The sequence below is a fragment of the Phyllostomus discolor genome, chromosome 2 (assembly GCF_004126475.2).
Source record: "Phyllostomus discolor isolate MPI-MPIP mPhyDis1 chromosome 2, mPhyDis1.pri.v3, whole genome shotgun sequence".
NCBI classification, from domain to species: Eukaryota; Metazoa; Chordata; class Mammalia; order Chiroptera; family Phyllostomidae; genus Phyllostomus; species Phyllostomus discolor.
In genome coordinates this window covers 168,485,498-168,629,676 of record NC_040904.2, presented here as the reverse complement: position 1 = coordinate 168,629,676, position 144,179 = coordinate 168,485,498, and the positions used below count along the sequence as shown (strand labels likewise).

At 41.8% G+C, this 144,179-nt stretch overlaps 1 protein-coding gene and 1 long non-coding RNA gene across 7 annotated transcripts; one reads left to right on the top strand and one right to left on the bottom strand.

Moving 5' to 3' along the window:
* The first annotated feature begins 26,788 nt into the window (after nt 1-26,788).
* Nucleotides 26,789-117,903, top strand: PCED1B (PC-esterase domain containing 1B). 6 transcript variants are annotated; one of them, XM_036019131.1, is made up of 3 exons: nt 26,789-26,866; nt 91,181-91,349; nt 115,976-117,903. In XM_036019131.1, the coding sequence occupies exons 2-3, from the start codon at nt 91,342-91,344 to the stop codon at nt 117,327-117,329; spliced, it is 1,362 nt and encodes a 453-aa protein (XP_035875024.1). In that variant the 5' UTR covers nt 26,789-26,866; nt 91,181-91,341; the 3' UTR covers nt 117,330-117,903. The 6 variants fall into 6 exon arrangements, with proteins under 6 accessions (XP_035875024.1, XP_035875023.1, XP_035875026.1 ...); XM_036019133.1 differs by lacking the exon at nt 26,789-26,866 and adding an exon at nt 103,881-104,093 and having other exon boundaries at nt 90,978-91,349; nt 115,976-117,901; XM_036019132.1 differs by lacking the exon at nt 26,789-26,866 and adding an exon at nt 108,882-108,974 and having other exon boundaries at nt 90,980-91,349; nt 115,976-117,900.
* On the bottom strand, nt 111,442-116,112 carry LOC118499099. The gene is made up of 3 exons (XR_004901612.1): nt 116,043-116,112; nt 112,782-112,865; nt 111,442-111,532 (listed from the first exon to the last, which is right to left on the bottom strand). It is a non-coding gene; the product is annotated as an uncharacterized LOC118499099 (long non-coding RNA).
* Nucleotides 117,904-144,179: the final 26,276 nt, after the last annotated feature.

Sequence of the window (144,179 nt, the reverse complement as noted above, 5' to 3'; positions counted from 1 at the left end):
GCTACACTAGCCATACGAGTCTTACTGGTGGCAAGTTGTCCACATTGCCCTGGCTTGGAACTCAGCCTCCTCAGCTGGGACCCCCTCCCAGCCTCTGTGAATTCTCTCCCACGACACAGTGTTAGATGAATCTTTGCAGCATGATCTCCTGCCTCACACCATTGTTTGTTGTTCAATGAGAAACAAAAATAAAAAACCCCTCAAAGCCTCTTTTTCTAATCCTAAAAATCCTGTGTTCACTGTAGGAAAACTGGGAGATACAGAACAAAATGTAAAAAGCCAGACAATGCCATTCATCTTACTGATAAATCACATTTTTTTTCTGCTCAAAGAATAAATTCATTGCAGTGAGGAACCTGAGAGGTTTGCAAAAGGATGATTTTCTCTTTGTCATAATTATGTAATGAGAGAAACAAGTAGACCTTTTTTTTCAAATGCTCTGAAATTCTCAGCCTTCAGAATGAAATAAGCAGAGGAAAATTTGCTTTATCAAATCCAGCGTGTCAAAGCCATGCCTCTAGCATTACAGTCACTTCCTGAGATTTTGGTCATAAATGGTAAGCACTCTCATTTTCAGTTTTCTCATCATTAGCCTGAAGGGATCTTCTAATTGAATTCCTAAATGCTATTATATCTCTCAAAACTGAGGCTAATTTTATCGTCTGATAAATACAGATAATATTTAACAAAACCAGCTTAGAGAACTCTATGCAGCATTCAGACTCCTATTTTAAGTCCTTAAAAATGATATGCTTTCCTGTAACAGTAATTAATTTAAAATGACTTTGTAAAGGTGATATCTGATATTCAAAGAAATATCTGATTTGAAGCCATCATTAATTACTAGCCAACATTAACATGAAGTAAAATGAAATTGAAAGAAAAAATAGTAAACTCAGTGATATGCCAGCACCACTGCAAATACTTATTCAGTTATTTTCAGCAAATGCCAAGTCCTTCTGTAGTATATATTCCGCGTGTATTTTGCTCTGGAGCGCTGACCTTTCTTTCGGTTTGTGAGAGTGAAAAGACACTTCGCATTCATATAGGGGAAGGCAGAGGACCTCTGGAAAGATCCAGGAAAGTGGACTTGGAAATGAGACCCAGCATTTATTGCATTCTCACTATATACCAGCCTTCTTATTTAATTTTTTTTTAAGATTTTATTTACTTTTAGAGAGGGGGGAAAGGAAGGAGAAAGAGAGGGAGAGAAATGTGATGTGCGAGAGAAACAGTAATCAGTTGCCTCTCTCAGGTCCCCAGCTGGAAACATGGCCAGCAACCCAGGCATGTGCCCTGACTGGGAATTGAACTGGCAACCTTTCGGTTCACAGGCCAGAGCTCAATCCACTGGGCCACACCAGCAAGGGCTTCACTTAATTCTTACAAGGATTCAAAGAGATGGCCATTAACAACCCCGTCCTTCTAATGAGGGTGGTGGGGCTTAGTTGTTTTCTTTAACTTGCCCAGGATTAGAGGTAGAACCAGATCTCTTACCGAAGTTTGTCTCACTCTGATCTCATACCAGATGATTAGCTCTAATGCTCCCCATTAGGGAGAAGTAGGGTCAGCCATAATTTAAATTCCATTCAGCAAATACTGTTAGTCCTGGCCACACTCCCAGAGCTGTGACAGGGTTGCTCTCCTCTAGGAATTTGTAGTCTCATTTGAAATAATTATAGGATCTATAACCAAGAACCAAAATATTTGCAACAGAAAATATACCTTGGGTATTTAAAAATCCAACAGAAGCAGAAGCTCAGATCATACTCATTTCTTGTTGACCAAGTATCTAATTCAACAAAGTGAATTGTTGCAAATAAAAATATAACCTGGGAGAAACCGTTTGAATGGTCAGGGATGAAATTAAGTCTCAGAATTAAGTAACGATAATATGAACCCCCTGCCTCATTTTATCCATGGCACTCACAATAAAGAACTGTGAAAAAAGAAAGTAGTATTTCCTTCCTGGCACATGCGAAGTATCTGAAACATCCTCTAATTATATGCCAAGTGGCAATGTATTTTTAAAAAAGCATTGAATAAATAATCAGATCTTTGGGTCCTGGTGCCAGAACCTTCATTTTTTTAACTGTATATATGATTTTGGGTAAGTGGCCTGGTCTTTCAGATTATCGGCTTCCCCATGTGTAAAATGGAGATGCAGTACCGATGTGCATGCTGTTTCATTTCTCCGTGCTCACTGAGATGACCACGTGGAAAGTGCTCGGGGAACTATAAAGCTGTAAAAGAGTATGACAGCGAGTCCCTATCGTGTGTTATTCATCTTTATTGCCCTGTGCCTTGGACATGATCTTACACAGCACAGATGTTTAACAAATGTTTGTTGAACCTAATGGAACTGAAGCTCAGTTTATGTACAAAATAAACAGAGCTGGAGAAGTGTCTCCACAATGTTTGTACTAATTATGTGGCTCCCCCGAGCCTGGTTGTACCATGGTACAGCAGGTCCTCCATCCTCATTTGGAGGACCTGCTGTTTGTTGCCTCGGTCCTGCCTTGCTCTCCGTGGTGCTCTCTCAGCTGCTGCGGGCTGGGGTGAGACACCAGTCTGTACACCTGGGCTTCTCAGTGCCTCTCCTTCAAGCTGGCAGGTTGTGGAGAACATCCTGGGTAGAGACCTGTAGTTAGGGGTGATGACTGACAATCTCAATATACACTGGACAGTACCCAAAAGAGGCTTGAAACACAGGGAAAGGCAAAATAAATTAATAATAATAATAACAACAACAACAACTCTCTCCAGAGAGCAGATTTGACATGCTGCTACTTGCTTCTTGCATTGTGAAGAAATGCATGGTAGGAAACCAAGGAAGGTTTCTTTGGAAGCTGTTGTGCAGAAGAGGTCAGGCACAACCCTAAACAAGTTGCTCTGGGATGATTCTGCTCATTGGCATTTTTCTCTGTACAGAAACAGCAGGATGATGGAAAGAAAATATGCTGCGGTGGCAAATGTCCACATTCAGCTCAAAGTAGAATTTTTCATCGACTCATTTGTATTTATTAAAGCTATTGGACATCTGAATTCCTGTTTTCTAAATTCCCTTTGCTGGGAAGGCACAGACCATCTTAGTTCTATTTTCACAGCAGACTCTGCACTGACCCAGTGAGTATCGAAACGTGTTCGCCTGTGTGCAGGTTATGTCTGGGGTAAAGCTGAGGAGTGGGCTGTCCAGATGGAGTCACCTTGATAACGTCAATGCAGCCCAGCTCGGCAGGCCCAGAAACCTGCTGTTTTTGATGTCCCAGAGTTGGCTCAATACGTGTAGAATGATTTCTAATATAAACCTAAAGATTACCTACTTACCAATTTAAAGCAAAAAGCAAGTGGATCAGAACTTGATATCAACCTAGTCATATTCTCTGCCTGTCAGAAAGCTTTGGGAAGCCAAGTGTATAATCATAAATGTCTGGTGAGTGGGAAATACTGGGGAAGAGTACATAGTTTGCTTAGTTTAATGTGCAGTGGCATCAAGCATGACAAACCCATTGCCACTAGAGAGGCTGGTTGGGTGTGGCACTGTCATCCCTGGGTAGAAGGTACCAAGCAGTTATTCAGTGAGATTTTACATTGTACAAGACATACAGTAGCATCATGATTCTGCCTCAATCAGAAGATTACTCTTTCTGTTAAAGGCAATCTCTCCCTCTTCCTTCATCAGTGCAACAGTGGAAATGCGAAGGCAGAACAACATCACAAGTAAGGTAGAATAGTGATCGTGCGGAAGAAAGGCTGATGGACAGAGAACACAGAACTCTACTGGAAAGAGATATCAGGATGCTGCAGAGCCACCTGGAGAGAAAAGCCAGTCCTGAGAAGCAGGCATTTTGTAGAGCCTCTATAAAGCATAATGATAAATGTGTATACAGAAAGTAAATGGAGCCCTGGCCAGGTGGCTACGTTGGTTGGAGTGTTGTCTCATGCACCAAAATGTTACAGGTTCAAATCCTGGACAGGGCACATACCTCAGTTGCAGGTTCAATCCCCTTAGGGGCACATACAGGAGGCAGCCAATCAATGATTCATTCTCTCTCTCTCTCTCTCTCAAATCAATATACATGTCCTCCGGTGAGGATTTAAAAACAATTTTTTAAAAGAAAGTAAACTGAATAGTTGCATAAGCAGAAATTGAGTTCTGTCCAGGCATTCTAATTTAAAAACTCTTCCACAAAGACAGTTATGAGACAAAAATCATGTAATAAAAGAGGGTGAGCAGAGAAAGGGCAATGTCACCCAAATGGAGGAACAGAACATTTACCAGCACTTCAAAGGTCCTTTATGCCCTTCCAGTCCCTCACCTCCCCGCGGCCACCGTGTTCCTGACTCCAACGGCACAGATTAGTCCTGCCTGTATTTACACTTGATATAAATAAAATGTTTACTCTTTGTGTCTGGCTCCTATTGCTCAGCTGTGCATTTGAGAGGTTTATCTATGTTTTTGTGTGTAGTTGTAGATCATTCTCACTGCTATATAGTATTCCCCTGTGTGACTAAGTCCCTCACAGTTTAGTTATTTTATTGTTGATGATCATGTGGATAGTTTCCAATGTGTGTCTATTACAAGTACTATTGACAAGGAACATTCTAATACATGTCTTTTGAAGGAGAACATACCACACATTTCCACTGGGGATGTAGCTAGGAACGTATTTGCTGGCTCACAGGTTACATGCACATTGAACATCAGTAATAACTACCTGTTTTCCACAGTGGTCATACCAATTTATTCTCCTACAAGAGAATTTCTATTCCTCCACATCTTTGTCAGCACCTAATGTTTTCCATCTTTTTTCTTAACAATTTTGGTGGGGCCCTGGCTGGTGTAGCTCAATGGATTGAGTGCAGGCTGAGAACCAAAGGGTCACTGGTTCGATTCCCAGTCAGGGCATATGCCTAGGTTGCAGGCCAGGTCCCCAGTAGGGGGTGCAGAAATGATTCATAAATTCTAAATTGCCTGCCATGCTGAGTAGCGTGATGAAATCTCACATTGCTGGCTCCATCCCATCCCTGTTGACTCATCTCTTTGTCAGTATCTCTGCCCTTAGAGGGCCCTGGCCTCGTCGCCACTCAGCAGCCATGTTGATTATCAGTTCCTCTGCTCTGGTGCTTGTGTTCAGGAAACCCTTATTTTACTGAACACCGGCCCCCATGTTCAAGCGTACAGATGCATGCCAGAGAGAAGCCGTAAAGTGTTTTCTTACAGTGAAAAGTTGAAAGTTCTCTATTTAATAAGAAGGAAAAAAATCCTTGCTGGTTTTGCTGTTGCACCTTGAACTGAAAAAGTTACAGCCACAGTGCATGATAAGTGCTTAATTAAAATGGAAAGGTGCTAAATTTGGGGGTGGGAGACATAAACAGAAAATGTGTATATATTATAAATGTGTATTGGGTTCAGTACTATCCATGGTTTCAGGTGTCCACTGGGGGTCTTGGAAAGAGTCCCCTGCAGATAAGGGAGGACTATTATAATAAACTGGTGCAATTTTTCACAGGTTTATTGGCCATTTACATATCCTCTTTATGAATCTTTTGCCCATTTTGCTGTTGACCTGTCTTTTTTTTTTCTTATTGATGTGTAGGACTTCCTCTTATATTCAAATTTGTTTTTTATCATATATATTACATATAAATACACACACATAATATATGTGATATATATATCACTTAGTAAGTTATATAATATCTAATCACTGGGTTGTACCCCTGAAAGTAATACAATATTGTAGGTCAAGTATAATTGAAAAATAAAAATCATTAAAAAAATATACATAAATAATATTTTTTCCCACCCCATGGTTGCCTTTTTACTCACTTTTAGTGAACAGAAGTTCTTAGTTTTCATATAGTCAAGTTTATCACATTTTCCTTTTATGCTGCTTGTTTCGTATTTATTTTAAAAAAGCATTGCCCACCCCAAGGGCATAACAATGTTTTCCTGTAAAAGCTTTATTGTTTTGCCTGTCAATTTGTATCTCCAGTCCATTTTGCTACAGTCTGAATGTTTGTGTCGCCCTCCACCTCCCATTCATATGTTGAAATACTAACCTCTAAGGTGATGGTAGTGGGAGATGGAGCTTTTGGGAGAGATTCCTTGTCCCCCTCTGCCATGGGAGGACACCGCAGGAAGCAGTCCCTTCCCAGACACCAACAGTTACGTTATTTTTGTTGTAACAGCCTGAACAGACTGAGACACATTTGGAATTGATTTTTGTGTGTAATATGAGGTAGAAGTCAATGTGGATATCCAGTTTGTTCCATGTGGATGTCCAATTGATTCAAAACAATTTATTGAAAAGACCACCCTTTCCTTCCTGCACTGCAGTCATTTTTGTCATATGTCATGTGATCATATGTGTGTGGGTCTATTCATTGCACAGTCAACTGTCCTTGTAACACCATGTTTTACAACAATAGCTCCTGACACCTCACAGTGTCAGGTCTTACATATTCGTTCTTCTTCAAGGATGCCTTTGCTATTCTCGGCCTTTTGCATTTTCATATGAACTTGAAAATTGACTGTAAATATCTGTAAAAAAAAACAACTGTGACTTGGATTTTGATTGAGAATGCAGGAAAATATGTGTTAATTTGGAGAAAACTTACCTCTTTACAATATTGAGTCATCCAATCCATAATAATGTATATAATTTCATTTATTGGTTCTTTTTTATTTTTGTTGAATAATATTGTGTAATTCTCAATAGATCTTGCACATTTTGATTAGATTTACTTCTAGGTGTTTGAATTTGTGAATGCTCTTTAAAATGTTTTATTTTCTATTTGATTATTGCCAGTATATACAAATATAGTCAATTCAGGCTGCTATAGCAAAGTACCATAAAGTGATTGGCTTATAGACAACAGAAATTTGGATCATACAGTTCTGGAGTCCCGGCAGCCCAAGATCAGGGTTTGGCAGAAGTGGTATCTGACGAGTACCCTCTTTCTCCTTCACAGGCAGCGGCTTTTACAAGAGCAGTAATTCCATTTGTGAGAGCTCCACCCTCATGAACCAATCAAGGCCCGAATGCCCCCTTTCCTAATACCATCACTTAGGGGGTTGGGTTTCAGAATATGAGTTTTGGACAGCACACAATCATGCGATCTCTGCAAACAGTTTTAGTATGTTGACTTTATACCTCGTGTCCTTCTTGTATTCTCTTATTCGTGCTAGAATTTGCCTATAGGTTCTTTAGAAATCTGTGTGCACCATCTTATTGTCTAGAAATGACAGTTTTATTTCTTTCTTTTCAATCTGCATACCCTCTATTTCTTTCTCTTGCCTTTTTGCACTGGCTAACCCTCCAGTTACAATGTTGGATACGAGTGGTTACCAGAGCCATTCTTGACTAGTCCCAGTGTGATGGGGATGTTTTCAATATTCTACCTTTGAGAATGATGCTTGCTGTAGGTAAATTCTTTTATCACATTAAGGAAGTTCTATTTTTAGTTGGCTAACTGTTTTTATCACAAATGACTGTTGAATTAATCCAATACTATCAGCATTTGAGATGATCATGTGATTTTTTTAAATGTAATAAACAGAGTTTATGATTTTTCAATGTCAAATCACACTTACACACCCAGACTGCACTGCACTCAGTTTACTGTATCACTGAATTTGACTTCCTAAATATTTTGTTAAGAACTTTTAAATAAGATTCATAAGAAAGGTGAGTTTTCAATTTTCTTTCTCAGAATGCTTATCAGATTTTTAAAATCAACTTTATGCTGCTTTCATTTTTTAAGATGTCTGGAAAGCTCTGCTTCTATTTCTACCTTTTTGAAGAATTATACAAGACATTCCTTAAATGTTCGGAAGGATTCATTGATAAGTTATCTGTGCTTGGATTTTTCTTTGAGGGAAGATTTTTAAATAATAGATTCAAATTTTTCATGCCTGCAGAACTATTAATATTTTCTTTCTTCTTCCGTCAGCTTTGGTAAGTTGCATTTTTCAAAAAATTTGTGTATCTCATCCAACTGCAAATCGATCTTTATAACATTGTTTTTAGAATACTTTTTATTGTGCAGTCTATAGTGATATCCTTTCTTCTACTGTTGTTGCTCATCTATTGTTCTTCTATTTTTTTAAATCAGTCTTGTTAGGGTTTTATCAATTTTGTTAAATCCTTTTAAAGACAACTTTTTGGGCTTATTGATTTTCTCTATTATATGTTCAGTTTTTTATTTTCTTGATTTCAGCTTTTATCTTTATTATTGATTTCTTTGGGTTTGATTGCTGTTCTTCTCTACCTTTTTGGGGTCAACATTTAATCATTGATTTTTAGACTTTTGTTGTTTTAATATATGCATTTAAGGCTATGTATTTCCTTCTAAGCAATATTTTAGGTTTTTCCCATAAGCTTTGAAATGTATTTTTTAATTATTCAGTCTAAAATATGTTTTACTTTCTGGGTTTTTTCTTTATCCCATGGATTATTTAGAGTGTATTGTTTAATTTTTAGGCAGTTGTTTTTTTCCTATATTTGCTATTGATCTCTAGTTTAATTCCAGGGTAGTCAGAGAAGATATTCTGAAAGATTTAAATATTTTGAAATTGTTGAGACTTTCTTTATATTACAATATATTGATTTTAATAAATATGCCATGAAATGAATGTGAGTTGGTCATTAGCAGCTGAGATTTCATATGCATGGCAATTACATCAGGTCTGTTCATTGTGCTGTTAATATTTTCTGTATCCTTATTGATTTTTTTAAAATTTAATTTGTTTACCAACTATTCAGAACAATGTGTTAATAATTCCCACTGTAATTGTTGACTTTGTATTTTTCCTTTTTGTTCTATCCATTTCTTGTTTGGTTTATTTTGAAGCAATGCCATGGGGGGCCTAGAGATTTAGGATTGCACTACCTTCTTGGATGATCCCACTTATAATTATGAACTTTCACTTCTTCTCTCTAATAAAAATTCTGGCCTTAAAGTCACGTGGCCTGATATTGGTAGTCATACAAGCTTTTTGTTGTTGTTAGTATCTGCACGGTCTCTGTCTTTCCTTCGACATTAAACATTTCTTTACCATCACAGTTAAAGCGTGTAGTTGGGTTTGTTTCAATCTGGTCCGACAGCCGTAGTCTTTTACTTCGAATTTAGTTCCCTGTACTCAGGGTGATTGCCACACGGTTGAGGTTCTAGCTGCCAACTTGTCTTTCCTATTCGGCTCTTCTCCTTCATGTTCCTCGTTTCTGTTTTCCTTTTCCTCCTTTTCCCCTCATTTAGCTTATTGAAGTTTTTATTATGTAGTATTTTTACTTAATAACTTATAAATTATATGTTAGTTTCTTATTCTAACAGTAGCTATCCTAGAGATCACAACATATATCCTTGACTTATTATAAAATTATACAAATTATTATTTTTACCACTTTTCTGATATTCTTAGACCCTTAAATCTTTGATACTGTTTAACACTTGTGAATTTTCTGTTGTTTTTGCTTTGCATTTTAGTTCTACATAGTTTTTATACTACAAAGGACATTACAATTATTGTTTTGTACAGTCAATAATAATTTATAAATATCTATATATTTACCCTTTTCAATGCTTTTTTTTCCTTCCTTCATTCTCTTAGGAAATAAACTTACAATACAGCCACTATTTAAGTTAAGTGTACTAGTTTAAATACATTTGAGATGAAATTTTGTTTCATCACCAAAAATAGATTGAAATCTTGGGTAAAGTAACTTCAGTATCTCAGGCAACGATAGTGACTTTTCAATAAAGTACTGAATTTACTCAGTCAAAATCAAACACCCACTGAATGGTATTTCACAGTTTTCAAAGAGCACCGACATTCAGCCCTGGGATGATCCCATTAACAACTGGATGAATAAGCCACAAAGACAAAGCAGGAGGGGTAACGGGAGGAAAGGGGTTTTCCCACAGTTACACACCCCGTCTTCAACTCAGTCTCTCAAGCCTGGTTCAATCCTCTGACTCTCTGTACCAACTAAAAATACCTGAAATAACTTGTGCCTATGAAGATAAATGTGTCTATAGAACATATATCCCTCAAAATGCAGTTTAATCCAACTTCTTAAATGATCACCCTCTTCCTGCTTCTTATAGCTCCTTACCACTGTGTCTTTAAAAATCAAAGCAGACACAAACATCTGCCTGTGCAGGCGTGGAAGTCTCCCCACAACTGGAAGGCCAGGCGCCTGTGGGGAAGGGAATGTGAGGCCGATAACACAGTGTTTATTTTTGTCTTTCTGCTTAGTTTTCCTTTCCAGGCACTGGACTGAACTTAGTTTTCAGAGCCAGAAAGGATGATTGTTTATGTATCTAAATTTATTAATAATCTGCTCATAGAAATTTTTAGGCACAATTGATTCCAGGATTATTTTGGGCGCTTCTCACTGATGGAATCTAGATTGTGTTCAGGGGAAAGCTAACAAACACACACTTTAAAGAGACATTAATGGTAGAAACTTTTGGTGTACATGAGACTGTTCTACTCGTGTACCATAAGGCAGATTAGGTGCTTGCCGAGGGTAATTAAGTAAATGAATAGCTTATCTCTTCAGTTTACCCAAAGTGCTGACACAAAGCAAAGTAGGACAGTGTTTGGAATGTGGATAAAAATTTGGTTTCTGGTTCTCTGTCCTTCTTCTCCCCCTACTACAAATTTAACAGGAAGTAGACTGCAGCTCCAGTGATGCTACAGCAGAGAGCGTCAGCAGAGAGTGTCCTGACCCTCTCCAAGTAAGGCTCGACCACTGCCACACTGTGCGTGGTTTGGGGTCGTGGCTGACACACTTCTTGTCTCTGAGAATTCCTGCTGTTCGGTCTCTGCTGTAAAGGACAGACTTAGGTAGCCCTGACCCCACCGCATGTCCACTTCACCCCATTCTGAATAGACCAGGAGCACACTCACGGGCAGCAGAATCTCTCTCGAGAATTTGAGCCACATTACAGAAACTCCAGTCAGTGGTTATGGACTAGCACTGTGAGTTCACACCCAGTGGGGGCTGAGGTCGGCCCCAGAGCACACCAAAGTCCAGTCCAACCAAAGTTACTTGAGAACAAAATTAGAACTAATCAGAAGAAGGCAAGTCTATAGAGAAAAGAAATAAGAAACACTTTAAAAGGCAAGGAGAAGAGTCTAAAGAGAAAGAGTGAAAAAATGAAAGGATCAGAGTTCAACCGACTTGAGTTGCTATTTCCCAGCTTCCATTGCTGTGAAGTCCATCTGGACTTTGTTTCCTGCTTCTGGACGTCTGTAAGACTGCTGGCTTTATCTCCACAGTTAACTCCTCTTTATAATTTGAGTTAACTCCAGCAAGATTTGATTCCTAGCAACCAACAAACAATCTCTTTACTAATGGGTTTCCCTTCTCTCAGGCACCCACTGCTTTGGTGGGGGCTTCTGGGGGCTTCTCTCCCTGTGAGGAAGGAAAGTGGTCTGAACCCTGGCCCACTGGCAAGGACTCGGTTTGCTGACTTTTCCAGGAACATTTTAGGAAAGCACTGCAGTGAGAAGGCAACAGTAGATACTAAGTAATAAGAAGTCAGGATACCATTTTAGAAGGAGTCTTCTCAGAGTACCTCCTATGATCTCCAAAGCTGACCACTTATTCTGCCTAAAAGGAATATTTATCACCACAGATTAACCTTTCCCTGTCCCCCACACACCACACACATACAATATCAACTCTCCTATCAAACTGTAAGTGCCCTGAAAATAGGGCTTATGTTTCCTCCATCTTTGCATACTTAGCACCTTAATACAATGTCTAACAACTATAGCATTCATTTGAAAGATACATGCTGTATATGTAATTTGAACAAATATTCTTTCTCCACCTGTCATGAATTTTTTGAGAATGTTGGAGCCTGATATTCAGGTATCACATTTTCAGAAACCCTCCTTTTCCCTTTACCATTCTTCTAGGCTTCCCTGTGTCCTTGGACTTCTGTGAGCTCTGCTAGGATTGTTCGGAGAACAGGAGGAAAGAGGAAAGCATTATTAGCCTTTACTTAGCCCAGGAAAAGTAGACTTAGTGCTGGCCCAGCCACAGTCATAAAGTCATAATTAAAGCAGGCAGTGTAGGCAATTGAAAGGAATTTTCTGAGCCAAGAACACAACCTCTCATTCCATCTGGCCACTCCCAACATCAGCCCCATAAGTTCACAGGCTCAGGTCCATTACATGCCAGTCAGAAACCTGACTTTGTGAGGAAGACTCGGCAGGCACACAGCACATTTGCATCGATGCAGGTGTACGTATGCACGTGCACAAACCCAGGGGCTCCAAGGTGCAGTGTTCAACTCTTTCCTTAGGAAAGAGGCTGTTCTCACAGATTGGACCTAAGGCCAGTGAGGGACTATTAATATAAACTCTCAAGTAGAGGACTATTCATAAACACTGTTTTAGAAAAATTATCTGTGCATAAATGACTACTTTTTCTGAGAGACGACCATCGACAATTTATTTCTCTTTTCTGTGCCATTAAAAGCAAGAGTAATATTCAGAACTCTCAAAAATCACATAAGGAAATAAAAGAAAATTGTGTTCTGAGCATGTTTGGTTCTCTAGCACTTTATGCATTTGTCTTTTCTGGTGCAATAGTATCATTTATTCTCTAAACATTACCATTTTTACAGAATGAGTCATTATTAACGTAGAAACCAGCCGAATCATGCATCCATCAATCAGCACAGTTTTTTTTCTTATATGTGTTTATCTTATATTTTAAAAGATGTTAGGAATTTTTTCACTTGAAGTACTTTTCTTGTTTGGTTGTTTTGTTTGGTTTACAAGTAAAATGGTAAAGCTATCACTAACTTTGCATTCGTTCAGATTCCTGTTCATAATCCTGGGTCAGAAACGAGTCCCGTACGATCCTCCAGTGTCACAGATGTGATGCCTTCCATAGAGGAGGGAAACAGAGAGTCCAGGAAGGGGAGGATAGAAAGGAAAACTTTTCTGGTCCAAGAATGGCCAACTACACTTTAGATTCTGGTAATAAATCCATAAGAGTTGACTTTTTTGACCATCTTGTTTCAATAAATCTGAAGTATCTAGTTATCCCATTTTAAAGATAATCACCTAGGATTTGAGTTCATTTTAGTGTATTAATTTGTGGGGCATATCTTTTATTATATGCTCCAGATGGCTTCAAGAAAACGTATGTAGAAAGAAAGAAAACATTACCTGGAACCAAATGACAATTTGAATGGGGAAACAGTGGCCCGAGAGTACAGAGAACTGAGTGCCAGTCACTGTGGTGCCCCGAGGAGTTGAATACCTTCTGTCATATGTTTCGCTTTCTTCTACCTTGGTTTTCACTTTAGTAAAATGAGATTCTTCCCATAACTGGAATCTCATTCTAAGACTCATTGACCCTTTTCTTTTTATTTATCTTTTGACCCAAACTTGTGACGTTAAATCTTCCTAATTATTATGCATCTAACAATCCACTATTCAGTAGCCAACATATATTAATTGTGATCATTATTATTAGCTGCCCTAATATCTCTCATTCTAACTATATCAGTGGTGAAAACTAAATTAAAAGGAAGGCTTGGGTTTATTAGGCTTTATTTCTAAGAAAATAACTGAGAAATAATCTCAGACAATAGCTTCGATCGAAAACCACGGTGCTATTGGATGGAACTGGAGAGCATTATGCTAAGTGAAATAGGCCAGGCAATGGAAGACAAATACCATATGATCTCACTGATAACAAGATAAAGTAAAAAGCAAAATAGAATCAGAGGCACAGGAACAAGGAGCAGACTGACAGCTGCCAGAGGGAAGGAGGCGCTGGCTGAAAGAAGGTGAAGGGACTAGACAAAGAACATACATGCATGACCCATGGACGTGAACAACAGTGTGGGGATGGGCTGTGGGAAGGGAGGTCTGGTGGGGGAGAGGGCAAAGGGGGAAAATTGGCTCAAATGTAATACCATAAACAATAAAAACAATTAAAAATAAAATCACTGTGCTATTGACTCTCAGGTAATTCTCAAGAAACTAAATTGCTCTTACCAAATTATCTTCCTCATATATCCATATTATAGATATATAGACTGCCTGCTCATTAAAACATCCGACCAAACTCGTATTTTAATATCATTAGCTTTTAGTCATTAGAAACATTTCAACGCTTGGAAAAGTCTGGTGAGCATGACTGCATGTGGAGCTTTTCAGACACAATGCATCAGAGAATATGAGTAGATTGAAGCATTTGTGACATGTTTTAACATTTTTGTGCTACTTTCATCATGCCTTGTAATAGTAATAATAAATGGTGCACAGATAATAGTTTTATCTTTTTCCCCTATGGTTCCTCGCCGGGACTGCTTTGTACAATTTTCCCGTCAACACACTGGCCGTCTGTACGTCGCCTCTGTTCTGTTGGGCAGGGATTCTGGGTTTCCTCTCGGGGCTAGTGCATTACGGTTGTTAGTCGAGCTATAAAGTTTCCATTATTGGTCAGAAATGATTGCCTGCTGGCAGTTTCGTACATCTCAAACTGAAGAGCTCCAAGTTTGAATTCCAGCCCCCAGAGTCACTGGCACACGCTGGGTAGTGAACTGGGAATAGCACCTACTTTGTTGGGTTGATGTGAGGCTTAGCAATGACTGTAGAAGTACTGCGTCTGGCAATAGTAAATGTTCAACAGATAATTAATAATACGACATTATTATTAATGTAAGTAACTTAGGGGGTTTCTTCACTTTCTCTTGAGCAATTTCTGCATATGCGGCAACAGTGACGGTTGCTATGATTGAGGGAAATGGAAAATGTTAGGCAAGCACAATCTTTAAAGCCCCAATAGTGTTGAAGCCCTTCTATTCCCGTCCTGTACGCTCTGGGATGTCCCAGTAAGGTCACAGATAGAGTCTGACACGTACTGGGTCGAATATCTAAATAGGAAACATACTGAAGCAAAGCAACAACAGAATTAAAAAAAAAAACAAACAAATCAAAGCACCCAGCAAACATTCTGAACTTTTGGCAGACACATTGGACTCCCTGAATCCCCATGACTCCGAGTTATTAATAGTGACTCATATTGCCATATTTTGGGCAGCTACATTTTTATATAGCGTACAGTGTGTGTGAGGCTTTCAAGGCTCGATGGCTTTATGAGAAATGTGTCATTCCGGAATAGAGCAGGGCCAGGAGGATGCCATGTTGTCATCTGTGGGGCATCTACCACACTGCACTGTTAAATGCTACAGAAAAGCGGGGGCTGCGGCGGTGCCTGGCACGTGGCTCCCATCTGCTCTGCCAGAAGCCACCGCGAAGTCACGAGTCACACAACAGTAGTAATTCGCAGCTATTTATGACCATTTTAATAGCGAGGCTCTAGATTGGAAGGCTGTGTTTACATGCCGCGCAGCAGACTGGTTCTGTGAATCATTCCCACAGTGACTTTTGGCCAAACCAACCAGCCAATTAATGAAAAACCAACCAGTTGGTCTTGGAGCCATGATTAACAGGTCTGCACGCTCGTCTTCACTTTCCTGATGCTGCTCTGCAGGGCAGACTGGATGGACACCTGTCCCCTGGCTGCCCCCTGGCTGCCCCCCGTCTGTCTGCCCCGCTCGCCCAGCCCTGCAGCCCTCTCTGCACCCTCACTGGAAACCCTAGGTCGGGTCGGAAGCTCCCAAGGAGCACCTGTGAACGTATATAAGAAAACATGTTTATTTTTAGCACACATTTACTTTCTCATTGTCATTGCTCCATTGTATGACTCACTGAGGGGTCCTGGTCACCCATTTGTATTACGATCAGTGAAACACTTTTCATTTGTCCATCAAAACCGACTTGGGGTTTTAGTTAATTATCACTTCCTGACAGCCTGAAGGTCAGGCTATTTCCTTGTTTCCCATTGCAGTTAATCCCCTCATTAAGAGTGATGGAAAATGAATAATTAAACCCATGCCATTTTTATGTTTCAGATAATGAGGAGACCCGAGGTCCTAGAGGAGTCATGAGAGAAGATAGGAAGGTGCTGGAGACTCCACTTCCTGGGAGCACGTGAGTTTCTCTCCTCTGGTCTCCCAGTGAGGAAGGTTCTGCTGAGGCTCTTCCACTGAATGAATACAAAACAACGTGAAAATAGAAACATTTATTGGGCTCATCTTTGCCGCTCACTGGCTGTGTGACTTGGGGAAAGGCAGCTGACCTTGGACATGAATGATTTTCTTTTTTTTGCAAAATGAAAACAATAATAACCAACTTAGAGAACTGTTTGCATTAACTTGACTCACTTTGTGGGTCACTCATTGTGGCAAGGGTTCAGGTTAAAGTGTGTTAGGTCTTAGAGGAAAAAATACCCAGGTGGCCGTACCTCTGGGGCTTCAGGGAATTCAAATTACTCTAAAAAGATGCTTTGGAGGGTGGAGGCAGTAGAAAGACATCAGGGATGGCACTCAGAAGAGCACACCTGGTGAGAGATGGTGCCTCTGCCCTTCCTCCCGTACCCCATCTCCCTGGAAACCTCTCAGCCTATGCCTCCCAGTCTTGCTCTATTGAGACTGGCCACCTTTGTACTGTGACTCCTGTCTCCCCTGGTTTAGGAGGACCTGAAGCTCATGATGACCAAAAGTGGACTCAGCCCTTCTAAGGAAGTCCTGGCCCACGGAGGGAATACTTCCAAGTCTCCCGTGGTCATTTCCTTTGCTCTGCTAGAGAGTGGGCTGTGGGAAGTATGGATAGTGCCCTGCAAGACACAGAGTTCAGGAAAGCTCTACAGAGGAAAGGGGGCTCTCAGCTGGGACCAAGAGCATTCAGATTGTCAAAGGGAAAGAAGGACATTGCAAGTCGGTGAGGAGAGCCTTGAAAAGGGAATCTTTCCAGAAGCTGGACAATAGACTGTGTAAGGAAGTAATGGCAGCTGGGTTAATGAGACAGTGTTGGATTAAGGCCTTAGACATTATCCTGCAGTCAATACAGGCATGGGGTGGTGGAAGCAGTATGTTGGGGGCGGGGAGTGTGTAGGGTTGCCCCTGTAGAATTGGTGGGGATAGACTCAGTAAGAGGGGCCTAGAGCCTGAAGTAATGCAGACCTGGGGATAGACAAAGGGAAATAAGAAGCACTGGGGTGGTTACATGACTACACCCGTCGATTACATGCAAAGGAAGTGGAAGCCATTGCTCAAAACTCAATTTTAAAATGTATTTTGTCAATGCTATACCCAAACTGTCATTCAGTAAATCCCAACTGGATTTTTATGGGGAAAATATTTTGCCCCTTTAAAAACAGTTCTAGTGAGAAGCAGCTTCAAAACTGCTTCTGAAAGAAAGGCAGTCACAGGGGAAAGTGGGCGGAGTGCGAGTGATTGAAAGAGCGACAGAGTGCTGGTGTCTCTCAGGGAACACACGACGAGCTGACACTTCACGGGAAGGTTCTGTCTCGTAGCTACTTTATTCCCCCATCGATATTGAAAAATACTTTCTATCTCTTCCCATAAAGTGTAGAAAAGTATGCTAATGATGATGCAGTTAGCAAATTTTACCATTTTTGATTGAACAACTTGTATGAAAGTTAGAAAAGTACATCTGGAAGAGAACCGAAAGATCCTTCCATCCTTTTCAGAAGAGGAAACAGGACGAGAGCGTGAACTGCCCACCCAAAAAGCCCTCCGGCCGCGTGTGCCAGACCTGTTGCTGGAAGGTAACTGCTTTGACTCCCGGTCCAGTGCTCCTTCTGCTTTTCTACCAGAATCCCCAGAGACCATGTCATTGCCGACACAGAGGAGTTGGTGTTTTCCATTTTCTCTTTCTGAAAGTGCACACTTGTTTTCCTTTTTATGAAACTAAATAATTAATGGGGAAGTAATACTCGTGTGAAAGATACCTTCACCTGGTGATTGGGGTAGGGAGAGTGCACATAGAGGGAAGGAAAGCGGATGTGTGGGAAAGTACTCTGGCCAGCTCCCTCAACTGGGGTTCAAGGTGAATTCACAAAGCAACAGCAAACCGCTGGCTCTGAAGCTCACAAGTGCCCACATGGACTGCCACCCCAGGTCCCTGAACAGAGGCCTGGAGCCCCTGCCAGAGTCACAGGGGCCACTCACTGCACACTCCCCGCTGTGTGAGCCTCTTCTCCATTCTCAGAGGGGGTTCTGAGATGATTCTAGTACCAGCTGCAACATAGGGGCAGGGCTCCCCACACCACCAACCAATTCTCCATTACCCGTTGGGTGTCCTATAGCTCAGCTCAATTCCTGGAGGTAGCATCAGATCCCACTGGCTAAGGGCTCAGTCCTATAAGACTGCCTCCCTGCCTCCATTCCAGATGCCAATCACAACTGCAGTTGTCACCTGCGCTTCTGACCCACCAACTATAAGTCAGAGGTTGCAACTACCCCCTTTGGGTTTAATATGCTAAAGCAGCTCACAGAAATCAGAGAAACATTTTACCTGTTAGATTATTGGTTTATTATAAAAGGATATAACTCAGCAACGACCATATGGCAGAAACACACAGGGCAAGGTATGGGGAAAGCGTGCAGAGCTTCCCTGCTCTTTCCGAGCGCTTCCTTCTCCCCAGGTCTCCACACATTCACCCATCCGGATGCTCTCCAGCCCCTACCCCCGCTCTACACTTTTGGGATTTTATAGAGGCTTCCTCATGTAAGCATGATCAATTACTCAGTTAATAACTCCATTTCCAGCCCCTCTGTCCTCCCTGGGAGATGGAGCTGAAAACTTCAGGCTTCTAGTCATGACTCGGTCTTTCTGGTACCCAGTCCTCATCCAGGAGCCACCCAGACTCGCCTCATCAAAACAGATGCTCACAGTCCTCCTATCACTTGGGAATTCGCAGAGGTTTTAGGAGCCCTGCATCAGGGAATGGGGAAGAAAACCAGAGGTATATTTCTTATTATAAATCACAGTATCATGGGGCCCTTCCCCTTAAATATGCAGAGGTTTCTGCTTTCTACAGGACACCCATCAGCCTCAATTCCCTGTTGTCCACCTTTCCTAGAAAAAGTTTAAAGAAAAAATAAATTCATCCTGTCAGACCATACTTGTTTTCTTTTTCCTCCAACTTTTTTTTGTCTCTCAGGCCCTGACTCTCGGCCAGGTGAAACTGCATTTCCCCACCGTAGGCACACACACACGGCAGGGCCCTGTTTCCTCAGCCTCCTCTGCACGGCACCTTCTCCCCCAGACCTGTTTCTCCCTGTGTATTAAGAACCTTCACAGGTAACTGCTGCTGATTGTCTTCCACCATGTCCGTGACCTGGCCTAGGGTCAGGCGCAGAGTCCTGGTCAAGAGAAGTTGTGGGTTTCATGAAACAGAAACTCAAACAGCTGTGTCAATGGAGAGTATACATAGGGCAAGAGCATATGCAGCTGAGGTCTTCGAAAGGGCAGAACTGTTAGCACAGCCCAGTGCAGTACCCAAGAACAGCAGGTCCTAAAAATGTCATTTCTTCAGTGTTGTTTTGTTATAATGGTGATGAGATAGATGCCATAGGAATTTAACTCTTGTTCATATCCGTGTGCCTACAGTAAAACTGGCTTCATGATGTGTAGTTTCACTTAAGTTTCAGGAATCCGCCAATGACATGGCAGGAGGGCTTACTGTAGTGTGTTTTCATTAGGGTGTTGTACCATGAAACACAGGGCGTCTGGCTTCGTGATATTTCCATTTCATAACTGGGTCAGAAAGATATGGCGATAGGTGGTAAGTTTCTTAAGTTTAGATTCATCCTTCACATATTACAAATGCCAACTTTTTCTGTAAACTTTAACAGTTTCAGAATTAGCTAGAACTTCAAACCTTTTTCTTTTACGACCACCTCCCGTTTTTGATGTTTAGCTTATCAGACATTTTTACTGGGGTGTTACCGTGTCTCTGTTCTATAGATTCCTATCAAGCCATGAATGGTGAGGACAGCTGGATCTTCTAATTCTAGGCATTCATCTCATTTCCTCTCTCTGCCTGTCAACCTTTCCTATCTTTCGGTTCTTTAACTTCATCTGGTTAAATCTGGGAATCATCTGGTGTTGACTTGTATTGAATCTGGCATCAAGATGGAGTTGCTTCTTCACTCAATCATTCACAGAATGTGTTGGATGCAAATTATATGCCAAGAGTGTTCTAGGTGCTGAGGAAATCATGGTGAGTGACAATGCTTGTGGTTCCTGCCCTCACTGAGTTTCTATTCCAGTTAAGGAGACTAGCAATAACCAAATGATCATATAAGTATATAATTAAACTTGTAATAAATGGAATAGAGGGGAAAAAAAGTTAAGACCATTTCCAGCCCTGACTGGTATGGCTCAGGGAATTGAATGCCAGCCTGTGAAGCAAGGGGTTGATGCTTGATTCCCAGTCCAGGGCACATGCCTGGGTTTCGGTCCAGGTCCCCAGTGCGGGGCATGTGAAAGGCAACCACACTTTGATGTTTCTTTTCCTCTCTCCCTCCCTTCCTCTCTAAAAATAAATAAAGTCTTAAAAAAATTCCAATAGTTACAAGTTTATCAATTGGAATTCTTTCTGTGGAAGCATATTTAAACTTTTTAAAATTTTTTATGATGAAACTAAAATAAATGTGTACTTTAGAAACACTTATTCATTATGTAGAATTGTTACGTCCATTTTTCACTTTCTGCCCAGCCCTCCCTCTTCTTTCTTATAGTAACAAAGCCCCTTCCAGTTACAGAAATGGTCACGTGATTTAAAAGAGGCCTGTTTGAATCCTTCTCTGGGGTTTTTCTACATGTAGCTCCTGGGACGGTTTTCCCCTTGCAGCTGGCGGAGGGAATGTGGCTCCGGGCTGCTATTGTCCGTGCCTGTCCCCCTCTCCCCTCAAAGTCCCCACTAGTACTTCCGATTGGGATACAGGAGACTTTGAACTCCCATTTCCAGCTCAGGTGAGTTTGAGTCCATTTCTGTCACTTCCTAATGATGAGCCCACATTAATACAGAAAGCAAGTTGTTAACAGTGTGAATATTTCTTAGGATGGATTATCAGACATGGCTGGGCTGCCAGGGCATATCTTGAAACGAATCCCTTGAAATTCTAATTTTATTGTTTATTCTCCTCAAAGCAACTTTTCCTTACACCAAATACCCTAATTCTTTGTTCTGAGTCAGTGGGGGAGAGGAGTCGTATTCACAAAAGATTCCCAAAGTTCTGGTAGGTGAATGCCGGCGGGGTGGCGGTGTCACAAGTCAGGGGAGTCTCCGTGCCGCTTCCGTAGAAAGAGGCCTCTTTACACGTTTATCTGTCGTTTGCATTTCCTCTTAGGTTTGCGTTACCTCACTTTTACAGTAGAACGAATCATCTCTAGAATCAGTCCTGTTATTTCATTGAAGTTTTCATCTCCTCTTCAATCTTTATGTCTCTATTTAATTTTACTCTGTTTAATTTTAGAAGTGTATAACATCTCAGGGCTCACACAGACTTTGCCTTCCTTTGGCAGATTTCTGATGCTAAGGTAGAGCTCTTTCAAATTTGGTTTCATCAGGATTCAGATATGAAAATGAAAACTAAATTAAACTTTCCTGCATGCCTTTAATCTCAATTTAAATCAATCTAGGTTGAATAAAAATGACCTATTTGATAATATTTTACTTTTGCACTTTCTAAAGAACAGAATTAGAGGCAAAATACTGTAAAAAGAAGTTTCAGGAAGTTTAGAGTACTACATTTGGGGTTTAAAAATGTAGTATTTTGCCCTGGTTGGTGTGGCTCAGTGAATTGAGCGCTGTCCTGTAAACCAAAAGGTCACCAGTCTGATTCCCAGTCAGGGCACCTGCCTGGGTTGCAGGCCAGGTGCCCAGTTGGGAGTGTGCGAGAGACAACCAACTCATGTAGCTCTCACACATGGTGTTTCTCCCCATCTCTTTCTCCCTTCCCTTCTCTCTAGAAAAATTAATAAACTATATTTTTAAATATAGTTATTTTTTTACCATTATCTGTGGCACTTTTAGCAAACCATTTCCCTTTTCTCTCTCTAAATGGGAATGAAAAGGGGAGAGGTAAACTGTGCGAGTGACTCTCAACCCTGGCTGCACATGAGAACTGCCTGAAAAAGTTAACAAAATATTCTGACATCCACCCCAGGCCAGCTAAATCAGGATCTCAAGGGATGAGATCTATGTATCAGTATTATTTTTAAGAGCCCAGGTGATTTTGATGTGCAACTAAAGATGGCAATCACAAACCGATGATTTCTAACATCCCTTGTAGCAAACATCTTTGTGATTCTAAAGTATATTGAGATTTCAGCAGTGTATCAAACCCTTCAGTGGTTTTAATCTAGTAAAATGGAGATTCTGCTCTGTTTTTCCACATAAGGCAATGGTGTTTAGAACTGGCCGAACTAGGCCGCTCGTCAGGTATTTGCTAGTGACTGAAGTCATTTATAAGTTCTCTTGCATTTCCCACTCCTCCTATGGTGTTCATGTCTCTAAAGGAGACATTATTATGGGCTTTTGTTGGACTAAGAAGTAAATGAACATATCCTCACAGAAACATTCACACAAAATAATGTTCATAGAAACATTATTCACAATAGCTAAAACGTGGAAGCAACCCAAGTGTTCATCAAAGATGAATGGACAAGCAAAATGTAGGATATACATACAATGGAATACCATTCAGCCTTAAAAAGGAAGGAAATGCTGACATATACTGCAACATGGATTAAACGTGAGGATGTTACATGTGAAGTAAGTCAGTCACACACACACAAAATTACTGTATGGTTCCCCACATACAAGGTACTGAGAATAGTCAAAATAATAGAGACCAAAAGTAGAATTATGGTTACCACAGTAAAAAGAAAATTTTTTTAAGTAATGAACAAATGAGGTGAAGAAATGGTCAATATGTTACACAAATCCCTCATCTAGAGGACAGCCAACATCACGTCTTCTGTCCCCACGTTGCGACTGAAAACAAGACCACGGGATTTAGCGTGTGTAACGTGAACTTGTCAGGCGTGGTTGTCCACGAAGAGGAAAGCACAGAGGTTAAAATGAGACCCACTTCAGCAAACACATTTTATGCAGTCAACAGCCGTTCGGTCAACCTGCAGGTTGTGACTCACAAGTATGTCTCACCCAGGAAGCGCTTAATAACAGTTCGTGGTCGACAGGATGATTGTCCAGCACATGGCCTGGCACCAATTTACTAACGAGATGTGATGTCTCTGCTGCACAAGGAGCTTAGAATACTACTGGGGGGGCAAAAATTTTAAGACACAGAAAGACACTCCGTGACACCCTCTTTATTTCACGACAGAGACCATCAGGGCAAAAGAAATGGTCTTACCTTGAACTTCGAGTGAGACGTGTTTCAAGTCACCATTTGGGAGCTTAATCAATGAAAAGTCTGAGGCTCCCTGAGAAGTTGCTTTGATCACCAAAGCATGAACTTCGTTTTGAGATCACACTACTGTTTTCTTTCAGGTAATTATTGATCAGGCTTTTCTCTGCTGAGTCAATAACCAGCCAATGCTCAGCAGAGGCGGGTCCAGCACGAAGTTCGATTCTCCAGGCTACAGACGTGGAGCCACGTAAGGTTGGAGCGGCCAAGTGTCGAGCTCCCCAGGTCAAGAGCCGTATGCAGCATAAAAGAACATGCTGCTGTTCTTTGAAGTTTGACTTATATAACTTCATATTTCAAAGAGAAATACATTTCTCCTCCCACTGAATTCAGTTGCTTTAGAAGCAGTCTGATTTTTTTAAAAATTAATTTTCAGTAGGCCTGGAGAGTATATTCAACATTCAGGTTGTCTTAGTCATGTAAGCCCAGGGACACTGTGAACCTCAAATTTGAGTGACAAGGACACAGAGATGAAAAACCCTGTCCTCGAAGAGCTTGAGGGACAGCTAGCACCTGCATTCAGGAGGAAGGCCACTTTTAGATGCTTCTCAATGCATCTGCTCTCGTTTGATGAGAGGAGGAATACCTTCATGGTGTTCACTGACCCGCAAAAGGAATAAATGCTTGTTATACTTTTATTTATATGTTTGTTATACATATATTTTGAAATTGTGGTCAAATACACATGACATAAAGTTTACCGTCTTAACCATTTTTAAGTGCACAGTTTAGCAGCATTGAGGACACTCACATTATTGCACTGCTACCGTCATCACCCTCCACCCACAAAACGCTTCTTGTCCTGCAAAACTGCACCCATCGAACAGTGACTCCCCACCCCCTCCCCCAGCCTCTGGCAACCACCATTCCACTTTCTGTCTCTACAAATTTGACTGTTCTAGAGACCTCACATAAGTGCAATCAGCCAGTACCTGTCCTGTTGTGACTGACTTTTTTCACTCAGCATAATGTCCTCAAGGGCGGCTTGTTTATGTTTTTTTAAGAGCTAGTGTTTCAAGTTGGTTGTTCATAAACAACCAACTGTGCTTGTTCCACCTGAGGTGTCCCAGTTTCTTTACAGACCTTATTAGAAAGTCACTTCTCTGTGGTGGTAACAGAGCTGATAAAATGTCATTTTGCCCATGCCTGAGGGAAATCGGCATCATTCATGAATTGTGTGGACACCTCCCTCCAAGGCTCTGAGAGCTCTCAAAAGCACCAGCACCACTCCTAAAAATGTCTGTGGAGGTTGTGAAGCTCTTCCACAAGAGGGAGAGAGAAGGCAGCAGGCTGACTCAGAGCTGCACACCAGCCCCGGCCCACACGGCTCCACTCTTGATTACGGGTGTGTATAACCATCTGCTGTGTGGGTTCAGCAGTAAGAATGAGAGACTCAGACTCCCCATGTCACATGTTGCTGTTATTTTATCTAACACTGGTTATATTGCCAACGTGGCACCAAGCACAGCACTAACCTGAAGTTCTCCAATACAGTCTCTGTCTATTACACAAGAGACACTTCCATACAACTTGCTCCAGGGCATTGATCCTCCAATGAAGTAGCCTCATTTCCTAATGCCTTTCAAATACGAAGTCTTGATTGTTTAAACTCTAAAAGCAGAGCTATAATTTTTTTTAGGTAAGTGCTATTTCAATAAGAGTCTCTGGGCAAATTTCACTATATTTTATTAGATTTCTGTCTTGGAGGAAAATATATCCTTCCATATTCTGTGGCATTGCAGGAAATGAAGTAACCATTTCCACTCACTACATCCTTTCCTCTTTCTATTTAACCAAGCAATGATTTCAGCTAAAGGATTGTTTGTAATTTTAATCACAATCTATGTATTGGACTTTAGCAAATAGAAATTTGTGTTTTCTTCATAGGAAAGCCACTTTCAAGGTGCATTATTTTACCATAATGCCATCCAATGTTGTGATCCTTTAACAAAAGTTTGTAAATTCACATTATCTGCAAGTGTTCATGACAGACATAATACTCTCCTTTCTCTTATGCCCTTTAAGAGAGTCCCCAGCTCTCCCTTGGGCCCCAGGGAGTATTGAGATATTCCAGTGCTCCTCCCTTCACCTAGCAGACTAACGTTCCGTTTCCACAATGAAGGGTCTCCATCTGCAGCGAACTTCTTGGTCACATAAGAAATAGTCTTTGATCTGCCCCTGGCACATCCTACTGCCCTGCTGGGTACCAAACCAAACAGACATTTCTTTCCCTCTTTTTTTAAAAAAGTATTTTAAAATGATAGTTGACATACAATATTATATTAGCTTCAGGTATACAACATAGTGATTAGATGTTTATAGACTTTATGCAGTGATTGGTCATTTTTTTTAATATTTTCTGTATCTTTGCTGAATTTCTCACTGAGTTTACCTACTCCTAAGTTTGTTGAGCATTTTTATAACCATTGTTAAAAACTTTTTATCTGGTATGTTGCTTATTTGCTTTGTTTAGTTCTTTCTCTAGGTTTTGCTCTGTTCTTCTGTTTTGTCAATCCACTACATCTTCCAGTCTAGAAGAACTGGCCTCCTTTCCCTGGATGGTGTGGCTCAGTGGATTGGGTGCCAGCTGAGAATCAAAGGGTCACTAGTTCAATTCCCAGTCGGGGCACATGCCTGGCAGGCCAGTTCCCCAACTGGAGGTGTGCAAGAGGCAACCAATCAATGTTTCTCTCCCTCTCTTTCTTCTTCCTTTCTTCTCTCTCTATAAATAAATCAATCAATCTTTTTTTTAAAGAAAGAAGTAGCCTTTTAAAGAAGTTGTCTTGTGGGGTCCAGGTGGTGTCCTGTGGGGGCACAGTGCTCCCTGGTCCCCAGAGCCAAGGGCTCCTAGGGTGTCCCCTGTGAGGACTGTGTGTGCCCTCCTGTTGCAGTTGAGCTGCAGTTGTTGCTGGTTGTGCTGGTGGGTGGGCTTGACCCTCAGGCGACAGGCTGTGAGGCTGGCCAGGACTACTATGGGTGATCTGCTGTGTGAGGGCTGAGCCCACATAGTGGGGATTGCTTTGGAGGGGCTCCAGTGACGGTCCCAGCTGCCTGTGCTGGTTGTAAAGCCATGTGGGTGGGGCTTTGGTGCCGGCCTAGGCTGGCTGCGGCTTGTTTTGGACTTGTGACTGCCGAATAGTTGCTGTGATTCGACCTGAGGCCAGCACTGCTTTGTGTGGAAGACCTGGAGCATACCCGGGGAGGGCTCCAGCTGGGGCTAGCAGGTTGGGTGGGGCAGGATCTCGGGAATGCTTGGGCAGGGTGAACAAGCGTTAGCCAGGTTAATGGAGAGTGACAAGTTTGGCACCTGACTGCTCCAGGTCAGCCAGGTGGGAGGAGAGCACTGCAAAAGAAATAAAGGAACAATGGTACCCACCAGCACTTCCCTCCCCAGAGAGTTCCGCCAACCCCTGCCCCTCCAGCCCTCCCCCTAATGTCAGTCAATATAATTCCTCCCCACAGGACCCAGGTACTTCTTGAACCGCTGCCTCTGCGCTGGAGCTTGGAGCAAGTGAGTTTGTGTGTGAGCCCTTCAAGGGCAGTGTCTTGGTCTCCCACAGCCCTCTTTCTCTCAGACACAACGCTTTTGGTTTTCAAAGTCGGATGTAATGGGCACTCCTCTTCCCAGTATGGGTGCCCTGGGCTGGGAAGCCTGGTGTGGGGCTAGGGCCCCTTGCTCCTCCTGGGGGCCTTCGCCGCTGTTTTCTCCCTCCCCATTTGTGAATCTCTACACCTGACCAGGCCGTGTCTCTGCCCCTCCCATCCTCACCGCGACTTCTTCTTTATATTCTTAGTTGTTGGAGTTCCGGCTCTCCAGGGTGGTTGTTCTATGTTTAATTGTAATTGTGGTCTGTTTGTGGGAGGTGGTGAGTTCAAGATCTACTTGCTCCACCATCTCGACCCTGCATCTCAAGACCTTCCTTTTCTTTTAACTAATACCCCCCACTCTTGGTTTGTCTTTGTAGCCTATAAGCAAAACCTCGCTTATCAAACTAGCTTTCTTTAATGTCAAACACAGTCTCCTCCCAATTAAGTGGGTTGTCTTATTCATCCCGTAAGTGCATGCTGGGTACTGAGTTAGGTCGCTGGGATGTGCTAAGATGGATCAGAGGGACTCCTTGTCAGAAGGAGAAGGGAGGGGGCTTACACTTCATTACTACAATACACATCAGGGTATAATATATGTTCTAAGAGTAGGCTAGGGGGATTCGAAAGATGGGCTCTGAATTTAGGATTTACAGATGAAGAGTGCAAACGACCACCTTTCCTTGAACATACACTGTATGTTCATATGTATGTTCATATGTATCATACATATGTATCAGGCACTGTTAGGAAGCTTTCATATATTTTCTAGTTCGATTCTCACAACTATTAAGCATTTTTACCCCCCAATTTAGCTATGAGGATACTGAGGCTTGTCCAGGTGTGATTGCTCAGTTTCTATGCTTATTCCACGCCGGTAACACCCCGCCGGTAACACCCCGCCGGTAACACCCCGTAATGCCCTGTGCCTCATGTCCTGTCATTGACCACAGTCCCGCACTTCACCAAAAAAAAAGGAGAAGCTTGGGAAACTTCAGACAGTCATCTCTAACCAGATCTGAACTGCCTTCTAGTTTACATCGGAAATTTGTGGGACGTATATGCAGAAAAATATGTGTGCAAAAAAGGGTAGCCAAAATGTGTGTTTTTTTTTAAGAATGTTGTTTTGAGAGTCGCACATTTCGTCTAGAGAAGCACACTGCTAAAGCCCCTTGTGTGTGCATAATTCTCTCTCCTTCCTGTGATTTCAGTTAGAAAGAAAATAACTGAGTTTGGGATTTGGGTTAATTTACTAAAGATTTTCTGAGGATTGGAAGAGATAAAAAGCCATAACAAACAGAGGCATTCATGCAGAGAGAGCAGTTGATCAAAATTCAGATTCAGCTCACCTTCTTGCATGTCTACTACGCACCGCTATATTAGAGACTTATCTTTTACTATTTTATCTTCATGGTAAACCTGGGGGCCAGATGATAGCAGCCCCCCATATTGACAAGTGAGGAAACTGAGGCCCTGATAGCTAGTATGTGATGGAACTTAGGTTCACACTCAGTGCAGCTTGTACCTTAACAGCAGACACATTGGAGATCTAGGCAGAGGCTTTTCAGCTAAATACAATCTGGCCCTTCAAAGTTGGCAATGCGGCCCTTCCCACACTCTTGCTTATCGCGTTAGCACACCGGGCAAGAGACAGGGAACATTATCCCTGAGCACAGATCTGTGTCTGGATCATGGAGCATGTGCCCATTCTAGCTGAAAATTAGGTTGCTCTGGATTAGCAGAGGCTGCCTCCCTGCTACGTCTGCTATTGCTTCCCCTGTAGGACTTTCTCAAGAAAAAGGAAATGTTCCTACCCCAGAAGTTTTCAGGTTGCTGCCACCAAGCCTCCAGCTAGAGCAGGAATGGAGGCTCCTACCATCAGCAGCTTCCACTAAGGGACAGGCCTCAGGGTAAACTTCCGAGAATTAGATGATGCCAGCACCTGGCATTCCATTGTGATCTTCTTACTTCAAGGCACAGCAAGTTTTTTTTTTTAAGACATTCTAATTTCATGTTTCCAGCTGTCTATTAAGCAATGTTTAACAACATAGTCTGGAGATACAAGTGGAAGAATTTAGGAACTTAAACTGTATGCAAATTAAGACTATAACTTTTGTTTGAATTACTTAAAAGTGAGTATCATTTTCAAAAGGAAAAAAAACACAACACATTCAGTCGGTTCTAGTTTAATTCACTGTGATCTAATATATGGTGATGTTCCAACCCTGCCACATAGGTCATCAGTGAATGTTTGCATACAGGAGCAAATGGACAGTGATTTTGGGACTCTGCTGGGCTCGCTTCGGCAGCACGAATGCTAAACTAGGACTTTGCCAACACCAAGGGTGACAGCAGTCTTCAGATTAGGCCTAATTTGGAATCTTCATCAGGACAATGGAGGAAATTTCAGGCACAAGAATCAGAGCAGTTTAAAGCCGCTTTGCGTGCTCCTTTATTCCCTGCCAGAACCAATATTAAACCACCTTCCCGTGGCGTCTGCGATCCATTCCGGCCTCTGCTGCTGTGGTTTCTTCCCCCTTGACCCCTCCTCCCTGCCCTCCCCCCTCCCCTGCACTGTCCACCACTATGTGGAACTTCCACTTGGCACTTTTCAAGGGACAAACACAAAAGGTTTTGTCTTAAAGTAGCCAAGCTCACGAAGTACAACTGCGGACTGCTTTTTAAAAAGAAGGTGTTGTGAATGCTGAATTACCTCCTACTGGGAAGAATTCTTTACTTCACCGGAAGTAGGTTGAAGGACCAGGGCCCTCACTTGGATGCTAAGGGGGTTTCACAGGAGTTTTAAAGGCATCACAAGCTCTGTATGTTGCAGCAATTGTTAATGTCCTCTGCAAGTGCGTTAGTGAGGCTTTAATGCAATCACAGTCATCCCAGTTGTTAATCCCACTTGTTTCTCACTAGTGAAAAGATAATCAGTCCCTCATTGGGTCATGTGCGTTGTGGGAGTCAGGACTCTAAAAGGGAATTTGACCAAGAATCTTCCAGAACAATGGATAAATGAATGGATTGACAGGTAAATGAATTAAGCAGTTAAGTTAGGTATCTAGGGTGGCTTTATTCAGCTGGCCTGCATTCTTGCACCTCCTTTGACACATCAAGACTGTGAACTTAAAATTTTATCTTTAATATTTTAAAGAATATTTCAATGGCTTTCTAGCTCCTGGAGTTTTGATTGTTAAAATTCTTCCTTGGGTTGCTTGAGTTCAGGTACATTGTTATAATTCCAGAAATAGCTTCCTTTTTTAAGATTAAAATTCTTTTTCTTAATGTTGATTAAATTTCCTTAAAGATATTCAATAATCTTAGGGCTTTTTTGTTTCAACCACGCATGAGCTCACATGTAATATGTAAGTTTGGGGCCTAAGTTTAGATGTAGCACTCATGTGATTGAGTTACTTTCTTATATCAGTATTTAAATACTGTAACATGCTTTTTAACTTTTTCAAAGACAGAGCCATCTGATGCCTACAAACAAATAAGAAAAAGGTTATTTATTTTCTTTCTTTTTCTTCTTGGTCTCCACCTTCTCCTCCTCCTCCTCTTCTTCCTCTTCCCCTCCTTCTTCTAGAAATATTTCAGTTAGAAAAGAATCTATTTCATTGCTGTTAAAAAATGTGGTACAGATTGAATCTCATTCATCTTAGAGATCAAGTTTTATATTCATCCACTGTGAAACTATTTATTCTCCTGAGTGATATGATGGTTATCAACAGCAGGTTGAAGGCGCCCTTTTCTGATTTATACCTCGTACATCTTCACATAATTCATCCTTTTATGTGAGACTACAGTGAGAGACAGTTGTATACAACAGTGTGAACTGCTGAGCTATGTTCTGATCTGGAGAAATTGTATACTTTTTTTCATCTAAGAGCATGTATGTATTAGTGAGCTTAGGTTGCCATAGCAGAATACCATAGACCAGGTGGCTTGAACAACAGAAATCTATTTCTTGTAGTTCCACAGGCTGGGAAGTGCGCACCTTGCTGCTGTGCGATTCAGTTTCTGGGGAGGAAGCTCTTCCCGATGTGCTGAAGGCTGCTTTCTTGCTGTGTCCTCACAGGGCAACATGAGAGCTCTGGTGTTTTTTCTTCTTCTTACACAGGCACTGGCCCTGTTGGACTAGAGCTGCACCTTAATGACCCCACTTAACCTTGATCCCCTTCACTCAGGCCCCATCTCCAAATATCCTCACATTGGGGTTTGCTGCTCCAACGGGAGAGTTTTAGGGATACACAATTTAGTCCCTATTTTGTTCAATATCAGTAAAAACATGTACCCTTAAGTTAACACACTAGAAATCTATTTAAATAGATGAATGAAAAATTTAAACATACAAGGTATACAGAAGAAAATATTTCTGAATCAATCATTCCATTATTTCTTAGTTTATTTCTTTAGGGTTTTATTTAAGAACATGATAATTATTATCCCAATATGTTTCTATTTTAAAATTACCTCTACTAATAAAATTTTATGTGGGTGCATGGTGCCAAGTATGCAGATGACAAGTACAGAATTCTATCATCTGAATACGTGCTGGCGCGCCCTCTGTGCGGTGAGTCTTGACTGCAGAGGAGACAGTGACCAGTTCTCCATGCATCAGTCATGTCTGCCAAAACGCCGGGACTCGCTTCAGTAAGCAAATGCATTTAATGGAGGAAGTACTTTTTAGGTTGCAGTTTAGGAAACGACGGCATCTTTATTATGAAAAGTGTCGAGGTTCTGTTTTTTAATCTGGAAAAGCAAGACTGAAAACAAATAGCTTGGCCTAGGTAATGTCTAAGTTTTTTCCAGTTTCAAAACTGTATAATTTTCTTTGAGAGCTTTATTTTCAAAAAACATAATCAGATAAGAAAATCTGACTTACTTTTGTCATATAAATTTTATCCTAAATATAGTAGATAACAGGCAACTTTATAATAGCTTATTACTCATGTAATATAAGATTTTAATAGTTAGATCATTTGAGCCAGGTCATTTGTCCATCTAAATGCTAGTTAGTCATTTATTGAAAATAGTGGAGTTGTGGAGTTGGACTGTGTCAGCCATGAATGTTGTAAAATCTTCTTTATAAAACAACAGTACATGAAAACAGACATAAAGATCAATGGGATAGAATTTAGAATCTAGATGTAAACCAATGTGTCTATGGTCAACTTATTTTTGACAAAGGTACCAAGACCAGTCAAGGAGAAAGAATAATCGTTTTAACAGTTGGTACTGGTACAACTACACAGTCACATGAAAAAATTGGACTTTTATCTCATACCATATATAAAAATTAGTTCAACGCAGATCAGAGAGCTAAACTAAAAAGCTAAAACTATAAAACTCTTAGAAGAAAACATAGGGTCAAATTTCATGTTCTCATATTTGACAGTGGATTCTTAGATATAGCACCCAAAGCACAAGCGATAAAAGGAAAAATAGATGAATTGGGACTTCGACAAAACTTTTGTGCATCAAAGAACACCATCAAGAAAGCAAAAAAAACAACTCACAGAATGGGAGAAATATTTGCCAATCGTGTATCTGATAAAGGACTTGTGATCAGAATACATAAAAACTCTAATGACTCAATAATAAAAAACAACACAATTATAGAATAGGCAACGGATCTGAATAAACATTTCTCAAAGGAAGATAACCAATGTCCAATAAGCACATGAAAAGATGCTTAACATCAACAGTCAGTCTTAAGAGAAATGCAGGTCAAAACTATAATGAGGTACTCCTTCACAGCCCCTGGGATGGCTAGAGTAAAACTGTCAGAAAACAGTAAGGCTTGACAAGGAGCAGTCGGAACCCTTGTATACTTCTGATGGGATGTAAAACGGTACAGCCACTTTAGAGAACAATCTGGCAGTTCCGTAAATGTTTAAACATGAAGTTACCATATGGACAGTGACTCTACTCCTAGGTATATAACCCCCCAAAATTAAAACATATGTCCACACAACAGCTTGCATGTGAATGTTTATGGCAGCGTTGTTCATAATAGCCAAAAGGTGCAAACAACCCAAATGTTTATCAACTGATGAATGGATAAACAAAAGTTAATATATTTATTCAGTGGAATATTATGTGGCCGTAAAAAGGGATGAGGTAATCATACGTGCTACAACATGGATGAGCCTTGAAAAATGATGGTAAGTCAAAGAAGCCAGTCACAAAGACCACATATTATATGATTCCATTATATGAAATGTGCAGAATAGGTGGCTCTGTAAGGACAGAAAGTAGGTAAGTAGTGGCTCAGGGCTGGAAAAAATGGAGCCATGGACGGAGAGATTGTTAAAAGTTACCAGATTTTCTTTTTAGCAATGAAAATATTCTAAAATTATGGTGATAGTTTCACATATCATGAATATATTAAAACCCACTAAACTGTACCGATTAACTAGATAAATTATATGCTGTGTAAATTATATCTCAGTAAAGCTGTGAAAAAAAATTCTATTCTTTGAACACTGGGAAGGAAACCGTCAGGGTGGTGCCTGCGGGGGACGGCAGGAGGCAGGGGTTCCGCCATGGTTTCCCAGGGTTCTTCTCATGGCCGCAGAGTTATAGTACTAGTGAGCACTTACTGTTCTGTGAGATGGAAGCCGCTCTAAAAACCTCTGACTGCTTTCAGGTCTGATAAAAACTATAAGTGAAGCGAAGTCCATGGTAAATTGAATTTTTAAATTTATTTAAAATATTGGCATTTTTAAAGAAATCTTCCTTTTGTCATTGTTCTCAAAGTCCAAGAACAAGAATTTATGCTTAACATGTCCTAATACATTTTCTAATAAATCAATAGTTTAATCTAATTAAACTTCCAGAGAGTTTTTAAGATGTTATGTTGACTAGCCCTCTGACAGGGGCAGTAGAGGAGTGGTTAAGAGATCCATGGACTTAGGCTTTTGTCCTGACTCTGTCAAAATAAGCTGTAAATGATGTTCTCAACTTTCCTTTCTTTATCTGTAAAATGGGTATAATTTTAGTCCAGTCCTCATGAAGTTATAAAAACATTAATTGGAATAATAAAATGGATACATTTTGTATATAGACATCTCTTTAAATGCTTCTCATCATTATTATTTTTATTTTCTAAAGATGTAATTAATTTATGTATGTATGTATGTATGTATTTATGTATTTATATATTTATAGAGAGAGAGGGGAAGAGAGGGAGAAAGAGAAGGAGAGAAATATTGATATGAAAGAGAAATTGATTGGTTGCCTCTCCTATGCTCCCCAAGTGGGGACAGACCTGCAAGCCAGGCATGTGCCCTGACTGGGAATTGAACCGGCAACCTTTCCCTTTGTGGGATGACACCCCACCAGCTGAGCCACACTGCTCAGGTCATCATTATTATTTTTAAGTAGGCATTCATTACTTGGCCTAATACACATTCTACTGGAGAAAAATGTACTATCTATTGATTGACTCTGCCCTTTTTTTGTTTTTAAGTGCCATGGCAGATTCACCTCTGACTTCAGTGTTTGCACTGTAGACACTTTGCTTCACATGTAATTTGATTTGATGTTTCCCTGAAGAAGGGCAGAGAAACCAGTCACACACACTTGGATCTAGAGCTTGGTATTTCACCTCGTCAAGGTGTAATTTACATAAATTCTCAAACTATATTTCGTTAAGTGTGAAAGACAAATGCTTTCCTTAAGTTCACATTAATAGAAAGTCACTAAACATTTTGCAGCTGCTTAATCTTTTAGTTAAGATATACTCGCATAGAATGGAAAGCTGGATTGGTGGAGCATCTTCCCTTCCAACCTCTGTTCTCAACATTTACAATTCTTACTTAGAAAATGAACATTTTCCAAAGGCACCGAGCAGCCTCTCTGGAGGCTGTAGTTAAGTCCCTCAAATCTGGAAAATGAGAACTCAAAGGCAGGTACAGTCCTTGGCACTTTGATGATAAGTGATTTACAGGTTTAGCTTGCTCCCACTCACAGACCTTGGTGGTACAGTGCGAATCTTGTCAAAACTCTGCTCAATGATTAAAGATTTATTAGGAACTCTATCCACTTTTGAGATGCCACAAAGAAATTAGTCACTGACCTCCCAGAGATTATATCCTCCTAAATCAAAAATAAATACCATATGCCCATTTTCTTTTATTTTCTCAGAGTAGGGAACATCGGAGTTTCAAGGGAAGCATACCATAGTATGGAAAGCAGAAAGCAGAAAATAAAATTATTAGAATAGAATGAAGACTTTAACATTTGTTGAATGAGAAATCCTACTTTCTCGGATAATCATGCCTAGATTATTTGACCAAATATGAAACTAATTAGTTTTTCCTGAAAGAAGCTGCAGTCTTTGGCAGCAGCCACACTGCAGAGATTTATATTCCGTTTTAATTAGTAACTTTCCCACAGCTTTTAGTGGGTAAAAAAATGTTTTCGTGTTTTTGAACACTAATGACATAACAGCATTATTTGAGCTTTAGAATGCCCCTCCTAACTGGTGTGTAAACACAGCCTCATATATATTCAAGTCTGCCCAGGCATAGTTGGATTTTATGCATGTTCTTAACTTTTTGTGATCCCAGTTATCTATGGAGCACAGAGATTGCAAAACCATTGCCCTTTAAAGGTCCTATTTGATCTGTGGTTAAGATATGCATATTTTTATTAAAATCAACAAAACTATGCACCTAAGTTCTGTAATAAGTCCACCAGGATATTCTGATGGAGTAGAGTAATATTGCAGTGTAATTTTAATTTGCATTTTACTAAAGATGTTGAACAATGCTTTATGTCCTTATTTGCCATCTGTCTATCATTTTTTGGTGATAATGCTTGTTTAAATTTCCCCTTTTTTATTTTGTTTTTTTTCTCATTATTGAATTTTGGGAGTTCTTTATATATTCTGGATACAGATCTGTTATCAGACAGGCAACTTGCAAATCCCCCCCCCCCCCCCCAGTCTCTGGCTTGTCTTCTAGCAGTCAGACAAAACCTCTCTTTTAAATAGCAGATATCCTTGATTTTGGTGAACTTCAGTTCATCAGGTTTTATTACATGGATGATATTTTTGGTGTCATACTTAAGAAATTCAAGTTTGCTTAAATCAGGACCACTCTGTTGTCTTTTAGAAGTTTTATAATTTTAGATTTGATAGTTAAGTCAACGTTTTGTTAACTTGACAGTTAACTGACTAAACAGTTAAGTTTTTTTTAATTTTTGTACACTGTGCAAGGTATGGAATAAAGTTATTTGGTGGGTTTTTTTTAGCATGTGGATTGCAAGTTGTTACATTATCATTTGTTGAAAAGATTATTTTTTCTCTAGTAAATATCCCTTTTGTACCTTTGTAAAAAGTCAATTAACCATATAAATGTTTGCGCCTGGACTTTCTGGACTTGCTCTTCTGCCCCACTGACCTGCTTGTCCATTTGCATGGCAATTCCACGCTGTTTTATTACTGTGGCTATACAATGTCTTACTGTCAGGTAGTGTAGCCCTGGACTTCTGTGTTTTCTAAGTTTGGCTAGGTCCTCATTTCCATATGAAGTTTACAATCAGCTTGTCAATTGTGACCCCCAAGCCCCTCCCCCAAAAGTAGCCTGCGTGGATTTTGATTCAGATTGTGTTGAATCTGTAGACGAATTTGAGGATAATTGACATCTTACTAATAGTGAATTTTCTGATCCATAAACATAGTACATCTCTCCATCTATTTAGGTCTTTAATTTTTCTCAGCAGTGTTTTGCAGTTTTCAGTGTGTGGGTCTTACACATTTTTAATCAGATTTATCCCTAAGTAGTTGATCTTTTTGATGCTATTGTAAATGAAATTGCATTTCTAATTTTAACTTTGGATTGTTTATGGCTACCATATAGCAAATAAAACCAACTTTTACACTTTGATCTTGTATTCTATAACTTTGCTCAATTCAGTTATTAGTTCTAGTAGTTTTCTAATAGATTACATAAGAGTTTCTATATCTGCAAATACAGGCAGTTTTATTTTTCCTTTCCAGTTTTTTCCAAAAAAACTTTTATTTATTTTTTTTTTCTTTTTTAAATTATATTTTATTGATTATGCTATTCCAGTTGTCCTGATTTTCCCCCTTTGTCCCCCTCCACCCAGCACCCCCACTGCCTCAGGCCATCCCCACACCACTGTTAATGTCCATGAGTCAGGTGTATGAGTTCTTTGGCTACTCCATTTCCTATATGGTATTTTACCTCCCCACAGCCATTCTGTAACTACTTATTTGTACTTCTTAATCCCCTCACCTCTTCACCCATTTCCCTAAGCCCCCCTCCCATCTGGCAACCATCAGAACACTATCTGTATCCATGATTCTCTCTCTGTTGTTCTTGTTTGCTTTCTTTTTCTTTTCTTACTGCATTATTTGTACCACTAGTACAATGTTGAACAGAAGCAATGAGAGTGGACACCCTTGCCTTGTTTTTAATCTTACAGGGAAAATAGTAAGTGAGTCTTTCATTATTAAGTCTGATGTTAGCTGTAAGTATTTTTGCTTGCATAACTTAAATTCTTTTACATTTATTTAAATATGTTGTATGGCTTAGGATATTGTATATCTTGGTCAATGTTCCACATGTACCTGAAAAGAATGTATATTCCCCTGTTGTTGGGTGAAGTGTTCTTAAAGTTACAATTGGATCAAATTGGTCGGTAGTGTCATTCAGGTTTTCTATATACAGCTGACCCTTGAACAATATGGATTTGAACTGCCCAGGTCCACTTATACACACATGTTTTTCAATAAAGATGTGTTGCAGATGCAGAGGTTCAACTATATGCACTGATCTACGCCATTTTATACAGGACCCTGGAGCATCCACAAATCTTGGTTCCCCTGAGGGGTGATGGAACCAAGCCCCCGTGGGCACTGAGGAACGGCTTAAGTTTATGGGGACTCAAAAGTTATACAGTTTTTCAACTACACAGGAGTCAGTGCTCCTAATCCCCACATTGTTCAAGGGTCAATTGTACTAATTTTCTATTTGTTGGGTCTACCAATTATTGAGAAAGTGGCTGTACATTTTTTGCATTTGATACCTTTTTATGCTTCATTAATGCTTATAAAGAGAATGATTCTATGAATGCCATATGGAAGACCTTGGTATCATTCAGGTGTGAAAGCATACTTTATTAATTTAAAAAATCCTGAAAACAGTACTTATAAATGATGCTCTGCAGATGTAGTTATCGAAATGAGAAGTTTAAATAGTTGGTTAATCATGCTAGTTGACAGTTTCAGTCAAATCCATCTGAGAAATAATTCAACGCTGTGAACACTATGACGATATAGTAGTTTAGTTATTTCAATTTTTTTCTTTGTTGTAGAGACCTTTCCTCAAATAAAATTCCAGAACATTTAATACATATAGCAGATAAAAATGGAGGTGTTTCACTTTTATCTGGACTCCACTTGCTCAGCCTCACTCTGGGCTTCACTCTGCTTCCCTCAGAGGCAAGCCCTGAGGTAGCCAGCTGAAGGCTTCAGACACCGTGGAAAATACTGAAAACCATGGACCTACCCCAACACTGTGCTGAACAAGAAAACGTGATGCATTCAAAGTGTTGAAGTAGAGTGGTAAATAGATTTCAACTTTTGCATCAACAATGTTGATTGATGAACTGCCCAGGGAGCTGTTTGACAAAATTTCTGAAATTGTTTCTCATCTCTGGAGTCACATTAAGGTTCATGTTCAACTGCTGATGTCTGCCAGGGTACAGGCATGGGAACTGGAAGAGCATATGCCATGCATTGGATGTTTTTGGCCTTGAGCCATAGACAAATCTGTTGTCTCAGCCTGGTTTCATGTGATTATCTCCTGCGTTGAATTATATGTTTGGTAAAGTAGGAAAATTATGCAATGGAGTTAGTTAGGCTTTTCAAAATTGAATTAACAGAATGCTTAGGTAACCTTGTAGAACAGAGACTTTCATAAGGATCTGTGGACAAGCGAGGAAGTGCTGGAGCCATCTCCATAGTTCCTTTGTGGCAGGTGAGCAGGCCTGGTGGTTTGGCAAAGGAGCTCTGAAACAGGTGTCCACTGCTGCCTTCTCCGTCCTCCGCCGTCTTTATGACTTAGCTGCCCGCTCCTTTCCCTCCACTGCTCCTGCCGTAACAAACTAATTCCCTTTGCCTCAAAGCATCTGCTTGCTGCCTTCTTTTTATGTATCTCCTTGCAAATTCTTCTCTGTACATCTCAAGTTCAAAATACCCACAGAGAGTGTGAAAGGTTAAAGAGTGACCCTCCAGAATGGAGTGCTCACCCCCCTTGGGTAGAATGCTTGTGCCAGCTTCTTAAATAGAAGCCCCCGGAAAGCCTATCAATGACTGTCCTTAGGCCAAGTGCCCATCCCTAGTCTAATCACCTAAGGTGACAGAATCTAAGGTACAAAGGATGAAGCAGGGAGCAAGTGTCTGGAGGAACTCTGAAGAATCCCAGCAGGGGGCAGTGTACCTCCCAGGCATGGAACGTGGCTGTCCATACAGCCATCTTCATCAGTCAGGTGTACACTGATTGCACTTGCCTGGTGTCAGATGAAGAGCAGATTTCCTCTGATGACAAAAGCAATGGTTTTCAGACTGTGCTTGGCAGGAAGTCTTCCCCGCTAAGGAGAAACTTAGTAGGTAGGACTCTAAACTCCCTATGCTCTTTTTTTAATCAGAGCAGTTTCATATTGTTCACTTTTACATATTGGATTTTCAAATCAAATTTCATTTGAAGATGAGATTCAACTCTTCATAAATAGTGAACTGAGAGCCACTGAGCTATAGAAATACAAAAACTTTTGTTTGGATAATATTTTTTAAGTAGTGACACTTCCATTTTTAAAGACTAAATAAGAGTTAATATATACATGGAATAAAGGTGTCACTTTTTACAGAAAACTTGATAATTTTTACCCAAGTTTTCTGTAAAAAGTTTCTGGGAAGGGTAAGCAAGAAAATAGGATAAGATTATTTAACACTATATTCTTCATCTCAACTATTTTTATGTCTTGGATGTTATCATGGGAAATTGTTTCATTATGGCTGTCAATATATTTCAAGAGTAGGATGAAAATTCTGATACCTGTTCTGGCTGGTGTATCTCAGTGGACTGAGTGGTGGCCTATGAACTGAAAGGTTGCTGGTTCGATTCCCAGTCGGGGCACATACCTGGGTTGCAGGCCAGGTCCCCAGTAGGGGGTGTGATAAAGGAAATTGGTTATTGTATCTCCTACACATTGACATTTCTCACCCTCTCTTTCTCCTTCCCTTCTCATCTTTCTAAAAAAAAATAAATAAAAGCTTTAAAAAGAAAAGAGTAGGATAAAAATTTTGATACCAATGAACAGATTACATATTCAAAGAGTTAAAATAACATATTATTATAGCTGTCTTGTTTGATCATTTTTACATAGATACGGAACTGCCATATTAGGGTAAAAGCTTATATTAATTGCTAGTTACATTGTGAGGAACTATTTATGGTAAATCGGGATACATCACAGCAATAACACACATAACAGATTTTAGACCAATGTATACTTTATATGTTATCATAACAATCATATTTGCTCTGCTCAGTCTTTAGCATAGAGTGGTCATCTGCCAAGAACTTCTCAGGGTGGTATGGCCACACATTCTGGCAGCAGCCTCCTGGAGTCCCCCAATAACTTTTTTTAAATTGAAGCCATCTTGATGGCATTTATAAATATGAATTACTTTCGTAATTGAAGAGCTACATCCTTATTCCATGAGTTGGGACATCCCAATACCCGTCCCTTCCTTAAAAGGAGACTCATTCAATAAGAATGTGAAGCCGCTGTTACTTGCTGATGTGGCAAATGAAACCCTCCTCTAAGTCTTCACTCCTTGGGCTGAGCAAATATATCCCCAGATCCTTCCCCTCACAATGCCCCCACGTGCCCTCTTTTACCAACACAAGGCGACAAACTTTCTTTTCCTCTTCTCGGAATTTGAGTGTGTCTCTGGTTTCACCAGCAAGTTAGTCAGCTGGTCTTGTTTCCTAGAAACTTGTTAGAGGGCCTGGTTTCTGTGAAGTCACCAGGCTCAGGGGCAGGTGACAGTGAAGTCTGACAGTAAGGAAGTTTTGCCATTGAACTGTGTTGTAATAAGTCACTGGCCTTCACTAAACTCTTGGCCCTAGCCAACTACCTGAAAAATTGTGCTGTGAGTCAGAAGGGAGTCTGGAGAGGAGACTGCACGTGACTCAGTCCAAATGCAACACTGTTACTGGAATAAAACCCAGATCACCATCTTCTGAGGCTGGCGAGGACCCTCTCCTTAAAGCTGAATCATTACCAAAGGGGAATCAACAATCAGCTGGTAGCGAATTAACATCTGTACAATTTAAGTTAGAAGCTCTTTTTGTTCATGATTATTGTTAGAAATATAGCAGGACTGAAAGGGAAATACAGTATATTCAAGGAAGAAAATGAAAGAAACGTGATAAAATGGTAGTCCTGCCGCGCTGGTGGGTAGACAGCAGTTCCGTGTACCATTCTACCTTCAGATATGTTTAAAAGTTTTTCATAGTTAAAGCTTAAAACTACAGTGTAAAAAGTGATTTCCCCCTCTTTCTTATAAAGGAGGACCTAGACAATATTTCCATAAAATAATAAAGTTGATTTAAATCACTGAGACACAAACATCATTTGCTGACTATTTTCAGATGTTTATAAATCCACACAACAAGTTTTGGAATTCAGTCCATGATAAGCTACACTGAATAAGGCAACATGACATCAGCAGAAATATTTTCAAGTACCTCAGCATCCAGGATTTGTGGCAGGAATTACACTAAGAGGTGAAAGGTGACTCTGTCCCTCTCCTAAAAGGACCTGCTTTGATGGATGCCCCGATGAGGCCTCCCTGATACGGACCCCGAAACAACAGAAACAAGATGAGCAGATAATTGGACCTAAAGCAGTTATATAATTTTCAGTTCAACTATAATGGCTTAGGTTTTGCTGTGGGATTGGACTGGTGAAAAGAGAAGGGGCACATCCTGCCAATGAGACTTGGAAGAATGACTGGGAGTTCTGGGGTTAGGGTGGGATCTCCTGAGAGTTTACTGAGACCTGTTTTTAAAGAGAAACAAAGCCAGACATTAGTTAAAGTGGCGAGAATCTATTTTACTCAGTAATAATCTATTGCAATAGGAAAGGGGTCCAGCCAGAACTGAACTCAACTTTGCCAGAACAAAAGGCAGAAGACTTTTTAAAGAGGGATGGTGTGAAGAGAAAGGTCCCAAGGGGACTAAGGGGGCTGGTCCCCATGGCTGGGTGACCTGGGTTTGTTCACAGGTGCTTATGGAGGAGAGAAACGAGTGTCTCCTCTCTCTAGGACGGGCAGGAGGCAGTGGCGCAAGTGAAAGCAAGGCTCCCACAGAAGCTGGGCGTCGGGTCATCTCACCGCACTGTGGGAGTTATCTTCCTGAATATTCGCATTTCAGAGACTCTCAGTTCTTTGAAAAAACTGCTCTGGGCGGTAGAATTGCATTTCAAAGGTAGAGAAAGGATCTGTAATTGCAGCTTTCTAAAATATGTGTTCAAAGAGGGAAGTTCAGGGGCCTCTCCACGTATCACCAGGTTTTGGCCTGGAACAAACAGCAACTTCTCCTGGAATCATGGTCCTTTCTCAGGCAGATATTGTACACGGGGCTGGAGTCATCCTAGGAGCACAGCCTGGACTATTAGGAACTGTGCTAGTGTTTGTTCAGGCGGACGGAGCAGACGGAATCGTTGTGCCGAGGGTCCGCAGTTCTCACAGGCCGGAGCTGAGGCTGGACGAGAGGGCTCAGAGGAGCCGGACTGCTGGGGTCCTGCCTCAGCGGGTCCCAGGGTCCCCAAAGGAGGAACGGCTCCGTGAAGGAAACAGACACCACATAGAGTGCCAGAGGACAGCCAGGCTTTCTGGGCCTGACTGACTCACTTGGTTGTATTTTTTCTTTGTTTTTATAGGAAAGGTTACATAGCATCAGGGGGAACAGGTGCATGGCGTGATCATCAAGGCAGAAAGAGTCAATACAGAAGTAATCAGAAAAAGTACAGGACATTTCAGATATTAATCATGCTAAACAAAAGATTGTTTTGACCAAGAGGGTCATCAATCAAATAGCCAATGAAGCTATTCAGGCACAAACTTTCAGGTGCCAATTAATAACCAGATGTCTATTAAGGTTCTATAGATTGGTCTAAATTAAAAGGGTGCAAGGGGTGATTTAAAAGTCAGCTATTGTTCTTTGAGGTTAGATTGTCTAAGTTAGACAAATGGTCTTTTGCCTAGGTCTTTTGACTTATACATCTTGCGGGGGGGGGGGCATTTTGTGTATTGGCTCCCACATACTCAGATTATTATATTTAATTAAAACTGCTTCCTTCTTTACCCACCTGGTCCCATCAATAAACACTCCTGTCTAGGGTATGGGAGGGGTAGTGGCTCCAATAAATCTTGAGCTTTTAAGTGGTGACTCCTTAGGGGGCATTCCTAGCAACAGCTTCCTCCAGCGTTCAGGCAGGGGTCTGCCCCTAGTTTAATTTTGTCCTTAACTTTCCAGGTGGGGGAAGTAGGCAGCATGAGGGTTGTTAGGGATTTCTGTTCTGTGGTCAGCAAGTCATTCTGCACAAAATCATAGGAACTGTGTGAATTTTTAGTAGTAAAGTACCAGTGTCCAAAAAATCCCACCACCAGTTATTAGCAAAAGTCAGTGTACAAAGAGAGATAGATGAGAGATCCGGCCACAGCCGCGTCTGCTGTGCAGATGCGTCTCCTCCGTCCCAACTGTATCAAGGGCCGGCTGGTGGTTGGCTCCCGACACCGGACCAAGAATATGGTCAAGGGAGGAGTCTTGGTTATGACTCAGAGCATGCACTAATAAATTCTTGTTGCATACTAAGTACATCGCAGCTCTTTGAAGATCACTATCACAGTACAAGCATAAGGTGCATCACAGCAGGTATCTCCCTGGTCAGGGCAGGGGAGAGAGGAAATCCCAGTGGTGACTTGGAAGCTGTGTTTTCCATCCGTCCTGGCTGCTTCCTGAGGGGACTAGTCGATCCAGGTGTGAGAGCATCTTCAGGTACTCATCTGAAGGAGCTCTTTGTAAATCAAGAAAACTAGCCTGTCAAACGTTTCTAATGATAAAAATAAATCATCTCTCTTCATCATGGCAAGTGAAATTATTAAGCCCTCTTATAAAAGAAAATTCAGCCTGATTCCACTTAAAAATGAGATACAGGAGATGACAAAGGCCAAACTATTACTCATGTTGAGGGATAGTAAGCAGTAAGAAGGCAGCGTGCTGGACCCAAGGGAAACTTGGTCCATCAGAGCTGGGAGAGCAACCAAATATTCACACCTTTATAATCTGCATGAAACCTGCACCTAAGAATTTCAACGAGTTATCTCTTTCATGTAGCTTTTCTCTATTTTTTTTTTGGTCAAGAATTTTTTATTTATATAATTTAAATTTAATTTTTTTCAATTATAGTTTACATTCAGTGTTACTTTGTATTAGCTTCAAGTGTACAGCACAATGGTTAGGTAATCACATACTTCACAAAGTGTTCCCCAGATATTTCCAGTACCCACCTGGCACATATTTAGTGATTGTGCATAATCTTGCTGACTGCATTTCCTATGCTGTACTGTATTATATGGCTTTTCAGTGTCACTCAGAATCAAATCTTTCAAATTGTAAGCGATGCTGCTGTTTTTAGTACCATCTTGAGCGTCTCAGCATCACTACAAAATAGTATTAAGCAACTTTTTAAGTTAAAATCACATCAACTTACACCAGAAGGCACAACACAGCAAGAGAAGCGTGCTCCGTGCAGAAAGGCCATCACAGTTGGGGCTGCGAGCCCTGGATTCCGGACTTGCCTGTCACTCTCCTGTCGTGTGACCCTGAGGTAACTCCCTCATGTTCTCTGTGCCTGTTCTCTCATTTTTATGAGAAGAATAACATGTCTACCTACCAAATAGGCTGCCGTAAATTAAAAGAGCTCATGGTAAAGCATTTTGCAAACTGCATAGCACTCTCGACTACTGTAATTGTTGGAAAGGAACACATCTGTCTACCTGTCCAGCAAAGTCTCACTCGCTCCCTGGTTGTGCTCTCACTTGTGAAAGACTGTGATACTGATCACCAAACCTAATGCAAAATCTTCCCATGAAATGTGCATAAACATAGCCTTAATTTCATTCTTATTTAAACAATGACATATTTTGATTAAATGTGCACATTTTAGCTTCTTATCATGGTCAGTATATGTCTTAAATATAGAATCATTAGAATTGAAATCATCAACACATCCAAAGCAGTTCTTTGCAAAAATAATTTATGTTATAGGAAATAAAATATTTAAGTTATATAAAGTAAGACCTATAAGAATGATATTAGACTTCTAAATAAGAAGTATTTCTAAAATGTTCCCATTCTAATCTTTAAGTGTTTATGGAAAGTTTTTTTGTCTTTCAAAAGGGAATCTTTTTTGATTTTTAAAATTATAAGGGTTGTCTAATCTCAAAATCTACATTTTACCCAGAGATATTTATATTAAAGCTGAGAGATTTTGGCCACTTTAGAGATTTAAAACCATATTCAGAAACACTTAACCTTGTCACTGAAGAGGGCCTTATTTTTCAAGTGCAAATGGCCTATTTTGTTGAGATCGCCAATGAATAGTCCTGATGATCTGAGAAAGAACTCTCATTTGGAAGGGTCACGTTGCATAAAAACCCAGGCTACCACTCCTAAGAGGATTTTCTTATAAAGATGAAGAGTTAAGTTAAGTGTACTAGACATGACAGATATGGCATATCATAAAATATGTAGGGAGTACCCCCAAAATATAGCTCTCTCATCTCTTTTACAAACACATATATTATACAAACATACACACGTGCATGCACCCACATACTTGATGTTTCTACCTCAAGCACACAAAGATTAAAGGAGTCTCTGAGCTTCTGGGTTATTTTCCCAGGAGTCCTTGCTTCTTGGGCTCTTTTTTCAGATCACATCTTCTCCTTGCTTAGCTTTTAAATTACTTGGTCTCATCTCCTGACAGCATCGGGGAACTTTTATGTTAGAATAAATGTAGATCGGGACATTCCTGATGAGTAGTCTGATTCTGATCTTGCCTTGTGCATGATGACCTTTGACTTCCCCAATTTCAGTAGCCAGACTTTCACTTTTAGACTTGATTATTTTCTCAGAAGATTCTATGTGTTCCTGGATTTCATGTTATCTCTAACCACTACCAGTAAATGATATTAACAAGAGTATCTGAACTCTAAGATGGTTTGTTACTCACAATGTTTTGAATGGATTCTGTCCAGATTTCACCATTTATCTTAAATGCAATTAGTGCTGCAGGGAAAGTCTTTATACCATCTAAGGTCTTTTACACTCTCCTTGCCTTGGCCAAGATTCAGAAACTTTGCCTTCTTTTCAAATCCAAAAAAAAAAAAAAAAAACCTCTTGCTAAACCTTCTGCATTCACAAGTTAGCCTGACACCTTGAATGAACAGATGTTTTTACATCTGGATAATTTCCAATAGACTATATTTCCATGTGCCCTTGGGATAATGTTTCTCCATTATTCCTGGCTCTTTCTTAGTTCTTGCTCCTTTTTCATCCTTGCTTTCTTTTAAGCATTAATCACTACTTGACATTACACTATGTATTTATTTATTTATTACCCATCTCCTTGAATAGAATGCAAATTTCCTTGTCCTTTCCATGCCCTTCCATTACCTAGTATCTAGAATAGTGTCTGTCACAAAGGAGCTCACTCAATATTTGCTGAATGGATGAGTTTTGTAACCTTGGACAAGTCGTTTCTTTTGAGATTCCCATTTTGTTGTCTGCAAAATAAGAGCACTAGACTTGGTTAGATGACTTCTAAGGACCATTCATATCTTGTGGTTGGGATTTAGGGTACAGATAACTCAGACCAGCTTGGAGAGCAATGAAGACAGGCAGATAACATAGAGAATAAGTGATCTGCATGCTACTCTGGAGAGAAAGCTGAGCGGGCCATGTGCATGTCCAGGGAAAGAGAAATTCAGCTTAGGGAACTACAGATGCAAAGATAGGAGTGTGTTCGGCGTGTTCAAGAAATGGCAAGGAAGAGGGTGTAGCTGAAGCAGAAAGAAGGGAGGGAGGGTTAGAGATTAAATTCAGAGGTAGCCAGTGGCCAAATCGTGTTTGTGGGGAGTGAGGAAGGGAGAGTGTATGGGTGGTTGGTGCGAGAGGGAATACGTGTGTGGGGGGTATGGTGTATGTGGTGAAATCTTGTGTTTGTGTGGTGTGTAGTGTGACGTGTGTATGGCTTGATGGGAGATATATATATATATATATATATATGCTGTGTGTACTATGGTATGGTGTGTATATGTAGTACATTTATCTGTGCTTGGTGAGGAAGGGAGTATACCTGTATGGCATAGAATGTGTAGTGAGTGTGTAATATGCTGCATGGGTATATGTGTATGTGTATGATGTTGAGCTTGTGTGTGTGTGTTTGGCGGGGGGGCAGTATTTGTGGAATAGGGGGCAGAAATTTCCCCTCCTTTCCTCTTAGTTTTTCTAGCTGATGTAATCATTACACTGTCATGAGAGAGATTAACAGGGGAAAAAAACAAAATTTAATTATGTATGCACATATGGTAGTTCCATAAGAATATGGGTTCCATAGGAAGACAGTTGAGGTTTGCGTTGATATGCCACCTTGAGCTGTAAAGGAGAAAGGGAGGTAGAAGTTTAGAAAGGGGAGACAGGCAATTCACAGGTAGATGAGAAGGAGCGGATTCTTGCTGGGCCACCCAGAAACAATGGGACTCAGAGGGGAGTCTAACAAACAGCCAAGGGCGAGATTTAGCTGTCTGCCACATCTAGTTCTTGTTCTGCTAAGGTGATAGGTCCCTACCTGGGGTAGGTTTTTCCACCTGAATCCCTTTAGGCAGGCAAGGGGGAGGTAAAAAGCTCTTCTTGAGTTTGTTTGATTTTAATGATCTTTAGCTTGAAATAATCCACATGCTATGGTGGCACATTCTGGGGGACTCATTCTGAAACTGTACCATTTTCTTAAAAACAGTCAGCTTTAATAATCATTAGCCCCAAAAGAGATGCATTTTGTGTGGCAAATGCTCTCAGAGGGTGCACATGAGTGCATGAGTGTGTATGTGTGTGGTGGTGTACATATATATTAAAATTACAACTCTCGTTACAACGAAATCTAGTCTGAATTCATCCTGCCAGGGTGTTTGAAAACCTCAGTTTGAAAAGAAAAGAAACATTCCATTTCTGATCATTTCCTTCTGAACAAGCTCACAGTATTAAAAGACCACCTTGTATATGTTAGTGCATACTACATACGGACTTTTGCTTATTGAAATAATCCAGATTTAAAATAATGCGCTGATGTTTTCTGAGAAAGAACACTGTTTTGCTTCTGCTACATCATCATGACCTTTGAAATCCAAGACCTTACAGCATTGCAAGTACATAGTCCACAAACACAGATTCCAAATCAAATTTATACTACATTTTAAATGAGTGCGGAGTTTTAAGGTTCATTTGTTTATAATTCTGGTAAAAATGTGGGTTTGAAAGCCTAAGTTTTCTTGACCTATATCACTGAGACCCTTATGCTCCTGGCACCTTGGGCTGCTGAGAAATATGTATCAAAGTGTCCAGGGCAGCAAAATACTGTCACTTTCAACTCTGTTTTATGCATTCGTATCTGTACCCAACGTCCCCCTCTTCATTTAATCAGTGAAATGAAATAACACACTGTCTCCATCTTGACCCACATAGAAAACACAGCCAAGATATGTTTGTTATCTAAGAAGATTGTGAAAAATGCTTCACATATTTGACAGATAACATGAGACTTTTTCCCCTAGTCATGATTGTGAGGATTATATGCAAAAAAGACAATCTGCCCGAAATACGTGGATAAGCAGGGATCAAGGGCAGAGAATCCCCTGCTCTCGTATGTGAATGACTGGCGTGTCTCTAAGCGTGTCGAGATGTGTTTACTTGCTCAATATCCTGACCCAAAACCAAACCTTCTCAGGTAAAACTGGTGCACTTCCTAACGTGGCCTTGACCCAGGGATAGTTCCTAAGACATTCTTGGTACTTTCAGATGACAGACTACACACCTTGCAGGTATTTCATACTTAAGAGACCGAATCTGCTTGAGGTCGCTAATAGGATGCGTCTGCGATGTGAAATGCTGGGCTGCGTGATGCTGCCATCAGAAGGCTGTGGCTTGAGTCCCGACATTGCTCTTGGCCAGCAGTGGAGCCTTCGGAAGGCTATTTAGTGTCCTCCTCACAAAGCTCCTGTGTCAGGTGCAGCACCAGGCCGATGAGTGAGTGGGAATCGAGTGAGCCCGTGCTTGTAAAGGAACTGGCGCAAATTTAGCCCTTAGTATCAGCTATTAATATTCCACTTTTATGTCAGGTTTTAAAAGTATATATACCTAATAATTAAAACTGCATACAGTTTTCAAAGTGTTTTCACATACATTTTCTGATGTGCTTCCCAAAACCTATCATTGTAGACAGAGCAGATACTGTCCCATTTGGTAGGAAAGGACAGATGAGAGAATATCTGTGGCTGCCCCAAGTCCCCACCTCGGCCGTGTCACAAAACCGCAATGTGAATCTACATGTTCCAAGGCCCATTGGTCCTTCCAGGAAGCTGATTGACCCAGCATAACACTGAGTTGATGTGTGACTATAGAAAGAACAAAAGAGACCCCACGAAGTTTTAGGTTTCTGTGTAATGGGAGTGCTGGGGATCCCCTGGATCACCCTCAGGTTCAGTGATTCACCAGAAGGATTCACAGAACTCAGAAAAGCTGTTATACCCAAGACGACGGTTTATTACAGTGCAAGTATGTAGGTTAGAATTGGTAAAGGCACAGAGGCATCAAGCGCAAGCTCCCTGCTGCCCACTCCCAGTGTTGTACTGGCAGTGCTCAGTTCTCCCAGCAGCAGTGTGTGCTAACTCGTACACAATGTCATTGCCAACCAGGGAGCCCCCCTGAGCCCTGGTGTCCAGGGTTGTTTTGTCACATGGGCATGAAACACCAGAGTGACTGACCTTAACTATTCAGTCTCCAGGTCTCCAGAAGTCAAACTGATACAGTGTGTGGCCTAGGGCCCCAGGCAAACAAAACATGCATTCACTGTAAGTCGCATTGTTAGCATAAATTATCTGACATGGCCCAATGTCTCAGTTAGACAAAGATACTCATATCAAGAAGGATATTCTAAGGGCTACCAGGAGCTGGTGAAGGCCAGTTCTTTCCCTAGAATAGATAAGGTTTGAGCACCGCAGGTCTGCTGAACTAGTCCTTTACAGTAAGCACAGCAAAGGTACAGTGTCGGGCATCCTGAAGGTGTCAGGGTGCTGCCAGAGGTAAGGCGGGCAGATTGAGCCCAAATGTGAGCCCAAGACCCAATTTCTACATTTGATTTATATATCAGTCTGAGCCAAGGATCATTCTAAGCTATTGCAATGGGTGACTAGAACCTGGAAAGTCTGCCTTTGATTCTAGCTGTGATGGGAGCCCCGTACTTCTACTTGGGCCCTTTAGCACTCTCCCCACTTTGGGAAACTTCCTACAGAGTGAAAGGGAGAGGGGCTTTACTATCCCTTGATAATCTACTCTGAAGTAAGGGTCTTATTGTTAGCAGATTCAAAATTTCAAGAGTAAGAAAACGGGGGTAGGTGGAACTTTGGTGACAGGAAACGCAACTCAGAATGGCTGAAACATCTAATGGATTTATTGTCATACATAACAAGAAGCCCCAATGTCATACAGTCCCGGGGTTGTTCATTTAAGCACCTTGACAACATCATCAGGAACTCAAATTCTTTCTTCGGCACTTCCATCCTGAGCACCTTGGCTAGCTTTCCTCATGGTTAAAAAATGGCTGCAGCAGGTCCAGGCATCACATCTTCACACTCCATTATAGACACAAAAAATGGGACTTTTCCTTGTATTTCTTTCAGAGAGCTAAGAAACCTTCCCTTTCTGGCCTCCCTTCATGTCCTGCTGGCCAAAACTGCTTCTTCCTAAGCCAATCACTGGCAAAGAATAAATTTTTTCTTCATTGGGTTAGTATAATTAAACTTCAGCACCTGGGACTGGGAATGGGACCAACATTCCCTAAAGCCCATGGTTTCTTGGAAAAGCATAAACACTGGAACAGATTCAGCCTCTGTTAGAAGAGTGGGAGCCGGGAGTTGCTATTGGGAGGCAGCCGAAGGTGCTGCGGCAGCAAATTCACAGGTAGAAATAGCACAGCAGCTGCGATTCTGCACGGCTTCCAAAGTCTCTGCTCCCCCAGCGGATTCCAGGGGTCCTTTGTGAGCTCACCTCTTGGACCTCATTGATTCTTAACAGGAAAAATACACAGAGGCCTAAAGAGCCATGTTTGATGCTCCTGTATGCTTTATTTTCCCACGCTTTGTCCAGGTATCTGCCACTAAGGAAAGTCCTCTGGGAAGAAACGCCCTTTATTTCACAAATGTAGTCATCATTAGTTCAGACATGCCTCCCCCCTTGGCCGGATTCTGAAGTCTGCTGACTCCCATCCCTCAGATCTCTGACGTATCTGTCACCTGTGGAACCGCAGCTGTTTTCCACATTTGCCACCCTTAAGACTCCTTTGCTCGCCCTTAAGACTCTATCCCTCATGAGATGTTATCGGCTTAGGACTTTTTGTCCCTTTTTCTCTTCCCCACACCCGTTTCATTTCCCATTGTCCGTCTACCTTCAGGTTTGGTAACATTCCAGTGGAAGATTCTATTCATCTAACAATCTCTTTAATTATTTCCTTTTAATTTACAGAAACAAATCTGTGCTCTTAACTGGTGGAAACAACTTTGTAGCTATCATTTTTCAGTTCAGAAATCAGTCAGTTGCTTTCATAATTTACTACTTTGTATCTGGCTTTCAAATACCCTACCCTAGAACTGACAATACATATCACTTAAATTTTAAGTGTTCCCCCTCCAGAGCTGTGCCAGCCCCCACCACCTTCCCTGTGTTTACCAAGAAGAGACATTGACATCCTCACCCCCATTAGAGCTCATTTTCTCCTCCCCACTTCTCTCTCTCTTTGTCGTGCTCCCTGAGAACCGGCACAATAGCTGCCTCACACTTCGTTATTTCCTTATTCCGCCTCTCCCTATCAAATGATTTGGGGTAGCTGTCTTTCTACAGGCTGGCTTACACAATAGTAGATGGCTTACCTGTAGATGCAAAAGTACTTCATGATCATGTTTTCAGACAGAGGCTTTAGAAGTTGATTCTGGAACCTGTCAACAGAAGAGATTTCTCAGGAGTAGGAGAAGTGAGAAAGGTATCACAATAATTCTTCAAGGAGGACTTGGACTTTTAACATGTGAGCATGTTGTTTTTATAGCTTTTGGATTTTTTTCTGATTACAAAAATAATACGGGTTCACGGTAGAGAATTTAGGAGAAAAAAGCAGCTATTAGAAGAGATGTGGGGGTGTGTATTGAAGGGAAACATTCTAATGAATAAGACTGAATCACATCCTGTACTTGCACCGTTATTGTCATAGGCATTCGAGGAAAATACACATTGTCAGTCCTCACGCTGTCAGTGTGCTAGCAAACTGATGCTTGTCGTTGACGTCTGAAACATGAGTGATATTTTCTTTAAAAAATGAGGCAGGTTAATTCCACAGACATTCAACAACCAATACAGACAAGTCCCCACCAGGTCCCAGGTAGCAGTCTAGGTCAGGGCGTATGGCAGTGAACAGAGAAAAACTCTCATGGGACTTACATCCTTGTCACTAAGATGAAAAAATGAATATACAAGGCACCCGTTCTGGTATCTGGGGAAAAGCAGGGCGGAGGCACTGAGGTGGATACACGTGGGGGGTGTTGAAGGCACAGCGAGGAGGCCAGCGTGACTGGACTGGGCAAGCATTGGGTTGCACGGCAGGGAGACAAGGTCAGAGAGGCACAGGGAGTCCAGACCAGGCAGGGCTCCGACTGTGGATGGACCTCTGATTTGGCCCTGAGTAAGGCGACAAGTCCTGGAGGGTTCTGGGCAGATACAATCTGACCTAATTTTTTAAAGGAATGTAAATGGCAACAAATGGACAATTACAGATGAACAACATGGCTAAAGTAGAGTGAATATAGAAGAAAAGCATTAACTTACGTAATTTTGGAAAACGGTCTTTTGACAATATTAGTCGTCTGGATTAGTATCGGTAATCTGGATTCTCCAGAGAAACAAAACCAATAAGATAGATATAGGTATAGATTTGTATATGTATATGCATATAGTTTTGTGTATATATATGCACACATATATATGTAAATTGTATATATACACACACACATACATATACATACACACCCCATGTGGTCTATATCTATCTATCTATCTATTCATCTGTGACTTATTATGAGGATTGGCTCACACAGTTATGGAGGCTGAGAAGTCCCGGGATCTCAGTTAAGCTGCAGACGCAGGACAGCCCACGTACAGTTCCAGGCTGAGTCCAAAGGCCTGAGAACCAGGAGAACTGATGGTATGAGTTCTAATCTAAGTCCAAAGGGAGGAGGAGAAACCAATGTGCCAGCTCAAAGACAGTCAAGCAGAGAGGAAGACTTCTCTTACTCCACCTTTTATTCCTTTCAGGCCGTCAGCAGGTTGCATTCGATACCCACATTGAGAAGGGCAAAGCTCTTTGTTCACTCTACTGATTCCTATGTTAACCTCACTCAGAAACACCCTCACAGACACACAGAGAAGCAGTGTTTAGCCAAATACCTGGGCACCCCATGACCCAGTCAACTGGACACATACAATTAACCATCACACACTGCGAGGCCAAAACTAAAAAGAACTGTACAGAAATATTGTATCTGAATTGGTAAGTTTGTTTTTCATGGAGGTATGGGCTAGCAACTCTGAAACTATTCTATGTGCATTATAAGACTGTGCAAGTAAGTAAGTAGTTGTGGATAATAAGAGCCAGCTATCTCAATAAAGGAGAAGGAAGTTGCAGATAAAGAAGGGGGAGACTACAATGAGCCCTGTCACGTGCTGGATTAAAACCAGAGATGTCAGTGTGAATCATGGAAATACATAGATAGATAGATAGATAGATAGATAGATAGATAGATAGAAAGAAAGATGTGTGTGTGCACATTGCCTGTTCCCAAGCAGGTGACACCAGCTACACTAGGGTCCCAACCACCTACATTCCCTCAGAGCCCTGGTTTTGTGGACATATGAAGACTTAGGGCAAAACTCCATAGTATGTGACAAAGGTGTGTGTGTGTGTGTGTGTGTGTGTGTGTGTGTGTGTGTGTTCTTCCTGCTTCCTCACCAGCAGTAAGCTTAGCTGCTATGATCAACATGTTTCTACAAGCCCAGAAAATTACTTCCATTACATCCTTTCCTTCTTTCATATTAGAAACAGCTTTGAAGATTTCAAACTAAGTCTGTTTTGTTTCGTGTAGTTTTGAGCCGAAGCACATGAAGTGGGCAAGGGCAGCTGGGAAGACAGGGCCAGGCGGCAGGGGACGACGTGGACCACACAGGAGCCCGAGTAGAGGAGTGGTTCTGATGTGTCTTCTCCTGGGGACAGATGTGGTGCCAGGCTGCAATAGCTCAGAAGGGGACACGTAGTTGCCAGGAATCTTCTGTCCGAGATTTATTGAGCAGGAGGAGGGTTAGGTTCCTTCTTTTATCTGTTGGCCTGTAACCAAAGTGAAAGGGACTCCCCTGTTTCATGGAATCTGAGATTTCCTCCAGTGCGAGATGCTCCATCATAGTACGATCTACAAAGAAAGAAGAATCACTGCCAACTGCACTGTGACACATCTTTTATTATAAGATGCATCCCAGCTTCAGAGATGTGAAAATGCAAAAACCGTGTGTCTAGGAATTGATGAAATAGGATACATAAATTGTGGGTTGCAAACTTTTTGCATAGGCCCTTTCGAGGTGTTTTGTTACCGCACTGATTGTCTGAGTTTGCAAGGCAGGTGTTGAATACATAGTATGTGCTGCCACATCTACATTCATTATCTCCAGTCCCTTCGGCTATGCTGCAAAGATGAGTATAAATCTCATTTTAAAAAGCAGGAAACTGCGCTGCTGGGGTCAGGTAAGTACGAAGGGAAAGCTGCTAGGAGTGGGAGCTGAGATCTGAATGCAGCTGAGTCTCCTCTCCAAGCTGAGAAGCTTTCAGTTACTCTAAGGTATTGTCTCTTTGAAGAAGCTGCCTGAGCTGAGTAGCTTTTGAGAAGGGTACCAAATCTAAATATATGTGGATTATTTCAGAAACAAGTTTCTACCCATCACGCAGCTGTCACACAGCAATAATTGTGAGACTCAGCTCCTCTCTCAGCTAGAGCTAAAAGTGAAAGGAGGGGTGTGGGGGTGGGTGGCTATTCACCTGCACAGAAATCATTGCAGACATAATGGGGCTAATGCTTTCTGAAGCCAGGAAGTGCAGCGTCATTGTTTACCTTCTGTCAAGTCTCTCCGCTGTGGAAGGAGAAAGCCCTTTCACAGCTCTCTGTGCTGACAGGGCTTTTGGCCTTTTCAAGGGCCTGAAATGGGAAGGGCTCCAGATTCTTAAAGCATATACACGAAGTATTTCTAGTACATTATTTAAAATGTGCCTCATTTTTGAGCGGGGGATTGATTTGAAGAAGTCTTCGCCATAGCCAAGAACAGAATTTTAACTGATGGCAAAAACATAAAGCCTTGAGGTAATGTTTTATCGCTGTTTATTATTGTATCCCAAGAAGAGGCCTTGACAAGTGTTGGCTGCTGCTGGGTTACCATGGCAGTGATCAGTCAAACAGGAATAGGATTGCAAAGCCTGCTTAACCCTTTTTCTTACCCAGCAGGGCAACACTGGAAGAAAAATTTTAATTTTGCACAACAGTATTGGATGCAACAAATATGTCCCTCTGTAACGAGGTCCCAGGCTTGCTCCCGGGGCCATAGAGCCTCCTCACACCCTTTCTGCGGCCACAGGGAACCACGTCTTGGCCTGAGTGTTCCGATGTCTCTCAGGCCTCCAAGCACAGGGACACATAGCTTCTTTGGCTGGAACACCCTGAACCACCTGTCCTGGACCCAGCGCCTCTTCACGGGCTACACTGTGAAGATGGCACCTCCTCCAGAAAGCCTTCCCCGTCCTTTCCTCCACTCACTGTGGGTCAGGAACACGGCCTGGGTGCTGCAGTAACGCTCTGCGTTTACCACCGTTTCAGCACACATCCTCTTGATTACAGTCTCTTTTTAATTTTAGTTTTATTGTTGACACTTTACAGATGTCCCCATTCCACACCCCCTCCCCCACCATGTCTGCCTCCCTTCCCTCTGGCCGTCACCACACTGTTGTCTGTTGACTATGGGTTATGCATATACATGCTCTGGTTAATCCCTTCACCTTCTTTCCTCTAGTTCCCCCTCCCTTCTGACAGCTGACAGTCAGTTCCATACAACAGTCTTTTTTTTTAAAGATTTTATTTATTTATTTTTAGACACAGGGGAAGGGAGAAAGAGAGGGAGAGAAACATCAATGTGTGGTTGCCTCTCACACGCCCCCTATTGGTGACCTGGCCCGAAATCTACGCATGTGCCCTGACTGGGAATCTAACCCAGACCCTTTGGTTCATAGGCTGGCACTCAATCCACTGAGCCACACCAGCCTGGGTTCATACAGCAGTCTCGATGAAGAAAGGCTAGAGCTGGTCTGCTTGGATTTGAAGCTGCCCTTCATTACATACTAACTGTGATCTCATGCAAATCACTCAACCTCTCTAAGCCTCAGTTTCTCACTCTGTGAAAGGAGCATAGTAACTACATCTACTTCATGGAATTATTGTGGGGATTAAATGGGATAATATCAGCAAAATACTTATCACCAGTGAAGGTTCAACACAAGTAGAGTAAAAACTTGTGTTCGGATAGAGTCTAAGCTCCATGAGGGCAGAGACCTTGTCTTTTATTTTGAATATTCAGGGCCCAGCCAACATCAGGCACATGGTGGGCATTTCCTAACAACCTGACACCATATGATCAAAGAACGGGTTTCTGCACATAAGTGGATTTTGCACATAACTAAAGCTTACCCCAGAACACACACACACACACACACACACACACACACACACAGAAAATCCCTTTTTGTTTTTGATTATAAGATGAATGTATAATTGTTGGTGAATGTTTGGAAAACACAGAATTATAGGGAGCAAAATAAGAGCCACCAGAAATGCTACCATCCTGAACTGTTACCATGTTCGTGCCTCTCCTGTCACACACGCTTGCTTCTTCTTTTCAAGCCCAGGTATACATTTATATTGTATTGGACTATTCCAATTTAACTCTTAGAAATATTTGTTGGACAATATTTCTCTATGGATGGGCAATTTTTATAGTGAGTGTTAATAATGCAAAGAACAGCCCTGCGTCATACGTCTTTACCAGTGTCTTACATTGTTCTTAAAACTTTTCTCTAAGATGGTTCCCACTATTTAACTGTTCGTAAGATGCCCAGGTTACTGTGTTCTTATCAACAATAGATTTTATTTTAAGAAAACATCTCACCTAATTTGATGAAAACAGCATCTCATTTCCCCACCCCATCCCTCTCTGTAAACTGATGATGCTGCTCCTCGCTGAAACCGGAGTGTGGGCATTCTGCACGTGCAGTAGTGCTCCACCCTCTGCATCTCCACGCAGTGCCCTGGGGTCGGGAGGTATGTGCAGCTCTTTGTCCCTGCACTGAGTGGCCCTAGATAGCTTAGTTTTCTCACACAGCAGTCCTTCCATTTAATTCTTTATTTCTACACTGTTAGCCACCGTTTGTGACTTCAAGCTGCTTCTGACAAGACGCCACCTCTTCTAGGTCTCTATTTTTAATTTATTGTGTTCAGTGAACATTTATTGTATGCCTACAGAGTGCAAGGTTTTTGAAAAGATTTTGAAGGGAAGAGGAATACAAATATTGATTGGACAAAGGAAGTACCTTCCCTGAAAAAGAAGATAGACCTGTAAACAATTACACAAAGGAGTCCACTGGGGGGAGGGGAAGAAGTCCAGAAATAGGACAGAGGAGAAGAGTGAGCAGGTTTCCAAGTAGGAACTAGCATTTCTTAAGGCGTGGTCGCTTTAAAATTTTACCCACGAAATTCTCATTTTTGTAAAAACCTTCTAACCTGTTGGCATGGAAACCAGATAAACAAAATTATTTAAGTCCTGCACTGAATGAGGTTAAATAAGCTTCTTTCTAGGTTAAGGGCTCCAACCCTGCTGGCTCTGACTGCAGGAGCTTCAGCTGGGTCTCCAGAAGGCGACCTTGCCTGTTTCTTTGGCCTCAGCTATGCTCCGCACAGGGGAGATTTGGTGCTGGGAGGATCCAAATAAATTAAACACTCCGTCCGTCCCGTCGTAACAGTGAGCCAGGACGGGGTCGACAACACGGCCTCTCTGTAACTGAACACTGTGAGCTTGTTCCCTTTTGTCATCTCTTTAAAAAAGATGCTCATGGGGGGCGGGGGTGGGATCCAACTGGTTGAAATGTAAACATTGCTCAATCTCTTAGAGATTTCAGTTGCATGTAGCCAAAACACACATTTTGAAAACTCCACTTAACATTTATTTCCCGAATGCCTACTGTGGTCCAGGCACTAAATATTTGACTATGGGTTTGCAAATTCCGAGCTAGAATTGTTTTCTTTCATTTTCACCCAAATCTGCTGGCATCATCTGAGCCTGAACAGGATCCATAATAAGGTGGTGTTTTCTTCCTGTTGGACCTTGTGTATGCAGTACAGAACCAACCTCACCAGGGGAATAACTGATTTATTGAAACATTTATTTCATTTTCCACGTAGTGCTTCTTGTGATTGCAAAGATAAAACAACTTCACAACCAATAATGAATGAATAATGGGCAATTTCTCTAGAACTGCTTTTCATTTTTGTCAGCTTTATGAAGGTTTTCATATTTTCAAAGAGTGTTTCCAAAGAGTGTAAGCGTATTGGGGAAACGTTATGATAACTAATTTGGCGCATAATCTTTACAACTCCAGAGAGAACATAGATCATTTATCGCCAGTTGTTTCAATAATTTTTTCTACAATGAAAGGATTCATGAGGCAAAACACTTCCTTCCACCCTCTATTTACTTTTTCAATGGCCTATGTATAGACTTTTATAACTAACTCTTTGATTTTCTATCACCATTTAAAGTTGGTAGGAAAAGGTTGACTCTTTGAGTTAGGCACCCACAAAACTATTTTTTAGAAGTTGTTTACGTGGGTAACTCAGGACCATTCCTTGGAACTGGTTATGTACATATTATTGCTGTTACTTAGCAATGTCTTCCAAAGCTGCTGAGGCATGAGGTACAGTTGGTCCTCGACTCAAAGGTCAATACATAGTATTAATTTGAGTTTATGCAAATGAGATTATGAATTTAGTGACAATGAGGAACCATATGGTAATGGTTGTACATATTAAGATCAATGTTGTAGCATGATCTCCTTCGGTTACATATCTGAGAACTGTCCTTCGCTCCCATCCTAACAGTTTCATCCACCTCCTGCCGCTCTGCATTAAGATCTTGAACAAACACTAACAGCTCAAGGCCAAGTCCCTGGGACAACCAGGCCCCCTTAAGTGCCTGCTTTGGAAAGCTCAAGACTGAACAGATGGGGCCCTGGTTTCCCAGTCTCTGAGGGACAGTAGAAGCTGCACTTCCATAAGTGATCATTAACAAGCACAAATGGCCTACCTGCCTTCTGTAATATTCTGCTTTCCCAGACTTGCTCTCAAGCCCCCACTTGGTCACTACGTCTCTGCATGGCGTGGAGTTGAGCTCAGTTTCATACTGAAGTCCTTTTCCTCGACTGTGGTAGTTCCTGAAGAAAGTCTGTTTGTACCTCCTTTAACTAATGTCCAGCATCAAACTCAAACTAAGCCAATTAAAATATGGAGGCATAGGAAATTTAGCTTACCTCAGAAACATGTCAATAAGAACAATCTCTGAATTAACAAGAGTAGAATCTGGCCCCAACCATGATACCAGGTGATGTTTAATCCATTCTAGTAAGAGAATTTGAAACAATGCTCTGGTCATCTTGATCATTCCCACTGTAAAGTGAAAGAAACCAAGAGGGACATCTTTTTTGCAAACAAGTAACTAATCAAGATGAACTATAGTAAAAAATAAAGGCATTGCCCTTATCAAAAGGGTTCAGTTTTCTGTTGGCAATTACTTAATTTCTGTTGGGCATTCTTGGAAGGGCATGGGGGTGCTAGATTTCCTAACAGACAAACTGGGGAGATGAGATGGGGACTGAAGTGGACATTGTGGCTGGCTCTCCAACAGTACCTCTTCTGATAATTTGACAAAGCCATGCGCCTTTCCTGTGATTGGACGGATGAGCTGTGAGGTGTGGATTGCTAGAGTTGCCAGTGAAATTGACGTCTTGCATGTGGACAAGGATGCACGTGGACCCAGTTGTGCTGGTAGCCACATTATGACAACCAGGGAACCAACCTTGGCATAGAGTTAGTAACTTAATTAGCAGAGTGGAGAAATAGGACACTGGATCCCAGATGATATTACTGAGAGTCTACGTCAACTGCCTGTACAACCTGCCACTGCTAAAGTTACATAAGATAACAAATTCCCTTATTGTTTATGAATTTTGAGTTGGTCCTCTGTTACTAGAAGCCAGAAATATCTTTTTTTCCTTATTTTTATTGCTTACACTATTACAGATGTCCCTCCTCCATTCCCCCCACCCCTTTCCCACCCTCCCTTTGCTCTCCCTCTAGCTGTCACCACACTGTTGTCTGTATCTATGAGTTATGCATATATGTTCTTTGGCTAACCCCCTCCCTTCTTTCATCCAGTCCTGCTTCCCCCATCCCCTCTTACAGCTGTCAGTCTGTTCCATGGGTCCATGCCTCTCTTTCTATTTTGTTTGTCAGAAACATCTTAGTTGAGATAGGAATCTGCACATGTTCTGTAAGCTTTCCCTCTCCACTAGCAGAAGACCAGCCCACAAGAGGGAAGCAGTGTTCTCCAGGGAGGAAAGAGGGGTCTTCTAGCTCAAAGGTGCCCCCGCCCCCAGGGGCAAAACTGTCAGTGGGATCTGAGCAGGGGAAGATGGGCATCCTAAGACTCAGCTAGATCAGCTGCCAGAGGACACAGCTGTTTTGATGAGGGGAGGTGGCTGGAGAGGGAACAAGGAATGATTTTAAAACCAGCAATTCTGGGAAGGCATCTAAATGTGTATGTGTGTCTGGGTTGAAGGGTGATGTGGTTTTGGGTGAGCTAGAAGGGGAAATGAACATTAAAGAGGAAAAATGATGAAGAGGGTAATGTAAGAGGATAGCCAAGATTTCTTTTTTTATAGTCTGGCAAAGTATGTTACCTTTGACTCACCTGGTTTATTTGTTTAGTTTTAAAGATCAGCTAGAACTTAGCTCTGACTCCATCTGGTCCTGGTGATTTTTTAAATAGTAGCTCTTTTAAACTTTTTTTCTAGTCTCCTCTGTGGCATTTGGTCTTTTATCAATATTCTGTGGCATATTTCAAATTTTGTATTTCCTCTTGGGTCAATTTTGTCAGTTTTTATTTTTGCAAGAAAATCATTATTTCCTCTGGTTTTTAAAAAATGTTGTCATTGAAACTAATATCCTGCTATATGGTTTTAATGTTCCTATCTGTGATTATCTTTCTCATTCCTTAGTTTCTATGTGTTTTCCTTAATCAAATTCCTGTTGACCTACCTTATTAGATTTATTTAGTGATTGATTTTTCGAGACGGGTAAAGAGAGAGAGAGAAGCTTTGACTTGTTGCTTCCACACATTCCACCCATCCACACATTCATTGATTGATTCTTATAAGCGCCCTGACCAGGGATCTAACTCACCACCACCTTGGCGTGTTAGGGCGATGCTCTAGCCAGCTGAGCTGCCCATCTGGGGCCTACCTGATGAAATTTAAATAGCCTTCCTACTATTTTACTTATTTCTTTGCTTTTTTGTTCATTACTTTCATTTTTTTATATTTTCTACATTTGTTTGGTTTTGTTCATTTCTTTTCTTAATTTTTAAAACATGAGTATGACATTTTCTTTTCAGTCTTTAATGTTTATGACAAAGGCATATGAATCTATAAATGTTTTTCTCAGAGAGTTTCTTACATCTTATTGTTTTGACATAAATAAGTTCCTTGTAATTGATTTCTAAACATGTGGTTGGTCAAAAAGTCCATTTAGGGTTTTTTCCCATAAAATAAAAGACATTTTTCATTTTCACCAATAACTTTATTGATTTGGATATTTCGAGTGTGTTGGCTATCTTTCGAGTGGTATAACATTGATTATTCTCAATTAATGTCTCAATTTGATTGTTATGAACTTCATCTGGTCCCCCTGACCATGGAACATCATCCAGCGAGAAACCCCCAGCACAAAACTTCACAAACCACTTTTACACATTCAGTCATTCACAGCACCTTCTCCATGCACTGCACACATCATTTTTTGTGCTTCAGTTTCGCTTTTACCTTTCTTGATATAATAAAGCATAATGGGTCAAATTGTTTTGTATTTTCTTTCATCTTCAATATTAAAATGGCTGAACAAAAATTCACCAATTTTGATGTTTTTTTAAATGCACATTGACATGACAACTGTCACATACAGTCTAACAAAATTATTTTAAATGAAGTTAAAGACAACTAAGCTATATATTAGAGCCATATTAAGGAAAAAACCAAACAAACTTTTTGGCCAACCCAATGTATAACTTATAGAAGAATTAATAATTATTTATTATTTCTTCAGCTTTGTAAACAAACACAACTTTTTCTCCCTTGAACGTGGTGATGGGGGAACAGAATACCTGTATTTATAATGGAATTTGAGATATACTGTCAAATATTTATGATCACTAATTTTCAGGATGAATATGATTAATCTTTGAGACACTAGAAGAAAACCATAATGCCCACGTGAGAGACTGTATTCATCAGTTGCTGGAACATCACTCACCTAGACAGAAAAATTCCAGGCCCTGGGGAAATGATAGTAGGAGCCTCCGAGTGCGTCTCACGTGTTTCATGTTTTGCCTTCTGGTTGCAGCCGCCGGGAGTGTCTAGCCTGGTAGCTGCTTCGTCCACCGGAGGGTCTTTTTTTAAAAAATTTTCTTAACAGTGTCTTTTAAAGAGAAGAAGCTTTCAATTGTGATAAAGTCCAATTTGTCATTTTTTGTTTGTGGTTTGTGCTTTTGTATCATATCAAAAAATCTTTGATTAATCCAAGGTCTCAAAGATTTTTTAAGTTCATTTTTATAGATGGTTCAAAATATAGTTGAGTTTTTGGTTTTTGTTGGGGGTTTTTGTGTTTTGTTTGTTTGTTTGTTTTTTGCATAGGAATGTCCAACTGCTCCAGCAGTGTTTTTAAGTTCCCTGATTCCGTTTGTCCTATTGGCTCTCTCTTACCAGTTTATTTTATCTTTATTATGTCTTCCAGGAATTTTATTTCACGCTGGCATTAGCTAAGAACTGAGTTTTAAGCTTTAGTAATAAAATACTTGAATAATTTAGGAAGGAAGGGGAGGGAGGGAGGAAATAAAAAGCAAACCAAACAGGGGGTTAATTGAAAATCTTCGGGCCACTGGCGCTGGTGAGCCTCCAACCTTACACACAGCCCAGGCTTCAGGAAAGGTCTGACCTGGGGCCCTGCCTGGCGAAGGCATAGGACCAGGCTTTAGGACCAGGGCCGGGGACAGCCCCAGCAGGGCTGCATAAAGCTCTCCTAGGGAAGAGAGTGTCCAAAAGAGAAGGCTCTGAAGGAGGGCTAGTAGCTACGAAAAAATTCTCTCCCCCCTTCAGTTATATTCAGGTTTGAGTCATTGTTTTCGGGGTAAAATACCATGAGCCCCCACATGTGAGTAGGTAATCTCTTATTCTTGCTAACACTCAGGTTAGTATATGTGAACAAGGCCAATGCAAATTTGGTAGCCTAGTGAAAAAAACAAGGGCAGAAAGGTTTTCTCGGCTCTTCCTCCTCCTTCTTTCTGGAAGCCAAGAGAAAGGAACAATTAGTCAACCACCCAGATAATTGTTTTAGCTTGGCTGCCAAAAATTGTGTGTTCCTGCATGGCACTGGCTACAAGATGCAGAAATCTGGAGATGGGGCACGTAAGAATCTCACTGGGATTGTAAAGCATTTAGTGAGCTACATCCCCTTATTACATTCATCCTTGCGGAAGCGGGCCCCTTGGTTCCCTGTTGTTTCCTTGTTATCTCTGCGTTCTGGAACAGACAGCATATGGTAGTTAGATGACTCTCTTGTACACTGTCTTGCACATTGTTGTTGTCTTACAGTTAAAATCACACCAAGACATGGTATAATGCGATAGTTGTGTATGTCTAATGCATTGGTCGTGTCCATCAACATTCTTGATAAAATCGGATTCCCACATTCTGCTGTGATCAGCACATGTGAGACACAATTCTCAGTCAATCACTTGGTCCAGGTGCTCTAGGCAGACCTCGCTTCAGGTTGAATCAATACCATACCAACCAATCAGAGATTTGAGAACAGAGAGATTTAGTGAAGGTTGCATCCATAAGACATTAAGACTCCTAAAGTAATTCGGTAAGTTGCTGAATGTTTGATGCTTTCATAGAACTTTACTTATAGTGTATTTTACCCAGCCACATTCACACCCGTTCCCCCTTGTGCCGTGAGCCCCTTGGGGACTAGCTGTGTCTAGCTCATGCAGACATCATCAGTACCTCTCATTCACTCTCACATCCAGAAGAGTGGCTGACTCAGAATATGTGCTCAATAAATGCTTGTTGACTTTGAAAATTGTTTAATGCACTGAAGACACAGAAGACAATGCCTCACACCCACAGCTACTACAGAGCCTGAAGAGCTGGCACTGTTGGTGTCAATGACAGGATCTGCAGGCTGGAATCCAGCCTGAGCCCAGCAATCTGGAATGTTAGGCCCCTAAAACCACAAAGAAATTAATAGGAATCCAGGAGGAGACCCATGAAAAAGTTCTTTTTAACTGTATTTTCCTAAACATAGGATGGTATCTGCCTTAATAGCTGCCCTTTATGTGGAAGAGATCCAGCAGGTTTCAGTGGCCAGCTCAGTACAGGTGGGATGTGGCAGTGTACAATGCAATCTAAATGATAAGTAATAAAAGCTTGGGGTGCAGTTTAGGGAAGCAACACTTACTGAACTTCCTGCTGGTCAAGCCACATGGAGAATGGAACGTGCAGTTCCCAGTACTACATTCTAAGGGGAGAATTGTCAATGAAAGCAGGTCCTGTAAAATGGGAACAGATGAGGATTAATTCGAGGTATGTGCATGGCTCTGAATAATTTGTGACTCACTGAATTCAGCCAGTGAGAGGGGGCCCTATCATGTACAATGTAGTTAGGAAAGTGTTTTCTTTGTGTGTTCAGACTGAGTCGTCTCTGAGAGCTGATTTTTGCCTTTGGGAGGAGACACGTGGGCATAATCTGCTAACGGTGTGTTAGAAGCAGTCCATATCAGGGGGCTGAGAAGCAAAACACCCTGAATGTTGTATGTCCTAGTATTTATCTCCCTGATATCTTTGTATTTTATTTTATTTTCTATGTTGTGATTTCTTTATTGTTTATTCTATTCGGTTGTCCCAATTTTTTTTCCTGTTTTCCCCCCTCCACCCAGCCCACCCCACTCCCCCACAGTCATTCCCCTCTCCATTGTCCATGTCCACGGGTCATTCATACTTGTTCTTTGACTAATCCCTTCCCCTTCCTCCCACCCTTCCCCCTCTATCCTCCCCTCCTACAGCTGTCAGTCTGTTCCATATTTCCATGTCTCTGGTTCTAGTTTTCTTGTTAGCTTATTTTGTTCATTAGGTTGCAGTTATAAGCGAGGTCATATGGTATTTGTCTTTCACTGACTGGCTTATTTCACTTAGCATAATGCTGTCCAGATCCATCCATGCTGTTGTGAAAGGTAGGAGTTCCTTCTTTCTTTCTGCTGTATAGTATTCCACCGTGTAAATGTACCACAGTTCCTTAATTCACTCATCTACTGGTGAACTGTTTCCAGCACTTGGATGTTGTAAATAGCATTGCTATAAACATTGGGGGACATAAGTTCTTTTGCATCGGTGTCTCAGGCTTCTTAGGGTATATTCCCAGCAATGGAATCTCTGGAGTCATAAGGCAGTTCCATTTTTAGTTTTCTGAGGAAATTCCATACTGTTTTCCACAGTGGCTGCACCAGTCTGCATTCCCACCAACAGCGCACTAGCCTAGTATCTTTTAAATGCAGCCATTAGCCAAGATTTTCTTGTGTACAGAGTCTGTGGATCTTTCTTCTGTCTCACCCTAGCCACAAACTACGTTTTCCCACTTCAGTGCCAGAAGCTTAGACTGATTCTGCTGGGACTGGCTACTGACATGGGAAGCTCTCAGGAAATGTAGATGCACCCACATAAACAGCCACAGTCAAACTTCTGCTCTGGCTACTCCCTGTGCCTTCTCATGTCCTGCAACCCCTCTCACCCCTGATCTGTGCATGACTGTCCCGCCGCAGCCTCCTTCTGCCCTCCTTGCCCTCTTATATTGATTCCTGACTTACAGCATCCGGGTTAAGGGTGCAACCTCAGCAGTCAAACATGTGCAAGTTCAAATGCTGGGCCTGCTGCTAATGGGCTGTATTAACTTGGGCATTAGTTGTTTCATCTGTAAAATGGGAATTAGAACTATCTAATACAGCCCTGGCTGAGTAGCTCAGTTGGTTAGAGCATTGTCTTGATACACCAAGGTGGTAGTTTTGATCCCTGGTCAGGGCACATACAACAACCAACCAATGAATGTATAAATAAGTGGAACAACAAATCCATGTGTCTCTCTCTCTAAAATCAATAAATAAAAGCCTTTACAAACTATCTAATGCATAGATTAAATGAGATGACATAAGTAAAGTCCTGTAAAGATATCTGGTATATAGTAAGCATAAATAAATGATACTTGTTATTGTTACTTATAACTATATATAATTTTATATATCTAGATACAATAACACTTATAATGATTTTAAAATATCCCTTTAACAACCCTGATCAAATTCCTCTAGTTCTGCTTTTTTGATGTCGAGTAGAGGAGAGTGAATTACAAATTGTGATAAAATTGAATTGCTAGTGGACAATAATATTTAAGTTAACATATGGTACCAGCTTTGTCTTAGGAATCTTATCTTAGAATTTTCATTTTATTTTTCTCTCTTTTGTTAACATTACATTATCCTAGAAGCAAATGGCCAAGTGCCCATAATATCTGGGTAACAAAACTAAGTCTGATGTAAAAGTATTTATTTACTCTTGGGCTCTCAGTTGGTAAATCAATATTAACTTCACAGTATTCTCATATCCATGAATTAAATTAACTCAAGGCTTTTTCCAAAGGAGCCACACCTCATAATTAATTTAATTTGATTTTTATATGTTGGGTCCTAGACATGTCTAATGTATAGAAATCCCATTTGGGAATTCAGAAACCTATCTGCTTGTTCCTTTTAATATTGGTGTGTCTAGCCACTGGCTCTCTCATTAACATCATCGCTCAGGACTTTCCCTTTTTAAAAAGTGTCTGGATTGCAGACCAGCTGAAATCAGAAAAACATAAGGAAGAGAAGTAAGGGCTGTCCCCCAGTGGGGACAGCAAAAAGTTACCATTGACGCTGAATAAAGAAAGAAGTGAAGGAGAGAAAGCAAAGTAGAGGACCATCCTTTTGGCATAGTTGAGCAGTCTGAGATCCAGTGTCAGCTGTGAATTCTGAAAAGAGTTTCCACAAAGGCCCTGTATATTCAACAACCCAATGGCTGACCCCAAGCACTGGAAGGGGTGGTAAGCAGTGCCCACCTGAATGGTGCACTGAAGGAAATTACACTGTGCGTGGAGCCTGAGGTGGTTAAGTTTTGTTTCATCATGGCAAAAACAACACAGAGGTTTCCTTCTGTAGGAAGCATCTGGCCACCTGCCTGCCTAGGTGCCTTTTCGCCCTGTCACCTCACTGCACGCCCATCACACTCACACTAAACACAATTGTGTGAGTGATGTCCGCGGAGCCTTCTGCTTTGTGACTGAGTTTGGTTAGTGAGGAGAGATGAGGAATGTGGCATCTTTGCTCCAACGGATGGCCTGGCCCAGCTCAGGGTGAGGGTGGGACGGGGGTAGGGAGAGGCAAGCAACTGGAAACTTAGGGAATGTTTCTAAAAGAATGTTTGAGGCTCTGGCAAGGAACGAGTGCCCAATACTAACAGAATTATTTCCTTGGGAGAATTTGTAAGATTCTGAGTGAGGGTAAAGGCCAGAAGCAGGGAGAGTAGGAAGGACTCTGGATGCAATCAGATCTTCTGAAGGGCCACATGACGAAGTATAGCAGAGAACTAGAGAGAGGGCCTTTCTCCCCTCCCCTGCACTAACGCAGCACCACTCACACCCGAGAATATGGCATCTTTGGGTGAACGCTGACATTCTTACTGCACAGGGGTAGTTGGCAGTGGGAGGTAAATTGAGTGGCGGACAGGCAAAGACATGAAGAAGTGTAGTCGCAGAAAGCAGATGTCATATAGCAACTGTGTTTGACAGACAGGCCTGTGGGTGATATGAAGCATCTTTTGGGAGTCTCCAAAATAAATAGAGACAATTGGTGGGGAGTTGTGCTGAGTTACTATTTGATACGATGGAGTGCTGCCACAGGAAATTCCATGGGCCAGTGAGGCCAAATAACAGCCAATTTACACTTTCAAATAATGGGATGGCAACCATTGAACATCTTATATGGTTCAAAGAGTTGCAGGTTAGATCCCTGGTCAGGACACATACCTGGGCTGCAGGTTTGATCCCCAGTTGGGGCACGTATGGGAGCAACAACTGGTATTTCTCTCTCTCTCTGCCCCTCTCTCTTCTTTTCTCTCTTTCTAAAAATCAATAAATACATCCTTGGGTGAGGATTTCAAAAAAATAGAAAGGGGAGAAGATACCCTAAATGTATCGATAGCAGGAATTTAATGTAAGACTGACTCTTCATGCTGAATGATATAAAATTTCATTATTTACAAAACCACCAAGGCAACTGCCTATCATTTAAAATTTTTAGTTGTTGCCATTTTAAAAAGGATTAATTATATAAATTTTTACCTAGATGACACAGATTATAAATGGAAGCATTGCCACAATTTGTTTGTGAAATACCCAATTACCTGCCATGTGGTTGCAACCACAATTTAGACCCTAACTGCTAATCTCCACCTTTCCTTCTCTGCTTCTGGTCTGCTCTGTCTCTGAAAGGCTCATACGGGACCTTCTGTGCCAATGTTAGTCTCAATTAAATGCCAGAAAATGAATATGGGGTTTAATATGGGGTAGCCTCTTCTCAAAGATGAATCAAAAGACCACCAAAGCTCATCAGAACATCTGGGAATGCTAGCTGAGGGAGAGATTTGCATAAAGTTTTATTATCAAATGCACAGTTTGCACGGATTATAGTAATTCGTAATCTCAGTGCCTACACCTTCATTTTTAAAAAAGGCCTCAATTAATTGGATTTGGTAAACCATTTTGAGGAAATAATTGTTCTGATTATTTTTGTAAGTCAGCACTTTCTCAGCATCTTTCTAAATACTTTACAAGTCAGCTGCTTTGCTTGAAGAGGTAAAGTTCCATTCTGACAGCACTGATACCATGCTGGTCATCACAGACCTTCCAACGTCTCTGCTCCCTGATTCTGAACTATCACTTCCTGTTTTTCCAGTAACAAACATATTGTTTTCATTTATTCATCAATTAATTTGACAAGTATTGGCTGTTGACTGCTTGCCAGATACTCTTCTAGAGGCTAACGGCACAGAGAACAGACAGAAAAATCTCTTCTTCCGTGGAGGTTAAATTCTAGTGCAATGTTATATGTATAAGAATAAAAGGTTGGGCTGACTTATACGAAGACATATCCTAGTTGCTGATTTTCGATTAATCACTGGGGTCAGCTAGCTTGGTGTTATTCAATGTTTTCCTCTGAAATATATATATCTAATTTAGTTAAGTCATGATTCCAGGAAATTGGCTTCTGGCTATTAAAGGTATTTTTCCAGTGCATTTCTCTTGAGTGAGTACAATAAGATAGAAAAACCATATTTAGTAGAAAAAAAAGTCGGCTCTCTAAGTTTTTTCAAATCTAGAACTTTATTTACCTTCTTGGTCTAATTTATCCCCTCTACTAAAAAAAAAAAGAAGAAAAAGAAGAAGAAGTAAAATAACTCAACTTTCTGTCAGTGCTAACCGGGGGACAGAGCATCATCACCAGCCATCACAGCCCTCTGCGGTCTCAGTCCTGTCACAGGAAACATCCTGTAATTTCCTCCCTTCAAAATCAGAGCTAAATCCAAGATCAGTGCGGAACTGGATGCTAATAATAGTTCACTCCCACTGATAATGGAAAGGCGGAAGGCTTCACAAACCTTTTCAAAGAACAGTTTGATGTAATTTTGAAGTCACAAATGGTTCTGTTTCTCTAAGGCATTTTTCAGAGGACTGAGCTCAGTTAGAAATCCTAAAACTGAAGAGAACCAGTAACACTTGAATATAGTTCAGAAAAGAGAGCTGAAGTGGCTGAAACCTTGGGACATCCTCCCAGTGAGGAGCTGCAAGAGGAATTGAATTTAGTTCTCTGAACTGGTTAGGGTAAGAAAGAGCGTGGACTTGGAAGAAATCAAAGGTGCAAGGCAGGGGTCACAGTAAGCAGCAGACCTACAGTACTGAGAGAGCTAAAATTATAATAAGACTTGCCATTGAATGTTTTATATCTATTACCTTTTTTAAGCCTTTCAATAACTCAGGAGGCGGATGTTATTGCTATTATTTCCATTGCACAGTTTAGGAAAACTGAGGCTTAAGTAACTTGCATGAGGCCACACAGCTAGTAATGGAAGAGCTGGGACTTGAACCCAAGGGGGCTCCAGAGCCCCAGCTCTCAGTAACTGCATCATACCTTAACGCCTTAAGAGCAGAAACATCCAGCTGTCCATAGGAATGCAAAAAACCAAGGACATATAAAGAAACAAGATCTCAATACTCTTCACTCCAGACATTGTGATGTCCTTATTTCCCTTGAATAAAGGACATCAAATTCATTACTAAATTGTTTTAATTTTATCATTTGACGCCTAAAATGTGTTCTGCAGAACGCTGATTATAGGTAATGCGCTCAAAAAGGGATTCCATGGTCAAAGTAAAGATTCACAAGCACGTCAGCATCATATTAAAGGCTCTGAGAAGTTAAGCAATACAGAAATTGGTTTAACTTGTCTTAACCATCATTTCCCAAATATATTGGCTACCAAACCATTTAATTTTTTAATAACTATAAACCATCTATTGAACTAATGTTTTACAGAACACACTACAGTGGTTTGTTTGAAACTCACACCCAGGTTGTTTTCACTATGTGAAATTACATCGCACTTTTGTTACTTTCATATCCTCGCCCAGCCATCTGAGAATGCACACCACATGAGGGCAAGAACTCATTGTCTGCATCCTTCCTCATTGGTGAATATCCTAGAGATTCTGATGACTGTGGGATCTCTGATCATGACTCCCAGGAAGACCAGGGTGCCAGTGCCCACTCCGTGTTGCTAGGCAGTTGCGGCTATTGTGTGAGTAGAACAGGCGTGTTTCCTGATGAGGCAGAGCTGATATTTTAGTGAGGGAAATGGGCCATCAGATAATTAAACATGCAATGAAAGAGAATATTTTTCATTGTAAAACTTTAAATTAGTTAATAAAGTCCATTACAACCTCATGAGTATTTTAGTTGGCATGAGTTGTCCCTCGCATGATTACCCCTTGGACATTTGCAAGAGGCAAGATCAGGGCAGTGGTGTGCTAGAAAGCAAAAGCTGGAGGGGAAGGGAGTGATTTATAGCATTTGCAGGTTTCCATGGTGTACACACTCTCACCTTGTCAGATTTCAAGCTACCAAGGTGATGCCAAGCCGCTTCCTGGAAATGTAACCGTCTGCTCGCATGAGCCAGTGCCAGAGACTCCAGAGCACACCGCTAATTCTAGGTCTTCAAGGAGTGTTCCGCCAGCGCTCTTCACATCACAGACTTTCGGATTTCACAAGCTTAAAAAACAATATTTGAAAGTTAAAGAAATACTAACTCTCTAAAATCCTTGTCTTCTTCCTTCCTTCTTTCCTTCCTTCCTTTTTCCCCATCCTTTGCCAAGCAAAGACACTAAAAAAGAAATTGCAATCTACAATCACTATTTTATAAAAGAAAGAATAATTTAATGACAAAAAAAGTGAGAATGATATAACTTTGGAATGAAGAACACCTCTTTAAATTTAATCAACAGAGATCTATGAAAATTTTATTACCTTACTTATTTTTCCAGTGTTTGTTATGAACTAAGGAAATTCATTAGGATGTTTTTGAGTACAAGTGACAGAAAACTTGGCAGTGGCTTAACAGCTCAGGGTTATTTTGTCATATGTTAAGAGGCCTAGAGGTTGGTGGTTGCTGGCAATGCCTACTCTTTCCCTCTCTTTCCTTTTCACCATCGCTGATTGTAGACCTTTCTCTGCATGCTTGTAGCCTCATAGTCATAAGGTGGCTACTGTGCTTCCAGGAAGATAAAAGGAAATGGGCAAAAGGCCTTGCTGTGGGTTGGATTATCCCCCAACAAGATGTGATGAAGTGCTAACCTCTGGTACCTGTGAATGTGATTATGTTGGAAAATGAGGTCTTTCAGATGGAATTAGTTCAGATGAGGTCACACCGAATTAGGGTGGGCCCTAATCCAATAGCTGCTGTCCTAGTAAGAAGAGAAAACAAAGACAGACACGGAGAGAACACCACGTGAAGACTCAGAGGACGCACAGAGGGAAGGTAGCCATGTGAAGACAGAGACCGGTACTGGAGTCAAGGAGCTGCAAGCCAAGGAACGTCAGAGACTGCTGGCAAGCACCAGTGACCAGAAAAAGGCAGGGCAGGATGCTTCCTTTGAGCCTTTGGAGGGAATGTGGGTTGCAACACTTGGATTTTCAACTTCTAACCTCCAGAACTGTGAAGGAATACACATAGGTTGTTTTAAGCCACCCAGTGTGTGGCACTTGGTTATGGCAGTCCTAGGGAACTAACACAGCCCTCTTTATTGCAAAGCCTTGTCTTTCAAGGTCTCCGGACTTCCCTTTACGTCCCACTGGCGAGAACTGGGTCAGATGCCCAAACTCAGAATAATCCATGGCCAAGGGGAGGGGGATTTCCATGACGGGTTTAGACCTACCCTGACTTATCCTTGGCCCCGGCATAGGGACAACTCTCCCTGTGATCAAGGGATGGGTCCTCCCCACCCGAACACACTGGAAGAAGGGGAAAAGGCCTTGGGGAGGCAGTGAATGAACGTGACTGTTATAAAGATGGACTATTTTGCTGCTCTGCGGGTGGTACTTTAGAAATACTGCCCTATTTAAGAGTGTTTGAGATTTATCCCAAAACAGAGCTTCACATCCTCCAGAAGCACTGATAAATTTAGGGGAAGGATCTAAGTAGATGGTGCCAGGGTAGGAAGCAAGAAGAGTAAAGGTGTCTGAGAGGTGCTGTTCCCCGGGAGAGACTGTGGGGTCTCATTTAAAACCAACAGAGGGATGGTAAATTTACAGAAAATGAACTGTCAGGAAACTGGAAGTCTCAGGAAGGAGAAAAGAAAGGAAGGTGAAATGGTCTGGTACTGATGAAAATCCCCCATTCCTGCTCCACGGGAATTATTAACCCAGTTTCGGAAAAGAGAAAAAGAAAAACAGGGATGATTTAACTGCAGGCAGTGACATATAGAAAGACATGCATTTTTAATATTTACTCAGTGGCAGTTTTAAACAGTTAAACCTAGCACTAAACAGTAAATGTATCAATGTGGTCAAATATATTTTTCACAGCTAAGAGGGGGACTAAACACGCTCATGAATTCAGCTTCGGGAACCAGGGGTGAGACGGTGAGTAGCTGTGTGAGTCTTCCATCTCCCAGGCGACTCCCAGCTCTCTGCATTCTGGAAGTCCTCTTTAAACATTAAATCAGCTCCATTGAGGCCATATCATATGGAAGCAAAGTCTGCGTGTGTGTTTATGGATTAAAGTGACACTTCCACTGGACTTTTTCTGTATGTGTCAGGCAGGTCCCATCTGCATCTCTTCTACCTGGACCTGTCCTTTATCCTAACTGCCCCAAATACAGGGTTTTAATGGGCCAACTGATCTACCTGTATGTTCCGGCCCACGCCAAACTCTTTGATCCATAGCTGCTTTACTCCTGCAGTCTGCCCTGCCTGGGAGCACCTCCCCACTCCTGGTGTCCCTTCTGTTCCCCCCCACACACACACATTCATTATAGCACCATAACATTTTGTGGCATTGATTAAATTATGTATCTATCTCCCTTTACTAAGGACTTTGGAGGCAGTAGCCACGCCTTAGATATCTTTGTGTTCCCAGCATCTAACACAGATGGAAGGCTATTAAATATTGGATGAATAAATTAGTAAAGGCTAATCCCAAAGGAAACAGATTGCATTATAAATCCCTCATCTGGAGCTCATAAGGGTCAGTGACACTAAAGTCTTATACTTTAAAGTCTTAAAGTCTTCAAGGTTCCAGGGAGGGCATTGGCCATAGATTCTTCCTTGTCTGTGGAAAAGAGTGGGGTATACTGGGAGCCATAAAGCAAAAATCATTTGTACTAATTGGTTTATTTCTATAAAATTCTATGCTTAGGTGTTATAATCTCCCTTTCTAATGTGAAAATTCTGTTTTTCTTAGAAATTGAAAGGACCTTGAGCCATTTCTTGGGTAGCTTCCAGACCAAACTGCTTGTCAGAGTTACAGGCTTTCTTTTCCGCGTGTGTGCCAGGAGAGTTAGGGCGAGGGGTGCGAGTGGCAGCCTTGCGGCTGTGAACAGAACATGGAAACTCTTGCCATCCAGACCGAAATGTGGAGCATGCCCTGTCGCCATCCAGGCCCATGGTGGCGTCAGAGTGGGCAGAGGGAGAAGGCAGTCTGGGTGAAAGTACAGACTCGCTGGTAAAATGGACTCTTCTCCAACCCTGGTTACACAACTGCTGGGTTTAGGTGCCAGGCTCGTGTTGCGTCTTACTGCAAAATGCCTGCGGGTTGCCTTTTGCCCTGTTTTGATCGCTGCCATTTAGTAGGTCACTGTGAACTTTCTATGTTTACTCACAAAACCAGAAATGTGAAGGCGGAGCCTCCACCTATCATGGCATCTCCTACCGTTCCTCATGACTCACCTCGCTTTGCCGTTCTTCTGCATTTTTCTACCTTATATTTGATCATCTTTGTCTTCATTTTCCCCCCACTGTATTGCTCACACCATTGGTTTCCTACCCCAGTCTGGAAGGGACCTTAAAATGTTATCCAAGCAGAAGAGCATGCATTGTGTTTTCAGACCTTCAGACATGGGCTGCCACTCCTCCATGGGGCGTCTTTCTGTGAAACTGAAAGAAGGCACCCTCCTGGGCAGATGCAGCCCCACACCAGGGTGCTCTACTTCATGAGCAGAGAGCAGACTGATTTCAGGACAAAACCTATTGTTTACTCTTGCACCATGAACCCAACCAAAACGTGCAGTTGGAAGGGTGCAGAATATGCCACCCCAAAATGTGCCACTTTGGCATAGTGATTATTTTGAATTAAAGTTATTTAAGAAACAGCCAGTGCAGGGATGCTCTGACCCTCCTTTGTCCTCCTGAAAGCAGTAAATAAATCTCCCACGTGAAAGGTATCCTCCCTGGACCAAGAGGGTAGAAGCCATCCTTATCACCGCAGACAGGGAATTTAGGGCCGACAAGGCTGTATAAACAAGGCTTGTTACTTCCCGTTAATTTCTACCTGTGGCCTAAACCCCTTTTTCTTGTGAATTCTTCACAGATGTATTATTTTTTTTTGTCTAAAAGTCATAAAAGCTGCCTGCTTGGGTCACTTTGAGTCTCATATGTCCATGGACTCTCTTATGTGGAAAATCACTTTGTTTTAGTTAATCTGTCTTATGTGGATTTAGTTAATAGACCAGTCAAAGAACCTGGACAAGAATCCGGGGAAACTTTTCCTCCCCTACACAGTCCAGATTAGAGAAGAATAGTCCATAATCTTGCTTAAATAAATCCTTATAGCAACCGTTATTTTCACGATGAGCATATTCTTCTTTAAAATCCACTTAATAAATGGGTGACCTGGAACACAGTTATTTCTTCAATTTTAATAGTTTACTGGTCCTTAAACACCACTCAAGACTGCAGAGTGGCTTTCTGCTGCCAGTAACATCAAATCCAAATACCACGGACCGTCTCTTTTTTTGGAGCTACTCCACCATCACACATCTTGCCTTCATTTCAGCAAACAGTGAGTGAGTCTGAACTGTGAGCCAAACTCTTGAATCCTATCTTTTATTTCTCTCTGATTTGGCATTTGCACTTTCCACGAGCCCTATGACAAAATGGCCATCCTTAAAATTTCCAAACAGAAGGCTCCCAAGATGTTTGGCAAGCCCTCAGCACAACTTTCTGCTGCTCCAGGCCTCGGATCCCCAGAAGAGACCTCTTATGTCGGCCCCTCCAGCCCTAGCGACACTCCTCTCGGGCCCTCCAACGCTCCTCCCCACAAACCCACAAACTCGCTTCAACAGAGTGTGCTCAGAAACCTGCTTGAGGTGCACACTTCAGTTCAGTGTCATTTGAGGAACTCTGTAGGTACAAACTCCACACAGAAAAACAGAGATAAGGCTTTATTTACACAGTGTTTTGTTATTTAGAAATAACTTCCACGTGCATTAGTTCATGTAATCATGGGTTTTAATTATAATCCCCAATGCAAAAATGCATGAACTCAAGACTGGTAAAATTCAATTATCTTTCAAGCTGTTTCTCCCAGCCTGTCCTTTCCTTTTTCTTTTTAAAGATTTTATTTATTTATTTATTTTTAGAGAGAGGGGGAAGGGGGTAAAAAGAGAAGGAGAGAAACATCCATGTATAAGAGATATATCCTCTCTCACACGCCCAACTGGAGACCTGGCCTGCAGCCCAGGCATGTACCCTGGCTGGGAATTGAACCAGTGACCTTTCAGTTCTTAGGCCAGCACTCAATCCACTGAGCCACACCATCCAGAGCCCGGCCTGTCCTTTTCTAAAGTGTGGGTTGGTTCAGAAAAAGGTACAAGCAAAAGCCCTGACCAGTGTCTGAGTCTCAGTCTACAAAATTGGTGCAGACCTTGAGCCAGCTCCATCCATTCTGACCTGCTTCCTCTGTGCCCTGGTCTCCAGGCTGTGGCTTCTGCATCTTCATCTGGCTTCCTCTTCCAGGCCAACTTCCTGCCAAGCCCCTGCAAGCTTAGGGTGAACTGATTTCTCCCAACTCCCTTTGTCCTAGAAACATAGGTCCCAATGTCTATACCATTTTCCAAGGGAAACCTTTTTTACATGCAGCCACCCAATCCTGAGTCTGGGATACAGGATCTATCTGTTCACACAGACCTATGTTCTTTTTAAGCAACAGTAATATTAACTAATGTTTTTTACCATCGATGTGACAGGCACAGCACTCTGCTTTGCTTTACGCCTATTATCCTAATTCATCTTCACAACAAACACGTAAGGTAGCTACTTATTGTGTGCCCATTTACAAACGATGAAGCTGAGACCGAATTCAAGAAACATTTACCAAGAGCATACAGCCGACTTCAAAGCCCTGAGCTGTCTGTTTGCAGATTCCCTTCACCCCTTTATTTTCTGACAGCTTCACAATACCATACATGTAATTAAATCAATCCACAGAGACACAATTTTTGCTTAAAATCCTCAGGTGTCTCCTAATTCTGTACCCCAGTATCATCTCCAGCAAACCTGCTGGATCTCAGAGGATCACCACCCCCAAATCCTCACCTTGATCTCCCCCAAGCAAACATTAGCATATTCACAGCCCACTGCACTCACCTTACTGTCATCTTATGTAAACTGAAAGAAGCCATATTTCCACTACAGTGGAGTGGTGGGGGCGGGGGAGAAATTTTCACCACAAGCCTACAGCTCTTCACACAGACTTGAAAGTATTTGGCATCTGGTCTTTGCCCTAAAGCAGAGCAGAGGTTCTCAGCCTTGGTTGCATGTTAGGTCCTCCTGGGAGCTTTCAGACGCTGTGGATGCCTGGGCTCCCTCCCCCAGGGGAACTGAAGCAGAATCTCTGGGGTTGGAGCCTGGGTGGGTTCAGGTCTTTTGTTTTTGTACCAGCTGATTCTAATGAGACCCCCCCACCCCCACCCTGCCTGCCTTTCTCTGCCAATCCACATCCATTCCCATTTTCTGGCGCCGACTCAGACTCATGCTGATACTGTCTGGAGCATGTAGCAGGGTGCTTGCCAAAGAGATGATTGTTTTGTCTCCATACGTCCTCGTTAGCTCCTGCTCAACAGAACACCAATTTACTTGGTCTGCTCTGTGCATCCAGTCTATCCCATATCACTGTGGAATAACAACACATTGTTCTGGAATTATTGTTCTCTCTTTGCACATATATCTAGTTTTCTTAAATAAAATGGTAACTATCTCAATAATGGGGGCTATACTTTATGTTCTTTGCCTCTTTCCATAGTGCCAGCAAAGAGTTTTTAAACCACAGTTACAGTAAATAGTTGTTGATTACAAGTAGAATGTATTCTTTTTGCTTTCATTTTCCTTTGATATAAAAGTCCAGTTGGCTATGGAGAACAGGGCACTTGGAGGGCTGAAATAAGAGAAATATGTAGTCTGGAAAAAAAATACCCAAGTATGTCTAGTAAGCAAAAGTGAATTTATATCTACATATGGCAGACTAATTACCTGTCAAAATGGGCAATCCTTTTAGACGGGAGCTCATTCAAATTTTAAATGATTTTATTCAAAACTCTCCTTTGGGGAAAGTTGCTGGAGTCTCTGTGTTATACAAATCCAACACTCGCTTTAGACTTTCCAGTGGAAAAAAGTAGGATTGGCTAAGTCCAGAGCTCTGCTTTCACTTTGAGCATAAAATTGGCAGCCTAGATACTAGGCTAGGCTCTGCTACTTACTAGCTGTGACCTTAACATGCCATTGAATCCATCAGAACTCCATGACCCCAGAGTTCTCCACAGTAATAATGTTAGTAAAGAGAGCTAACATTGATGGAGTCCTTGCAGTGTACTGGGCACTGCGCTGAGGATTTTTCAGGCATTATTCTACTTAACCCTCACAGTCATTCCTTGAGATGGGTACTATCACTATCCCCAAGTGAGGAAACTGAGGATCACAGAGTTTAATTTATCAGAGATCCTAGGAGATCATTTTGGTGAAAATACATTCTTTCAAGCTTAGCTCAAATGCTCATTCCTCCCTCCCCACATCTTCAAGCAGAGAGCATGATTGGGCTCTTGTAATACTTCACACGCACTGGCATTTTAGCACTTCTCCCATTGCCATGTCTCCAGGAAGGGACCAGGCCGGGGCAGGTCTGGAATGTGTAGGTTCTTGACTTTGTGCAGGAGAAATTTCAAGGTATGAGTTCAAGTGATTTTGAAAGCACATTTATTAAAGCTTAAGACAGAGGAGGCAAGATCTCAGCAGCAGGCGTGGGCCTAGGTGGAACTGCCTTGGCCCTTTCAGAAAGAAAGTCACAGAGGCAGAAGAAGGGAGCCACACTGGGCTGTGCGGATTCAGGAAACAAGTTATAGAGGCAGAAGGAGGGTCCTTGGAGACAGGTTCAGGGGGTTAGCCTGGGAGGAGCTGCCACTGCCTGCTGCTCCACTGGTTGCAAGTCTGGTGGGGACCTTTAGCGCTTAGGAAAAAGAAAACAAAGATACAGGCCTAGGAAAGAGGGGGGAGCTTCATCCATGCTCAAAGGAGAGCACACACTGGCATCCTTTGTCTTAAGGGTTTTTATCTGTTTTCTAAAGGTGGAGTTTTAGGGGAGGTCTCAAGGGAGGGTCTCAGCAGAATATTCAACAGCTTTCCAGCTGTGTCCTTTGATATGCTGTTGCTTCAAAATGAGCATATAGGGGAGCTTGGGGTTGTTCTCTGGTCAGCTTCATTTTTATCTTGGATTTGCCTGGCTCCAATTGTTGTTATTTTTAATTTATTCCCCTGACTTCATTCATTCTGGGGTTTGGCTGGCACTAATGGCACCAGCGGGGTCTCTGTTATCTATCTCCCTGACTAGGGTGATTTAAACTACTCACTCTCTGATTGGGCAGGAGAAGTGTAAACCATGTGCTCCTGAATATCCTTGGTGAGGGAAGATAAGATCTTGCAATTTATTAGCTGGCCATTAATTGCTCAGGTGTCTGTTTAACTATCTGTCTCAGTTTTCCCCATTCCACTTGTCAAGGAATTTCCTTGCTTCTTACTAACTGGCCTCAATAGTGTGTTAAATGTTTTTGCATGTCTCTTCTAGCACACTGAATGCACTTTGAATTCCGGGCTTGGTAATTTGTAGACACTGAATATATGTGCCAAGTTAGTGGTCTCTCCTGTTGTCCTCACAACAACTTTGTCAGCAGAACAACTCTTTATTTTACAAATAAAGTCTCAGAGAAGTTAAGTGGCTCAAACTCACGCAGGAAGTAAAAAGTGGAGTCAGGTTTAGATCCTAGCATTAAACTGCCCCCCACTCTATGCTGGCATCACTCTCCACTTAATTGTCCAAACCAATCTGAAAACCAGCGTTAAATGAACTAAGCAAGGAGGCCGTTAGACTGAAGAGACTCTAATGCTGTGCTGCCCTACTGGAGAAAACCAAAACCTAAGGCTGCAAACGTCTGAAGGTTGTGAAATCAAAATGGTGAGAACAACCAATCACAAGCAGCCAACTGAGCTTTAAGCTATAGCCAATCAATAACATCCTTGCTCTGCTTCTCTTTTCTCTATAAATAGCCTCTCCCGGAGCCTGTCTTGGTGGAGTACTCCTAACCACTTCTGGTTTGGCACTGCCCCATTCAAATTGATTTTTGCTCAAGTAAGCTCAAAATTTTTAATATGTGTCAATTTACATATTAGCACCAGGGACCCATTATCTGCACTATTTCCTTGCTCGTGGCTGTTGCCTACTACCCCACTGCGTTCTAGTCATTGTTCCGCCAGCACCTTGTCCCCATTCCCTGGGCCACCACCGTAATTCAGATTACCCCATCTTCACTCACCCGGATTACTGCAATAGATAAGGCAAAAGATTTGGAATTTTGGCTGACTTGAAAACAAAAAGATTAAAAATTATGGATGATGTAAAGTGCAGCATAGGAAAAGGAGTAGCTAAAGAACTTATATGCATGACCCGTGGACATGAACAGTGGTGTGGGGATTGTCTGAGGGAGTGGGGGTGCTGGGTGGAGGGGGGTAAGGGGGGAAATCAGGACAGCTGAAATAGCATAATTGATAAAATATAATTAAAAAGAATTATCAGTGACCATTATAAACAACAAACATTTCTTACTGTTTCCCTTAGAGACAAAGACATGCTTCTATGCACCCAGCCCTGAGGAGCTTAAGTCAGGGTTCACTGGGAAGTTAGAATTGTATTTTCACCCTGTGGTAATGAATTTCTGCGTGAGGATCAGCACACCACTACAGTCCTAATAGTCATATGAGGCAACAAGATAGTCTCTAGGAGTCAAAACTCGTTTGCTGGTTGCACTTCACCAGATTATTTCAGAGTCTGCCATTTCGGACCCAATTTTGATACTGCATTTGTTTTCCTGAGTTGTTGTTTTTAATCCATTTCATTGCTCCATTTCTCCAGGGTGGGGCCTTTGCCTTGCTCCTGCCCTCACTAACCTGCATTCCTGATTTCTTGCCTACCCACCTTGACGTTAAATAAACATCACATGCTTTTGATGCTTTTTGCCGTGTGCTCTGCCACCTGGAGGGACACTGGGTCGCGTCCTGTTAAGACTTCCCTGCAGTGCTGGCTGCTTGCCCTTTGCTGCCAGCACCCCTCAGATCACTTCCTCCCACGCTCCTGAAACAGAGGTCTCCCCACTGCCTGCCTCGTCTCAGGGGTGGGTCTCTTTACAAGTACTGGAACTAGTTTAGACCCATACATGTCCCTTTGATATCCACCTCTTGCGAACACAAGAGAAGCTTCTTCAGAGGAAAGGAAGTCAGTCATTTTTGGCAGACTGCTCGGACTGTTTCAACAATGACGCTTCTCCAAATATTAAGGTCTCTTGCTCTTCTGGGAGCCATGGAACAAAGTACTCTAGTTAATATTCTCAGATGACCTGCCAAGCAGAAAGGTCACACCGGTGGGAGTTCCGTGTGCTATTTAAAGGACGGCCGTTCCTCAGAGGGGAAAGCAGCAGTGCACGGCCAGGGTTTAAATGAGGCAGGAGAAGGTATCATCTGTCAAACTTAGATAGTAAATGAAACTATTCCCTTCAAAAATGACACTGGCCATTTGTTCTGTATTGTAATTTCATTGAAAGTTATTGTCTTCATTATGAATTTGTGAATTATTTACTAGCATTATATATTTAACTCACTAAATGAAGAAATGTGTTCTTATAGGAGAGAAAAAGAAACCTGTTTTAGTCTTTTGGGATTAGTCTTTAGGAATATTTTTAAAGTTGGAGCTATGTCTCAAAAGAGACGATAAGGATTGTGAGGAAATGAAACAGCCCCTCTTCCATACTCTTGTTTACAACTCTATACCATCTAATAATTGATGACCACAAGTTTATTCCTATCCCTCTACCTGCCCTCTTTCCTCCTTTGATTGTCTTCCTCGCTTAGAGGTAGCAACTCCCAAAAACCACATGACAGTAGAGGGAGGAGGGGTGGGTGTTCCGTCACAGAAGATGTAGTTCCTGTATTCTGTTGCTGTGAGATCCGGAAACAAGAAGATTGCTCATACAGTCCCAGCACAGTTCAAGGTCAGATTCTGAGACAAGTTAGGAAGATCTTAGAAAATCATACCTGAGTCTGTCACTCTTATCTGTTCCAGTTTTTCCATCCTCCCCGTCTCCCCTTCCGTTCACTTTTTTTGTGTGTGAAATTAAATATTCATTTTTTCACTTTATTATGTCCATGCAAATAGTACTTACAACCTAAGGTTGAGGGCACTATGATTATGCTTTTTTTTAAACTCCTGGCTTTTCCCCCTGCAAGTAATAATTGTGTTTTTAAAAAATTGCTGTGTTTCTGTATCTCTGCTATAATTCCACACCTTCTGATATTCTATCAGTCCAATTTTCCACAAGATTAGTCAAACTACATAATATGTCTGTTCTGATTCCAAAATAAATGAAGTCTTTTAAATTTGCAAGGACTATGATATATAGCTCTATGTTTTGAAATTTGAAAATCTCAACATTTTCAAAGTGGTGTTTATGAACATTCTTTTTAAAAAATAGGAAAACCATAAAAACATATATATAAATGATACCATCTTCCAGTGGAAGTACATTACTAGGAAGAGCTTAGGGGCTAAGGCTCTGGCTTTAAAGTACCCAGCTTACTGAAACAAGGCTCTCACCTAGCTGTGCCTTAGTTTTCTCATACATAAAAAGGAGATAATTATACCTCCTACTACACAGAGTGTTTGATGTTTAATTTAGATAATATATGTAAATCAGTTTACATATAATGCCTGACACAGTATATAATCAGTAAATACTAGGTATTATGTAGTATAACAGCAAAGAAATTAACAATTTAAAAATACTGAAAGACTATCTAGAGCTTATGTATAAAAAACTTGTACATAAAATTAAGAGAAAAGTAACAAGCTGAGCCCTGGCTGGCGTAGCTCAGTGGATTGAGCGCGGGCTGGGAACTAAAGTGTCCCAGGTTCGATTCCCAGCCAGGGTACATTCATGGGTTGCAGGCCAGAACCCCCAGCAACCGCACATTGAATCTCTCTCTCTCTCTCTCTCTCTCTCCCCCCCCTTCCTCCCTTCCCTCTCTAAAAATAAATAAATAAATAAAATCTTTAAAAAAAGGATTAAAAAAACCCCATTTAAAAAAAAAAAGTAACAAGCTGAAATAAAACATTAGCAGCATGTATGATAGATCAAAGAGTTAACATACTTAATATATATTAAGCTTTCAATAAAATAGAAAAACAAGCAAAGTATGTAAATCAGCAGTTTAGAAAAGAAATAAAACTGGATAAATAGAAACATATCTGCACTTGCAACAAAAATTGTGTATTAAAATATGATAAAAAAAGAGAGAGAAGACACAAATTAGTAATATCAGAAATGAAAGAAGGGCCATCACTACTGATCCCATAAACCTTAAAAGAATCTTAAAGGCATATTATGAACAACTCCATGACTACAAAGATAAAAACTTAGATGAAATGGATCATTTCTTTGAAAGATGCAACCTACTAAAACTCATACTTAGGAGAAATAGACAATCTGAATAAGCCTATCTGTTTAAAAAATTGAATCAGTAATTAATAGTCTTCCAAAACAGAAAGCACCAATCCCAGAAGAAATGACACCAATTCCCTATAGTCTCTCCCAGAAATAGGAGCTGAGGGAGTACTTCCTGACTCAGGCTGTGAGTCCAGCACGCCTCCAGCAGCAGTCAGACAAACACATGAAAGAAAGGAAAGCTACAGACCCATGTCTTTTATGAACAGAGATGCAAAAATCCTTGGCAAAATATTAGCAAATCAAACCCAACAATGTATAAAAAGATTTACACACCATGATGAAGTGCAGTTTATTCCAGGTATATGAGACTAGTTCAATATTTGAAAATCAATAATGTAATTCATGTCATTAATAGGCAAAAGAAAAATAAGAATGTGATTATATCAATAAATGTAAAAAAAAGCATTTGAAAAAAATCCAATACTTATGCATGATTTTAAAAAAAATAAAAAAAACTCAGCAAACTAGGAATAGAGGGAAACTTCCTCAACTTGATAAAGAATATTCACAAAATACCTACACGTAACATCACATTTAATGGAAACCAGATGCTTTCTCCCTTAGATTAGGAACAATGTCCCCTCTCACCACTTGTTTTCAATATTGTACTAGAAGTTTTAATTCATGCAATAAGATTTTTTTTAAAGAAAATAAAAGACACACAGATCGAGAAGAAAGAAATACAACTGTCTTTGCTCACAAACATGATTATCTGTGTAGAAAATCCCAAAGAGTCAACAACAACAACAACAACAACAAAAACCCTGGAGCTCAGGAGGAATTAGTTGTACTTATTAGTTTTAAGATAGAGGTTAATATACTAAAGGAGTTGTTTTCCTATATACCAGCAACAAACAATTGGGATTTGAAATTTAAAACACAACACCATTTACATTAGCACCAACAAGAAAAAGGAAAAGAAATACTTAAGTATAAATCTAAAGAAATATGTGCAAGATGTATATGATGAAAACTACACAACTCTGAAGAAATAAAAAAGATCTAAATAAATGGAGAAGTATTCTATGTTCATGGATGAAAAGACTCAGTATTGTCAAAATATCAGTTCTACCAATCTAATCTACAGATTCAACTCAATCCTAATAAAAATCCCAGCAAGTTATTTGTGGCTATTGACAAATTGATACTAAAGTTGATATGGAGGGGCAAAATACCCAGAATAGCTAACATAATATTGAAGAAGAACAAATTTTGAAGGCTGAAAGTATCTGACTTTGATTCTTACCATGAAGTTGTAGTGATATGGTTCTGGTGAAAGAACAGACAAATTGATCAGTGGCACAAAGCAAAGAGCCCAGAAGTACAATGAACTGACCTTTGACTAGGGAGCAAAGGCAATTCAATGGAGAAATGACAGTCTTTTCAGCAAATGGTGCTGGAACAACTGTACATCCAAATTGAGAGAGAGAGAGAGGGAGGAAGAATGGAAGAAAACAGAGAAAGAAAGAGAATTGATCCAAATCTTGCACCTTTCACAAAAATTAACTCAAAATGGATCACAAACCTAAATGTAAAATGCAAAAACTATAAAACTCTTAGAAGAAAATTTAGGTGACCTTGTGTTTGGCAATGAGTTTTTAGATTCAACACCAAAGGCACAATCATGAAAGAAAAATTAGTAAGTGGGACTTCTACAAAAGATTTTGTTAAAAGAATGAGAAGACAGGCCACAGAGTAGGAGAAAATACTTATAAACCACACATCTAATTAAGAACTTACATGCAAAAAATGGGACAACTGTAATAGCATAATCAATAAGATGTATTTAAAAAAAAAACCTATGTCCAAAATATACAAAGAACTCTCAAAACTCAACAGGAAAACAAACCCAGTTGGGCAAAAACTCTAAACAGATGCCTTACCAGAGAAGGTACAGATAGATGGTAAATGAGCTTATGAAAAGATGCTCAACATCATATGTCACTAGGGAATTGCAAACTAAAACAGTAAAGACACACCTACTAGAATGGCCAAAATTGAAAGCAATGGCAACAGCAAGTGCTGCCAAGGGTGCAGAGCACCAGGAACTCTCATTCATTGCAAAATGGGACAGCCACTTCAGAAGACAATTTCGCAGTTCATTATGATGCTAAATTTAGCTTACCTTACAATCCAGCAATCATGCTCCCCAGTGAGTTGAAAATTATGACCACACAAAAACTTGCATTTGAATGCTCTATCTTCATTTCCAAAATGAGGAAGCAACCAAGATGTTCTTCGATAGGTGAATGCATAAACAACCTGTGGTACACCCACCTAATGAATAGTATTTAGTGACAAAATGAGCTATCTGTAAAGTAAATTAGGTTATGGAATAAGACTCAACTACAAAAGGCAGGTTGAGTTTAAAGTTCTTTATTAGGGTCTGCGTAGCCAGGCGAGGTTCACTGGTGCATTCAGAGAGGGCTGGGGAAGTCGCGCCCATTGGAGGAAAACAGGGAGCTTATGAAGCTGGGGAGAGTCGCTTGAGCAAGTCTGTGGGGGGTTTGTTTTGGCAGAAAAACAAGTAAAAATATCTGGATGATGTTTGGTCTTTCCTGTTATTGGGGTCAGCTTGTCCTTCTGGCTCATCTCAGTTCCTGGAAGCCGTTTACCCCTGCAGCTATTTTTTGCTGGCCATCTGTCAGCTGGGGTCCTTCATGCCCATCAGACCTAACACTATCAAGTCGTGAAAGGACATGGATGAACCTCATATGCATGTTGCTAAGTGAAAGAAGCCAGTCAGGAAAAGTTACATTCTGTATGATTCCAGCTAGGTATATGACATTCTGGAGAAAACAAACTACAGAGTTAATAAAAAGATCACAGGAGCCCTGGCCGGGTCGCTCAGTTGGTTACAGCATCATCGCAGCACACCAGGGTTGCAGGTTTGATTTCTGGTCAAGGTACACACACACACACACACACACACAGATCAGTGGTTGCCAAGTATTTTAGTGGAGAGAAGGATAAGGAGGTGCAACACAGGCTGTCTAGGGCAGTAAAACCCTTCTGTATGATGCTGTAATGGGTAGATGTGTGATGTAGTGACATGTGATGGTATGTGACTTCAAGAAATATGGTGCATACAAATATACCTTTTCCCAAGCCCATAAAATTTACAACACAGAGTGAACCCAAATGTAAACGAAGGACTTTAGTTAAAATAATATATCCATATTGGTTCATCAATTGTAACAAATGCACAACCTTAATGCAACATTTAATAATAGAGGAATCTTTAGGTGTGGGAGAGTATATATGGGAACTCTGTACTTTCTGCTCAATTTTCTCTGTAAACCTAAAACTGCTCTAAAAAGCAGCTTATTAATTAATATAGATTATATATTATTAAATATAATTATATAACATGTTTCACCTATGACATTTTAAAATTATTTTAAATAGTTTTTTAAAGATTTTATTTATTTATTTTTAGAGAGGGAAGGGAGGAAGAAAGAGAGAGAGAGAGAGAGAGAGAGAAACATCAATGTGCGGTTGCTGGGGGCCATAGCGTGCAACCCAGGCATGTGCCCTGACTGGGAATCGAACCTGCAATGTTTTGGTTCTCAGCCTGCGCTCAATCCACTGAGCCACACCAGCCAGGGCTTAAAATTATTTTTAATTGCAATATCCACTGTTGGTGAGGATGAAATCTATTCTCCACTCAAGGCTAGAGTTATGTTTTATAAAATTACATGTATATGTGTATAGATTAATTTGGGTGTATGTGTGAAGGGATCACCTACTTTAAAACCCCTAATTGTTTCTCAGTGCCCTCTGAAAACAGAAATCCATATCACTCTCGACTTGTAGAGCCAGAGCCATGCCTCGTCCATTGTAGGTATCAAATGAATATTTACCGAACTGATGCTGAATAACATGTAAAATACTGAATGCAGATGACTGTGAATGCACTGAAGTGTGCTGCCATCCAGCCACGCATACTTATCATCGCCCTCATAAGACCGTGCTCACAGGCGTTGCCAAGTGCCTTTCTGCTATCAGGATCCAACACGCCAATAGCGTCCCCTCACCACATTGGAGCAGCCACTCTAAGCCGTCTTCATCCACCTTGTTAGAGAGGGAGCGGGGGAAACTAATGATGACGCCAAACCAGCCAAGGGCACGGGAGATGTGGATGGAAAGGCACAGTTGTTTATTTAAATTCTATTTCCCCACTGTTCCTAAACACAAAATAGAGATTTGTTTGAAGTTATTTGGAAAACTTTTTAAAACTATAAATAGTATGATTTTTTAATACTGCCCTAACAGTATTTTATTATTATTATTCTTTAGCAAAGGAAACAAACACTGGTATTTTTAAGGCCATCCCTGAGCCACCCAGACCATCTAACTAAAAACGGGCCGTTGAGCTCTGCCCAATGGTGAAGAAATATCAAAAGCCATTAGATCAACTATAATATCAGCATATTGCTGCAACAAATATCCAATTATCTGTATTCACTTCGAGCACAATATAAAAACAACAACTAAAAGAAGCTTATGAAGCATGAAGGCTTTGAGAACCTGGTTGCAATGTGCTACAAAGAAATGAAAATTCATTAAGAGCTCTATACTTAACAGAAGAGTTAAAATTTACCACCACAGGGAATTGCTACTCAGTAGCACCATCTCCACTTCCATCCTTGGGTTGGTGAGACTAGGAGAAGTTGTGCCAGTATTTGCCTATCAAGAAAGACATGATGCTGTGCTGCAGAAACACATGTTTTCAGGCTATGCCAAAGTGGACATTGCCTGGGAAACTGGCTTCTGGTACAGCTGCAAGGAAAAATGTCCTGAGGCAAGGACAGTTTCATATGCTGTAGCTTATAATTGCCTGTCTTCTACTCACTGCCCTAATTTGATCAGATTCTGTGTGGTCTCTGATTCCACACAGTACTATGCTCTGTATTTATCCCCAGTCCTAGCTTGCTGCCTAGTTTCCTTAATCCACTACTGCACAGGTGGCAAACATAAGGCCCACAGGCCAAATCCGGCCCTCCACCTGGTTTTATCCAGCTCCACACCTGTTTTCTACCCGGTGGCAGCACTGAGGTCCCCGGCCCTAGTTAAGGAGCAGTTACATTTATACAGTCCTAAAATTTCATTCTGCCCTTGGAAGGCAACCGCGAGGCTGATGTGGCCCCCAGTGAAAATGAGTTTGACACCCCTGCTCTGCTGAGTACAAAACGGGAGAGGCAGGTCATCACCTGAAAAGTAAAAGTTCTGGTGGCTCTTGTTGGCTCTCCTCATTTGCCTGCCTCGTTGTCTGCAAATAAGCTTATTTCTATAGATGGGCCATAACAGTTCCTTCTAATTTAGCCGTAAATGCTCTATATTCAATGATTCTTCAGTATAAAAGAATCTGGATATCCTAGCTCAGTGTCCTCCCTAATCGTGTTATCTTCCTTGTAATCGAGGTCAGGTATAATTTATGCTATAATCATCAACTAATTTAGCCTATAGTTGTTTGTCTGTTTGTGTTGTTTTGTTTTTTAGTAAAAAAAAAAAAAAAGGAAAGGAAGAGAGGGAAGGAAGGAGGGAAAATAAAGGAAAAGAAACAAAACCACACTGAATAAATATTAACCATAATATTATTATCAGGAGTTGGCATGAGGCCTAAGGTTTTTTGCTGTACCTCCTCTCTCTTTGGCATTTCAGTCAGCCTACTGGAGACAAGGCAAAGTTCATTTCCATTTGTTCCTAGTTTTTGGAATTGTTTCAGTTTTTGTAATCTTTTTAAAATTTTATTTTATTGATTATGCTATTACAGTTGTACCAATTTTTCCATTTCGCCCCCTCCCAGCACCACCCCCCCCAACTCCCTTAGGCAATCCCAACACCATCGTTGATATCCATTCACATTTTTGTCACTCTCTCTTCACATGACTTTATTTTTTAAATCCTAGTGTTTTTTAAAGGACCTAGTGTATATGTTGAAAATAAAAGTGAAAAAATAGATCTTAGTGTGGTCCTGGGTGCTGCTCTGTATCCACCTTCCGCAGTGCACCCCCAAATGCCAGCACCTCCAGGTGATTAGATGATTTAGCTAGTGTTGGCTCCCCCCACAGGTAGATGGGATCTGAATAGGAGGGACTTGGACAGATTTATCCAAGAAAACTGGAACTGGAGCCCACTGCACTGCATTGGACTAAAACGTTGCAAGGGGCTTCAAATGGGATGTTAGCAAACAATTGCCAAAAATCTCACTTGGAGAAGGCATAGAAGGGATTACCCTGGTGGTTTCTAGCAGAGGGCTTTCCAGGCAAAATCTTTTCAGGTCCTAGGTGGTGCCCTGTGGTCAAAGCCTCAAAATAAAAGGCCTTTGGCCTGAAGGCGACAGACTGAGGGCTAAATTAGCTTAAGTCTTTGTTCCAAATATGTAAAAGAAATGATTGGTATAATAGCAATGTTGGTTTGAATAAGCATGTTGGATTGGTTGAGGTGAAGTGGGGGAGCTGGCAGCCTACACTCATTAGCTCCTGAAAGAGGAAGCCCTGAACCACCTCTACGGAGCAGTCTGAGGCCGCAGGGGCATGCCCGCCAGCTGGCAGAGGCTGCTGCCCCCACCCAGGCCGGCTGACGGAAGTGCTGTTTCTCCCCTGATAGGACAAGAATGACCCAGCCGATCGGCAAGAGGCCAAGAGGAGCTCCCAACTGCCTTCCCCTCCACTTAGCACGGGTGACATTGGGACATACCCACTGACCTCTCTTCCTTCCTCCTCTGGACGAGCCATGAAGGGACGTGACAATGAGGAAATCATCCTTATATGAACACGTAAGTATGCGTCCCTCGTCATCAGACACGACCGCAAGGTAAAGAACTCGCACCAGGCTGTGAGCTGGGTCCGGGTTCTGCCGGTCCACAATGCACCCCCTATTCTCGAGACATCCACTAAAAGAACTTATCCAGACAAAACATTTTTTTTCATTTAAAGAAATTATAAGCTCGCTCTTTAGTTTTCTTTAACAGATTAAGCCTGTGACAGGCATGATTTGTCAGCTTTTCTCTGCCTACTTCCTCCTGAAATTTAAGTCTGTGGTTAATCAAACTCTGCAAAAGACAGTTTCTCCTTCAGACTGTAGGCTAACATAAATCTATGAATATTACCCCCCCCCATTTTGTTGGGGTTTTTTTCCTGAAGAGTGTAAGCAATCAGAATAAAATTTTAAGGAAATAAGGTATAAGAAATTTTCCCAGGGTCTTGGTTCTGTGACTCCACCAAATGCCGAGGACTTCCGAGGCTGCTCTCGCTAGCCAGAACCTGAAACCAAAGCAGTGGCAAGTTGAGTGATGGACTTGGTGCTTTCCACTCAGTGCCAGCCTTTGTTCCCCAACACGCAATAACAAAACAGCCCGCTTGACTTTGCCACAATGTGTTCATTTCCGTTTACATCACTGTTCTCTATGTGGCACCACTGTAGGCATGGCAGTGGCGCCCGTGCAGGAGGCAGTGTGGTGCCGGGGTGGGGGACAGGCAGAGAGTGGGGGCAGGCTGACCTACGTGGGCTGAGCTGGACCTTAATGCTTCCTAGCTGACTGGCTTAAGCAAAACCTGACCGTCTAGAAGCTCTTTCCCCTATTTCATATTCCTCCTGGAGACAGTAATACCTACCCTGCAGCGGGGATTAAAAGGTAACGACTAACGGACATAAGAGGTCTGGAATATAAAGTAGACTCCCAATAGGTGATAACGATAATTATTGTTGATTTTGTAAAAAGAGTCAACACACTGAAAGTGCTCAGAATTGTACTCAGTATGTGTTCATTATGTTACTGTGATTCGAGGAAACCTAGATGCCTTGCCAAGTTGGGATCTTCAGGCCTCACTGGCATCACGTTATATGTTTGGTTAATATACCTGATTGAGAAAAGGCAGAATGTTTGGTATTTCCTGAAAGATTTTTTTTAAAGATCTTAATTATTTTTGAGAGAGGGGAAGAGAAGGAGAAAGAGTGGGAGAGAAACATCGATCGGTTGCCTCTCCCATGTGTCCCAACCATGCTCCCCAACCAGAGACGAGTCCTGAAGTCCAGGCATGTGCCTGGACGGGGAATTGAACCAGCGACCTTTCACTTTGTGGGACGACACTTAACCAACTGAGCCACACAGGTCAGGGATTTTGCAAGATTTTGGACACAATTTAACAAGTTAAGTTCACCCTATGAAAGGAAAGCAAAGCTAGATGATCAGCATGTTAGCATGAGCAGAGCTGTAGGTCAGAGAATGTGTGGAGGAAGAAAAGAACATAGGTGGGAAGATGAATCAGGAAGCCGCAGCAGGACTGCAGGTCTGCGCTGAGGTGGAGGCTGCACAGAGAGAAGCGGCCTGAGCAGAGAGTGTGTAGAGGACACATCGCCGTTTCCCTCTCTGTCTCCCTCCCTTCCTCCTTCTCTAAAAATAAGTAAATAAAAACATTTTTTAAATTTTTTCAAAAAGAAAATTATTACATTCATAATCCCACCATTAGCATTTCGGTTTTAACAAAACATAATATTACCACTGTTAGAATTAATTTATAATGTCACTTACAAGCATGCTTTTTTTTTTTGAAATATCCAGATTTTAAAAACTGACAATGTTGTGGATAGTGCTTTCATATATGACTAGTTAAGAAAAAAAAATAAGTCATTTTAAAGAGAAATTTGATTTAATTTTATATATTATTAAGAATATTTTTATTTTTGCCACTTAATCATTTTTTATTATTCAATTATAGTTGAAATACAGTGTTGTGTTAGTTTCAGGTACACAGCATACTGATAAAGCCCATACCCCTCTGACACCACACATAGTTACCAGAATGTCATTGACTACCGTATATTCCCCAGGCTGTCCTTTACATCCCTGTGACTTTTCCGTGACAACCACTTTGTGCTTCTTAATGCCTTCGCCTTTTTCTCCCATCATGCCAACATCCCTCCCATCTGTCAACTGTCAAAATGTTCTCTGTATCTGTGAGTCTGTTTCTGTTCTGCTTGTTAGTTTATTTTTTCTCAGATTCAATTGTTGGTAGATATGTATTTATTTTATTGGTAATATTTTTTGTCTTTTTCTCTTCTTTATTTCATGCAATACTGGATTGGTTGTGATGAACCCCTTCAGGTTTTCTTATCTGGGAAGCTCTTTATCCGTCCTTTGACTCTAACTGGTAGCTTTGCTGGGTAGAGTAATTTTGGTTGTAGTTCCTTGCTTTTCATCACTTTGAATATTTCTTACCACTCCCTTCTGGCCTGCAAAGTTTCTGTTAAAAAATCAGTTGACAGTTTTATGGGAGCTCCCTTGTACATAACTCACTGCTTATCTCTTGTTGCTCTTAAGATTCTTTCTTTGCCTTTATTTTAATTGTGATGTGTCTTGTTTAGGACTCTCTGTGTTTCCTGGACTTGTATTCACGTAAGGAAAGATTTTCATCATTATTTTTTCAAAAAGGTTTTCTTTTTTCTTCTTTTTAAATTTTAATTATATTTTATTGATTATGCTATTACAGTTGTCCTGATTTTTTTCCCCTTTGCCCCCCTCCACCAAGATACCCCACTCCTTCAGGCAATCCCCCCCACCATTGGTCATGTCAATGGGTCATGTATATAAGTTCTTTGGCTACTCTGTTTCCTACACTGTACTTTATATCCCCAACGCTATTCTGTAACTACCTATTTGTACCTCTTAATCCCCTCACCTATTCACCCATTCCCCCACAGCCCCTCCCATTTGGCAGCCATCAAAATGCTCTCCACATCCATGATTCTGTCTCTGTTCTTGTTGCTTAGTTTGATTTTTAGATTCAATTGTTGATAGATACATATTTATTGCCATTTTATTTTTCATAGTTTTGATCTTCTTCTTTTTCTTAAATAAGTCCCTTTAACATTTTGTATAGTCATGATTTGATGATAATGAACTCCATTAAGTTTTTTGGTCTGGGAAGCTCTTTATCTGCCCTTTGATTCCAAATGACAGCTTTGCTGGGTAGAGCAATCTTGGCTGTAGGTCCCTGCTTTTCATGACTCTGAATATTTCTTGCAGTCACTTCTAGCCTGCAAGATTTCTTTTGGGAAATCAGCTGACAGTCTTAGGGGAACTCCCCTGTAAGTAATGAACTTCTTTTCTCTTGCTGCTTTTAAAATTCTCTGTCTTTAACCTTTGGCATTTTAATGATGATGTGTTTTCACATGAGCCTCTTTGCATCCATCTTGTTTGGGACTCTGTGCTTCCTGGACTTGCATGTCTATTTCCTTCACCAAATTAGGGAAGTTTTCTTTCATTATTATTTCAAATAGATTTCCAATTTCTTGCTCTTTCTCTCCTCCTTGTGGTACCCTCTATGAGGCAAATGTTGGACCTCTTAAAGTTGTCCCAGAGGCTGTTTAAACTATCCTCATTTTTTTTTATTCTTTTTTCTTTATGCCTGAGTGGTTGTCTTTTACTTCTTTATGTTCCAAATCATTGATTTGGTTCTTGGTTTCATCCACTCTACTGTTGTTTCCCTGTAAATTGCTTTTTATCTCAATTAGTATATCTTTTGTTTCTGACTGGATCTTTCTTATGCTGCTGAGGTCCTCAGAGTTCCCTGAGCATCCTTATAACCAGTGTCCTGATCTCTGCATCTGATAGATTGCTTATCTCCATTTCATTTAGCTCTTTTTTGGAATTTTGATCTGTTTTTTTCATTTGGGCCATGTTTCTTTGTCTTATTTTGGCAGCCTCCCTGTGCTTGTTGCTATGTATTAGGTAGAGCTGCTTTGACTCTGTGTGTTGATAATGTGGCCTAATATAGTAGATGTCCTATAGAGTCCAGTGACACAGCCTCCCCTATCATCCAAGGTGGGTACTCGAGCTGTGCCTTTCGTGTGGGCTGAGTACACCCTCCTCATGTAGTTGAGCCTTCGTTGCTCTTGGCAGATCAATGGGAGGGATTTACCCAGTCCAGTCATCTGCAAAGATTGTCTGTGACCACAGAGCACCACCCTTTGCACTTCATGGAGGATCAACTGTACAGGGGCAAGACGGTGTTGCTCTGACATGGTCTATAGCTGCCCACTGGGTGCACAGGCTCTGGAGTTTCCTGGGTGGTTCAGGGCAAGGTCAGCCCCCACCTGTGTTTTGCCCGGGGCCACTCTGCCTGAGCTATAAAGCAAACTGAGATGGCTTCTACTTGTGCTGGGCTTGGAGATTCCCAGGGGAAGCCAAGCTGTGAATCTTAGCTGGCTGCTGCTTGCTGCCAGGCCTGGGCTGGCCTAAGTCTCACTGAGACCAGCTGTTCCTAGTTTGAGAGGATTTAGGAAGTTGTGAAGCATAAGCTAAGACCATCCATTCATATGGAAAAGCAGCTTGGGTGGGCCAGTACGTTGGGTGGGGCAGAGTCTCAGGGGATCTCCAGGGTGGGGCAAACAGTATCAGTAAGGTTGATGGAGTTTCAGATAATGGCACCACCTAGCTGGCTCAGTTGGCTAAGGGTTCAGAATGGGACAATGGCTTCTGCTTGCCTTGATGCCAGATACTTCAATTTCTTCCTGAACACTACTGGTGCCTCTCAAGCTGCTACCCTGCTGCTGCAGCTCAGAGGGAGCGAGCCTGAGAAGGTGAGTCCATGTGTAGGTTCTTTAAGAGGAACTGCTTAGGGCTCCAGCAGTTTCTTCCACTGACTCAGTCCTGGCTGGGTTTTGCAACCAGAAGTTGTGGGGACTTACCTCCCTGGCACTAGAACCCTGGCCTCGGGGGGGGGGGGGGGGGGGCCTGGTGTGGGGCCAGGACTCCTCGATTCTAAGATATCCTTCCCAGATTTCAAAAAGATTTTCAACTTCTTGTTTTCTCTCTTCTCCTTCTGGCGCCCCCCTGATACAAATAGTGGTACTTGAAGTTGTCCCAGAGGCTCCTTACACTATCTTCATTTGGGGTGGCTCTTTTTTTTTTTTTGCTGTTCTGATTGAATGTTTTTTTCCTTCCTTATATTCCAAATCACTGATTTGGTTCTTGGCTTCATCTACTCTACTGTTGATTCCAATATCCTCCATTTCATTTGGTGTCATTCATTTTCGACTGGTTCTTTTTTGATGATTTCTGTGTTTTTTTTTTTCATGCTTTTGAAGTTCTTAGAAAGTTTCTTGAAGTTCTCACGAAGTCTGTGAGCATCTTTATAACCATTGTTTTGGATTCTGTATTTTGTAGTCTACTTGCCTCCATTTTATTTAGTTCTTTTTCTGGAGATTTTTTCTGTTCTTTCATTTAGGACCTATTTCTTTGTCTCTGCATTATGGCTGCTTCCCTATGTTCGTTTCTATGTATTAGGTAGAGCTGCTCTGTCTCCCAGGCTTGGTAGACAGGCATCCGGTAGGGTTCAATGGCATGGCCTCCCTAGTCACCCAAACAGGGCGCTACAGGTGCACCCCTGTATGGGCTACATGCACGGTCTTGTTGTAATTGAGGCTTGATTGCTGCTAGCATCGCAGAGAGCAATTGACCCCCAGGCCTATTGGTTGTGAAGTCCATTTGTGACTACAGCAGAGGAGCTGTTGTGCAGGACCCAACCCTACAGAGCAGGACTTGCTTCAGCAGGCTTTGGTGTAAACCAAGACTGCCCCTTTAATGTGTTGCTGATGGAGGTGGTAGGTTTGTAATCTGGCATGGTCTGAAGCTGTCCACTGGATGCACTGGCTTTGGGACCTCCTGGGAGGTGCAAAGTTGACCACCACCTATGCCCTGCCTGGGGCCACCCAGTATGATCTACAGTGTGATCTGCAGATGGTTGCTACTTGTGCTGGGCTTGGAGGTGTCCAGGAAAGGCCAAGCTTTGAACCAAGGCTGGCTGCCACTAATGCTGGACCTGGGGCCACTTAGTGAGAAGTATAGGGCATGCCAAGGCCAGATGCTGCTTGCTGGCAATTTGTGAACCTTTGAGAGATTTTCAGAAAGTCTGCAACAGGAGCCAAAACAGGAATTTTGTATGGAAAAGCCACTGGAAATAGTTTGGGTGGACCCACAAGTTGGGTGAGGCAGGGTCTCAGGGAATCACCAGGGCAGGGTCAACAGTGTTAGCCAGGCTGATGGACACTCAGACATGGCACCCACCAGCCAGCTCTCTCTCTCTCTCTCTTTCTCTCTGTCTCTCTCTGTGTTTGGTGGGGAATCTCAAAAGGAACAATGACCTATGCCAGCACTTTTGTCTGGCAGAAAGCTGCCCCTCTAGCTCTCACCCTGATGCAAGACAGTTCAGTTCCTCCCTGTATGTCTCTGGTGCCTTTAGAGCTGCTGCCCTGGTGCTGGAACTTAGGGGGAGAAAGTCCGAGTAAGTCCATGCATGGGCTCTTTAAGAGGAACTGCCTGAGACTCCAGAAGCCTCAGCCACACTCTACAGCCAGAAGTTATGGGGACTTCTCTTTTTAGTACTGGAACCCTGGGCTGGGGAACTTGGTGTGGGGCTGGGACCCCTCATATGTCAGTGGTGACCTTGACAGCTGAGATATGCTTCCCAATTTTTACCCAACACGTGTGAATATGGGACCAGCCTTCTGGCATCTGTACCCCTCCTACCAGTCTCAACGTGGCTTCTTTAAATCCATAGTTGTAGGACTTCTATTCAGCTAAATTTCAGGTGGTTCTGAATGATGATTGTTCTGTAGTTTAGATGTGGTTTTATGAGGTTGTGGAAGGATTCAAGTACTGTGTTTACCTATGCTTCCCTCTTGACCAAAAGTCCCAAAGAGATTTTTAAAATGCAGATCATGAATGTGAAAGATAAAGGAAGATTCTCTGCCAGCCCCTCTGGTTAAAAGAGAGATGGTGCCCCTAGCATACTTATGGTCTAGGATGAAGCTTTCTTATTTGCATACCTTATGCTAATGTAGATTGAGGAAAAGAAAAGTTGTTGTAACTAATAAATAGCTAAGTCAACTAATTGGTCACATAAAACCTAAATAGAGTGTCTGAGAGCTACGAGCATGGGGTTTGACAAAGCTATGCTCTCACAGATGTGGTAATCAGGTAAACTTTAGAGAACTGCACAACGAAATTCTATCCAGCCTTTAAAAAGAAGGAAACTCTTTCACATACTACGACATGAGTGAACCTTGAGAACATTACATGAAGTGAAATAAGTGAATCACAAAAAGACAAATACTGCATGATTTCCTTCTATGAGGTATGTAGGGCAGTCAAATTCATATAAACAGAAAGAAGAATGGTGGTTGCCAAGGGCTGGGCAGAGGGGCAAAAGAAGAATTGTTGTTTAATGGAAATACAGTTTCAGATCTACAAGATGAAAAAATTCTAGAGATCTGTTTCACAACAATGTGAATATGCTTAATACTACTGAACATATACTTAAAATGGTTAAGATGGTAATAACAATGAGAAAGAGAAAAGAGGGGAGAGGGGCAGAACTGGAATCAGAAAACTAAGCCAGTGGTTTGGAGTCTTCTAATAAAATTTAATATTATTTAGAGGTGAGGGACATTGCTAAATAATTCAAGGCCAAATTCTCCTAGCATATTAAATTATTCTTTGTAAAAGGGTTTATAACTTTTATTTTTTTTTTTTACTGCAATTCATGAACTGTGGCCCTGGGACAGTGGGACCAAGACTCAGGACTCCAGCTCTTAGTCCAGGTTGAGCTGTTAGCCTGGCTGTGTGATTTAGGTGGCCTCTGACCTCCCCTTGGCCTGAAGGTGGTCTCTGTCACCCCTCCCACTTTTATAACCAGTTTCTGCAGGACAGGACACCACTCCACAGAGTTGTGCCCATCCCACAGGGCACTTTTCAGTGTTACATTTTATTCAGTGGTAGCCACTCAAAGTACATTTTTATGTTACTAAGTTAGTAGTGTAATTTTGTGATTATATTTTATTTTACTAAAGCATGGGTGTATGTATACTACTTCCTACAATAAACTGAGCATTTATGAAACACCTTGCACTCTGCTTAGCACTTTGCATATTCAATGTCCACAACTGGAATTGGGCCAGAGTATTAAGTAACTTGGCCAATCACACAGCTCATGGTTTACAGACTTGGGACTCGGAACTCTTTCTGCCTGCAAGCAGGCCATGCTCTGAACCCTAAGCTAAACTGGAGCAGAATACAGAACTTGCATAAAACATAAGCATTCTAAGCAAGTTTGTAGAAAAGTTTAAGAAATCTAACAGAATGGAGTCTTTTATAAATTCACTTCTCAAATTCTATCCGTCCTGGCAAAACCAAAAATATGGCTCCTCTCCACCCATAACCTCCCAAATCCCAATGCCTTGCTGCTCAACAGCGCAAGAGTTTGCATGTACTGACTTGGAGAATTTAGCCCAGTCACTAAACTGAACTCAGGAGAAGGTCTAATCCCAAGTCTCCAAGTTCATACTGTACTGTCAGAGACGTGCTTTTGCTCCCCTAGAAACAAGGCGCTCGCGTGTGCTCAGAGTGCTAACTGCACATGCTCCGAAGAGAAACTATCAAAAATATGGAAACTGTTTCAGGCCAGACAAGCAAATAAAACACATATTGTTTTGTCAGTTGCCAAATTTGGTTCTTTTTCTTAAGGTAGTCAGGCATAGAACACAGACACATACCAGCTGGCCGAACTAAGTTTATTTATAAGTAAATATTTTGTGGCCTGATTCTGGCCCACTTGATGCACTCCGATCCACGAAGGTAAGAAAAATAAGTGTTCCTTGAAATAGAAAATGTGGATAAAATGATAATGGCTTTTGAAGATAAGTTTAAATTGATCTGTGGCTGGAACTATGAAAGGGTTATTAATATTAAAGGAACATTATTTTTGCCCTTATGTCTAGAGTATTTTTCACTGTCTAATTAAAATATCTGGCTTTTATGGGTTTGGTTTTAAATAAATTATGGCTTAAAATAAATTATAAATTTGTAATGGCATATTAACATACATGAATAGAAACCAAAAAGGCAAAACTCCAGTCCTGACCAAGTGTAATTTTTTCCTACTCTAGACTTGCACCCATGTGGCTGAAACAGACTAGAGAAAACCCAACATCCATGCTGAGCACCCTCAGCTCCAATAAGGTCTCCCAGCTTAAGTGGGGCTCACTGCTGCTCAGTGATTACAGCCTCTGCCATCTCCTAGTCACCTATTTCCTATTTTCTTGTTCCTCAGACCTCTAACACCTCCTTCCCCAGATTCATTCTCTGCTGGTGACCTTGACCAGTTTGCCTATTTCACTGACAAAACACAGTCAGGAAACCCCCCCCACAAGCTGGCACCTCCACACCTACCCATTCACCAGCATTATGCGCCTGTACTGGGTCTCCCCCATCCTCTTTCTGCTTGATCCACCCTAGCACCTATTCAAGGTGAACCCCTCTACTTGGGCACGAAATCCAAACCGTTTCACCAACTCAAGCACATTACTTCAGCAGTTTCCCCCCATTCCTCCTACACCATCTGTTTTCCCTATTTACTGAATCACTCCCATAAACATACAAACATGCTATTATTGTTCCCATAATAAAAGAAAACTCTCCTAACCCCACTTCCCCCTCCACCTAACTTCTCATTCTCTGCTTCTCTTTCTAGTGAAACTCATGGAGGGTGGTACTGTCTCCAATTCTCTCTTAACCACTGTAATCAGCCTTCGTCCCCACCACTGTGTATCAAGGTCACCAAGGTCCCACAGGATGTATTACAGCCAATGGTCAAACCTCCTCCTTGGCTTATGAACTACCTCGGAAACAGACAAGCCCTCCTGTGCGCTCTCCCTTGAAATGCTTTCTGCTCTCAGCTTCCAGAGCTTCACACCCTCATAGTTTCTTCCTGCTTCACTGATCCTTCCTTCTCAGTCTCCTGTACAGGCCCCTCCCGTCTTCCTGGCCGCCTACCCCTGGAGTGCCCCAGGGCTCAGTTCCTGGACCTCCTTCCTGCTCTAGCTTCACCTTCTCCATTGGCCATAGCATCCAAACCAAATTAATATCCCCGGCTTCGCCCCTCACCTCCAGGCTTATCTATCTGAATCCCGTCTCAACATTCTGATTCCAGTGTGTCCAAGGCATCTCACATGCAACGGGCCCAAAACCTGACACCGGGCCTCCACTCCCCAAACCTGTTTATCCGAAATTGTCTCCATCTAAGTAGATGCAACTCCATGCGGCCTGTTGCTCCGGCTGAAAACCTTGGAGCCAGCCTGGTCTCTCCTTTTCTCACGCCCCACCTCCTCTCCCTAGGCAAATCCTATCACCTCTACCTTCAGATTATATCTAGAATCAGACCACTTTTCATTCCTCAGGTAAAATATCACTGTTATGAAGGAAGAAATAAAATATTTCAGAGAGATTTAGAATATCCATATAGAATATTTCTGGCAGGGTAGACAAGAAGCAGCCGATGACAGTATTTCTTCTAGAGGGAAGTGCGGGGTTAGGGAACAAGAAGCAGAGGGAGACTTACTTCTCACTCATAGCCCTCGTACCTTTTGAAGTTTTGTGCCATGTGCATTAAATGCCTTCTAAAAATAAGCAAAATAATTTAAGAATGATGATGATGGCCTGGCGCCCTGTCTGGCCTCCCACTGAGAGGCCATCGAGATGACACACTCCAGCCGCAGCTGGAAGGGCTCCAGGTCCCTGCACAACGCCCTCAGGGTGACTGGCACTGAAGCTTTCTCAGAGCCTCAGACTCTCCATCTGCAAAGTTAAGATGATAATGAGAGCTCGCCTTAGTTTATGAAGGGGGATCTGTTGTGAGACGGCACATTCGATGACGTGGAGGACATTCCACATACATAAGTTTTCATTACCCTTTAGGAAAAAGCGAAGTTTGGTGGATAAGAAAGAAAGCCAGCACACCGAACTGTGGAACGTGAAATGGGGCCAGAATAGCAATAGGAGCTGTCACTGTGTGGCATAATAAGTCCTTGGAACCAAGAAAATGTGTTTCTTGGTCTTAAACAACTTTAAATTTAACAAGTATAATCAAGATTATCATTTGCATTATTACAGCTAGGCTGTTCTCTGGTCTTGTGATGGTTATGCAAATTTTAGTCATCTTCCCTTAGATTGCTCTTTTATTCTCACAGTATACAGACTAGCTGAAATCTAACGAGATGGAAACATTTGCAACTCACAGATATGCTACAATCAAATAATGGCAATTTTTCAAAGTTATGTAATAGACTGATCTAAATTTTAAAATACTAAAGTTATCAATCGGGTTCTAGATGAAACCCTGCCCTGAGATGCAATAATTGAAAAATGGAAAATAACTGGATTTAATGGCTGTAGATGAGAGGATAGAAACAATGTGTAATGTGTGGAATTAATTTTTAAGCCACACATTGCATAGTCAATGAAGTAAAATAAAATGACATTTTCTGGGAAAAGACAACCATGTTTTTCTTGATAGGCCAGTTTCCCTAAATAGCATAGTATTAAAAAAAAAAAAAACTAAACACATAGGGCATGCATGCATATGCATTTCAGGATTGTTTTGGAATCTGTTACTTTTACGTGTTATTTTTATACCATTTAATGTAATGGAGAAATGTTGTATCCTACGATGTTTAAAACACCTATGGAAGGTTCACTGTTTGGGAAAAACGTTTTTAAAGCTTTATTCCCTCATTTTTTTTTCTTTTCTTCTGATTCATTTCCTCCTCTTTCATCTTGGAATTTGTAGGGGAGGTGACAGTCCCCCTCCTCCAAATCATATCCTTCCAAAGAAAAGAAAAGAAAAGAAAACAAAGTTCCAAGCTTATCTATATCTAATCAATCAGAATACCACTTCCCGTCCCCCTGCCCCCTTCCAGTTACCCCTTGGTTTCCAATGGAACAGGGGGAGGAATCAGAAGGCTGTCCTGGCCTGCCGCTTCCTGCCTTTACCTGAGACCGGCAGCTCAGGCCCGTACTTCCCTGCAGCTGCAGAGTGAGCTCTCGTTCCACCCGCAGGGCGCTGGGAGAAGCACCACAGAGAAGTCCAGGATTATTACTTCTAAAAACTAGAAAAGAGAGCACTCTTTTATCTTTCCCCCATTTCTCTTTTCTCACTTCCCCTTCTCTCCCCTCGCCACCTTCCCCTCCTCCCCCGCTCTAGGGGTTTTTCCGCCCGTGAACACGCCACACGAGCCAGGGTACTGAGAGCAGAGGGTCTGACCTGGGAAAAGAATACAAAGGAAGAACCATAGCAGCTACACCCAGATCACTGAGAAATGCGAAATGAAACAAGCTCAGAGCCAACTTCCAGGAATAAGCTATATTTTGCACTTGGTGTTTTCATATTTGCCCAAGTCTTAAAGCTTTGGTCACTAGCCTTCCACTTCCTAATGCAAGAAAATAAATGCTGACTCGTGCTGGTTGCCCCAGACGCCACCGGAAATGGCATCGTCTCCCCTGACGCTGCTCACACATGTGAATGTGCTAGCAGCACCCAGACGTGAGTGTATCTGCCTTGTAGCCCACGCTCTGGGCTCTCTCCTCGACCTGGTGCTCTGACCCACAGCCGAGAAGGGAGTCTATAGGAAAGAGATGTAGAATCAACGGAGAGGTACATTTTTAAATCACCAGTTACTTTAATGAGTAAGTACTTTTCAGTTTTCCCATTTTATTTTAAGCGTTAATTTTGTATTTCTGATCAGCCTTTCTTGGCATTCTCATTTCTTGGGTACGCTCTGTAGGAAGGAATCTCCATCCTAGTCCACTTCACGCCGCCCCCACTTACCTGAACAGCCCTAAAGAGACAACTGTTATTTCTTAATGAGAAGGACTGATAAACTACTGAACCTCTAAACACGCACAGTGAGAGGAAATGGTAGGTTGTGAGCAAGAAGGGATGCGAAGCATCTGTTACATGTGTAATCTTGTATGTTGTGGTTGACCACAAAGGCTTGGCATCATTTTAACTCCCAGCTCTGCTTTTTATAAAATGGGTGACCTCGGGCAGATGACTCAATCTGCCAAACTTCATTTTTGACTGTGTAAAATGGAGAGAAAAAAGTACCAATTTCACAGGGTTCTTACGAGGAATAAATAGGTAAGCAGGTAAACTGTGTAACATAAGCAGTGAATACTATCTAATGTTACTAAATAACGTTAAATTAGTGTTACTAAATAATAATAAGTTAAATACTTCATTACTGGAAAGCTCCCTTAATTACTAAATCCCATCCCCCCAAAATGCTGAGTTGGCTCAGAAAAGCAATAATTGATATTTGTAAAGTTTGTGGAGCATTTCCTTTGATTTCCACAGTTCACCCTAAGGCAGGCAGTGCTGAGCGGCTGACTTAGTTGTATTCCTGAGGGACTGGGGAGAAGCCGTGCAGCACGTGGCAGGAGAGGAGCTCGGGGGTCCACAGTGAGAGCAGAAGGGAGGAGACAGGACTTGGGAAAAGCCTGGCGTCTTTGCATGTTATCTCCCCAGCACGGACTCCTGTTCTGTCGGCTGCCTCGCTTTCTGGACCTTTCCCCGCTTCCTGTGCCCAGTCCTAGGGCTTGAAAACTGGGGGATGTCCTTAGTCCCGCTGCCAACACACACAGCATTGGGAACCCAGGTCTCCCAGATCCTTCTAAGAAATAGTATGGGTAGGGAGCAAGGCAGACAGAGACTGGCTCTTAGAAACTGCATCATTAATAGTAACATCCACAATAAAAATAATACCCATTTTACAAGCTTTTTTATTATATTTTATTGAATATGCAGTTACAGTTGTCCTGATTTTCCCTTTACTTCCCCTCCACCCAGCACCTACCCCCTTGGGCCATCGTTCATGTCTATGGGTCCTGTCCCACACCGTGGCTGATTGCCATGGGTCCTATGTATAGGTTCGTTGGCTACTCCATTTCCTATGCTGTACTTTACATCCCCATGGCTATTCTGTGACTACCTATCTGTACTTAATCCCCTCACCTCTTCACCCACTTCCCCACACCCCCTCCCATCTGGAAATCATCAAAACACTCTCGGTGTCCATGATTCTGTTTCTGTTCTTTTTGTTTGTACAAGCTCTTTTATGTAATCTCTTTAGAGGAGCATACAGATCATCTCCCATTTAAAGGACGAAAACAGAGGTAAAGCAAGCTCTGGAGGTAGAAGAAACCCCAGCCTGCTGACTCAGCCTAATGTTCACTGGTTAAATGGGCTTTTGTGCCCATCCATGGAGACAGAATTTCAGAATCCAATCTGTGCATCAGCTGGAAGCAACTTAGTCATTATTAACTCCCCATCACCCTCCTTTTCAGCCATGGGGACCTTTTATTTAACCACTGATTAGAACCTAGAGTAGCCAGCATAAGTATAAAAATATAGCTTTAGTGCAGTAACTGAGTTTTCCATTGACACATTAGTAGAAATTAGCTATCAGAGTGATAAAAACGACCCAAAGTTGACTTCATACCTGCTCTGTTTCTCATGGAAGAATTTAAAGCTGTACACAAAACATTGCTTTTTTGTTTCATTTTTCAACAGATAATAAAAAGGAAAAATACATACAAATATCTTTTTCTAGATAAGACTATTTTTTTTCCTCAAGGTTCCAACACATATTTATAGCCGAGGTTAAAAGCTCAGGCTCTGGAGCTGAATTTCCTCCTAAAAACAAAACAAAATCTTAAGCTTACCTAATCAATCAAGAAGATTCACAGCCAGTAAAAGGCCAGTTGGGCATTTTACTAGCCCAGCAACTTTGGGGTATTTACATAACCTCTCCAAGCCTCAGTTCATTTATCCATATCAGGAAGATAATAATAGTTGCTACCTCATTGGTTTGTGAGAATAAAATAGACCTGGCACAGAGTAAATGCTCAATGAAAGCTGACTATGATGCGGAAAGAGGGGGACAAGGAGGAGTGAAACCCACTCGGACCATCCAAGAGCAGGACAGACTAGAGTGGAGAGCAAATGAGCATTTCATCGTTGGACAGAATGGAACCACAAGCTTAACAGGCATCCGTCGGAGGACCGAGAGAATTTTCTGTCTGGGAAGACAGGGAAGGCTCACAGACAGAACTGCATTTTAAACTGTAACCAGAAAAGCCCGTGTTCACACTGCCCGTCACCTTCCAGACCCAATAAGCAGAGACAGGGATTGAAACTCTAAAGGCGCTTTATTCCGATGGCTGCCGATCTGAGAAGACAGAGGGTTTGTACCGGAACAGACTGTCTTAAATTCCATTTAAAAATGGCCCTTTTGATAAGGAGAACAAAGTATAGGTAAGGGGTTTGGAATTCAGGGAAAAGTTCATTGGATTTTATAAAAATCCCCAGGCAGTGGTCATCTCACCCTGGGGCACAAGGGTTCAGATACCATCTGGAGTTGCTTGCAGTCCTCCTGAGGCCCAAGGCTGGAACTGCTTATGGTCACCTGGAGCCAGGGTGGGTCATACCTTTGCTTCCTGGAACAATAACTTTTACATGCATGGGTTACTAAAGCTTATTGTTATTATTAAACAAAAATTTTCCAACTTTCGAGTCCCCCCTCAAAACTAGGTCTTAAGGAACGAGCAGAATTTTGGTAGGGGAAGGGGCTAGGGAACCTTTAATGCTGAGTTGCAGAGCAAACATGAAAAGGTGAGAAGCTGTCTGAGTGCACACAAGCTCTGTTGTTCACCCTGTGGCTTTGGGGAGCTACACAGAAGGAAGGGTCGTAGCCTAGGTTAAAAAACAAAGTTTATAACTGCAAACTGTTGGAGCTATGTTAGCATTTCAAATGGAAGTGGAGACACGAAATTTGAAAACACAGATAAAAAATAACATTTTAGAAAGTATTTCAAATTAAGACACTTTCTGAAGGATTGAAAGTAATTTATAGAAAGAAAAAAATAACCATAAAAACCTAAAAACGGGTGGAATTGTTCGCTAAGCTCAGCTTCCCAAAATCACCCCGTCTTCCTCCCTAAAGTCTATTTTTAAGAACTATGCCTTACTTTTTATTGCCAAGAAATGGTTGAACTGTTGTATATCCAGGCTGTTAGTATCATTTTGATGTTTTTGGAATTGTGGAAACAGCCACAGTCATGAAAAATAAAAATGACTTGATTAGGCAGTTCAAAAGTAGAATTTATTTCCACCTACTTATCGCCAATGTTTCAACACAGATTATATAACAGCCTCTTCAAAAACGCACAGCAAGAAAACGCTGCCTTCCTTCCCACTGAGAATCAATAGTTACCTGTAGGACAAGCGTTCAAAGGTCACAGGAGAATTATCTGAGGAATTCAGCCACAGTTTGCTGGGAGGACAAATGGGCAGCTAGGGAATTCAGAAGTGATAAGAGGCCTCTGTAGACTGGATTACTCCTTGCCCTTTCCTTCCCCACTGCCTTAGAACTTTATTGTACTTAACCTGAGTATGTCTGGAACTCAGGAGGCGAGTTCGGGCTAGCTAGGTTTATCGAGCACTAGAAAATGTGGCAGGCCTCGTGCTGATTTAACCCTCACTTCTTGAGAAATCCCTAGTATAGTTCCTAATTTTTTGACGAGGAACCTGAAGTGCGGAGGGATTACTTAACCTGGCCAGAGTCTCCGCGGTTAGTCAATAGAGGAGCAGGATATAAACCCAGGGGGCTGACCCCAGAGCCCACCCTCTCAGCCACTGTGCTTTATTGCCTCAACTCAGAGTCATCTGCATACAAATGGTAATTGATAAGGGGACCATATAATTTATTTGCATCCAAACCAGGATTTGGTGGTGGGGGAGGGAAGCTACGACTTATGCTGGGAAAACAAGGGCAAATCAGGAGCGTTGGAGGCAAACAGGGATTTTCAACCAGCGTATTGACGGATGCTGGGAGAGTGGGTGAACCTACCGAGGGAAGGAACGTGGAAGAAAAGAAGAAAGGAGTCGATTAGTGGGCCTTGAGAAAGACGAACATTTGGGGAGTTGCCAGAGCAAGAGAAACGCACAGAGGACAGCAAGGAAGGCGAGAGAGGAGAGGTGGGCGTCAGGCTCTGCAGTAGTTGTTCAGAGGGGAGCCACCACTGGTGTTCCGGCCCCCAGAGCTGGGAATGCTGCGGATTCGACCAGGACCTAGAAATGGCCATTGAAAGGAGCAACAAGGAAGTCACTGGTGATTTACTGACAAACATTTCTTCGGTTTGATGGAGCTGGAAGCCAAATAAAAGTATAAAAAAAAAAAAAAAGAAAGAAAGAAAGAGTAAGTAGGAGGTGAGGACCCGGACACAGCCAGTGCAAACAAGTCTTTTTAAGAAGTGACCTTGAAGGGAAGGCAAAAGATAGGACTGTCCTGGAGGTGGAGTCCAAGAAGTTTCCTTTTTTCTCGAAGAAACTAGAATGTATTTAATGCTTACGCAAGGAGCCAGCCTAAGGAGACTGAAGAAAAAGTGGAATGCATAATTACCCCCTCGCCGCAGGGACCTCCTGGAGCAGAGTCTGAGGCACTAGAAGACGAGCTACCTGAGCTGGGGACTACCTTCGAGCCGCGGACCACCTTCACGTCTGAGGAGGTACAGCCTTGCCTCTGTGGGAGGGAGGAACGGGGGCCTGTGGGTTTGGAGGTGTGAGGGAGGGGAGTAAGCGAGGAGCCTGCTGCCTGTGGACTCCGGTTTTCTCTAGAGTCCCAGGAGGGAGCGGTTGCAGGGGCGGAGGTTTGAAGGTGCCTAACGCTTGGCAGGCCCTGTACTACGCCCCTGATAGATTTTGGCGTGATCCCTCTTTATCTTCACTGTTACTCAGTGAGGTCGGTGATGAAACCTCTGTTTGATGCCAACGAAAACTGGCTCCGAATGCTGGGCAGCTAACCCGAGAGCGCACAGCTGTTCGGGGACAGAGTTCAAGTCTGACTTCAGAGTTTCCTGGAAGTGAAAGACGGGTCCCTGCCTTCCAATATCTTTCATTCTCGTCAGAGAGGAGTAGGAGGGAAGTTAACAAATGTCTTTTAATTAATGGTTTCAGACCGTAATGTGGAAGTTTGTCACAGCCAGTCGTGTTGTTTATGTGAACTGATTTTTTACTTTAATAAATCCTTCTGTTAAAAAGAAATTTTTCTTAAGTGGAGCTACTCAACTAAAGGCTCCCTAGTTTATCTTTTGCGTTTTATAGAAGTTACTTGCATACTAGGTATTAGGAACCCAAGTTTATTTACAAAGAATGTCTACAAAGAATGTCTCCTGCATTTCTATAGCCCACTGAAAATTTTTTAAATTTTTATTTATTGATTTTAGAGAGAGAGGGGAAGGGAAAAAAGAACGAGAAAAACATCAATTTGTTGTTCCGCTTATTCACGTATTCGTTGGTTGGTTCTTGTATGTGCCCTGGCAGGAAATAGAACCCACAGCCTCGGGGTGTCAGGACCAGCCTCTAACCAACTGAAATTTTTATATTAGACTGTTATTGTGGATAAATATACTGCCTTAAGGATGTTTAAACTTGGGAATTTTTAGACTCTCAAAGTGTGTGAAATTCCTCTGTTGATTTTTTTCATTGCAAAAGAGTCACAGATTTAAGATCTCGGCCTGATAGAGGTGGAACAGATACAGATTGAATAGGTCCTCGGAGATTCCTGCCTCCACAAGAAAAACGGGAAGATCCCTATTGCATTTTCAGTGTTCCATTTATGTCACAGATATGTGAGAGTTTAGATTATGTTTAGAACTAACTGAACCACCAAGTTAGAAGTGTGGGCCCCATGGTCCCTATGGTAGGGTGGGGTCGGGTGATTGAGGGCTGGGGTAGAGGAACCGTGAAGGTTGTGGAGGTGTGAGTCAGATTTGCACAGCGACAGCTGTCACCACCCGGAGTAGACACAGGTGTTCTCTGAATTTTCACTGAATTTTTACTGAAAAACTTAATGGGCTGCAGAACTGAGGCCTATTTTAGAGGTGAGGTTATGGAGGGTAGGGGTTTGGAATCAGTCTTTCCAATGGCTTTTTGGAAATAATTTTTTGTTGCATTATTTAACAGTATCTCACAGTACTTTTATGTATTTTTTTTTAAATTGTTCTTAAAACCTCTTTTTAAAATAGTAGGCCTGAATTCCCACCATTTTCAAGTTATGCAGAGGAGTGAATAGTCACTGACTCATCCCAAATCAATCCCCAATCCACAGGCCATTCAGTAAGCTTTCCCAAAAAAGAGTTAAGAATTGTTTGCTTTTTTATTTTTCTTTCCGAAAACTATATGTGACATGCAGTTTAATTTTTGAGAAGTTTAAATTTCACTTAGAAAACTAAGCAATGCCAACATATACCTAAGTTGTTAAGTTCATGAAAAATATTTATTTTCTTATTTGTACCATCTATTTCACAGAATTTAAGGGGATCTTGGAAAGTTCAAAATATTGATTTGACCACCAAAAGTGCAGTTTGAAGGAGATGAACTATTTATATTCCCAATATAATGTTGCATTAAAATGGTTAGTCATATGCAAGAAACTTTTAAAACAGTTACAAGCATTTCCTACAACTAATCAATTGGAACAACATCCTAATTGTTAGTGATTACCTCTGTGATTTAAGACCTCACTACAGGGCCTCTGGAGCTACTGCCCTATTAAATGTGTCACTCTTCTTGTAACTAAACATCCATAAGAAAAGAAAAAATTAGCCTAATTACTACTACACATTGACTTATGGAAAACAAATGCAATGTGTTTGTTTTGTGATAGTTATAAAGCAGTACTCAATGATTTATAAGTCATGGCATATGAAACTATTAAAAAATTAATTATCCCCAAACAGTAATCTAAGCAAGATGCTTGAAAGCAATTTATTATGGTAGCAGCCATTATTAATGCATATTTCTGCCAGAGCTTTATCCAAAAGCCAAATTTTACTTTGAAAACAGAAAAACGCGGTACTACCTATAATCATGACTTGAGGAATCATCCCGAGACTCTGTAAACACTGGTTTTCACTGGATGATGGAATCCCGGATTGCAGTGATCTTCCCATACACCTCCTCTCTCCCCTGGCCTTTCCTACAGGCTTTGGCACTTCTTGTACATACACCGGTTCCAGCTGCCAGCTCCTCCTTTAATGTTTCACATGTCCTTTTCCATACCCTTCTTTTTTTTTTTAAGATTTTATTTATTCATTTTTACAGAGAGGGGAAGAGAGGGAGAAAAAGAGGGAAAGAAGTGTGGTTATCTCTCATGTGCCCGGTACTGGGGACCTGGCCCGCAACACAGGCGTGTGCCCTGGCTGGGAATCGAACTGGGACCCTTCGGTTCGCAGCCCACGCTCAATCCACTGAGTCACACCAGCCAGGTCTCCACACCCCTTTTCTTGAGGGAAGAGACTGCATTTTCATACCTACTCCTTCCGTCTTGCACAGTATCTGGTTCTTGGTGATCCTTACTGAATGAATGGAAAAAAGAACAAGCGAAGGAATGAGGCACTCTATCTATAAAATAGCTACCAAAAGAGTAAGTGAGTTTAGCAAGTTTGAAGCAAGGAAAGAAGTGTAGCCTCCTAAAAACACCAAAACACCACTGACTTGTTTTCAAATCCCCTTTTGCTTCAGGTTTGTTTTTTTTGTTTTTTGTTTTTTGTTTTTTGTTTTTCATTGAGAAGCGCTTTGAAAATATTTACGAGTAACCGACAGGTTTTTTTTGTTTTTTTTTTAAGATGAGAGGAGATTTAGCTCTCCAAATTGTTTTCTGCTCTCACCCACGCCCCGAACCCCTCTCCTTTTTTTAGGTTGGTTTTGTTTTTAATGTTTGACATCTGAGCTTAAAGGATTCTTTCCCACAATAGTCCTGAGGGTGTCTGATTTGTTAATCCTGTTAGTTGTCGCATTCTCTATCTAGAATTTCACAAACTTCCTAACTGGAGTGCTTCTTCTCAGTTATTCCCTCTTCTTTTTTACAGTCCTACCTACATGTTCCACTGCAGAACAATACATTCTTAAATGGACGTTTTAATTTTTACATGTCTCTCACCTGAGATTATGGAATGGGATGAAAAAAGTATACTCCTATTTACACACACACCCACTTCCACCCTTACTAACCACCCCCCACACACACCCGAGTACACATGGACCGCCCCTCCTGAGCAGGCAGAGTAGTGGTTGCCTGCCTGAACATGGAGGCACACCGGAAGACCCTCATCCTATCTCATCCCCCTGACTTGAGCCACGCTTTAGGATTGAGACTAGCCTGCAGGGAGTTCTAGTCAAAAGGAGGTTTCTACAGAGACAGATTTGAGAGTCAGGGGTTTTAAGTCTTAGCTCCATCAATCAATATTCTTCCCTAGAAAAGGTGAATAATAAGGATTGGTCTATATATAGAATAACATTTGTAAAGCACCTACCATCCAGTAGCCATTCAATAAACAGTAATTTTGTTTTATTCAAAATCTTTCACTTCCATCATTTCATTTGATCTTCGCTGAATCCTGCTAGGCAGGCAGCAGAAATACTATAATCTCCTTTTTACAGATGGTCAACCTGGTGTTCTGAAACCTGCTCAGTAATAATAGTAACTCTCATCCGTGCTTACTGCTTGTCGGGCACTGTTCTAAATATTATGGTTAATCCTCACATCAAATTTATGAAGGGGGAACTGTAAGTCCCGTTGCACAGATGAAGAACTCAAGTCAGAGAAAGGCTAAATGACTTGCCCGAGGACTAAGAGCTAGCACATGGAAGAGTTGGGATTGAAACCTACAGAGTGGCTTCAGGAACAGTGATCTTCACCAGTAGTATTCTTAAGTGCCTCCCTTTCCCACTGCATTTGGACTCATCTACTGAGCCCAAATCTAAGGCTCTTCATATCCAGAGAAAGAATCCATTAGACCATTTAAGCAAAATAGCCCTGAAGGAGCTCTCACTGGTGTGCTCAGCAAATTGGGCATCCTGCTAACCGAAAGGTCGCTGGTTCGATTCCCAGTCAGGGCACATGCCTGGGTTGCGGGCCAGGTCCCCAGTTGGGTTGTGCAAGAGGCAACTGATCGGTGTTTCACACACTGATGTTTCTCTCCTTCCCTTTTTCTTTCACTTCCCCTCTCTCTAAAAATAAATAAATGAAATATTTTTTAAAAAATAGCACAGAAAGAGACAGCTGCAGGTTATTAGGTTGGCCACCCTCGGGGAGAGAACTCTAACGGGAGCAGTTGTTGGTGTTCGATACCCTGGAGGACAAGGCCCAGCCTGTGACCACGGTGCCAGCCCAAAGAGGGCACACAGGGCTGGATGGTGCGAGAGCCCTGGAAACACCCGGAAGAGGGCTTCCCCAGCGCTTTGCACTTTGGAGACGGGCCTGGGGTGTACAGATACTGTTCACAAAGACACCGGTTTTCCTGGCACTTAGCACTTTCCACTTTGTGTTCCAGTTATCAATGAATATTTCCATCTGCCTGTGAAGGAAAAGACCAAGTTTGACTCATTCTATATCCTCGATGTGGTGCATTTAGTAGAAGTTAGTGGGATTTGGGTTTTTTTTAATTAAGTTTTATTTTATTGCACCACAGCTAGCTAAATCCTAAGGTGTTTTTGTTTGTTTGATTTTTAAGATTTGTGCCCTGACTGGGAATCAAACCCAAGCTCTTTAGGTTTACAGGATGACGCCCAACCAACTGAGCCACACCAGTCAGGGTACTACTTTTTTTTTTTAATGGAAGTTCTTTGGAAGAAAATTAAGCCAATATTTTCTGTTGTCTTAAGGCAACTCCTATTCTATCCATTTTTGTGGTTTTACTTTTGTATTTGTACCCATTTAAAACCACAAATAGTATAGCTTTTAAAAACTGAATGTGTCATTTAATAATAGTTCTCCACACACACCTATTAAAATGTGTATTAATGCATAAAAGCCTACAGAAGCGAAGCCACAGTGGATTGTAATGGCTTCTATGTAAGTGCATGCGGTGGATGCCATCTTCCTCCTCATCTAAGATTTGTTAGTAGCATCGAAGTGTGTTTCTACCTTTTATTCATCAGTACATACGGTTGTAAATGGCACCTTGACATAAACTTCATCTGAAGTTGTGAAGATGAGTTTCACAACTCAACATTTTATTCAATATGCTGGGGAGGAAAAACTTCTCCTCTGCCTCTTAAGTTCGGTTTCTGGGGCCCTGTGCTTAAACTAACAAGAGACAGGTTAGCCAGAGAAAAGGCACACAATTGTTATTAATATTTAAGTGCACTGGAGTTCCTAGAAAAAAAGTGAAACTCAAAGAAACATTCAGGAGTTTATATACCATTTTGACAAAGGAAAAGGGGTTTGGGCTTCAGGGGATGAGAAATTGCGGGGAAGTGACTAGCAACTGTATGGGGAAACGGATGGAATATCCCGGCTATTTTGGTAAGGTCTCTACAGGAAAACTCATCTTGGTGTTAACCCCTCCCTGCCTTCCTCCTTGACTCCTCTTTGGTTGGGGGAGGGGCCTTTCCCCCCACCAAAGGGGCATCTATACACTGCTTTTAGGCAGATGAGGGGAGTGCAGAGAACTCTCCCTGAGTCTGCTGATTCTTAGTTGCCTTCAGCTCAAAATCATCCTTATCCCAAAGGGGCATACTTGGGGGTAGCATGTTCTGGTTTTCAAATGGAAAGCAAAGAGTATTATAGCAGAAACACACGTGAGTTATCTCCAAGGTTATTTCTCTCTCTTTTTAAAAGATTTTACTTATTTATTTTTAGAGAGGAGAAGGGAAGGAGAAAGAGAAGGAGAGAAACATTAATGTGTGGTTGCCTCTAGCACGCCCCACACTGGGGACCTGGCCTGAAACCCAGGCAGGTGCCCTGACTGGGAATCGATCCAGCAACCCTTTGGTTCGCAGGCCAGCACTCAATCCACTGAGCCACACCAACCAGGCCCAAGGTTATTTCTTTTGTATAAGACCTATTGGTACAGGTACTCTTACTTTATATTGCTTTCCATTTGAATTCTTCTTAAGTTATTAAAAGTAATATAAGATTATATAAAATATATTTACCAAAAAAGAGGAAAGTGATTCATCCATTCTATTAAAAACTCTGCTTCTGCATGTTTTCTTCAGCATTATCTATGCATATCTATTTCATGTAGTTTCAGCAATACGGGGGACACATGTGGTCTGTAACTTCCTCCTCTTAACATACCACGGGCATTCTCCATGGTTTTGCTTACTCACATTCATTGGTAAGCAGCTTCAGAGTTGTCTAACCTAACCATTCTCCAGTTGTCAGACATCTGGGCAGCCTTCCCAGTGGCCCTTTGTACCAGTAGTAGGGGAGGGCAGGCTGGGTTGGCCCCTCCTGGCTAGGTGGAACCTGGGTTTCCAAGAGCAGCCACACACAGTTCAGAGGTCAAGTCCCAGCCCAAGTTAAGGCCAGGCCAAGCAGGGCTTCTGACTCCAGGCTCCCTTCTTGCTCTCTCCTCTCTCTCAGCCTTAAGGTGGTGGAGTTCTGCCCTGAAGGTTTCCCAGGCCAAAACTTCATCCCTGGTCCTGAGTCTTAACCACACAGAGGGCCTGCCTGCCCGGGCTGCTTGTTCCTCCCAGCTGCTCTTTCCTTCTGTCCTAGCTATCTGCAGACCCACCCACGTGCAAAGGAAGGAGCTAGGCCACTTGACCTGGGCATCATGGCCCACCTGCGGTCCTTGGAAGTGCAGCAGCTGCTCCACAACAAGTTTGTCGTCATCCTGGGAGACTCTGTCCAGAGGTCTGTGTACAAGGACCTGGTGCTCCTGCTGCAAAAGGATTGCCTGCTCACTCACAAGCAGCTCAAGGTCAAGGGGGAGCTGAGCTTCGAACAGGACAAGCTGGTGAATGGAGGCCAGAAGGCTGCCATGCACAATGGCACCAACTACCGTGAAGTCCGGGAGTTCTGCACCAGCCACCATCTGGTGCGCTTCTACTTCCTCACACGTGTGTACAACAGCTATGTGCAGGGCATCTTGAAAGAGCTGCAGTCCAGTGAGCACACTCCAGACGTGGTCATCATTAACTCCTGTCTCTGGGACATCTCCAGGTATGGGAAGGACTCCTTTAGCAGCTACCGGAAGAACCTGGAGAACCTGTTCAGGCACCTGGTCGAGGTGCTGCCTGAGTCATGCCTCCTAGTGTGGAACACGGCCATGCCCGTGGGTGAGAAGATCACCGGGGGCTTCCTCCCGAGGAAGCAGTCGTCCTTGTCCTTGGGCCTGAAAAAAAAGGTGATTGAAGCCAACTTCTACAGCTGTGTTGAGGCACAGAAGCACAATTTTGATGTGTTGGACTTGCATTTCCACTTTCGCCATGCAGAAGTGTACCGGCAGGGAGACGGGGTCCATTGGGACGAACGGGCGCACCGACACCTCTCCCAGCTGCTGTTGGCCCACATGGCTGATGCCTGGGGCGTGGACCTGCCCTGCCGCCAATCTGTGAGCCAGTTGATCAGGAGTGGACCTGAACAGGGGGTTGAGAGACAATTCCCGACCAGCAGGAAACGACAGGCCTTACTACCATACCCATCATTTTCTCCCAGGCAGCACTCCCTGCTCCCTCACCCAGGTCCCTACCCACCCCTGCATCCACCCCTGCCCCCACAGCCTCTTCCCATTCCCTGTCACCCAACAAGAGGACCCCGCTTCTCGCAGGGTTCCCAAGATGCCTATTGTACCTCAGACCTGCCTTTCCAGTCAGATCAATTCTTTAACCATTCCCATTCAGATGGCTCCTCATCTACCCAGGCAGGATTTGACTTTGAAGGTGGATTTATGTTTGATTCCCAGCCTCCAAGGGTCCCTGAACACACACCCTATCATCAGCAGCGGGCCCCTGTGGTTCATAGGGGTTTTCCCCAGAACGTACCTTATGGCCCCTATGCCCCCTGGAGACAGCCGCCCAAGTCTTACAGGAGACAGGCCCGAGCCCACCCTGAGCCAAGGCCTCATTAGGCAGACTTGGGCCTTTTTCCTCTTCAGGGACATGGACTTGACAGACCATCTGACTCTGCCTAATAGACTGATCTTGTTAACATAGCTGTTGATCCACACTTGGACTTCCTTTGGTCCTTTGCTGTGACCAGTGATGGCAGGGAAGAGTGGCCTGACCCGACCTTGTTGGCCGTGGCCTCTTCCTCCACACTCTGGGGCTGACCAGGCGTTATTCCTGCCGCTCACGCACTCCCTGTTTCTCTTTGTCTTTTTGTAAACAGAAAATGGAAATTAAAAAGTTGTTTTACAAAAGTAGCTGTGGGTTTTGTGTGTAGCTATATTTAATGGTGCTTCTCCCTTCCATGAACCAACTAGCTTTGTGAGAGCAGGGGCAGATAAGTAGTCATGACGTCTACGTGATAAACTACTCGGAGTGGTTTTGTCTAACCCAATTCTGAAAGTTTCCATGAAATGGATTGGATAAATTTTTTAAAACTAACTTTTTGTGATCATGTTTTCCAGAGATTCCTAAATAAATCATTGTATTTTAGAGCTGGGGAACTAAAAACATAAAATGGAACTACCATTTACAAACAAGGAAACAGCCCAGAAGAGGTGAGTGACTTGTTCCAGGTCACGCAGAATATCAGTCCTCTACTGGCTTCTCTTAGTTTATACTGGTTTCTAGTTTATATTAACGTCAAACCACAAGATGAACGTGCAGCAATAGCAAACCAAGAAAGAATGTTTACCAAACATGGTCTTTCTACGAAAACCCAGGGAAGAAAAAACCCTGTAGCTCAACCATCAGAAGTTTAGTGGTTAGGTGTGCGATGACCTATGTACGTATACTAGAGTTGATGGCATACTTGTGACTTTATAATATTTTCAATAGTTTTGAATTTTGGACTTGAAAAAATTAGAACTCAGTTGCTCTTAATGACAACATGAGTCACTATTAAATAAAACTAGGAGATGGAAGGGACCACCCAGTACACAACTCTGACAAATGGCAGTGCTCCCTGCAACACATACACACTTTGTTTTGTATGAATGTTAACATCAGGAAGTGTTTAAATCCTAGGCCCTTTGTCACACTAGATTAGGGAAATGTTAATACTTAGATAAACTAGTCAAAATAGTATTGTCTGAGTAATGGACTTTTTCACTGAATTGATTTGACTAGCTTATCATTCCTCAATTGGACCATTTCTAAATTTGATGAGGATCAGGAAATAATATCCTGCAAACATGCAGTTCATGAAATCACAGGAAGTGGGTGAGATCAGCTGTCTACAGAAGAAATAACACAGCAGGTTTTAATCACCAAAAACTCAGAAGATTCCTGGAAAATAAGGCTTTTATCTTTGTGTCTCAAGTCCTAGTACAGTGTCTAGCACGTAGTAAATACCAGATGTTTCTTGAATGAATCAGTGAATGAATGATGTGGTGTGTGACTGTGTTCCTGGTGAGAAGACAGCCCACGTCTGAGGAGATACCTAAGAGGGTATTTGATCCCTATAGCACATCTGAAGGAATACTGCCCAAACAGCACTATGATGACCTTCAAGGACTCTTAGAAAAGTAGTGACTACAAGTTGGAATTTGCCAGAATGTCCCAGCAAAGTCAGGAGAAGGGGGGCCTGTCTGACGGATCTAAATGTTCTAATCCAGTGTTCCCCAACCTCTTTGGCACCGTGGACCAGTTTTGTGATGGGGGTTGCCAGGGACTGGAGGGGGAGCTCAGGTGAGCTTTTCTTTCAGCCCAGTTCCTAACAGGATGGGGTTGGGGACCCTGGTCTAATCCATGCAGGAGATTAGTGCTCCAGCCTTCAAGACAAGTTGGCCTTCATTTTGACTTTTACATTTACCAAGCAAGACAAATCTGTGTTCAGCTGCTAATCTGAGTAAACTGATGCATTTAGTGTTTATATTTCCATGAATAAACCGATAAACGGGTATTGTGGTTTATATCTCTCTGGTGAGTTAAGTTAGTATGTATTATTCCTCCTTAATCTGATCATATCTGATGAACCACAGAGAAGGAGTTCTTAGATATACAGGATTGAGGATGATGATGAGTCCACTCTGTTATGGATTAAATTGCACCAATCACTTCATAGTCCTGTTCCTCACACGTGGGTAGGAGTGCAGATAGACACAGACAGGGACAATCTTTTCCTTAGCAGGTGTGTTAATTTCCTGTGGCTTCTGTAACAAATACTACAAACTTGGTGGCTTAAAATGACACATACTCTCTCAGAGTTCTGGAGCTCAAAGGTCCGAACTCCATAACCCCAGAGCACAATCCTTACTGTTTTCCTACTCCATCCTACACAATCAGGCTTCTTACCTGCCTCTGCAATGTTATAGATATATATTTTTTAAAGTTTTTATTGTGGTAAAATATGCATAACAAAATTTAACATCCTAATCATTTTTTTAAAGTGTACAGTTCAGTGGTATTCAATGCATTCACATTGTTGTGCAGCCATACTCTACTGGAACTCGCTTCACTGCTCTTCACGTTTTCGACTTTACATGAGTCATCTGGGTGGCTAATGCCCCCTGGGCCTTTCCAGCCCCACTGAGGGTAAGAGGCTGAACAGTTCAGTGCATGCTTGCATTTAATTTCATACATAGGCTGGTCTTTGTCTTCTACCCTAAAGGCTGCTTCTTTTCCCATTTTGGCTATTGTCACCTTGCTCTTTAATTCAAGAAAACTAGCGATGCAATCAAGCGATGGTCTGGTAAAAAGAGCCAGAATTATTTGACATTTATGAGAGAAGTTAGTGCTGTATTGTTAAGACTTAAACTGCAGGGTTCCTACGGCCTATTCCCCAGTTTCAAGAATTGACAGCACTCAGAGCTTTTTATACTTGACTCTTATTTCAAATTTTCTGGGAAAAGAGGGAAAAAAAAGTAAAATTCATGATTAAATTGACACTCTCCAAGCAGCAAATGTATCTCACAATGTTCTTTGGTAAAGTAAACTATGTTACATACCAAAGACAGAAATTTTAAAGCTGTAACTATATTTTTCATAAGTACAAACAAGCAAAGCTCAACACTTGAAAACCAGTGGAATCTCACATCTTGCCAGGGCACCAGGACCAGGGCCCTCTCCCTGGTCAGCCACCGAGCTCTTGCTTTCTGGGCCCTAGTAGTGTGTGACGCTGGAGGCGACATTCATGTTCCACTCTGGAGTTGTACACAGCAGCAGCTCCATCTCTGACAGTTTGATGCTCGTGAATTCTACAAAGGTAAGTTATTTTGAAAATTTAGATCATTAAGACTCATGCCAAGGAGGATTTACTATTATTTTAAACTATTGTGTGCTTGTATCTGTAAACTTTAGAAATAATATTCCCATTCCCACAACTTTAAGGAAGCCCTCTATCACTGCATGCTTGATTTATAAATATGTTTTTTCACAAGACTTTACTCATTAATCTTTAAAGATTCATTTTCTAAAACGTGTGCCTTGAGCCATAATCTTTACTCATATATTCTGTGGGCAGGGATGCTTACAAAAGGATTCATTCTGTAATTGCCCCATAAGGAAATTCACAATGAGTTCTAATGGATGAGACTCCAAAAAGTCATGCATAAAATAAACTTGATTAAATGTGATTAACCTAGCATTTCCCAGATTTATTTAACCACAGACCATTTTCACATGCACCATCTTTTAAAAACACGTTTTGGGAAATTCTATTGTTCTAGAGAATGCCAGATAAAATAAATAGTCGGGGTAAGTGAAGAGAAAAAAGTTTGTTAGTGACATTTTATATATGAAGCTTTTTAAAAATGAAGCATTATAACCTTTTCACAAAGATGGTGCCCAAAGCAGAGAAGGAAGCCTCTGTCCCTCCCAAAGTCAAAGCAAAGGCTTTGAAGGCAAAGAAAGCAGTGCTGAAAGGCATCCATAGGCACCCCCACACACACATCTGTATGTCACCCACTTCCAATGACCCAAGACACTGGCTCTGAAGGCAGCCTCAGTGTCCTCTGAAGAGTGTCTCAGGAGAAACAAGCTTGACCACTCTGCCATTGTCAAGTTCCCCTGACCACCAAGTCAGCCGTGAAGGAGATAGAAGACAACAGTACACTTGTGTTCATTGTAGAGGTCAAAGTCAACAAGGACCAGATCAAACAGGCTGTGAAGAAGCTCTGTGACATTGACGTGACAAAGGTCAACAACTCATCAGACCTGATGGAGACAAGAAGGCATGTGTTCATCTGACTCCCAACCATGATGCTTTTGACATTGCCAACAAAATTGGGGTCATCTAAACTGAATCCAGCTAGCTAAGTTCTAAATATAAAAATTTTATGCTGTAAAAGATAAAATAAAATGAAGCATTATAATCTGCCCAAATATGAGCTAATATCCACAAGGTAAGCTTGGGACAAGCCTGAGATTGGCTGGTTAACCCAAATGGGGTGACATGGACCAGGAATGACTGCTCTCTTCCTCTCAGGTGGGGGAAGTATCGGGGCAGGTCCAGTCCAGCAGCAGAACATGGTGTTTGATGCCTGGCAAAGCATATCCCAAGATACATCCCAGGGGAGCATGGTAATGGGAAGTAGAACAAACAGCATTCTGAAGCTGAGCAGACTGTCATCAACCCAGCACCCTCTGTCAACACTCCACAACAGTTAAGAGCAGGGATAAATCTCTTATCACAGTGCCTGTCTTTCAAAGAATAAGAGCAGCAGTAGGTACTACAGTGGCAGAGCCAGACACTTCCACCGAAGAGGAGATACAGCTAGGCTGTGTGGTCCGAGGCAGCCAGTGTGGGCCCTGGACTGGCGCCCTGCATCAAGGTCGTTGCTGCCTCAGACCCAGCTGGTACCTGGCTTACTGAACTTGGCTTCTTGTTTTCACTTCTCCTGTGTCCACATATCACGGGCTAATTTTTGATGTGCTATTTCTCCTCAGTACTCACCTGTCACTGCCAGATCTGGGTTTTTTCCCTACCATCCGCTCTTCCCTAACAACACCATGTCCTGAGGCAGCAGCTCTCAAACTTGATCTAGAGTGTATCAGAGTATCCTGGTGGGCTTCATGATGCACTGCTGCTGTTTTTTCCCACCAGGGTTTCTGATTCAGTAGGTCCAGAGTGGGGCCTGAGAAGTTGCATCTCTAGTAAGTGACACACTTTGAAAACCACCAAAGAAACAAAAATGTAAAATGAATCATGTAATCCTAGCCAGGTGGCCATAACCTAAATTTATAGCCATTTTTAACTTTGCCATATCTTCTTTCCCTTTTTTCTGAAGTGAAGTAAATTCATACTATTTCATTCTTAAATATTTCATATGTGGGACCTAAGGACATTTTCCTACATGAGCACAAGATAAGTGTCACATTTAACAAAACTTACAATAACTTGCTGGTATCATCTGACGATGACACTCTCATGGGCTGAATATTTATGTCTAGCCCCCCTCACTACAGATTCATGTGTTGAAACCCCACCCCCTAGTGTGGTGGTATTAGGAAGTGGGGCTTTTAAACTGGGAGATAATATAGGATTAGATGAGGTCGTGAGGGTGGAGCCCTCAGGAATGGGATTAGATCCCTTGAAGAGTCCCAAGAGAGTTTGCTTCTCCCACCTGAGGATACAAGAAGTTAGAAAAATAGGGTCCTCATCAGAATCCAATCATGCTAACACCCTGCTCTCGGTGTCCAGCCTGCAAAACTGTGAGAAATAGATTTCTGTTGTTTATGAGCTACTCAGTTTATGGTACTTTGTTGTGGCAGCCCAAACTAAGATACTTGGGCCCCAAACGGTTTTTACAGCTACTCAAATTGGGATCCAGTACAGAATTACACATTGCATTGTTTATTATGTCTTTGAATCTTTTTTAATCTAGAAGAGAACTCAAAACACACCCTCCTTTTTTTCATGGCATTGACTCATTGAAAAGGTTTGTCCTGTGCAATGTTCCTCTTTCTGAGTCTGTCTAATTATTTTGTCATGGTGCCACCTAACTTTTACTCTACCCCCTGTATTTCCTATAAAGTGAATGTTAGATCCAAAGGTTTGATTGGCCACAAGTTAAACATTTTGGGTAGAATTTGTCACACGCAAGGTGTTGTGCCACAACAGGCAGTTTGGAAGCATATTCGACTCTAACATTGATGGCCTAGTAAAAGGTGACAGTTGGAAGCCTGCATTTTAAACTCATGTTTTCCCACTTGCAACCTGGAAGTGTCCGGTGTCAGGATTCCGGTTCCTCATCAGCTTTTCACTTGATGGCTTTAGCACCTATTGATGATTCTTTCTTGAAGCAGTGATTTCAGTGAGGGTGGAAAACTGGTAATTTTCTGATAAAAATTGGTAAAAATCAGAAAATTTGTACATTTTTTAGCTGACATTCTTTTGTAAAGAAGAGATTTTTTTCACCTGTCAGAGCTATGTGGTTACTCTGAGATCCATTTCCTACAGAAACCCCTGGCCACTGTGAGTTCTGACAGTGGGCACAACTGGCATCTTGGGCCCTCCTCTCTGTCACCTGGGGCTCCGTGAACAAGGACCCAGGTACAGGAAAAAAGATGTGACACTGATCATCTGAAATGTGGCTTCAGGTAGAAACCAGATCTTTGAAACAACCCAAGAGCCCAATATTAACTTGGGGAAATAAGCTAAAAGCTAGACTGGCAGTAAGGATGTAGACCAGGAGGAGGTGAACCTTCAGAGAGAGGTGTTGGTTTTGCAGATGGGAAGGAGGAAAAGTCTGAGCATTAGGAAAGACTCTATGAAATCAACCCAAAGAGGAAGTTAGTAAATGGATATTAAAAATGGAAAATACTCCTTTGCTTGTGAAGTCATCTTTTAGGAATGTAGCTTTTCTAATTAGTCAATAAATAAATGATTACACATCAAAGTGAAGGCGTTTGTGTATGTGTGTCAATTGGCAGATAATATACTAGTCTCTTATTAGTTTATTGGCAAATAATATTTGTTAACAAAAATATTTATTAGACAATACATTAAGTTTTCTCAGCAAAAGATAAAGTTTATTTATTTATTGATTGATTTTAAAGGTTTTATTTATTTACTTTTAGAGAAAGAGGAAGGGAGGGAAAAAGAGAGAGAAACATCAGTGTGTGGTTGCCTCTTACATGCCTCTTACTGGGGACCTGGCCCACAACCCAGGCATATGCCCTGACTGGGAATTGAACCAGCAACCCTTTGGTTCACAGGCCAGCATTCAGTGCACTGAGCCAGGGCTAGAGATTAAATTTAGATAAGCCATCTTACATAAGATTATTCAAGGAAATTCCTACTTGGATGAATTAATTTAAGAATGCTTTACAAAGGAATTCCTTAATATTACATTCTCCATGATTTTCCATTGAAATATTTTTTTAATTTTATTTTAATTGTTGTTCAAGTACAATTTTCTATCTTTTACTCCCATCCAAGCCCACCCACCCACCCCTCCCCCCCCGAAATATTTTTAATGGCAGAAGACTCGGAATTTGTCTCTAACAGGAAATCAGCCTGCAGCAGGCTACCATAAAAATTAGATTTATTTCATGCCTTATGTTAAAATATTAACTGAAATTCTGTTTTAACTATATCATTATATGCTTTATTAAAATAGTAATGTTCTTCAAATCACTAAGTAAAATCAGTGCTACAAATGAGAGTGGATTTCAGGGTCTTAATATGTAAAATAGGAGGATGATAGCACCTACCTTGTAGGATTATCATCAATGGACATCAACTGAGTTCATGTTTACAAAGCCCTCAGGAACTATGCCTGGCAAGAGGTTAGCACTATAAAAATATTTGTTAAATAAGCTTCAAAGAGTTTTGTTCTAAATTCATTCTATTGTTTTTAACTACCACCATATAATCAAGGTAGTAGTAACCCAGTCTGAATGTGATTTTAATATCGAAGCCCATAATTGTGGTTGGAGTAGGAGAAAAAGGAGAATGTGAATGTTTGGAATAAGTTAGAGAAGGGATCAAAGAACAGAGGGAAATGGGCATGAAGCCCTGGAGCTGGCTCAAGGCAGTGGAGGGTCCAGGCAGGTCGGGGTGCGGCCGCTTAGCAAACAACTCAGAGCACCCGCCACAGGCCCAGGGCCAAGCGCGGAGGACTGTGGGAACTATAAACAGTTGCTGAGATGATGCGCAATGTTCGCGAGACCACTTCCATCAGAGTCACCTAAGACGTTTGATGAAAATGCAGCGTGTGTCCCCACCCAGGTGCACACACACAATCAGAATTGTGGGGGGTGGGCCAATTCCTTGTGTAAATAGAATGTGAAAACATGTGTTGTAAGGGATATTGCTTAAGGTCAATGCCCTTTTCTCCTTGGGAAAAAAAAAACTTAAAAAAATTTAACCTGCTCGTCATATCAGAATAGCCTAGAATTTTTGGCTGGAAGAAAGTTTAGCAATCATTAAATTCATTAATCCCTAACTGGTGGTATGTTGTAGTAACCTTGGGAGGGTTTTGTTTGTTTGTTTGTTTGTTTTTATTTTTTAATACAAGCACGTAGGACCTACTCAAAAAAAACAACTAAATCAGAAATGCTGAGGCAAAAACCTGGATATCTGTGTATTCAAAAGCTCTCTAAATGTTTTTCTTTTTTATTATTAAAATAGATGTGATAAAAAGCTCTAAATATTTCTAATGTGCAACCAAGATTAAGAATCACTAATCAGACCCAACCTCCTTATTTTGCAGGTGAGAAAACTGAGGATTCAGAAACTAAATTTACCTAAGATGGTAGAGCTCTCTTCAAAAAGGTGATTGTTTGAGATAGACTAGCAATATATATTACTAGGGAGACCCAAATTAGGGGGCTCTGCCTCCTTGGTTCTTGTCTCGTTTCAAGAGAATAATTCAGTCAAGAGACAACACGTGTAGTGGACATGAGATAGTAAGTTTATTTATGCACTACACTTGAGCACCAAGCTTCAAGTGGACACCTTATGGGTGGTGAGAGCTTGTTCAAGAACCTAAATTCCTCACAGCTCAGGCACCTAAACTTTAAAATGAAAAGAATTATGCCTACCTCTCAGGATTACTAGTTTTAAATGGCAGGATACCAATAAAGCACTTAGCATAATGTCTGGTGTATAGTAAATATAAACAAAAGTACAACCAATTAAAAATGAATCTGTTATCTATCATTTCCTGACTCAGAGAAAAAGAACTAAAAACATAACCATGATTTGAATAGCCTTTGGAGGTATGTGTGGCCCTGGTACTAATGTTTCTTTTAGAAAGACAAAAGCTAGAACACAGCTAAAATAATTGCTGTAACAAGCAAAATATTAACAACAATTTTCTATTTTCACAGAACTGGAAATTATGGTGCCACAAAAGTACTTGCTTATTTTGGAGACAAAACATACTTTTTTGTTGTTTGTTTTTTAAAGAATAGCCTTGTCTTGCAAATGGACCAACCACGTGTGCCATCAGCCATTTGATGTGATGGCTTGTTTCATTTCATTCTTCATTTCTTTCTAGAAAGAAAGATACTGACCAATAGCTACATGAAAAAAATGTTTTGCATTTTTCTCTGGTGGCTGGATCCCCAATAAAATGAAAAATGAGGCTGTTGGCCCAAGACCGCCCTGCCGTTGCTCATGGACCTCCTCATTGCTCTCTTAGCTCAGATCCTTTGTGTGAACACTGAGGAGTGTCCGGTACAGCTCTCCATTTCTTACAAGCATCTCCTCAGTCAGGGAATAAAAACTCCCCCACACTCATCCATTCTCCAGCCTCCATTTTCTGAAGGGGCAACTTTTCGGCTGGTCCTGAAAACAGTAGGTGCGCCTGGAATGCTTCACATTTTTGTGGCAGCTGGTGAAACACCTTAGTTTTCTTTTTTCTCGTATTCCTGTGAGGGCATACGGTGGTTCTATGATGTTATTTGCATAGACATATATACACACGTATAAAGGACTACAATTATTATATGTTGTTTTTAGAATATATGTGTATCAGGCTAGACGTTGTAGAAGATTTAGAGATTAATCAAACACTAGCTTTGTCATTGAGGAGCTTAAAATCCAGTGGAGAAGACATGGCAGGTGCACAGAGGACTCTGTTCCAGGAGTCCATGCAGCAAGCGCCAGGAGAGACAGTGACAGCACTGTAGGAGTCCTCAGGAGGACGGGACTGCGTGCATCTGACAGATGCAAGAACAGTGCAGCCTGTGGCAGAGGAGCCATCCATCTGGAAAATGGACAGGATCTACCTCTGCCCTGACGGAGGTAACATGACACCCTCGTGGGAAGGGGGCGGGGCATAAACCAGGATCCGGAAGTAGGTAGAGAAGCATGCCCAGGCACAGGAGGAGGCCGCTTTGGCCAGAACATAGGGCTCATAAACGGTGCAGAGGTCAATAATTTGCAGGAAAAGATTATGTAGCAGTTTTCTTGGTTGCTACACAAATGTATTACCTTACAACTCTGGAGGCAAGAAATCTGACATTGGTCTCACTGGTGAAAATTAAGGTGTGGGCAGGGCTGTGTTCTTTTCTGGAGGCTGTGAAGGAGAGTCCATTTCCTTATCTCTTCTGGCTGAAAGCTGCTCGCATTCCTACATTCCTGGGCTCCCAGGCCTGTCCCTCTTCAAAGCCAACAATGGCGGTTGAGTCTTTATCACACCCCATCATACCACATCACTCTGATACTGACTCTTCTGTCCCTCGCTTCCACATTTAAGGACACTTGTGATTCTATTGAGCCCACTTGGATAATCCAGAATAATCTCCCCATCTCAAAGTCAGGAAAGTAGCAACCGTAATTCTATCTACAACTTTCATTTACCTTTGTCCTGAAACCTAGCATATTTCCAGGTTCCAGGGAACAAACATCCTTGAGGAGCCATTCTGCTTACCACAGGTTGGAATCAAAGATTAAAGGGCCTTGGGTGTCAAAACTGTCATCCCCATTCTTCACGCCCAGGGAGAAAACGGTGTGTTTTCAGATTGAAAATGGTGTCAGCTCAAATATTTTCTTGCTTTTAGCTGGAATTCTAACAATACACTATAGTAACCCAGGGTACCTCACACCAGATGAGACCGGATGACTCATACTGGATGTTTTATAAATGACTTTGATGTATTAAAAAATGGGGAAATAATTAAATATTGATAAATGCAGTTTGGTATTCAGTTTTTGAAAACACAAAGCCCATGGGGATGGGAAATCATAAAAGGGGATCTCAGTATTGAAAATATTTGGAAGCACTGCCTTAAAAAATATGGTCTCTGTTCGTCCTACCTGCGTATATGGCATTTTTTCCTCTATTACCGACACGTCTCTAGTGTAGGAGGATAAAAAGTTTAGAAAAGATTAAAAAAACTGATTTAGCAAATGCATTTCATCTTCCAACTTGTTTATGGTTTGATCAATAATTCATCCCTTAGCATCTGTCTCCTAAAGACTATCTGGTCTGTTGTCTTTACGGAGGATGACTTAGGATATTGGAAAAACAAAATACATTTTTTTTAAAGTACACAGCATCTCAGATGAAATGGCCCAAATTTATGCTGTGCAGATAACAAAAACAAATGACAGAGAGCTGTGCGACAGGCAGGGAGAGGGAAAATCTGATAAGGCAGGAAGTACACAGAAGATAACAGAAAATCCATTTGGACTTGAGCGGGAGGCTGTTCCAATGGCCTTTATTTACGTGCTCAGCCAACTTGAAGTTTCCCTCTTTTAAAATATCATTTAAATTAAAATGTTCTGTTGACTGCTGAAGTGTAAGCGTACATAGCTATTCATTTCACTGAGCACAGATGCCTTTCTACTGCAGCTGGTTGTATGGAATATGTTTTTCTCAGGTGTCCAGTGCTTGCCTTTTTGATTTGAATAAAGAAGCAGTGAAAAGGTAAAATGCAGCAGCGCAATGGGAGCCATGTTGGCTGGGAGGGGAGGGATGTGGGCTGGGTGCGCAGACTGTGGACTGTGGCCCGTGGCACGATTGTTTCACATACCACAGCTAACACTTATCAAGCTCTTCCTAGCACCAGGTGTCTGCAGGATTATTGATTGTCGCAGCCACTCTGTGAGCCCTGCCTATTATTAATCTTATTTCCAATGATACAACTAAGGCTTAGAGAAAAGTTTGCTGGACAAACCCCATACTATGAGTGAGTAGAAGCAACAGGGAGTTAATCTCTAGGCTATCTTTTTAAAATAATAAGACAGTCATTTCACTCCCTACTTTGTAAATATTATCTCTTTATGCTACACCATCTTGTGACTCTTCCCCTTGGCTTCACACTGGAATCACCTGGGGACATTTCAAACAATTATTGCCTAGCATCCGGTCAAGGCCACTTAAAAACAACAGTAGCGACACTAATGATAACAAACACTTATACTGGGGTAACTGTTCCAAACACTTTTCTAGTTGAGATTGATATATATATGATTTAATCCTCAAAAATAACCTGGTCATTAAGACACCATTAAGTATCCCCAGTTTACAAATGAGGAAAGTCAGGCTCGGAAAGGCTAAATGCTTAGCTCAAAGTCACGTGGCAAAACTGGGATTCTGATTGCAGGCAGTCTGGCTTCAGAATCTGCTCAGAACACAAAAATCGAACACGTACAGCAGCCACAACGCACACCCTCACTGGTAACCTCTGGAGGATACCAAAGAACCACAATGCTATTTTTAAAAATGGCCAATACAGGAAGAATCATGCATTCATCCCGCCTTTATGTGTATAAACTGTATCTCAAGATAACTTGTAGATGAGAAGAAATCTCTCTTTTTAAGAGAATTCAACTAATAAATGAGTGACTAATAGAATTAGAATATAATCATTTTGCAGCCCTCAGTGAAATAATTAATCTGAGCCGTGATGACCAATGAGTGCAAACTTCTCAAAAAGAAATGTCCAGACTTTCTCCGATAGGAGTGCACATCACCTCTTACGATGTACTCTTGATAGAAAATGTAAACTAATTGCAACATATGTACACATCATATTTGAGTCCTGATTTGATAAAAAACCTATAAAAATTAAATTCAGGGAAATTTGAACATTGGATATTTGATGCCATTAAAATAATTATTTTTTTAGTGTGATAATGGTATTGTGGTTATGTTTTTAAAAAGAGTCTCTACCATATATAGATATACTCATATATATGGGTGAAATGGAAAATATATGTAGCAGTAGTTATTATTTTAAATAGATATTTAGATGTACATTTAAAGCATAACTGACTTGACTTCTGGCTCTATCTAGTACTACTTATTAGCTTCCTCAACCACTTAACTGAAATCATAATTTCCAACATCATCATTTTATTTACTTTATTAAAGATTTTATTTATTTTTAGACAGAGGGAAAGGGAGAAAGAGAAGGAGAAAAACATCAATGTGTGGTTGCCTCTCACGCACCCTTGACTGGGGACCTGGCCCGCAACACAAGCATGTGCCCTGACTGGGAATCGAATCAGCGACCCTTTGGTTCGCAAGCTGGTGCTCGATACACTGAGCTACACCAGCCAGGGCTCATCATTATCATTTTATAACATGCTTTGTATATGGGAGGGGTTTTTTATTACCTTTTTAAATGATACAGAAACAGATTATGTGAGATTAGAGAGAAACCCCAAGTCTTTTCTACAGCTTCCTCACCAAGAGAGTGCTACTCAGAAATGATTGAGGATTTGTACACACTTCAGGACCACCCTGACTGCTCAGCCATTCTTGACTTCACCTTCTGTTGACGTCTCTATCTTATTCCCCAGAAGGCTGTTCTGAATCCCATCTACTTTTTTAAGACCCTCACATGTTCTCTCAAGACAGAAGAGACAGGGTGAAGTCAATCCAAAGTTCCTCATGTCCTCTTCTGTACCCTTTAAAGAGTCTCTGTGGTATTTTACTTTTTTTTTCATTCATTCAAAAATATTTCTTGAGCAGCTGTTTTATGGTGGGACTACTAGGTGCTAAGGATACAACCTTGGAAGCACAGACAGCAGCTCTCTCCCTAAGGCCATTAGAGAGCATTTGGACATTTCTTGGTATGCTTTTTCCTTTCATCCTCTCGCCTCTCTCTTTCAAAGACTGGTGGCCTCCATATTTTGTGGAAGTGGAAAGATTCAGTCTATCCCAGTGAAAATAAAAGACAAAAACTACAGGCTCCACGGTTACAATTGATCTGGGCTCAAATCATCGTTCTGCCACTTAGCAGTTCAATGACTCAGCCAGTTCGGGACCCTTTCTGAGCTTATGTCCTGTTCTGAAAAATAAGAATAATAATACCTAATTCATAGTGCTGTGGGAAGATGAGAGATAATTATATCACCGAGCTTTTAAAACACCTGGCACTTGATAGGCACTTGATAGAAGTTGTCATTATCCCCACACCATCCATTTCCCCCACTCTTGCATATGTCTTTAATTTTTCTTTCTCATTTGTTTTCTTCTCCTCTGCTTAAACAAGGGTGCAGACACACCACAACCCTGCCCAGAAGGTCAGGGGAGCCACACAGGGACTTTTCCTCCCAGCTCCCAGGTAACCCCCATGTACACGGGAAGAAAGCTGTTCCCTTCCTAAACCATCAGCAGAACCATACTTTTGCCCATCTCTGTTTCTTTCTCTTAGGGATGTGTTTTCTGTCTCCCATTCTAAGAATGAGATGCTGATGACAAATGCATACATACAGGGCCCCTGGGGGCCCTGGGACCTCAGAGAAAGAAGCCTCACTCCAACAGGCTTTCACAGCACTTAGTCATTACAGTTGGCCCTTTCTGGTCACACTGGGAATAATAATCAGCTCATAAAATACAGGGCTCTTAACTTTCAACAAAGTATTTTCAACTGTCCTTTTATCTTCCATTCGTGCTCTGCTAGGAGATTCGTGAAACTGCTCTGACTAGGCTTGCTGAGGAGTGAGAAGTCAGAGGTTCAGACTGGTGCAACAACTCACCTGACAGACAGGCAGCCTGGTAGTGGCAGGAAGAGGTATTCCGCTTTCTCTGGGGTCTGTTAACCAGGAAAGAACATCCTCTACTTTAGTCACATCACAGAACGAGGAGTTTGTTGTCCACAGATAAGAGGCTAAAGGGAGAAATAAAGTAAAATAAGAAGACATAGATTTAAAGAGAATGAAAAAAAATAGAGTTTGAGCAATAAAAGGGGAAAGGTTAAAATAGCATATTTTTAAGACAAATAGTCTTGTTGCTATACCAAGGTTGGCTGTCTTCTCTGCCAGAGCTCTAGAATCTCTCTGGCATAAATGAGTGCATTGTTTATTCATTCATAATTGATTGCTCACCTACTGAGTGTCCTCTGAACTAGTGCTGGGCAAAAGAATACAAGGAGGAAGCGAAAGTCCACACTATAAATTGGTCTCTATCACTGGAATTTTGTTATCAAAGCACAGAGCTGCCCTGGCTGCTGTGGCTCAGTGAATTGAGCACCAGCCTGGGAACCAAAGTGTTGCTGGTTCGATTCCCAGTCAGGGCACAGGGCTGGGTTGTGGGCCAGGTCCCCAGTGGGGGGTGCAATGTGTAGGGGGCAACCACACACTGATTTTCTTTCCCTCTCTTTCTCCTTCCCTTCCCCTATGTCTAAAAATACATAAATAAAATCTCTAAAAATAAAAGCAAGGAGCTTCAAATCAGCCTGCAGTGGTTCTCCGTTGAATTGTCACTAATGACCTCATTTTATCACAGATTCCATCGCTCTGGCGGCCAAAGTACACCCTCTGCGGCAGAGTCCTGATCTGTTTCTCAATCTGGTTACTTCTTGTCCTGGAATCCTGGCCTCATCATGGGATTCAAGTAAAACTATGAAGAAATATGCTCTTTTGTAAGATGTTCTTATCTGACTTCATTCCAAGAGCTCAAATTTTCTCCATTATATTCATGTGAGTTGGTCAAAAAGAATGGAGAATGGAAAAATAGCCCAGGAGTTACCTAGGGGCAGGACTCTCCACCTGGGGCTCAGCCTTCTAATGTACATTGAGACAAGGCCATGACTGAGACTCAGATGCTTCTGGAAAGTGAGGTTTGGGAACAACCCTCCCTGGTACATAAATTTGAATCCTTGATTTACATGGGAGCTGAGGAGCCTCCAGGGAAAAAAAACTTGAATCATGTGTACCCAAGAAGATTTAGCAGGCTGTGCATGTCCGTGCGTGCAAGAATGCCAGTGGTACTGAAGCAGGAGACAGCATAGGAAGAACTCTGAGACTGCAATACTGTCACTGGCCAGCATTTAGCACCCTGGTTGCCAGGAAATGCCTTTTACCAATTAGGTAGAATAAATAGTAAACCGAGGCAGGGAGGAGGAAGGAGACAAGTCTCACATGCTAACTCAGCAGTCCTGAGCCTGTTCTGATAATATTGCCAGGTGTTTCAATATCACAAGAAACACTATATTAACAAGAAAGAAAGCCTTGAAACTGTGCTTTCATCCCAAGGCCTGAATGTGAGAGAGGGACCCCGGTGCCCAAAGAAAGAGCCCATAAAACAATTTTGGTTAATTGCCTACCTCTGGTCACTATCTATTTTAGGAGGGAGTCCCTGATGCTTACAGAAGGAGCCCATAAATAACTTTGGAAGGTGCCTCAGTTTTAATTAACTGTCAGGTATTTGTTTTACAACAAGATGACCAAATGGGGTCTGGAGCAAGATAAGAATTCGGGCTAGCAAACCCCCAGAAAAGCTGGCACCACATTTACCCATTAATCAATATGTAACGTTTTCCCTCCTATCCCACCATTATAGAAGTCCTGAGAACAAAGAACTCGCTCTCTCAGTCAGGGGGTTCAGGGTGCTCTTGGCTCTTGGGTCACAGGGCCTCTGGCCACCCGGCCTCAGGCTGCCCAAGGGCTTGCACCCTGGTCTTCAGCCACTCTTGCTTTTCTCACCCTGCTTTGCCCTGAAACTTTCCCTTTGACCCCTTACTCTACCCAGTCCTGTTCTCTTCCATGGAAGTGAGCCACTAATAAACTGATTACATACTACTAGATTTGCTGATATGTAATTCTTCACATGCGTCAGCAAGAAGAACCAGGTCTCTCCCGTCAACAGTACCAAAGCAGCCAGATCACAGGGACAGTGAATGACAGGCACCACGAGGGAAGAATGTGCCGTGAGGGAGGAAGGCTTTGTGGTTCTAGAAATGAGGTGCCTTATACTAGAAACCAGCTTTACTGACACCCAAGTACAGCAGGACTCTACTTCTAACAGCAACTGGTGGTAGGATTCCAATCTCACGGGCAGACATTAATTTTGGCCACAAGCTGGCATTAGGAAACGTATTCCAGCTGTCAGGCCAGGGAAAGCTGCGGAGTGAGCCATAAGCAGGGCTGATCTGCAGACACATGTGAGCCAAATTGGAGAGTTCTGGAGAGTTCCAGAAATTGTTGAGGGGAACATGTTTAATCAGCTAAGCCCAGATGCCCTTGCCCTTGCCTTTAGGCCTTTTTCTGCTATTATAGAATCTTAAAAACAAACAGCTCCATAAATCCAGTTCCAAAAAAACTAATGAATAATGTTAAGGTCTTTGAAGAAGCCTCAATAAATAGTATTCCTCTTCCCCACCTGAGTTCTGAAAAAGCTAAGGAAATAAAAGAGAGCAAATAGAAATCAGCTTTGTTCCTGCCAAAGACCAGTCTGGAAGACTAGGTGTTAGGTCTGGTGGTCAAGTGGGCTGGAATCAGGCAGCCTTGCCCTTCAGCCGGCACTTGCTGGGCCAGGGTAGGCATGAACAGGCAAGACTTAGAATACAGGGAGACATTGTGCTTCCTTGGAAAGCTCACCCCAAAAAGGAAGAAGCAGAGCTGACTCAACGGTCCCCACAATTCTTCCAACATTATGATCAGATTACTCACTCCAGAGCCCCAGGGGTGGGAAGTGAAAAGGGGCAGAAAGAGACAAAGCCTGCATTTAGGTAAATCCTCATTATAGACACCAGGAAAAGAGAAAAGGTGCCTCTCCTCTGCATCAATCAGGGTTCTGCCAGGAAAACAAAATCCACACCAGGGTTATTGAACAAAGGGTGTTAAGCACAAGGAATTAGTTACAAAGGTATGAGAAGAACCATAAGAATAACCTGGGTAGATGAGTTGTCCCACAGATTGGCAACTGGGAGGTGATTACCTATCCTTAGGGCAGAAGGGACACATGAAGAGGGTGGTGTTACCTGAGCCCAGGAGCTGGGGGTATTTGGTTGACAATGGCATCAAAAGGGGCCTTTTTGGGCAAGAGCTAGAGCCAAAGAGGAGTAGCAGCTGCCGCCCCTCCCAAAGCAGAGAGAAAAGACAAAATTACCCTGGTTTCTCCTTTGTCCCAAACTCCAGTCTCTCCTAGCGCTTCCCACTGCAGACCCAGAGCTGGTGGTCCGGAGAGCCTGGGAACCGCAGCTCACAGCAGTCAGGCAGAGCCCAGGCAGGGACTGGGTCTGAGAGTAAACAGGCAAACAGCCAGGAACTCTTCCTTCAGCAGGAAGAGTTTTTTGGCATTTTTGTAGACGGGTTAAAGAGGAATTCATGTCACGAATCACACACCAAAACCTTTCTAAGTGCCTCTTCATCAGTTCTTTAAATTTCCCTCCTACACCAGCTGCCATATCTCTCTCCTGCTTTCCTCCCCACCTCAGCCCCGCCTCTGCACCACTGGTTGTGGTCCTCTGCACCCACGAGACCCCTCTCAGAATCCCTCTGCAAAGGCTTTGTCCATGAGCTGGGACTTGGGTTTACCCCTCCTCACTTTCTCCATCAGCAAGATGGCTAGCTCTCCTTGGGCCTCCCTTGGCAACTACTTAGAGCTTTGCAATGGAGTAAATAGTACTGATGTGACCAATTTGGTCATCCTGGCTTGGTCAAGCGTGAGGCAGTCGGGTTACCCAACTAAGCAGAGACCAGCTCAAAATAAGGTCATCGCCAGGAGCTCTGTTGCTTACCTTTTCTCTTTCCAATTACAGCAACTGACAACTCAGTTAATGCCTACGGCCTGTAGAGTCATTTGTTTTGCATGTGACAGAAAGGACTTAGTTTTATTGTCTTTGGAACCATAGAATTTAAATATTTGTGATTCAGCCTGTGGACTCACTAACATAATCAACATAGATGAAAAAATTAGAATAGTTCTTAGGGTAAAGAAGAATTTAAAAACTGTGTTGATAAAACAGAGATAGATTGCTCATGATTTTATTAATTTGCTAGGATGGCTAGAACAAAGCACCACAGACTGGGTGGCTTAAACGAGGGGCCCCAACCTTCAGGGTGGCCTGTTAGGAGGCAGGCCACCAGCAGGAGGTGAGCTTGAATGCAACCATCATCCTGCAACCATCCTCCCCACCCCTGGTCCTTGGAAAAATCGTCTTCCCTGGTGCCAGAAAGGTTGGGGACAGGTGGTTTAAAGAACAGAAGTTTACTTTGCCACAATTCTGGAAGCTAGGGCTCTGAGACCAAGGTGTTGTAGGGCTAGTTTCTTCTGAGGCCTCTCCCCTTGCATGTAAACGGTTGTCTTCTCCCTGTGCCTTAACATGTTCTTCCCTCTGTGTAAATCTGTGTTCTAATTTCCTCTTTTTATAAGGACACCAGTCAGATTGGATTAGGGCCCGCCCTAATGATTTCCTTTTAACTTAAATAGCTCTTTAAAGATCCTATCTCCAACTAAGGCCACATTCTGAGGTACTAAGGGTTAAGACTTCAATACCTGCATTTGGAGGGGAACACAAATTCAGCCTGTAATTCAAAGTCATACTTCATCTGTCGTCATGATGTTATTATCTGAACTACAGAGAACAGCACACATATTTACATGGTTAACTTTATTGTTGATAGTAGGAAGGTTAGGATTAGAATACGGATTTCCCAGTACCCCAATCCACGTCTGCTGGCTCTGTGAGGCTGTCTTTCCCCTCACGTTGGAATTACGGCCCAGTTGTTGAAGAATCAGGCCATGTGGTCGTATAGCCATGGGTCCCAATCCCAGACTTGTTACCTATTAGCTACGTGACCTTAGACCAGCTCCTTGACATCTCTTAGTTGGGTTCCGCCTCTATGTAACAGAACGACAGTACCACCTTTCTCATTATGAGGGATGATGTATTTTATCAGGGAGAAAAACTTTTCCTCTACCCTCTTCGTTCAGTGTTTGGAGCCTTGCAAATTAAACCAAGAAAAGATAGATTCAAAGGAGAAAACAAAACACCCACAATTTTTATCATTATTTACATGCGTAAGAGTTCACCAAAAAGGAGAGAAACTCAAAGAAGTGGTTAGACTCAAGGGCTGATAAACCACTTTAACAAAAGAAAGGAGGTTTGGGCTTCAAGGGATGATGAATTGTAGGGAAGTAACTAGGACATATTTGAGGAACCTAATGGAAGATAAGGGTTGTTTTAGTGAGGCCTGTTTATGCAGTCATCTTCTCGATGTTCTTCCCTTCTGGAAAGAGAAATTTATGACCTGCTTTTAGGCAGACAAAGGTAGGGGTGAGAACTCTTCCTCTGTGTATTGATTCTTGGTTGCCTTCAGCTCAAAGTAATTCTTAGGCCAAAGTGGCATTATTTTGGGTGATATATCCTGATCCCCTTTAATGTAAAGTGCTTAACACCAGATCTGGTCAGATTAAGTGCAATTAATCACCTGTTATTTCAGTAGAATATGTCCCTCCGTGGCGGGACTGGAACCCAGCCGTGGCAGCACAGGAGGGGACAAAGCATTTTTGTTTTTCCTCCATTGTTTCCACTTAGGCTTCTTACAAACAAGGTTTTCCACACTTCAAACACATTGGTCCACCCTGAAAGCTCACTCAAGTCTGTCCCCTCCTTTGCACCCCTTTGCCACTGCCCCTGTCCATCTCCCGGACTGTACACCAGAGAAAATGCAGAATCCTTCATGCACTCCCCACTGCCTTCAGGGTAAAAGTTCAAGTGCAAAGCCCAGCACCATTTGCTCTGCACCTAACTTTTCAGTTTAAATCCCCTCTCCCCCCAGTTCCCCAGTGAACTAATGGCTATTAGGGGCACATTCTCCTGCCTCTGGGTCAGTGGGGCATCACTGCCTGAAGCTCCTCTCTCCCCCTTACTCACTCTAACATCTGCTCTGGGGGATGTTTCTCAGCTGCCCTGCTGCCACCCTGTCCCCCTTCAGGCTCATTAAGGTGCCCTCCATGCCTCCTGTGTCCTACACATTGTAATTGTGCATGTTCTTCTTTATCTCCGCCTTGAAGTCATGAGTTCTTTGAAGAAGGGACTACATTTAGTTCATCTCAGAATCCCAGTGCCCAGCATAGGCCTGGCATAGAGTAGGCATTCCTTAAGTGCCTATTAAGTGAATGATGCCATTTCTTCTGTGTGTGGTGGCTCCGGAAACCAACAATGATTCAATTGCCTCATATCTGTCTGAAGTTCAGGGCTCCTAGTAAAGAATATGTAAAGGGAAGAGAATGTGACTGGTAGAGACCCTGAAAAAATCTGTAGTTGAAAGAAACGGTTGTAATATAATGAAATAGCCTTCATAAGTTTCCTTGTGGAAGATATATGTTAATTTCCCAAATGTATGAGCATCTGTGTATTTTCATGGGGAATATATAATGCCTTTTCTAACGCTGAGATGCTTGAAATGGGGTTATTTCCCTTCCAAACGAAAACCAATTGAATAAATTATATTTTTTCCCTTGGTGCTTACAAAGTGTGGGAGTTGTCACCAAACATTACTAAATGTTCTAATTTAGTCATAAATGGGTTGAAAGAATGTAGCATAATTATTACGTCCAAAGTAAGTTGTTCTAAATATTTTATCTTGTTCAGCATATGCTGTTAAAAAAAGCCCTCAAACTATATTTGTCAACTTTAATTCTTAAAAAGTAAACAACAGCTGAGTATAATGAGATGATAAAGAATCTCTTCATGATTCCTGACATATGGCAAAGAGTGTGTCCATGCTGAAGTGGGAGAAGATCGCGTTGATCCACTGAGTTATTTTCTTGCTTGAATTCTTTCTATGGGAAAAACACCCCCAGGAAAACCAGAGACTTTTCCCTAAAGCAGACGGGGAAACTTGTATGGTACAGTTAGATCTCAGGCAAGAGGAATTTGGAACTCACTATGGCAATTGAAAGGGGAGAAGCTTTTTTTTTTTTTAATTTTTAAAAAGACTTTATTTATTTATTTTTAGAGAGAGGGGAAGGAAAGGAGAAAGAGAAGAAGAGAAGCATCAATGTGTGGTTGCCTCTCACATACTCTCCACCAGGGAGCTGGCCCACAACCCAGCCATGTGCCCTGACCAGGAATCAAACCGGTGACCTCCTGGTTCACAACCCACATTCAATCCACTGAGCTACCCCAGCCAGTGCTGAAGTTTCAAAAGCCATATATTTCTTCTCTAAAAGCCATCATTCTAGAATTATCATACATGAAATGAACAAACATGTGAAAAATGTGTGGATAGATTTCCATTTGTCAGTGTCAGGGTCTGTAGACAAACTCCCCTGGGCCCAGCTCATGACAGTTTGTCACGATTCGGAGGCATGTTCAATGCTTGAACACTGTTTCTAGGGAAGGCCACTGGGAGGCTGCCTGGAATTTCTTTTTCTTTATTTATCAAATGTTTTGTGTATGTGAGTTTTAAGTTCAAAGGAGTTATAGTCATGTGCCATGCAACGACATTTCAGACCAATGGACAGCATGTACAATAGTGTTCTCATGAGGTTATGGTGAAGCCGAAGCGTTCCTGTCACCTAGCCACACTGTACCGAATCACTCAGGCGTGTGTCTATGGTGGTGCCGTTGCGCACAAACCTGCCGCGCTGCCGTCGTATACAAGCATGGCGTACACAGTCAGGCTGAGCACACAGTACTTGATAATGCATGACCGTCATTGGTTATGTACTTACTGTACTGTATTTTTGTTGTTATTTTAGAGTGTACTCTTTCTACTTATAAGAAAGTTTGCCATCAAGCAGTGTGCCATGTACTCTGGCAGCAGCTACATACATCTCATGTTTAAAAAGTCTCTCTTTTTAAAAAATTTAAAACATTTTTTAAATTATAGTAGACATTCACTATTATATTGGTTCCAATGAACAGCATAGTGATTAAACATTTATATAACTTACAAAGTGATTCCCCCTAAGCCTAGAAGCCCCGGTACCATACACAGTTCCTACGATATTATTGATTACATTCCCTATGCTGTTCTTTCCATCCCTGTGACGATTTCATAATTACCAATTTGTACTTCTTAATCCCTTCATCTTTTTTACCAAGTGTCCAATTGCATCATTTTCTCTCACGCGTGATTAAATCTTGTGTTTTGTACAGGACCGTGCTGTAAAGGCTTGTAGCCTAGCAGCCCAGGTGCATGGCAGGCTAGACCACGTAGGTTTGTGTGAGTGCACTCTACGATGTTTGCATGTGACAGACCGCCCCACAGTGCACTTCTCAGAATGCATCTCCATCATTAAGTGGCACAACCCAGCTGTACTTATAAACAATTTATTTTCAGAGTGAAGCCAGAGTGGGGAAAGAGGGCATGTTCCCCCTGTTCTAACCAGCTTCTCCAGAGCTGCTTTAGAAGAGAAAGGCGGGATCATCTCCAAAAACACAGAGTTGGCGTCTCAGCTGAGAGAGGTAAGAAGCAGAAGCCCAGCTTGAGGACAAAGGGCTTTGTGAAGAAATGTTGAGGAATGAGACTGTCCCTTCGCTTTGTCACATGAATGATAACAATCTACCTTAAATTCTTTTGGGAATGAGCAGTGGGGTTTAGGAGCAGGTATTAAGGGAACAAATTAACAAATCATTTAGCTAACTGGTTAATTAATAAGCACACCTAGGCAGAGAGAAATGAACAGAGAGTCCACTCTGTGGAGGAAAGGGCATGTTTTTATGGTCTGATACAGGAGAAACGCAGCAATCTGGAGGCAAAAAAATGGCTTTCTGAACTTTAGTTTCCAGGAGATAATTAGATCGTGAATATGCTTTACAACTTTAAAACCCCATAAGGCATTAATTTATTGCATTCTGCTGTCTCCTTGAGGTGCTGTTTTTAAAAATGATAGCATTATAATTAATCAGATTAATCTCATTGAATGAAAATAAAGTCTACCTTTTGTAGAGCTCATCATCATGCCAGGCAGTGTATCTGTCCAAGCACAATACTTTGTATAGAGACTCTGTTAGCTCAAAAGAAGCTCCAAGGTGGAGGGGGGGGGGTGCCGTAGAGCCAGCACAATAAACAGACGTGCACACCCTCTCAGTTATTGAAGACTACTTGAGGGAACATAAAACAAAAGAATTCTGAGAAAACAAAAGGACTTCAGGGGAAACTCAGGATGGCCTGTCTGAAAAGGAAATCTCTAAGGTTCAGCCCTGGCCGGTGTGGCTCAGTGGACTGAGCATTGGCCTGTGAACCAAAGGGTCACTAATTGGATTACCAATCAGGGCACAGGCCTGGGTTGCAGGCCAGGTCAGGTCCTACTGTCAGTAGGGAATGCATGAGAGGCAACCACACACTAATGTTTCTCTCTCTCTCTCTCTCTCTCTCTCTCTTTCTCCCTCCCTTTCCCCTATCTCTAAAAATAAATAAAATCTTAAAAAGAAAGAAGAAAGAAAGAAAGGAAGGAAGGAAGGAAGGAAGGAAGGAAGGAAGAGAGAGAGAGAGAGAGAGAGAGAGAGAGAGAAAGAAAGAAAGAAAGAAAGAAAGAAAGAAAGAAAGAAAGAAAGAAAGAAAGAAAGAAAGAAAGAAAGAAAGAAAGAAAGAAAGAAAGAAAGAAAGAAAGGAAGAAATCTCTGGGGTTCATTGTATGGATTCTTGATGGGAATGATGGCATCACCATTGCCGAGACACAGAAAAGGAAGAGGGAGAATTCTGGATGGAAAATGTCCCTATTGAGAGAAGAACCTGAGTGCTTGACTGATTTCACTTCTATGATGTCTGTCAAAAGCCTGCAACATGCCCAGTGCTGTCCTTGAAAAGTTGAGAAAAGTAGGGCTTGAGTATGAGACCAGGAATCGCTTTAGGCATGAGGGAGTCACCTGGAGCATTCCACACCCGTGACAGTACAGGGCAAATTGTCAAAGGGAACAGGCAGGTCTTTTTTCAGAGAAAAGAAAGAATAATAAGAATCGGAGGACAGAATAAGAGCCTTACTGTGTCAGCAAGTAGATACTCCAACCCACCCTCTTTTGGAACACAGTTATTTGAAACACACAGTTATTTCTTAAATGATTGATGATGATAATGAAGAAAGGAAACATGTCTTCTTAAAAATGAAATAAAATCAAATAAAAGAAAATGCTGTCTTGGCTCCCATCCCAAGTCACTTAGTCATGAGAAATAACCTTTACCACAACCTTGTAATGACACCAGATTCAAAGTATGGATCCTAAAGGTCATATTAGAGTCATTCTCTTTCTTGAGCAATTTTGACAGTTTTGATTTTTCTCCCCTTTAGGTTATTCCTTTCCATCAGTTATCTTGTCTGGTAGTACTTACCTGGCAATTAAATGTCGAGTCAGGAAGTGGTAATTACAAGTCACGTCTTACTCTCCTACTCTAACTTGACCTTTTCTGGATGAGGCATTCTCTCCCCTTGAGTACTAACATTCTGATGCCCCCTAGGCAAGCTGTTTTGGGTTGTTCCTTGCTGGGGAACTTTTCAAATGAAGGGTTTCAATACGAAAAGTCAGTTCATGATTTCATTTTTATAATTAATGACATTTTCACTGATTTAAACATGTTCTGCCCAACCATCTAGACAAAGGCACAGGACATGTTGTTGATGTGACATGACAGATGACAAGTGCCCCCCAAAAAAGGAAATATCACTTTAGGTTCTAGATTTATCACTGCCTTGTCTGACTGTGTTTCTTGGCTGAGTCATAGTGACCTTCCTGCAGAACCCATATTACTCTTTACTCAAGCTGGAATTTATATCGACTGACTTAACATACACTTTGCAGGAGCATTTGTGTGTGGTGGGAAGAGTGAATTATCTATCGAATTTTCTCATTGATTTTTCATAAAATATTTTTCTCATTTCATTGTCCTTCTAGAATTGCTGATGCTGTGGTTTGTGTTTTTCCAAGGTAGATTTTTAAGTTGTTGGAGTAATAACACTTTCACTTGCTTTTTATGCCTAAAAAATAATTGACAGTGCTTGTGGGACGTCCACGTTGGATGCTAATTTCGGTAATCTAATCTGCCTAATTAGATTACTGAAGATGCTCAGCTTTCTGGTCTGTTTTCTTTTTGTTTGTTTTGTTTTGAGAGAATGAAATCAACGAGTCCCACAAAGCCAATCCTCTGAGGTTATTAGAAAATAATTTATTGTGAGCAGCCCCGAAAGATTTATACAGATCCCTTTTCTGTTTTTTTTTTAGAGAGATTTTATTTACTTATTTTTTAGAGGGGGGGATGGGAGAGAGGGAGAGAAACATCAATGTGTGGTTGCCTCACACATGCCCCCCACTGGGCACCTGGCTCTCAACCCAAGCATGTGTCCTGAGTGGGAATTGAACTAGTGACCCTTTGGTTCACAGGCCAACACTCAATCCACTGAGCCACACCACCCAGGGCTATATAGATCCTTTTTTTAGAATTATCATCTGCAAGCTTACAGGAAACGAAGGTCCAAACAGGGCAAATGGGCAGATTAGCCTTCCAGGGAGAATATATGTTTAGATGCCTCTTGAACTTATTATTTTATGGTAATTTGACACTATAGTTGCAATACCACCATATATTTTTCTACATAGTAATACTCTAGTTTAGTTCAGCAAGATTTACATATGTTTGCTGATTACTGCAGCATCTAGAGCAGCTGCTGAGTCACTTGTCCATTAATGTCTATCAAGCCCTATCTAGGAGCAAGACACTGTGGCACTACGCAGGAGAC